General features: G+C 40.4%; 4 protein-coding genes, 2 long non-coding RNA genes, 1 other non-coding gene and 1 pseudogene across 9 annotated transcripts; 5 read left to right on the top strand and 3 right to left on the bottom strand.

Annotated features, from left to right (window-relative positions):
- Nucleotides 1–40,334: 40,334 nt before the first annotated feature.
- LOC118914683 (protein SLFN14) lies at nt 40,335–47,272 on the bottom strand. Its single transcript, XM_036889828.2, has 4 exons — nt 46,211–47,272; nt 44,869–44,997; nt 43,244–43,958; nt 40,335–41,166 (listed from the first exon to the last, which is right to left on the bottom strand). Exons 1-4 carry the CDS (start codon nt 47,268–47,270, stop codon nt 40,335–40,337), a joined length of 2,736 nt encoding a protein of 911 aa, XP_036745723.2. The 5' UTR covers nt 47,271–47,272.
- Nucleotides 47,273–53,015: 5,743 nt separating this feature from the next.
- Nucleotides 53,016–55,290, top strand: LOC130683530 (uncharacterized). Its single transcript, XR_008997290.1, has 2 exons — nt 53,016–53,445; nt 55,174–55,290. It is a non-coding gene; the product is annotated as an uncharacterized LOC130683530 (long non-coding RNA).
- On the top strand, nt 54,955–55,051 carry LOC130683727 (Z30 small nucleolar RNA). Its single transcript, XR_008997603.1, has one exon. It is a non-coding gene; the product is annotated as a Z30 small nucleolar RNA (small nucleolar RNA).
- Nucleotides 55,291–55,763: 473 nt separating the features above from the next.
- PEX12 (peroxisomal biogenesis factor 12) lies at nt 55,764–59,522 on the bottom strand. Its single transcript, XM_036889829.2, has 3 exons — nt 58,814–59,522; nt 57,936–58,489; nt 55,764–57,119 (listed from the first exon to the last, which is right to left on the bottom strand). Exons 1-3 carry the CDS (start codon nt 58,934–58,936, stop codon nt 56,720–56,722), a joined length of 1,077 nt encoding a protein of 358 aa, XP_036745724.1. The 5' UTR covers nt 58,937–59,522; the 3' UTR covers nt 55,764–56,719.
- Nucleotides 59,523–59,701: 179 nt separating this feature from the next.
- LOC130683525 (AP-2 complex subunit beta-like) lies at nt 59,702–68,787 on the top strand. 2 transcript variants are annotated; one of them, XM_057501235.1, is made up of 4 exons: nt 59,702–60,390; nt 65,821–66,011; nt 68,024–68,149; nt 68,700–68,787. In XM_057501235.1, the coding sequence occupies exons 1-4, from the start codon at nt 60,328–60,330 to the stop codon at nt 68,713–68,715; spliced, it is 396 nt and encodes a 131-aa protein (XP_057357218.1). In that variant the 5' UTR covers nt 59,702–60,327; the 3' UTR covers nt 68,716–68,787. The 2 variants fall into 2 exon arrangements, with proteins under 2 accessions (XP_057357218.1, XP_057357219.1); XM_057501236.1 differs by having other exon boundaries at nt 68,703–68,787.
- Nucleotides 68,788–82,416: 13,629 nt separating this feature from the next.
- LOC118914686 (leucine-rich repeat-containing protein 37B-like) lies at nt 82,417–119,830 on the top strand. 2 transcript variants are annotated; one of them, XM_057501228.1, is made up of 10 exons: nt 82,417–82,535; nt 84,347–84,607; nt 92,837–92,908; nt 99,831–99,902; nt 102,830–102,901; nt 103,649–103,729; nt 106,514–106,585; nt 107,153–107,227; nt 109,177–109,295; nt 118,949–119,830. In XM_057501228.1, exons 2-10 carry the CDS (start codon nt 84,573–84,575, stop codon nt 118,984–118,986), a joined length of 636 nt encoding a protein of 211 aa, XP_057357211.1. In that variant the 5' UTR covers nt 82,417–82,535; nt 84,347–84,572; the 3' UTR covers nt 118,987–119,830. The 2 variants fall into 2 exon arrangements, with proteins under 2 accessions (XP_057357211.1, XP_057357212.1); XM_057501229.1 differs by lacking the exon at nt 99,831–99,902.
- LOC130683518 (eukaryotic translation initiation factor 3 subunit J-like) lies at nt 116,417–119,830 on the top strand (annotated as a pseudogene).
- Nucleotides 119,831–120,755: 925 nt separating this feature from the next.
- LOC130683531 (uncharacterized) lies at nt 120,756–121,354 on the bottom strand. The gene is made up of 3 exons (XR_008997292.1): nt 121,302–121,354; nt 121,115–121,221; nt 120,756–121,003 (listed from the first exon to the last, which is right to left on the bottom strand). It is a non-coding gene; the product is annotated as an uncharacterized LOC130683531 (long non-coding RNA).
- Nucleotides 121,355–121,896: the final 542 nt, after the last annotated feature.

The following is a 121,896-nucleotide window of genomic DNA, read 5'->3' on the forward strand; positions in this document are numbered from 1 at the left end:
GTGACCGACTAGAGCTGGAGGGTGGGATGTGCAGGAAAAGAGGAAAATCAAATTTGACTCTAAAGTTTCTGTCCTGGGTGATGAGGAGAGTGATGGTGGTAGAACGGCGGGAAATAGAGCAGCTGGGAAGGAGAGCCCGTTTGCGGGAGACGAGTTCAGTTGTAGGTGCCTTTTCTTGGTGAGCGTAAGGCACGCAGAAGGCTTGTGGTTGAGTGCAAAATTTCCACTAGGCAGAGGAGCAGACAGGTATCTGAGCTATTTCTGACTGCCCTGAAAAATAGGGAACTTGTTGCTGAGGGAAGAGAAGCTGAAGGGAAAGATTCAAAGTCATCCAGAGAGTTAGTGGTTGAAACGGAACGTCAAGCATTTAACAGCTTCTTTTAAACACAGGTATTTTATGGATACATTCTCTGTGTTTAAAAAAAGAGAAAAGGCACAGAAGTATATAGGATAAAATGTGGAAATCCCACTCCACCCTGCCTACCACCCATAAGATAACTCCTGTTACCATTTTGGTGTGTGTCCTCCCTTCCAGTCTCTTCGCTTTGCATTTCCCCCCAGTGAGATAGTACATTATTCCTTGCTCGGTGATTTGTGCGTTTCCCTATGCACTGTCTCTGAGAGATCTTTCCATATTAGTCCCTTTAAATTCTAATTGCCCTTCTCCTTCTAACAACTGGAGAGATCTCAACAGTGGGCCCTGAGCCAAGTATTTGGTATATAAAGAAATCATAATGTTTCTTTATATTTATTGTTGATGATAACTTTTTGCCATTTTTTCTGTTTAGTTGTTTATCATTTTCTCTTTGGAAGGAGTCATTTGAGATACCTAGGTGATTTTAGGAAAAAACACTTACTTTCAAGGTAATTAACTGGCATTATCTGCCCAAGAAGTTGGACGGATAGGAAGTTCAGTTTCTGAGGAGATGCCCTATTGTTTGTGCCCCGTGTTATATCTTTATTAGCTGTGCAAACTGGGAAGCTGATAGCTGTGGACACGAGAAAGCTGGTATTTTCTGCATTTGAATATTCCCCTGGTTGCCATGATTCTTTTGCTTATTCTGTTCCTTCTTTTCCTACCTATTGAAGAATATGCACTGTGTTTCTTCACAGAAATTTCCAAGGAAACTCTATTTCTTACGTTGAAGAAAATACATGGAAGTCATACACTTGGGTTGAGAAACTGTGAGTATATTCTCTCCAAATATGAACACAAAAAACTAACTGTATTGTAACATGTTTCTTGGTCAAGAGTTTTGAGGTCAGAAGTTCTGAGAAAAGGTATTTCCCTCTCCGTATCTCAAATCGACCTCTACTGATTGCAATTCTATGTTTGTTTCAGATATTAAATTTGGTGGGTTCTCTTTAAGAGTCAGCTTAAACTTACTTTCCAGTATGCAAGGAACACATGATTATGTTCTTGATATATAAAAATGAAATTACGCAAAGAGTGAAAACCTTCCATGTGCCCTAATCCCCCACCCCTGAGGTGACCACTACTCTGAATTTAGCATACATCCTTCCAGGTCTTTTTCCATGCATTTGTCTACATAAGTATTTACAGATAGCAAAATAGGTTTGTTGTATGATTTTCTTACCTTTTCTACATGAAGGGTAACAACCCATGACTGAATGCTTTCACTTTTGATACAATTTAGATTTCTTCCCACTACATAGAAAGCTACCCCATTTATTTAAACTCTTGCATAATATTTTATGGTATAGATTTATCACAGTTAATACTTCCTGTGTTGCTGGATGCTTAGATTCTGTTGTTTTCTTGTCACATGCATCGCTCCAATGAATATCCTTGTACTCGCATCTTTGTCAACATGAGCAAGTATTTCTGTAAAAGAGATATCTAGAAGTGGAATTGTTGGGATTAACACTGTGTAGGTAGAAAATCTGAATTGTCCTCAAAACGGTTGTGCAGTTTATACTCTAATCAACAGGCCATGACAGCTTCATTTTCCTACACCCTCTGCCACTGGGTATTTTTTGGCTGGTGTGTGATGGGTGAATAAGAGGCTCCCCATCTGAAATTTGAATTTTTCTGATTACTTGGGAATTAAAATATCATTATATGCCTACCCAACATTTTTATTCTCAGGATTGTCTGTTCTTTGCCCATTTTTTTTGTTGTCTGTAATTTTTTTATTGATTTGTAGAAAAGTCAGTTTAGACACAAGCGATTTTGGAAAAAATATTTATATTCAAAGTAATTAACTGGCATTTTTCAAGACTATTGTATCATTAATCATTCATTCAACTTGGACAAGTCAAATAACCTGTGAATTAATATTAAAAGACATAACAGTCATAGTAATCTAAAAATAGGGATTATGACCACCCTAAAATAGACCCCCCTTAGTTGGATATCTTATTTGTAAGGAAAAAAATGCTAGAACCAGACAGTTGTTTTTTTAAATGTATACATTTCCCATGATAGAATATGACATGGAGATTTTATTTCCCAGACTTCTAAGAAAAATGAAAGTAACTTGACACAAGAGATAAATAACAGCAGTTCCCACTGGGGAGTAGAGTCGAGCGTGAGGGTAGGCCGAGGGGTAGGGGTAGGAAAAATGTTTTGGATTGTGTACATTATACTTTTGGAAGTTTGAGCCATATAAATATGTATTATATATTTTCAAAGAATAAACTGAAGTTTAAGCATTAATTTTTAAATCGCACGTGTTGTAGAGTTTATACAATATAACATGAGTCTGGTAAGGTTAGAAGAATTTCAAGTCAGTTTGAGATTTATACTTGGTAAGGCGGAGGTTCCTAACTTGGAGTTAATGGTCCCCAGGTCAGGATTTCTTAACCTTTTATTTTCCGTGAATCTATTTGGTGATCGACAGAAGCCTACCTAAGAAGAGATGTTTTTAAATGTATAATAGATTAAAATACATTTGAAAACAAAGAAAATCAATTACATTGAAATACTGTTATAGAATAGTTACTAGTGATATAGTAATAAATCTGCTTTTCTTACATTAAATAACAATATGTAGTGGTATTTATTATAATGGTAATTCTTATATGTAGTGTCATTTATTGTAAGGTGAAGGTAGTGATGAGAATAAAGGAATTTTGAGAAATCTGCAGCAAAGACATGATATGAACATATCTGATTTCTACTGGGGGTCAGATGAGCTATACTGCTACTCTGTTGTGGTTTGCTGCCTACATTCATGATGGAAGGAAATGCCAATTTAGAGGTTTTTGAAAATAGAGACAGACATGATTTCCCACTCAGGTTCATACCCTGCATCCAAGCCATTCTGTTCACAGACCTGTGCCCTAAAGGGATGATAAACAAATGGAAATTGCATGCACGCTTTTGCATATTTTCAAGAAAGTGAAGTTTTCTAGGAAAAGCGTTCACAGCTCTTATGAAATTCTCAGGAGGTTCTTGTCTCAAAAGATTGAGTCACAAATGCAGATGAAAAGAAAGACATTTCTTTTTCCTGTAAAGTTGTATTTATGCACATGATGATAAAGGGATGATTTGTTTTAAATAAAGGTAGTATATCTGAAAATCAATACCTGTCACTTTGAATTCATTTAACAAATATTTACAGAGCATCTACTATGTGCCAGGAACTGTTTTATGACCAGGGATACAAGCCCAAGAACAAAAAGACCAAATATCCCAGTTCTGAAGGGATTTACAAATATGTAATATAAAAATAAATATATTGACTATAATAGATAGGTATAATTTCAAGTAATGATAAGTGCTTTGGAGAGAAAGCAAGCAGGGGAAGGCGAGTAAATCAATTCCAGAATGGCTTACTGTTGGCATGTATGTATAGTTAAGCCGGAAAAAAAAACCACTCTGTGCCCTGTCAATTTCCTAGAAGTTACAGAGTTGGGGAGAAGGATAATTACCAGTAATGTAGAGTCAAGAATGAATATTGCAAAATTCAGAAGATTGCTTTAGTGAAAGGAAGTGTGATCAGAAGTTAAACATGAATGTTTCTCTAATGTTAGTTCATACCTGGTTTTGATGTTTTCATTGTGTAAGAAAATTTAGATCCCCCTTTAACTCTGACTCCCCATAGTTCTACATATTTTTGCTTTAGTCAAAAAATATTTGGAGTTCTCCAGATCAATATGTTTTATTCCAGGTTGTTACTATGTGAAGCTCCTTTTTGGGGTAATTTTTTGATGGCACTCATTCTCAGTCTAAACTTTCCTTTAAGGTTGGATTTATTAGGGTTATTTTTAAAAATTTACTATCATGTCATCCAAAAACTTCACCAAAACAAATCCCGTTAATTTAAAATACATACTCTTTAGTTACTCCCCGTCTTACCATGATATTCTCTCTTGAACCAAACAGTCTGACAAGGGCATCAGCCAATCAGAGAAGACACTGCCATCAACAGCTGAGTTTCCGCCTCCATCTCTTTTCTGTCCCTATTGAAACCTTGTCAGTATTTATAATTTTTAAAGTGAGAATTAGTATACAAGTTTCATATTTGTCCTGATTTTTTTCATATACCATCATTTCCTATGACCTTTTTGCATGTCATCAACGGTGTACACACACAGTTTTGTTATGTGATATGGGGGGAGGTAGAGTTTTTTCCAACTGTCTATTGTTATGAAAAGGGTTACGATAAACAGTGTTGGACATATTGATTTGTTTTTTCCCTCTTTGGGTCATTTCCATGGAAGTAGGAAACCATTACCTGACAGAGATGGGAGAACAGTCATAGCATCACCTGGTGACCATTCCCCCTTCACACATTCTGGCCATCGCTGCTGTTCCTCGTAATGTGGTGAATTTCCAGGCGAGGTCAGGGTCTTTGAGGCATTCTCAGGGCTCCAGGAGTTCTTTGTGGGAATTAAAGTTTTTTGTCTTAGGATCTTTTTAAATGTATGTGCCTATATTCTGTGTAACGTAAACCACCGTATAACAGACATTGCCCTTGCTTTCAGATGCAGAGTTTCCAGGTGGTAGTCATTGAATTGTTGTAAGCTATAAGAAAGGAATTAATCTATGAGGTGGAATTAATATCAATATGTGACTAACAGACCCTGTGAGGGAAAGCAGAATGTTTATATGCAGAACTTGGTGGAAATAGTTCACAAGGCCACATAGCATGTTCTCAGATCCCCAAGGTGCTTGAAGGATGTAAAACTGTTAATATTACCTCCCAGGAAGGTGATTCCCAGGGAAGGGAAATTTGCTTTTGAAATCTTAAAGACTTTCTTCTGTAGTGGATCTCTTATCACTCCCTTACTCCACTCTGGGAGGCACTGGCTGTATACTCTCCTGCTCATCAGGTGTGAAGAAATGGGTGCGAACCATCCTGCCCAGCAAGTTGTCTTTCCTGTGGGACTAGGTGAAGCAAAGGCGTGAACATTCTTGGGCAAACTGAGGTGTCAGGCTTGTCTGTGGATTATTCCCGTTCCCTTCATTCTGCATTCTGGAGAAATCATTTTCAGAATCTCTGTTTTCTAATTTATTCTTCAAAGGTGCATATATTGAGGGGTTTTATTATTATTTATAATGACAGTTTTCATTCATGTAATCCTGAGTTGATTCTTTTTCACGGATGCACTATCTGACTCAGGATATCAGTTATGCCATTCTAAAGTCCTCTCGTGCTTCCTCTCTTCGCTCTGGTTCATTGGCTATCAGCTCATCTGGTTTTGTTTTCTGCCTCTAACGGAGCTGGCTTTCTTTGTCATTTGGTCATTCCTGAGTGCAGTTCATCTTTGAGTTGAGATTCTCCTGCTTGTGTTTCCTGTCTCTCGGACAGAGGTGACTTGAGCTGCTGGGGCTTGTTATTCCTAAAGGAGTCCCTGAAAGTCAGAGGAGGTGGGAGGTGGCTTCTGGTGGCTAGACAGGGCACACACCCTTCCCCCAGGTTCTGGGCCCCTGGCCCGTTGAGCACCGATGCTCCCACCTGGAGGAAGATGCCCTTTTCTCTCTGGCCTGAGGAGGAAGGATTTGGGGCCACGGGCTGCCCCTGTTCCTGCAGCAGCATTTCAGCTCGTCACCCTGTGGGTAATTCCAGGCCATTTCTGGTAGGGAAGCATGTGTGGAGCTGCTCCCACACTTTGAGGTAAGGTTGTGGATTTTTAAATCATGTCTTTTCCATCATTCTTAGGGATTTTGCTGGTGGTTGGAGGACTAGAGACTTGGCATTTTCCCATTTGCCAACTTGAAATAGCACAACTTCTTAGAACAGTTTTGTACCCCTCCTGGACCCTAGAGAAACTCAGGCAAATGCATATCAAAATAGAAGTATAAGAAAGTTTAAAGCAGCACTGTTTGTAGTAACAAAAGCTAGAAAACTCTTGATATCCACCAACAGTAGAGTGAATAAATAAAGTCTAGCATAGTTATACAATGGAATATTATGCTTTAGAAATGTAATGCAAGGCACATAAGTAATCTTAAATTTTCTGGTAGCCACTTAAAAAATAAAAGTAAAAGGAAACAGATGTAATGTGAAGGCATTTTATTTAAACCTTATGCCCAAAATATTATTATTTCAACATGTAATCATTATATACATTGTTAAGATAGTCTGCATTTTTTCTGTCTTTAAAATATCCAAAGTATTATAATTTCTACCTGCAATTGGTATGAAACTTACACATTTATATTCTTTTTTCCATACTAACTCTGTAAAATCTCAGTTTAGTTGCAAGATTTTTATCAGAAGTTACTTGATCTCTCTTTAGATTTCATAAAATTTACAGTTGGAGAAATAGTATCATATGCCCGAGTTATTGCAGAATACTGAAATGTTTACCAATAACTGCATCAAGTATCAGTTTCTAATTTAATTTTTTTAATAGTTAAAATTAATTAAATTAAAATTCAGCTTCTCAGTCACACTAGCCACTGTCAAGTACTCAGTAGGCACGTGCAGCTGAGCATGTAACAGTAGGCATTAAAGCGAACCGGCCTCAGCTGCATGTGACAATAGAATGAATTTACAAGGTAAGGCTGAATGAAAGAAGCAATGTAGAAAAGAATACATATATAATATGATTCCATTTATATACTAAGTTCAAGAAGAGGCAAGACTGCACTATGTTGTTTATGGCTGACACCTCAAAGGTAAGACCACATTCCAAAAGCAAGGAGACGAGTTAAAAAGTCAGGACAGTGGTTACCTCTAGTGGGTCAGAGATCAGTTTTTGACGGCAACGGGGCACACTGAGGGCTTCTGGGATGCTGGCAGTGTTCTTGACATGAATGGAGTTACATGGGTATTTGTTTCATAATTATTAACATGGACATTTTAACTCTTTTTTATTAAGGTATCATTGGTATACACTCTGATGAAGGTTTCACATGAAAAACATTGTTTATTACTTGTCTTCTGTGTGCTACACTGTCTTCCCTGTGACCCCACACACACCATGTGTATAGTACCCCTCAATCCCCTTCTCCATCCCTCTGCACCCAGCCTTCCCCACCCCTCCCCTTTAGTAACCGCTAGTCCCTTCTCAGAGTCTGTGAGTCTGCTGCTGTATTAAATGGGACATTTTTCTTATGTGTATCTTAATGCACTTTTTAGTTCCCTGAAACAATATTTTTAGTGGTGGGGGGGATTGAACACCTTCACTTGCAGCCTTGACATAGTTCTGTGTGGGGCTCCCGTAATAAGGTTCAGGCAAAGAGAGTGGGAGGAAATGGCAGTTCTGCTGACGATGGTGCCACCCACAGTTGGGTTCTGAACGAGACTTGGGGATCGAGAGAGTAGGTACTAAATACACATTTTGGTGTGAGGAGTGGATAGTTGTGTGTGTGTGTGAGGGAGAGAGAGGGACACAGAGGAGGACATGACAGGAAAGATGTGAATGAAAACAGAGCAGAGATCACTATCCCTAAATTAAATAAGAATTAGGTTGTTTAGGTGGTACCATTATCATTACCCAGGTCTCCCCCACATGTAGAAATTAGTCCTGTACAGTATATCATTTTCATTATTTTGCATTTTGATTCAGAAGTAACCTTTCCATTTTTCAGAATTCTCGGTGACAATCAGTTGAGTGAATTACATAAGGACTCATTTGAAGGCCTGCTATCCCTCCAGTATTTGTAAGTTAGTTACTCACATTTATTTATGAGCTTTTATTTATATTATCTATAACATAAATAAGAGTTTAAATTGGACAAGTTCTATAATTTCTCCCAACAATAAAAATTTATAATTCTGTAAGTCTGTGCAGGGAGGGCGCTAGCCACTCTCTAGCATTAAAAACCTCCTAGGTGTTTTCAATTTTTTGATCGTGTGGACAAGATACAGATAGAAAAACCCTTGAGTTACAGAGGAAAAGTGGTAATGAGGTCTGAGCGGTTATAGACACCCATAGGAGCCTTGTTATGTAAGTGTTCCTATGCCGTCTGCTTATATTAACATTTAGTTTATGGCCTATGGATCAAATCCACCCATGGTCCGTTTTTATACAGCCCTTAAGAGTGATTTCTACATTTTTCAAGGGGTGTAAAAGGAAAAAAGAAAAGAAAGAAAGAAAAATATGCAACAGAGACTCTATGTAGCCTGAAAAGCCTACAATATTTACTTTAAGGCCTTCACAGAAAAGATTTGGAAGCGTTGGTTTAGTGAGATGAGAGGAATTAAAGTGAACCTCATATTGTCATTTCAAAGACAAGAAAATATAGAATACTTACATTAACTTGAATGCCATTAACCCAGAATATTTTTATAATTTAATCTAAATTAACGTTGAAACATTAAGTACTTAGGCAGATGAATTACGTAAACAACATTATCAAGAACATAGCTACCAAGAGAAGAGACTGGTGTTTAGGATTTCAATGCAGGGATTGTTGTAGCAATATTAAAAACAGATGTTTGAATTGGTGATTAACTGGTAGAGTTGGAAATGTTTACACTGACACTAAATAAGCATATCAGAAATGGCCCTAACTTCTCTAATTGCCAACTAATTGGCACCAGTCTCATTGTCAAGTAAGTAATGCCTGCATAGTACTTCTTTCTGTTTAGAAGTAAACAGATACTATGTTGCTATAAAAGCTCAATGTTTATTCTTTGTCTTTAGCATTCAGAACTGTATATGTCATCCTTATTACGCTAATTAGTGATGCTCTTTTGCAAACAGATTCTTCTTGCAAAATAGAAGCTTTAGGGAATCGGATGTAAAGGGCCTTACATGACAATAAAAATAGTCCCTTGAGTTTTCAAACCTTCCAAGCCATAAGGGACACTTTTGTATTGATCTTAGGTACCTCTGCCATGTGGGCTCCAAACCTTCCAAACACAAATGAAATAACTGTTCAGTGGATTAGGCCCTTCATTACTTCTGTTATAAAATGTTTTGTAAGCTAAGTATTTCATTATCATAAGTATTCTCATTACTTTAAAAAAATGCCAATCGATAAAAAAGCGAAAAAAGAATATGACAACCACTGTGCCTCCTATTACAATCACAAAGATGGGTAAGACAGGGTTCCTACCGTCTTATGACCACCATGCATAAGCACTGAATGAATGACAAAGTGCTGCAGAGGCACAGAAGAGGGAGCTATTTGAAAAGCCATTTATTTTTAAATGACCACTTTTCTTCTACTCCCCAGCTCTTCATTCATTTTATAAATATTTGAGTTTACGTCCATGCATCAGTTTTAAACATGGTAGACAGTGCAGGTAAGTAAGAAGGAAGTTTATGCTCAAAGGAAATGGGTGTAAAAGTAACTATATTAAAAAGAGGAAATGGATGTGGGCGGTGAGAAGTATGAATTGTTCAGGGAGCACAAAAGTGGGGAAAAAGACTTCAAGTTGGAAAAAAAGATGTTACAAGAGCAACACTGTTAGGGCAGCAGCTTGAGGGGCTTTTGGGTATCGTCAGACAGACATCTTGGGAAGAATAAGTTTGCAAAAGAAGAGTGGCAGAAGGGCAGCACACAGGAAAAATACCTTGTCCTATAGAGTACATCGGGTGTTAGGGCCAGACCTTCTGGGGCTTCGAAGGCCAAGCCAAGGGTAACAAGCTGTCATGTTATCTCGGCAGCACTCTAGGACAAACTTCAGCCTGCTGGAAGATCACTTGGAGGGCTTCTCACAGCCCAAGCACCCACCCCACAGTTACTGATTCAGTTGGTCCCGAGTAGGGCTGAGAATTTACATCTTTGATAAATTCCGAAGTGATGCTGGTATTTGAGAACCACTCATGGAGAGTTAATGTGGTGACTTTGTGCAGGACAGATTAGAAAGGAATGAACCAGAGACAGGCATACCCTTCAGAAGAGTTAATACGCATCTAGGTGAAAAGTGAGGGATTAAGCCTGAATCAATGGAAATAAGAGAGTCACCTGTAATAGTCAAGAGTGAGTGATTTAAAATAAAAATCCAACACCATGTTGTTGTTTTTTGTTGTCCCAAACTGAAGCAGTTAAATTCATGGAATATTAAAGCAATGGAAACCAAAAGGGAGCTTCTGTTAAAATAATAGAAAGTATAATTCTGAATTAGTTTAAAGTAATTATTAATTAGAGGAGTAACTTCCTTTCAAATTATGTGAAAGACATCTTTTATTTTTTCTGGTGTTGAAATGGCCTAGACAGAATAAAACCAGAAAGGTTTGTAATTGTGAGAATATTCCTTTCAATATTGGAAATTATATATGGAGATAAAAACTTTTGAGCTCCTACTATGGAACTTGATGGGACCACAAAACTTGATCTAATCAGTCCTTCTGCTCTCAGGAAGGATTATCTCAACAATCTCTCAAGATCTATGGTTGTATATTTTATTTATGAAGATAATGAAAGTGAGACTTAGGTGAGGGCAGGGATAGGGGCTCTGGAAGGTTCACATAATAATTTCTAAGGTGTAGAGTTTAGATAAGAGCTACTTATTCAATGTGATTATTCTAACCTCTACTAGTTATCTCTGCTAATTAGATATCTGATAGCTGAGACAATATTTTTCCTTTTCCTTTTTCCTTTTCCTAGAGATTTATCCTGCAATAAAATACAGGCTATTGAAAGACGTACATTCGAATCACTACCTTTTCTGCAGTTTATGTGAGTTACAAATACAATTTAATTGTGTTTGGAATTTTTATAAACTTAATTGTAAACCTCTTTGTTATTCATTTTGAAATATTGAAATATTTAAAATGGAGAGCTACTAAAATTATGTGGCCACATCCTTTTTGTGTCTAGGAAACCCTGGTGTAAGAATTATCATATGGATCAGAGTGACTCATTCTAGAGCAGCGGTCCTCATGTAGGGTAATTTTGTGCCCAGGCGACACTAGGCCATGTCTGGACACATTTTGGTTGTTAGAACTGTAGCTATGCTGCTGGCTTCTGGGGGGCAGAGGCCGGAGATGCTGCTTAACAGCCTACGGTGCCCAGAACAGCGCCCACAGCAAGGATTATCCAGCCCAAGATGTCAACAGTGCAGTCATGGAACCCTTTTCTAGAGAATTAAGGATCACTTAGACGAGTGTGTTCTGAGTACTTATTCCTTTGTATCTAGCAATACATGTGTAAACATGGAAGTATAAATCTTTATACACATATATTTTATGTATTTTATTCATATTTTCTGTAATAATACCACTGATACCAGGAAAAAACCTCGATGTCAATTACTAATCCATCTTTCTCTTTTTTATAAAACAAGTATACTTGATAGACAATCTTTTTTTCATACAAATGTTAAAAATAAAACAAATATCTTCCATAGTGAGATTTCTTTAGTGTACGAGGAAGTATTGAGGTTATGCTTCATCATATACAGATTAGAATCCCTGCCAGGGGATAAATGTTCTGAAATAATTTTTTTCTTCTTTTTCTTGTATCTTTTTTTTTCTGTAGAAATCTTGGTTGCAATCTCATTACAGAACTGAGCTTTGGAACATTTCAGGCCTGGCATGGAATGCAGTTCTTACACACATTGTAAGTGAACTAGAAGATGAATAGGTATAAAAAAAACGATGTGTAAAAACATGATACAGTTACTGGTTAGCAGCGGGTAAGCTCAGTATGAGCTCTGAAAAATTGTGCTAAGATCCATTTTTTTGCGATGAGGAAACGAAGGTACAGAGAGAGGGGCCAGGAGACGTGTCTGAGTCATACATGGCAGGCTCCGCTTTCCTGATCTTTCGCACAGGCAACAACCGCACTCCAGCATGTAACACCCACGCCAGCATTGTCACGGGGATCCACGAACGTGACGCTGTCCATGGTGGGTGGGCCTCACAGTTCCACTTCTGAACCTGTTTCCTGCTCTGGGAACACAGCGCTGAAAGAACTAGGTTTAGCACAAAGTTCTCCAGGAAGCAAATGGTGTCGGTGCTTCCTCAGCCATCAGCTTCTTTTAAATGAAAGGAGTTCTGAAAACTTGCCACAGGGATCTTCTCTCCCAATCACCCAGAAAAATACCTTTCAAACTGTGTTCACCTCTGATGTGAATTATCTGTGAGCAGTAGGAACCTTTGAGGAATGGAAAAAGATGTTTGTGTTAAGCTGTTGTGTGCAAAATAGTCATAAAGAAAATACATTGCTGTAGCCTCATTCCATATACTTTCTTTCCTGACTATCCAATAAGGAATGGGGCTTTTCCTCCCTTTTGCTTGAGTGCTCTGTGGCACAGCCGAGTTCTCTGTGACACAGGCAAATCACTGGGTTTCATAGTTTTCAGTGAATGAATCTTGTGTTTCTTTGGCTAAATTTTTCCCTAAGACTTATTCTTTGTGATGCTGTTAGACTTGGAATTGTTTTCTCAATTTCATTTTTGGATTGTTCACTGCTAGTGTACAGAAATACAGCTAATTTTTGCTTACTCATTTTGTCTTCCACATCCCTGCTGACCTCATTGATTAGTGCTGATGGTTTTCTTCTAGATTCTCAGGAATATGTCTCATGAGCCTCCGGTTTCCCAGGAATGTGTTGGAGCCTTTCAAAGTCTCTGTGAACATCTCCTCCCTCAGCTTGTCCTTTTAAGCTTTCTGGTTGGACTATTTTTTGTCCACTGCCTCACACACCTACCACATTAAACCATTTACCTGTAATTGTTTTAAAAAATGCCCCCCTGAGGAGAGGATTTTAGCACTAGGCAGCTCCCAGTCAGGTCAAAGGCAAGCCTTTCAGGTAAGGTCCTCCAGGGCACCACAGACAGTAACACGGAGACAAGTCTTTGGGAAGGAGGCTCTGAAGGACCTCGGGCTGTTTCTCAAAGCTACCCCCGGACAGAGAGCAAAGGTCTAGGAGAAGTTAAGGCAACACAGGTCTCACTGTTTGTAGAGAAATTAATGTTTTTCTTGAATAAATGCTCCCCACATTGCTGTAAGCCCACTGATTAAATATCCAGAGTTTGGAAAAAGCTGGTTTGGCCATTTCTGCTAGCTTTTTGTTGTTGTTGTTGCTTTTATAGGATAAATTTTCAGATGTCCTTACTCCATCATTTTCACTGATTCTCCTGCAACATGGTTTTAAATCTCTAAAGTCTCAATGACCACAGGCTAATTGGATATTTAAGCATGGGAGATGATTAGGGAAAAGGAATAAGAAGAGAAAATGTAATTCTCATAGAGGTTTCCCAGATGGGTAGATCAAGTTTGAAAAGCTATTTCTGTATTTAGTGCTCTCAAAATTGAGGTTAAAGTAAAAGCTGTCTTAAATCCCTTTCTTCCATACAAGTTAAACCCAGGCTTTGGAACCAGAACTGAGTTCAGACTTCAGTTCTGCTTCTTAGTACTAGCTTGATGATTTAGGACAAGTTATATAACCTCTCTTTACCTCAGTTTCCTCACTTGTAAAATGGGGTAATAATAATAATAATATCTATCACAAGGTTATTGTGAGGATTCAATGTGAAAAGCTGATCACAGGTGCCTGACAGCCCAATAGGTATTAGTTGTGATAATAATATTCTGCAAAATGTACTAATGATTCTTGAGTAGAAGTTATTTTTCAAGAAGATTTTTCCTTCCTGTTTTTTTTTTTCCCTTTGGTCTGTTGTTCGTTTTAAAGAATTGAGAAGAAAATCTCAGCATTTTGGAATAAAAATTTGCATCAAAAATGAATTTGTTCATTTTATTGATGTGTAAGCAAAATGTTATTTATTTATTCAAAAAACTTTTATTAAATACCTAGTAAACATCAGGCACCATGTCAGGCACAGGAGTGACACTGACAGTAAAGTGTGGTCCCTGCCCTCAAGGAGCTGACAATCCAGGAGACTGACAAGTGAACAACAGGTGATTGCGTGCAGTGTAGACAAGGCTGTGACGGGAGCAAGGGTTTTACCATCTCCTCTCAGGTTTACCCCTTTCTCTTTGGATCCAAAAGCAAGGAACTGGTCCTGCTGTCAATGCGTGGTTTAAACTGTGGAACTGTTTTAATTTCCAGAACTGAAAGAAAAGCACCTTGAATTACGGAGGACCTAGGAATACCATTTCCTACAGAGCAAGGGGATTTCCTCCCAGCATAGTCACTTTGTGGGATTCTCAATCTGAAAAGTTTTTGCTTTCCACTTTTTTCTGTGTTTTTCTCTTTCTCTTCTCCCCTTTATCATCTAGAGACCTATGTAGGTAGTTCCCAAAGTAAGAGTGCTTTACAGATTCTAAGTGTGATTTATAGGTAAAGACAGATAACGAATTTTTTCTTTTAACCTTTAAGTCCTATACCAAAAAAAAGAAAATGAATGTGCAAGTTTCGTGAAATGCAGATAATTTTAATTTCATTGCATTTTTTCAGAAACCTCAGTCATAATCCTCTGACAACGGTTGAAGATTCTTATTTTTTCAAATTGAGAGCATTAAAATATTTGTAAGTATTGCAACAATCTCATGGTTTATGAGATGATTTCTGCTCTTTTACTTTAATCGAAGATTAAGTATTTTGCATTTTGGCTAAAAAAGAATTTTAATTTTACCTGGGTTATTGAAATGAGTTTTGGGCAAAGAAAAGATTAAGAAAGAATGTACATGTGCAAGACAAGCTATCAGTCAAAGAGAGTGGTGCTGAAGAACGCACATAGATATGGAATGTGTAGATGCATGTAGAAATATAATTTATCCGAGAAAGCAAAGAGGAATAAGGTGTATTTAAAAAAATAATAATAATCTAGAGTGGTAGGTACAGGTGAGAATGAGAAGCAGGGTGATGACAAAAAAGATCGTAGTGTTCAGGGCCAAGGTCGTTAATTTGATGATGCAAATAAATTTAAATTTCTTCAGTAATTTCTCTCTGGAATTATCATGTGTGGCAGGTAAACTCGAGCTGGCTACACAGAGAAGCCAAAACTGAAGTAATAATGTGTCATTAAGTATTTTTTTAAGTATAGGGCTTTTGTCTTTGGGTTCGTATCATAAACGTTTGTGCTTTTTCCTTCAGAGACATGGGAAAAACCCAAGTGACACTTAAAACAGTTGAGAGCATCGTCATGATGAGCCCCAAGTTAGAAAAACTGTAAGTTGATTTTTCTTATATTTATTTTCACTTAGTTGATTTTTTTAAAGTTTCATTATTTTATTAAGTCAGGCTTATTGAAGTATGATTTTCATGTAACAAAATTGGCTTTCTAAGTGTACAGTTTGATGAATTTTAACAAATGTATAATTATGTAACCACCACCATTTGAAATGCAGAACTCGTGTTGTCTCCAAAAAGGCCCCTCATGGCCGTTTGCAGGCAAACCCCTCCTCCCACCACCAGCCCCTGGCCACCACCAGTCTGATTTTCGTCCCTGCAGTGTTTGCCTTTTCCAGAAGGTCTTATCAGTGAACTCATATCGCATGTAACCTTTTGTGTTTGGCTCTTTTGACTTAGCATAATCTTTTTGAGAGTCATCCGTATTGTCACAGCTGTCCCTCCTTTTTACTGCTGAGCAGAGTTCCATAACAGTCATCAATTAACGAACATTTGAGTTGTTTCTAGTTTTGGCTATAAAAAGCTATGATAAACGTTCACATGCAGGTCTTTGTGCTGGGTATGTATTTAACTTCTGAAGAAACTGCTAAGCTGTTTTCTAAAGTAGCTGCACCATTTTACATTCCAGAAGGCAGTGTATGAGAGTTGGCTGTTGCTCCACATCTTCACCTGATCCTTATATTCAGTGTTTTACAAATGTTAGCCTTTCTTGGAGGTGTGTGGTTGTGTCTCATTGTGGTTTTAATTTGCATTTCTCTAATAGATCTCTAATCTCTGATGATGTTGTCTATACATGTGCACACATCTTCTTTAATGTCATGTCTGTTCAAATCTATTTTTTAATTGGATATTTATCTTACTGTTGAGTTTTAAGAGTGCTTTATATATGCTGGAAAAAGGCCTTTCTCTCAGATATGTGTTTAGCAAATATCCTCTCTCAGGTTATAGCTTGTCTTCAGTCTATTAAAAGTATCTCTGAAGACCAGACGTCTTTAATCTTTGAATTTTGATTAGCTCTGGTTTTTCTTACAGGTTTGTGCCTTTTTTGTGTCTTATCTAAGAAATCTTTGTCTGGGAACCCATTGCCAGTCCAAAGTCGCAAAGAATTTTTTCTCTTTTTTTTTTCTTTCAATCAGTTGAATACTTGTTGGTTAATTCATTTAGGTCTATCTATGATCCATTTTTATTAGTTCCTTTTCACATATAATGTGAGGTAAGGGTCAAATTTCATTTTTTATCTTTGCAGTTTAAAAAATGTTTCTGTAGGGCTTTCTGACAATTTATTAGAAACCTTACTGCACTGTAAATTGTGCCATACCCCTCCAATATGGTAAGCTAACAGAAATTTGGTATTATGCTAACTGATGGCCTTGCACAAGATTAGTACGGGAAAGGCCGCTGCATTTAGCAGTCTGCTCTCGCCATTTTTGTCAGGTCAGCTGAGAAATGACTGTCTTCCCCTCACCGTCAGATCTACTGGCCACTGCTCTAGCCTCGTCTTCATCAATGTCCCACAGCGTCTGCCAGTCAGTCTGTCTCTTGTCAGCTACATGCCTTCCTCTCTGGGTATCCAAATAATTTCCCTATATACTTAAAATACTAATAGCACACTGAAGAAATTCCTATGCATAATGTTATCTAATGAAGAGTTGATATTCAAATTTCCTCAGTTGGCTCCGTTATGTCATTTATTTCTAACAGATCAGTGTCACCCAGTTCTAATCCCTATCACCATTATTCTAGGCCTACGATACCCACTTCCATTCTTACCCTACTGTTAGGCATCTCTGTCCTCCTGTTGCTTACAGTATTCAAGAACAGCGGTTGGCCAGCTCATCCCTACCCAACTTCACAGGCCATATGTTCCAAGAACTCCTTTTGCACAGCCCTGTGGGAGGCCTGGGCCTGCCTCTTCTACCTAGTCAAGTAACTCCTTTCCCACTGATTTAATTCTCCGTGTTTCAATTTATAGGATTTTACCTAGCCGTATGGCCTGCTGCCTCTGCCAATTTAAAAGTAATATTGAGGTTTTCTATAATACAGTCAAGCTGCATTGTGACAGTGAATGTCTGACAAACATCGCATATTGTGGTGAGTTACCATTACCCTATGATGTTTTATTAATGTTTTAACTATTAATTTTTAAACTAACGGTGTTAATTGCATTATTTTTATCAATTCATTAAGAGTTCAACTCCCTACATTTCTAAGAACTACTCCTTTGCTAAAAGTCAGATTCTCAGTTAACTTATTAAGCTAACAGTGACAGTGATCCACATACTCAAAGGAACAAGAGAAAGGAATGGAAGGGGAAAGAATGAACATTAGTGGCCACATCCTGTGTACTGTGCTCTCTGCCTGGTGCTTAAGCCCTGAATGAGAACTTACTCACACAAGTATTACAGTTCACAATCTGATTTTATATGCATTAGGTCTCACGTGCCCTTTGTCTTGTAGGACAAGTATAGATATATTTTTGTTTATTTTGTTTTTGCAATTTTTATAGAGGAGTACAAGTAGTGCTATTTTATGAAAGTTTTCTTTGGAACCTGAGAGTTTCTGGTTCTATAACCAGAAGCTGCTGCTCAGCCCACTTAATGGATGGGAAGGCTCTTCTGTTCTTAGACTGTCCAACTCTAAATTTGCTCTGAACTCAAGCCTTTCTATCCCCAAAAACACTCAGGTGCTTTTAAGTATTTTTCTATGTAGAAGGTTTTATTGGCACTAATGTGATGACTTCCAAAATATGCTTTCATGCTCAGATAGCTTGAATACAGGTCTCTGGGGCACATCATAAAGTGATCTGGGGCACATCACAAATAATATTTTGCTTCTTCTATAAATACAATGTTGCTTATTTAAAATAAAAACTTTTTTTGCCAGTTATATCATTCCCTTCTCCCACTAAAGGTGGGCAAAACAGGCATTTTCATTCTACTTCTATAGGTGAGGAAAAATGAGGTCCAAGTGTTATATATTGTAGCCTAGTGCTCAGGTCTGCTAGCCTCGGTTTGGGGCTCTCTGCAAGCCCATGCTCCTCCTTCCTCACGACCCTTACCTCCTCCTCTGACCCTCACCACCACCACCAAAAATACTTGTAATTCTGGAAAATAAACCCAGCTGGCCAGTGAACTTGTGCAGGTGCCCTTGGCCTTCACGTAGTCAGAAGCTTTGGATGGTTCCCCAAGTAAAGCTGGAAATACTAGAAATGAAATTAAATGAAAGCAAAGCAGGCATCTGAAAAAATTTTGTTTTCTCCCTTTTGCATTTTAGGACCTCAAGTATTGTTCCATTGATTAATTGAATGTTCCACATTGACATAACAACCTGACAGCTCTCTTAACCCACACCCCAGATCCCTGCTCAAATTTAAGCAAAGAGCCAGGGTAGACATGGTGTTTTTTAGTTTTTGTTTTTTCCCCCTGTATAGAGCCTTCTCTTATGGGGGCTGGGATATATGGAAGCAGGGACCAAGCAAAGGAATAGGTGCATAGGTGGAGAAGGGCATATGTAGAAGAGAACTTGTTTGCAGTGGGTGGTGGTGTGCTCATCTGTGATGGTAGCAAGAACAGGAACACACTGCAGAGGTGGAGAGAGAAAGCTGCACACTCCCCTTCCATCTGAAGCGTTACAGGATGGGGTATGTGAATGTGAGGAGTCACTGTTAGATCTGCAGAGAATCTAGCTGAGGGCGAGTATTTGTCTTCCAGCGTTGGCTTTTCTTGAGCACAGGACAATTGGCCGTTGGGGACCAATGGAATAATCCTGCACGTAGTACTGTATTTTGCACTATGGAGTGTTCCGAGCAGGAAATGGCTCTTTCAAAAGACATATTCCTCTCGTTTTGTTGTTGCCGACCATAGGTTTAAGTTTGTATTTATTTTTCTCCAAATCGAACCTCAAATGTTTGTGATTCCTGATCTGTTTGAGTGAGATATATGGCTGTGGACTGACAAAAAGCTGTCTCATCAGTCTTTCATTATCAAAAGCAGTCTCTCCTTTTTTTTAAACTGAGGTATCATTGATATACAATCTTATGAAGGTTTCACATGAGCAACATTGTGGTTCTGACATTCACCCATACTATCAAGTTCCCTCTGCCCACCCCCAACCCCATTGCAGTCACTGTCCATCAGCGTAGTAAGATGAACAGCAATCTCTTCTTTCTGACAGATGACGGAACATCTATAGGGGACCCAGAAGGGTCGTTCATGAAGGCATTACAATCCCGGAAGAAGAGTAGCAGCCCTGAGCTGACTATCGAGCCAGAGAAGGCCGCCGCAGACAAAAATGCCATCAGTTTGTCAGCCTTCAAAAGTGAGCAAGAAGACTTTAGCAAGGAAAGTGCACTTAGCTACATATCATCTTATTTCTCTGGACAGATGGAAGGTGCAGAATCAGCATTATTACAATTCATTAAAACTTACAAACTTCTTTCAAACTTACAAGGAGGAGATGAGCCTGTGGGGCATTTGCGAAACAACGCAGAGAACACTTCTCTTCCACCTGGATCCAGCATTTCAGCTGACAAAAATAAACAGAAAATAATCTCTGTTCTGGAAGATATCATAGATGCCATGCCTCTATGTTCCAAACTTCTGAGTCCCAGATTTAACCCCCAAATCTCCACCAAAACATTGGAAACTGCCCTATTACAAGAAAACAGCCCACCAGAGATTCAGAGAGTAGGGAGGAGGCCGGGGCCTTTGAAGGTGGTCATCAAGGGCCCAAAGGGCATTCGGGAGAGGCGACGCAGACAAATGAGGAAGGCAGGCATCAACGGGAAGCAGAGGGCCCAGCTCCTTGCGGAGAGCACGGCCGAGAAAAAAGGGCTCACGACGGCATCCCCAAGGGCGCCGGAGCAGCCTCACGTGGAGCAGCCCCCAGGGAGACCGCAGGAAGCTACTTCAGCACAGAGTCTTCATTCCGAGGGGAACAGGAGGCAGCCGTCCCTTCTGTCCAGTACTTGATGGGCAGGCCTCCTGCTTCCAATACTCCAAAATCTCTACCTGAGATTAAACCAAAATCGAAAGACCTAGCTGACAGTATTTTTGTTTTAGAAGCTGCAAGTGCTGGAATGAGAAATATGAAGGCTTCTGAACCAACCTCACACTTAAGAGAAAAGTACCTCTTTCCTGAATCTTTGCGGCAGGCGGGCCACAAAATCCTCAAGGCCAAAATGAGTAGACAGTTCAGCAGTAAAGGCTCACAGAATAGCCCGATGGTTGTGAACAAGCCTCCATTCACTGCAATGAGCCTTATAAACTCCCCTTCACAAGAGGCTTTTTCATCGTCAGAACTGACTTTTCAGAAAAATCATTTTCCAGATTTATTTTCTCTTTTGGATCCAACTCTCAAACTGACCGCGGAAGCACAACAGGAACACGACAATGTGGGCGCTGACTTACCCTCCACATCCACAGCCTTCCCTTTCCCAGGGAGCTCATCTCCAGGTGACCACCCCGAAGCTCAGCTAAACGAGCAGCTGCGGTCCCTCATCACCGACAGTGATGTGAGAAGGCTCATTTCTCGTGTTTGCTGGACTTTGAAAATGGGCTGCTCGGAGACCCACCTGAAACCAGCCTGTGCCAAGCTCATCTTCCAAACCGGCCTCCTGATGAAGCTTCTCAGCGAGCAGCAAGAAGCAAAGGAGCCCAGGGCAGACTGGGATACAGACCAGTGGAGAACAGAAAACTACATCAATGAGAGTCCAGAAGCCCAGAGTGAACAGGAAGAGCAGGAGATCCATGAGGTGAGGATAACTCCCAAAACATGGCCCCCAGCCTGTTGGTCAGTTTGGGACATGGCATTGAAGCACCCCGGCAGGAAGTCCGCGGCCCCTAGTCGGTGTCTTGTCTTGGCCTGGGCCTTTGGGGAAGACAGGGATCTCCCACTGTGCTCATGTAGAGAATGATGCCACAACTGCTGGGGTAGGCGAGCACGGGACCTAACACCCAAGGGAAACCAAGAAAATGCTGATTTATCATTAGCATTAGATTTGGTATGTTCTTGAAAAACATTTACGCTGCTTGAATGAAATAATGAGATGTTATAAGAGCTTTTATCCTTTCCACCTCTTTGTTTTTGAAAAGTCTTTTTCCATTATTTATTCAGGTCCCGAAAGTTCTGGTGCATGGGTATCGAATCGAAGTCATCTTGGCATTGTCAGTGACAGGAGCAGTGCTGGTGTTGATTATAGCTTTCTGTCTCACTAAGGTAAGGACAATTAATTCAGGCTTCCAGAGGATAGTCTGTCTTTAGATTCAGAGTCCACAAACTGAAAATCAAAGCCTCTCTCTCACCTCTTACTACTTGATATTCCTTTTTAGTAACCAGGACCGACATATACTTTATTCTCTTCCTGCAAAGTATATGCCAGATACTTTTAAAGGAACCCCCCTCACCGTCGATCTCTGTGGAACTGACACCAGATAATGAGCCATTAGACTGTTTTGAGAGGTTTAAGAAGGCCAGAGTTGACATGATGGTAAAATATCTTCAACTCAAAACTAAGTCGATTTGACACCAGTCATTCCCTTTCTACCACTGATTTCTTTCCTTGTTGACTGGAATAATGAGGGATGTGTAATCTCCACCCTCATGAGCGATCAGTCACCCTGGAAGAAAGGACACGGCTAAAAGATAAAAGTGTGATCTTGTTGATTCATTAGATTTACTTAGCAACTTTCTTCCCCATCACGTAAGGCATTGTGGAGATAGGTAAAGTCTGATTACTGCAGCCAAAAGCCCGTGTCTGGGTTTCTAAAGCACTTGGTATTGACGGTCCTTCTGGAGCTGGCTTGCCTGCCTGCCTTTTGTGCAATAACGGAATGGTTTGTTACTTTTCCCAACAGGCAGGGCTGACAACAACAGAGTGACTTAATTAGCCGGTAATCCTGACTGTACCTGACGAACCCAACCTCATTTCCTATATGTACCTTTTCTACTGTCGCGGCAGCCTTCTTTTCAGCCAGAGAAGCTCCCCAGGATGCCCAGTCACATGCCCGTTCCTACTTTTGTCTGTTCCTTTGCCCATTTAAAATTCCCTTGTTTCGCCTTGTAGAAGTCCCTTGAGTCTCTGAAAGCCAACTCAAGTTCATGTTTCTTCATGAACCCTTGCCTAAATACTCCAGTCCTCCTGGTCCTAGTCCTTCTGTGAGACTTGTTAACATTTCTTAGAGGCCATGGTGAGGCATTCCTCTCCCCTGCAATGTTAATATGATAAGCAATTTTTTAAACGGCAGCTCCTCAAGAGAGAAACACCAAGGTCAACACACGGTGGAGCAGAGCAGAGATAGTTATTTTTATAGGGTTATAACAATTTATTTTCTTTACTGATCAGAACACAAATGTTGAAATATTTTTTCATAAACATGGAAACATTATGTGAACTAAATATTTGAAAGTGCACTTCTGCCTTTTGTACAATAATATAATCATTCAGTCTAGGGCAATAGAAAGCAAACAAGACCACAGCCTTGAGGTCAAAACTTCAGAGTAGAGATATTTAAGGACCAAATGGCGTCCTGGCCTATCTGTCTTGAGTAAAACCTGACTGGATGGATGAACTGCTAAAGAGAAACTTGTATCTGCAGGTCGCTTGGTCAGGTTGCTTTAGTGTGCCACAGAGGCCTCTCCCTGGTTGTGTAGACACAGCTAGTCTGTGTGTGGAACAGATATATTTCTCACTGTCAAGTCATACTCTGGCATTCTGACTCTTTATCAATCCTGTGATACTAATCAGTTGAGATTGCACTGAGTGAGTTCTCTCTTGGAGAGTCTCTGAGCCTAGGAGAGTGGTAACTAGCATGGGGTCAGCTTGCCAAGGCCTCTGGGAAGGGAGTCATTTGCCGTTGCCCAGGCAGTGACCACTGTACCCCAGTTGGCAGAAGTCCTTTTGCTGTTTTGGAATTCATATAAGCTTCCATAGTGCTTTTAATGTCCATGTAGTTTAACCTTGCATTTATATATATGTCAGTATATATATGGTTTCATTGTTTCTTCTCCTCACTTAGATGATAAGCTTTTTGAGGACAGAGACCATGCAATGTTTTTCCTGTGGTAGACAGTAATGGTGTTCAAGGGGGAAAGAGCAGGCAATGTCAGTTCCACAGTAAGGAACAATGCCACCTAACAATGATCTGAAGTAGCCTACGGAGTCCAGCAATAGACTGACCCATGTGTTCCTAGGACTTTTGAAATGTCACCTTTTCATATTCTCATCGGTGGAAGAATTTAAATAAATGGTAATAGAACAGCTCCCTAACTATATGGGGAGGAGGGAGAAATAACAGCAGATCTCTATTTATCACCTTAAATAAACATATTTCAACAAAAAGAAAAGAAGAATCCATGATCCATGAAAGTATTAGAAAAAAAATAGAAGCCATAGCAATATTTTTATATCTTGTGGTGGGGAAGAGCCTTCTAAGCCTGAGATGACAAGCAGATGTCTTTGATAGATTTGATCACCTTGCCTGCGACACCATTCGTAAACAGTACTGATTTATGCCAAACTTCAGACTACGTCTGCCATACATTTTCTGATTTAATTTCCACACTCCTGGGAGGATGGTATCACCGTCTCTCTTTCACAAAGGAGATCAACTTAAGGCTCCAAACAAAGGTAGAACCCAGTGGTGCTGAACTGCAACGTCTGTGCTCCTTCGCCCACTGTTGTTTTTCCTCCTTGAAGATAAAAACCCTGAGAAATATTTGAAACATTGAAGTTCAGTGAAAGCCACTGAAACGATTAGTATATTTAATGTAAAAGTTTTCTAAATCTAGGGGAAAAGACAAATGATCCAGGGGAGAGAAGGACAATGGCAAGAGCAGGAGGCATGCCGGCCCCACCGCCAGTCCCTCCGCAGGGCCCGGTTGGCGCAGGTTTGCAGGAAGGCCTCTGCCACCTGACGGTATAAAAACAGTGTCTGATATTTTCTTCTGGTTAACATGTGTTGTTGCATTTTTTACTCCATCTAGAATTTGTTTTATTTGCTGTTCAGTGAGGTTGAGGCAGAGAATTTAACTTTTTCTCCCACATGAAGATCCAATTGTTTTAAAATCCTGTATTGAATGCTTCATTTCTTCTTCACTGATCAAAAATACTGTCTGTATCTGGACTCTGTTCTGTTGATCCAGTTACTTTTCTTGTACTAGTAACACACTATTTAATTCCAGGTGCTTAATAACTTATTTTGACATCTGATAGAGTGAGCTCCTGCCCTTTGATCTTCTTCATACATTTCATAGCTTTTCCTTCATATTTTCTAATATTTTCCAGAAAAATACTAGCTGGCTAGATTTTAATTTAAAAATTATCATGGGATTTGAATAAGATTGCTTTATATTAGTAGGTAAATTTGAGGAGAACTTATATCTTTACAACAATTTAGGAATGTGGTATCTCGGGTCATGTATTCATGTCTTCTTAAAGTCCTCCAGAAGAGTTTTAATGTTTTCATCACATAGGTCTTAGACGTTTTTTGTTAAGTTTACCCTGAGGTACTTTATGCATTTTTGCTGATGTAAATGGGGTTTTCTTCCATTTTAAAATTAGTTATCCATGGTATATAGGGATGCTTTTGAGGTTTGTATATTGATCTCTTGATTTTGTATCTTAGTGAATTCTCATATTATTTCCAGTAAAATTTTAGTTGATCCTCTTGGGCTTTTTAGGTAATTCATCGCTTCAAATGCAAATATGTTTGTCTCTTCCTTTACAATACTTCACTTTTCCTATCACATTGATTAGGACCTCCTCAACAATAATGAATAGTCGCAGTAGTAATAGGCACCCTACTCTTGTTCTTTTCTTTTTTCCACTCTTGTTCTTGAATTTAAAACAGTGATGCTGTTTAGGATCCTTGCGGATAATTTCTGTTCCTAGTTCCAAGAGTTTTTATTAGGGATTATCTGTTGAATGTTATCTAAAACAATCAGTGAAATATATTGCAAGCTACCTGCACGATCTCAAGTTAGGTACTGTGGAGGACTCCAAGGACAGTTAAATAGAACAGAATTCCTGTCCCCAAAACCGTTATCATCCCACTGGTAGATGAGATTTAAAATAAAAAGATGAATAAAGATTTGGAAATAGTGGTCATCATGATAGATAATCATATCATGTTTTCTTTCAAAACAGATGTGCTCCCGTAGAAGAGCAGCGCTGGATGAAGAAGAACGCTCAGGGTAAATATTGATCTGGCTGTGTCAAAGTAGAATTTTAGAACTAGAGGAAAGCTTAGAACTCATCTGTTTCAATCACGTCATTTCACGGTGAGGAAACCATCAAAGGCAGGAAGAGTACTTACCCTACTGCCTCTCAGAAGCAGCTCCCCAGCCAAAGCTGAGTTAGAATGCGACTGGCACAGACGCATCTGCTGTCACGAGGCCTGGAAGGAAAGCGACTGGAGGGGGAAAGGTTATGGTTGTACCTCTTCCTGCTGGGGGTGGACATGCGGCCTTGCCAGAGGACTGCTCAGAGGCTCTGGGGAAAGGGCAGAGAAGGCCACGTGGTCCTGGATGCTAGTCTCCTTCAAAGCTGATGGAAGGTCGAATATATGAGCCCTTCCTGTCAATCATCCCTTCGCATCCTACTGGCTTTCGGGTCCCCAGTGTCTGTTGCCTTTAACCAAACCTCACAGAATTTTAACTGGGAGAAACCTTGTTCAGGAGTTTATCTCTACTTCTTACAATAAACAAATGGAGAAGGAGAAAAGGAAATGATCTTGCCCCATGGTCATTCTGAGAGCGAGTTGCAGAAAGAAGACGGTTCCTTCCCACTGGGGACTTCTCCACTGGTCATTGTGCTTGGGCTGTGAGCTCCATTTTATGACATGACCCACTACACGTACCATACAGGCATAAGTAGTTTCTAAAACAAACTTATTATGCACTCTGATTTTTTTCTATTCCATTTGTACTCAAAAGAATATTTTGTGTTTCAGTGCTGGTCATGACCTTTAAGCTGATTTCACAACCCATTCACTTGGCAGTGAGAGTCTGACACGTGAAAGTTAGTGAGTTAGTTGGACTCAGCAATAAGTTGGTGTGATTCAACCTGTAGGAGAAAGCAGTAGGGAAACGGAAGCACCTTCTCCCCCACCCACCAGCAAGTGACACATGTGAGACTGAGTCCAAAGGATACTGGTGTAAAATGCCTCTGGAGAGAGTGAAACGCTTCTGCCTGGTGTGCTTGAGCCGTTCGCTTACTGCACAAGGGCACTTGGCCAGTGGCCAAGAAGGTGTGTGGGGCTGAAATCCTGCCTACACTCCATGCCAAGCCACATACAAAGGTCTCCCCAGGGACACTGTGGGGCTATAAGGGACAGATACGGAGAAGTTCTGAAGCTCAGCATGCATGGAATGATTTTCAGGATCCCAGGTCTGTAGTGATTTTGCTTGTGATGATGGACTGAGGTACCCATTTGGTCCTAATAAGTCAGAGATACACATTGTGAGAGACATGAAAAATAGCATGAATCACTAATTATTATCTGTGTGTGTGTTTTCCTCTAAGGGGCTTCTTTCCACTTCCTGATAAACCCTCAGAAGAGCGTAAGAATCAGGTAAATTTGAGGAGGATCAAGTACTGTGCTGGAGAAAGCAGGGGATGAATGGAATTAATGCCTCCTTTCTATTTTTTTTAGAAGGCCTTTTCCTGGAGAAGGCGGCTTTGGCTCAGGAATATGTACAGAACCGTCAGTCCCTCACGTGAGAAAAACCTGACGCAGAAGCTACTTGAGAGGGATGGAAGGTAAAAGATTAGGGACAATTTAAAATTCTTACCTAAAATGAGGTAATAACAAAAAGTTTTACTATTCCTTTTAAGAGTAAAAGATTTGGCATTATTCTTCTTGTCCCAGGGAGCTCAGGGAAGTCGTAATAGAGAGGAATGTGACTTCAGGGTTGGGTGACAAAGGGAAGGGAGCGAAGCGCAAGATACCGGCACAGAGGAAGCCCCAGCCTACCCCGGGCCACCTACAATAAAATGTGTAATTCTCTCTCCTTGAAATGTGTAAGCTCATAACCAATCCTGGCCGTCTGGTAAGGAATTAAAGTATAAATTCTTAAATACTTACGTGCAAATAACAGGTGCCATAGGCATGAACAGCAGGGCTGCGGCCAGAATCCCTCACTGCAGCCACTCCTTCTGCAGAGGTAATGCGGGCAAAGAAGGACAAATGACGTGTCCCTCCCTCATTTCACCAATATCATCAGTTCCTGGAAACTGGGAAACATATCATCCTCGAGGAGTGTAGATTATTAAGTCAAGGAAGTTTCTTCTGGGGCTCTCTCTCCCCTGGTTCATCAAGTACCAGTTCTTTACAACCTCCTGACCTCTGGCCCACAGAGTATCGCCCACTTCTGGCCCCTCTCACAGGGTCCTTTGGAGGCCAACATGCAGCCTGTACATCTGCCGCCACAGAGGAGGAAAGAATGGCTTCCACCTCCTTTGTACCCTTCGGATTTCACACAAGTAAATTTTATTGGTGGAACCCTGCTGTCAAGGGAATCTGTGAAATGTTCCTGGGCTTCCAGCACCTGCAGAGAAGGCAGTAGAGATTGGTGTCAAGAGCCAACCAGTGCCACTCAGCATCCTCCATATTGCAGACACGGTGAGAAGCCCCGCCTGTACTCGCAGGGATCATAGCATCCTTTTTTTTTGTAGGCTTAATGGGTGTTCCAGTCTTGGTAAAAGTCAGAAACCTGAAAGGTGTCATTCTAGCTGGAAAAGAGATGAGGTGCTGGATGCTGGTGACATGCACTTATCCCCGAGGTGACTGGAGAAACACTTTAAGTTTGTGAAAAATAAACTTTTTTCAGGAGTTATCCTGAAAGATAATAACTAAAGTAAGTAAAAGGCTAATAAAAGACACCTTCCCTTGTCAAAAACAAACAAATCAGAGACTATTTTATGCTGTAATGACAAATTTCAATCAGTGTTATACTATTGCAATGGTATGGGGGAAAGAGTCCATCATGAACTGAACTCAAGTGGGATTTGCACAGAGGTGGTATTTTAAAAGGGACTGAGAGCACAGGGCAAGGTTGAACTGAGAAGAGGGCACAGAGCAGCCAGGCTAGACTCTGTTCAAGGAGCGTGTGTCACCTTCCAAACCCACAGACCCACTACAGCCTAACACATCTTTTTCTGTACCTCAAAGGTTCCTACTGCCCACAGATAATTCACTTCAGAGGTATATACTTTTTGAAAAATGATTTTCTGGGTTCCTGGGAAGAGAAGAGCCCTGTGGTACGGTTTACAAGGTGTATGAGTGTGTATACAAGCATTTACGGGGTGTGTACCTCCTCACTCCTCCTGATGGGACTGTTTCTTATGGCCCCTCAGTGGTACCTCCTGGCCAGAGAAGGCCGGTGGTACATACACACATGGCTGAAAACATACTTCTGGCCCTTCTTGTATGTATACTGGCTAGTGGCTGCTCCTCCCTCTCCTGAGCCTTCTGAGAATCCAAGTTCTGCTTCTAAAGTGAGCCTATTTGCTCTCTCACCCCTGCTTATGAACCCAGTGAAGTACATCACAGACAAATGCAGGTTTGGGTGGCAATAAAGCTGTCTGGAGCCTGATGGCTTAGTCTTGGTCCATAAGACACATCAAACTCCTCTGAACGTGGGCCTACAGAAATGAAGATTTTAAGTTTCATGTTTTTCCCTGATTGTCTTCCGGCTGAGCTCTGCTCTTACATACACCATCACAATTGGGAACAATATTTCCAGACATGCTAGTGAAGAATTAGATTACCAATCCCTACATTTATGGGCAACTGATTTTCAACATGGGCACCAAGACATTTCAATGGAGAAAAATCAGTCTTTTCAACAAATGGTGTAGGAATAAGTGAATAGTCCCATGCAAAACAATGAAGTTGAATCCCTACCTCACACCATATAAAAAAAGTTAACTCAATATGTATCAAAGACCTACAGGAAAGAGCTAAAGCTAAAACTCTTGGGAACAGGTGCAAATGCTCATGTCTTTGGCTCAGACAATGGTTTCTTAGATATGACATCTAATGCCTAAGCAACCAATAAAAAATAGACAAGGTGGACTTCATTAAAATAAAAAACTTTTGTGCTTCAAAGGGCTACTATCAAGAAAGTGAAAAGACAGTCCATTTCCTATTCTAATAGGAAAAATATTTGCAAACCTTAGCATATACCTGATAAGGTTCTAGTATCCAGGATACATAGAGCTCTTACAACTCAGTAATTAAAAAAGACAAGTAACCCAATCTAAAAATGGGCAAAGGATTTGGAGCCATTTCTCCAAAGATATAGAAATGACCAATTAGTACATGAAAAGATGCTCGACATCATTAGATAGTAGTGAAATACAAAACCATAGGGAGATACTACTTTACACCGAGTAGGATGACTGTAATTTAAAAAAAAAAGACTAGCAAGTGTTGACAAAGATGTGGAGAAACTGGAATGCTTATACATGGCTGGTGGAAATGTAAAATGGTGCAGCCCCTGTGGAAAACAGTTTGGTAGTTCCTCAAAAAGTTAAACACAGAGTTACCATGTGACTCGTGTATGTATGTGTGTACCCAAGAGAATTGAAAACATGTCCACACAAAAGCCTGTAGCTGAATGTTCATAGCCACATTATTCATAATAGCCAAAGAATGAGAGAAAAACAAATGCCTGTTAACAGATAAATAAATTGTGGTATTATCTATACAATGGAACATTATTGGCCATGGCATATGCCATCACATGGATGAACCTTGAAAACACACTAAATGAAAGAAGTTGGTCACAAAAGGTCACATATTGCATGATTCCAATTATACTAAATGTCCGGAATAGGAAAATCCATAGCTAATGGATAAGGGACTTCCTCACAGGGTGATGAAAGTGTGCTTGAATCATGTAGTAGTGATGTTGCACAACCTTGTAAATATACTAAAAACCACTGAAATGTATACTTAAAATGGTGACTTTTATGGCATTTGAAGTATATCTCAATAAACAATTGGAGAAAAGTGTGTGTTTGTGGAATCACTATGGGGGTGGCAAGTGGGTGCTGGTTCTTACTCTCAGGCCTCACTCCCTCCACAGAAAGGTACATGGAGTCAGCCACAGTGAGCTCTGACAACAAAGGGGAAGCTTCCTAAGACAGAGAAGGGAGAGACTTGTGCCACCAATTGTATGTGTCCAAACCAGTGAGACACAATGGGGTCGCCTTCTGTAATGAACGAGGGAGGCAGGTTTTTGACAAATGTCCTCTGTGAGGTCCCATCTCCTCGTGGACTCCAGGAGGCTGTGTAGTGAGGATTTAAGAGCAGGGCTCCAGAGTCCACCTGGCCTTGGTGAGCACACTGCTGTGGCCCCACAACAGTTCCCAAAGCTCATGGACTTCCCTTATCTGTGCAATAGGCATGGTGACAACACCCACCTCTTACGACCTTGACAAAGACTACATGAGATAATATAGGTAAAATGCTTAGTTGAGTGTTTAGCACAAAGTAAGTTCCCCATAAACATTAACCTCAACTTGCTACTGCAGTTGTTTTTATTATCATTGATAAGACTGCCTAGCCTCCGCATATGCAAATGTAAGAATGTAAGCAAAGGAGCAAAATTATGGCAACAGCGTAACCAAAATGGTTATCAATTATAAATGAATCCTAATCTATAGAAAGGTTTTAATGACAGAGTAGACTAGTTGTTAGAATAAGTGGGTCACTTAATGCCTAAAGAAATGCCACCAAACAGTAAGAAGCTTGTGTGATAAATTAGAGTTTTCAGCAATTCAAAACCAAGGTCAAGGTGAAGTCATGTTAACAGAGCTTTACCAGAATCAGGAGGGGACTTCAGGACCTAATGAGAATAGGACACGTAAATCAAGTGGAAACTAGTGCTAGAGGTAAGATTTTGAAGGAAAGGTATAAAGAAGGGAGGGAGGGAAGAAAGTTTAAAAATTTGCAACATAGAAATGAAACAAACTGCTACAGTCCCACTTCTGCTGGCTCAGAGCAGTGTTTCAAAATCTTTCTGTTCAAGATTTTTAAAACTTTGTGCTTTCATTTAGAAAACAATCTGAAAAAGATATACATATTATATACACATGTATATATGTGTATATGAGTAAGTGAAATAAACAAAAAGCATGGCCTAAGAGTCTGGGTGATGACCTCATAAAGTACCCCTGCCAAGTGATTGTGCTTCTGAGCCTGCGGTTTTCCTGAACATGAGGACTATCCAACTGGCAGTACATGCCATGTACTTTTTGGCATTCGAGGGCCACACAGTAGATATATACCTAAAGCACAGAGCAGGGCTGCATAAGCATAATCATTTCCAAGGGAAGGCCTCGTGACAATGACATCTGTCAAATCTTACCAAGGTTTTGCAGCAGTGTGTACAGAGACAGGTAGTGGGAGAACTGTGGTCACAGGTTCCCAGCAGTAAAATGACAATGACACCACCCACTGAACACCCACCATGTGTCAGGGGCTGCTCTAAGCACTTTACATGCCTTAACTCATTTACTCCTCCCAGCATTCCTACCCCCATTTTGTGGAGGAGGACATCAAGGTCAGAAAGGTTGAGTAACTGCCCAATGTTGAAAAGATGATTAATGAGAGACTAGGGAGTCTGGCTCCTGAGTCCACATTCTTTTTAAAAAAAATTATTCATTTATTTATTTTATTAAAGTATTACTGATATACACTCTTATGAAGGTTTCACATGAAAAAACAATGTGGTTACTACATTCACCCATTATCGTGTTCCCCCCACCCCACTACAGTCACTGCCGATCAGTGTAGTAAGATCCCACAGAGTCACTATTTGCCTTCTCTGTGTTACACTGTCTTCCCCAATTCCCCCCACACCACGTGTGCCAATCATAATACCCCTGATTCCCCTTTGGCCCCACTCCCCCCACCTTTGGTAACCGCTAGTTCCTTCTTGGAGTCTGTGAGTCTGCTGCTGTTCTGTTCTTTCAGTTTTGCTTTGTTGTTATACTCCACAAATGAGGGAAATCATTTGGCACTTGTCTTTCTCTGCCTTATTTCACCGAGCATAATACCTTCTAGCTCCATCCATGTTATTGCAAATGGTAGGATTTCTTTCTTATGGCTGAGTAGTATTCCATTGTGTACATGTACCACCTCTTCTTTATCCATTCATCTACTGATGGACACTATAGGTTGCTTTTCCGTATCTTGGCTATTGTAAATATTGCTGCAGTAAACATAGGGGTGTATATGTCCTTTTGAATCTGAGAAGTTGTTTTCTTTGGGTAAATTCCTAGGAGTGGAGCTCCCAGGTCAAATGGTATTTCTATTTTTAGTTTTTTGAGGAATCTCCATATTGCTTTCCACAGTGGTTGAACTAGTTTACATTCCCACTAGCAGTGTAGGAGGGTTCCCCTTTCTCCACATCCTCGCTAGCATTTGTGGTTCCTAGTCTTTCCTAGTCAGTTGGCCATCCTAACTGGGGTGAGGTGATATCTCATTGTGGTTTTAGTTTGCATTTCCCTGATAATTAGCGATTTTCATGTGCCTGTTGACCGTCTGAATTTCTTCTTTGGATAAGTGTCTGTTCATATCCTCTGCCCATTTTTTAATAGGGTTATTTGCTCTTTGGGTGTTGTTGAGGTGTGGGAGTTCTTTATATATTTTGGATGTTAACCCCTTGTCGGATATGTCATTTACAAATATATTTTCCCACATTGTAGGATGGCTTTTTGTTCTGATGGTGTCCTTTGCTGTACAGAAGCTTTTTAGCTTGATGTAGTCCTATTTGCTTATTTTTTATTTGGTTTCCCTTGCCTGAGGAGATGCATTCAGGAAAAAGTTGCTCATGTTTGTATTCAATAGATGTTTGCCTATGTTTTCTTGGTTTTATGGTTTCATGACTTACATTCAGGTCTTTGATCTATTTTGAGTTTACTTTTGTGTATGGGTTAGACAATAATCCAGTTTCATTCTCTTGCATGTAGCAACACCAGTTGTTGAAGAGGCTGTCATTTCCCCATTGTATATCCATGGCTCCTTTATCATATATTAATTGACCATATATGCTCAATAGAGGGCGCTGGGCCCTCTATTCTGTTCCATTGGTCTATGGGTCTCCCTGTTAAGTATGGCGTTGGCTGTGGGTTTGTCATATATGGCCTTTATTATGTTGAGGTACTTTCCCTCATCTCAGGGTTTTTTAGCGTCTATAATCCTGACAATTGTAGTTGAAGCTGGTTTGAAACTTCTGCTGGATTTCCCGTAACTGATCTGGCTGCTAATGCTGTTTGGTATTGTTCTGATTCAGTTTTTTTCTGCTTACCACTTTGATCTACAACTTCCCTCCACAGCCCACACAAGTCAGAGTTACCTTGAGTTCCTGTTTAGTTTCTCTCTCCCTCTCTTTCATTCCCATCCTTACAGATTTCAAGAACACTGCAGCGTTGACTCAGAAATTATTTTTAACTATGAGAAGAGGAGTTGTGCACTAGAGGGAATTGAGTTTGAGCTGTCTTGAACCATAATTAGTTCCCGATCTTGGCTGCTCATCAGAAACTTCACAGCATACATTTTTAAATTTGCAGATTCTAGGGCTCCTCCCAGACATGTGGAATCAAACTGAATCTTTATTTTTCAGATCCCCAGGTGATTCTATCGTCAGCCAGATTCGGGAACTACTGGATGCTCATTTCCTATTTCCTATTGTCACAGTCTCTTGGCTCATAACTGATGGTGGATTGTCATAGAAATTACTAGTCTTACAGACTGCCACACAAATCCACTTTGTACCAAATCTGGTTCCTATATGGCCAGTGCTTTCACTTCATGACGTTGCCTACATGTGCAAACAGAATAGGTAATTATATGATTACAGGCCAGTAATATAACCACAAATTATCCCAGAGATACAGCATTTAAAAAAGAAATCATACTTGAAAAACATCCTGTAAAAAAACCCATCAGGGTCCAGGGGATATCTTAATAGCTGCCATTCACAGAGCATTTAGTGTTGCCAAACATGTGCTAGGCACTTCATAGTACCTCAGTTATCCCTAGGAAGAAACTAAATTTCAGAAAGATCAAGTACCAATGTTGATAAAGTAACTTCTCCCAATCACTGAGTGTTTGACCATATACCAGGCACCAAGAACGTAGCAGTGGTTTCATAGCCACTGTCTGTTATCATCACAGTTTGTGCCAAACACATGAAACAAAGCATTGAATCTTACCACAGCCATTTGAGGGATATAACATTGTTTCCATTTTACATCAGTTCAGCTGCCCAAATTACATTTGGGTGCTTGAGACCTTATTTGAATCTTGTCACATCTGACTCCCAATCCACACAAGTACATGGGTGCCTCAAAGCTCAGTCCAAGGGAAGCTCCCTGGCCATTCCTGGGGAGCACTCTAAGTAGTGGGTGGGCGTTCTTTCTGTAACCCAATGTGCCCCACCCCTTTCAACATTCAGTACAAGGTTTCCCAAATGATCTCCATATTACAGTCTCAGGCACTTGCCCTGCAACTGAGAGGGGCCCAGGAAATCTGGAATTTTAACAATCGCACCAGGTGATCCTTACCAGGCAAAATTGAAAACACTGGTTAGGTACTTTTGGATGAGCAGAGGTTTGTTTTACAGACCTCTGAGTTGTGTGGCTGGCAACTGCCACTCTTCGGGGGAGGGCACAGCCACCAGCACAGCTTCTCACAGTGGCCTGTGGGGATATGAGGGAAGAGGAATGCTCCCTTCCTAATAGTGCTGCTCTGTTGCAGAGTTCTCTGAGATGTCTGCACTCCACTGCCTCTTCATATTTCATGGAGTTAGTGAAGAGCTTTGCATCTTTTACTTGCCCATCACCGTCTTCCTCTCTAGGCGTTAAGTTCAGGTGGCTGGGCCAAGAAACCACCTGTAACTAACACAAGAGGCTTTGCTGCCAAGAGTGACCCCTCTCCAGGCTGCAACGTGGAAAATGTCTCGCGTACAGTGTGGGAAACTGCGGAGTGGGAAGGGGCCTCCAGAACAACCAACCCGAACAGGATACAAAATGGAATGTACACTATGATTACAGCTCTGCTAAAATATATCTGCCGATGGACTAACACTGGCAATGAGTAAGCAAAAATGAAAACAGCTCTGTGATCCTGGGGTTAGAATGGGGATGAGCTTACTTTTGTTCTGTTTTTTACTCTTTCTCTAATGTTACTATATAGACCTAAAAATGAAAGGTATGTTTTTGAAATTTCTTAGTGTAGAAAACACTTCTCCCTAACATTTTTGTTTTGTAAGTCATTTTAGTTACTATGTTGATTTTGTACAGAAAATTTAGAAGCTAAGAATAACCATGTTGCTTAATATCACAAATATCCTAGTCTCAATATCAGATCAAATATATTACTATCAACATGGAAACCCATGCTTTTAACTTTGATGCCCAGGCAGGCAGAAGAGCATAGGGCCCAGAAATAGACATTGGAGTCAGGCAGACATGGGTTCAGAACTTAACTCGGTCTGTGATCTTGGGCAAGGTATTTATTTCCCTTTAGGCCACAGCTTCCTCAACTGTAAATTAAAGCTAATTAGTGACCAAATTTATTGAAAGCATTCTACATGCCAGGTTTTACTTCAATCCTCAATTTTATCTTATAGATAGTACTTTTATCTCTATTTTAAGCTAAGAAAGCTGAGTATTAAAGGAGAGAATTAATTTGCCTGAGGTCATCCAGCCAGTTTAAGTCACCAAAGGTTTTGGGGTTTGTTGCTTTTTCTATATTATGTTAAGGTTACGTTTTATGTTCCCATCTGCAATCCTGCAAGTTAAGCTCTCCCTCTTAACTTCTGTGTCAGGGTGACGAGCCTTGGCTTTACTCTCTGTGCAGATAGCACAGCATAGCCACCTGCTTCTGAGATACCAGTGACTGTTTTCTCATCAGAACACGATGCCAGCATTTTGTTCTCTTATTTAGGGCAACAAGTCTGTATGTTGTCAGGTACAGTGACTGGGGTTTTCCTATGCACTGCCGATCAGAACCAATATGAATAATGGGAATCTTTTACCTAGACCACCTTTGAGATCCAATAATCTCATCCCTGGTGACTTATAAATATTCCAAAGAAACATAAGGTTGTAGGTCTGAGTATATGACTGGCTTAATTTTAATAGTGTAAAATTGCTAGTGACCTAAATTAATAGGAGGATAATTAAAAAATTGAAATTCTGTATAATCTGTTGGTTTATTGTGTACCATTAAAAATGGCAATTTTGAAGACTATGCTACAACACAGGAAAATGCATGCACTAGTCAGCTGCTGCTGCAAAACAACCTTGAAATCTCAGTCATGCAATAATAAGCATTAATCTCTCAAGCATTTGCAGGTCAGCTGAGTTTTTGCCAAACCAGTTGGGATCAGTTGAAGTTGGCTCCAGGCCATGAGCCACGTTCAAGCCTGCTTCCCATCTCTCATTCCTCAGTGACTGGTGAGCTGCCCGAGGCATAGTCCTCGCATGGCAGTAGTAGAAGCCCAAGAGAGCAGTCCTAATGCTGAAATGTGTAAAACCTCTGAGTGTATCACAACTACTAACATTTTATTGGCCAAATAAAGTCACATGGCCAAGCCCTCTTCAAAGGGGTAGGCAAATATACTACAGATCTAATGTTAGGAACTACAAAGGGTATAGGGATAGGGAGTGGTGAATTATTGGAAAAAGAATACATTCTACAACAATGCCTCACAAAAAGGTTAAAAAGAAAACATGTGCATGGGATATAAAGTTGACTCTGCAACTTCATCATAACACAATATTTTTGCATATCAACTAAAAATGGAAATAAACAAAAATGAATAAATATGCCTACATAACAAGATGATAAGAACCCTTTATTTTGCCTTTCTCCATTTCTCAAATTTGCACAACAGATTTATATTACTCTTCTTTTTAAAAGTGAGTTTTAGAAGACTCTCACAGCAGACAAGGTATTTCATCAAACTGTTTTATCCTTTATCCTTTTATCCTTTATATGAAGGTTGTATAGGAAAATTTAGAATTCTAAGTATATCCCGCCCATTCCAAATCTCAAACTCAAATCTAATGAACATCCAACAACATGGACTTTTAACTTTACCTGTTGCCTAAAAATAGTTTAAATTCCTTTATTCTCTTATTCTTCATTATTGCAGTGTTGATTATTCTCCACACTGACCTCTTTGAAGTCTCCAAAATTAGATACTCCTTTCCTTGAACAGAGGCATTGTCCCTAGTAGATCCTGATTTTCTGAAAGCAGCAAGTCCATTCAACAAATAATTACTGAGCACTTGCCATGTTTGAGGTACTGCACTAGTTGTTTTTGGGGAAATTAAGATGTATAAGTGACCATTCTTACTCACAAGGAGCTTATGGTCTTATGGGAAGAGCAATGTGTACATGTCTGTTTGAGGAAAGAGAGAACAGACTAGAAAGTCTCAGTGGTTCTCAACCCTCCTGGCATATAAAAAGAATCATCTAGACAATGTTTAAGTTAAGACAAACCCACGTCCAGAGATGCTGATGCTGATTTAACTGGCCTGGTATCTGGCCTGATCACTGGTATACTTTAAAGGTCCCCCCTGGACAGCCAGGGTTGAGAACTACTGGGTTAGGCCTTCTACTTTAAGTCTGACTGAGTTCTTTGACTAGACTAAGAACTGGCAAAGCTCTCAAACTCAGTACTTAAAACAATCAGTTCTTTTTAAAATCAATTATTTTACCAAAAATTATGTAATGCATGTATGTATTTTTAAAAGGTAGGTACTAAGGATTAAGACTAAAATATAACAGTTCCCTGTTCTCTCCATTCCTCCAATCACCCTCTACTTTTGACCGTTTAAATTATTTTTAGAGAATTCACACATCTCCTCTTATCCAAATGTTAACACACTGGCATCTTTTGCTTCATCAAAAACAAATTAATTGCACAGCTTCATTTCCTTCCACCCAAAAGCGCCTCCAAGATCCCCAAGGAAAGGTAAAAAGGAAGAAATGTCAAGTGATTGGAGAACCAAGAGGCAGGGGAGAGGTTCTATTCAATGCACGGCCAGGAGAGCTGGCTACTGGGTTCAGACTGGCCCTTCTGGTGGCTGAGCAATTCAGAAAGGCAGCTAAGAGTGCTTTTCCAAGCGCTGCCTGCTCTCCCACCCCTTGGAAAGCTGACAGGCTTTATCTGAAATTATAGCCAAAAGAATGTTTCCACACTTCCTCCTGGATTCATGCCTCTCCAGCTTCAATAAAGTCGTCTTAAACCTTTCTTGAAATCAAAAAGAGTCTGGAAATTGGAACATTTCCAAAATAATTAGAAAATCCTTACAGAAAAAAGAAAGCAAGATTGCATTGAACAGCACAGGACTGGCTTAGGTATTTTGGGAGCTGACTAGAGCAAGGGAACTTTGACTGGATTTCTAGTTCACATATATTGGAAAGAAGACACGATAGGAAGAAAGAACATGGATTCTGCTATTTCAACAAGTACTTCTCTAGCACAATTTAAAATGAGTTTGGTGCTATCAACAGAAAACAGCTTTTAGGCCATAGAATGTCTGCAAAAAGGAGAGACCAAGTTTAATTTAGGGGAACAGTGGAAGTTTAATTGAGGAGGTGGGTACTTGAACAAGGAGTTGACAGACAGGTAAGGATTTCAACAGGTAGAGGTGGCAGAAAAGGGTTTGAAGGTTGAGAAAATGGCACAGGGCCAACCGGGAATCAGGAATGGGTACTGGTGGCAGAGGTGGTAGAGTTGCCATCTAGGCTCCCCATGAACTCCGAGTTGGATTGTAAAATTAACTCCAAATCATAATGGAAGAAATCAAGGGTGTGCAAAGGCGCATCCACTTCCCAGGCCAGATGCAGAGTATAAGCCATTTCCAGCCTAGATTAATTTATTAAAATATAGGGAATTGTTTTAAGCAGAAAATGCATGTGGTGGGAAGAATGAGGGCAAATTTAGGTTGTCAACCCAGAAACTTTAGAAACTAGAAGAGAGAAAAAATTTCATCTGAAGCAAATAATATGGGACAACCAGTCACTCTTAGCATGCTACATTTGCTTTCTTTTGTAAACCTGACCTGTCTAGTCCTCATGATAGAAATATCTCTCCTTTAGAGATGACTGCAATAGCCTAACATAGTCTGAAGTTTCCACACATTTGAATCAGATTACTAGCTCCCCTTGCTGCAAAGCAATGCCTACATAATTTGGCTTTGTATGTTATTATTTAGTGTACAGATTAGCAAAAGCAGCTGGCCTGCTTATTACTACAGTCCTCAGTATAAATTGACAGAGTGGCATTTTCATTCATGCGCTGTTTTTTATATGGTTGGTTAGCATAAAACCATCTCTATGAGACTGATCCAGACTTGGGGCAAAGAGGAAATCAGTTCTGGGCCTGTACAGCTTGAGGCCTGTAGCCAGTAGGACATGCCAACAAGGTGCTGCCCTTGAGACACCTAGTCAAAGTAAGTAGCCTGGAGGGGCCCTACCTTCCACCCTCCAAAGTAGGGTAGCGAGGCTGGGATGCATTAGAAACATTGGGAGATGGAGATGTAATAAACGATGCATTAGGAGAGTAAGTCAGGATAGTTAAAGAAAGCCTTAAAAATTGGTTTGGTCTGAAGACTGCAGGGACTCACTGAACAGGGGACATCACAAAATCAGTTCTCTGAGGAGAACCTCTGTGGTTGACAAGGTGAAAGATGGGCTGGACTAGGAAAACTAGTGGCAGGGGAACAATGTACAGGGTGGAGGTGAAGTGGATTGGAGAAAGGACGGTGACAGTGCAAACAGTGGAGGGTCAGTCTCAAGAGACATTTGACATTTGAGACATGAAAAGGAGCAGCTGCCACCTGCCTGGGAGAAGGAACTCTGCTCTTCCTGGCTACCTGTACTGTTTGAAATCATTTTCAGAAAGCTGCTCTCTTTTCATAAAGCAGGTAAAGGTGTTTAATGGCTCTTGAGGCAAAGCAGAGCCTATGAACTTCCTCTGACAAGGCACTTTCTGGACTAAGCCAAAACACAATATTCCTCTCCAGGCCTGAAAATTGCTGAATGCTGTCTAAGATGATGTGACTGCCTGAAACACCAGAGGCCTGGCTGAACATAATCTTTGTTGCTCCATGGGTCTGAAATTCCATTGCTTTTAGCAGTGCAAGCTCATAGCGTCCTCTGTCTTCCCCTTTCCTGCACAGAATTGCGATATCTTTGGGCAGATAGCCACATTGGAACAGATTGTGACATCTTTCTGCCACGTGTTTCACTATTTGTTCTGTAGTCAGGTTAGTCTCTGTCTCATACACCCCGGGCAGAGCCTGGGCACACATTGCTTCCTCGTAGGCAGCTTCCCTGAACAATGCCAATGTGTCTGGAGACATGCTGGAGGGAGGATCCTCTTTGATCCTCTTCATTTCTTCTTTCATGACCATTGCTATTTCCAAAGCACAGTGGATCTCGCTGGTGATTATTTTTCGAGGAAACTGAGCAGATGGAGGGGGAAGGCCAGTGATATCTGCATGATGGATTTGGAAAGGATCCAGAAAAATCCAGAGGATCCCGTGGTGAAGGTTTTCATTTCTACTCCCCCTCACCTTTGGATGGGTGATGCTCTGAGCCTTCATGTACCAGTCTCCGTATGAACTGCAGAAATTCTCAGTCTCATCCATTACTATGTGTTTAATCCTTAGGAACTCCCCTTGCATGAAGGTTTTCCGGGTCACAACCAGGCAGGTGGTTTGTTGACTGCAAGGACAAAAGGGAGAGTGGGATCTCAGGCATATAAACAAAGGGAATACTGTGAATTCATTACTCTCTGGATTGAAGTCAGAGGCAGTTCTTATACAGAGGCTGATTCATTGATCAGTAATGTCCTGAATACTACACAACTGCTCTACTTACAAGATACCTGACAGACAGAACACATAGTTGTAAACCCCATTCTGTGGGGTTATCTAGTTAAATCAGCATGTGAGACTTTTTAAATGAACCCAGGTAGGAGATTTTATTATTTCTATTCATAATCTATTTCTGCTGCTTGACAGTCCCTGAAGACAAGCTCCTTACATCTAAAGGAAATCTCTAAACTAATGTACACTTGTTAATACTGTTTCTTTACTTGCTGTCCTAGTTAGAGCTAGAGAACAGTCATCTAGAGGCATATCACAGTTTTTATATGCAAAAGAGATATAGGCTAATACAAATTCCTCTAAAGCAAATCTCATTTCCCCCACTTACTTGTGGTATAAAACTGGAAGCATCTTTAGATTTTGGTAAGGAAAACATCAAGAGGTTGCTGAGTTCCATGGCTTGTCAAGTAAGGTAACAAATCTACAGGCTAGGTCTCTCAGGAGCTACTAGTCTGCTTACTTAGTTCAGTATCCCTTAATGGTATGTTTTAGCATATCAGAGGAGGAGGAATAAATGAGAGGAGGCAAGAAATAACCAAGTTTGTTTAAAAAAACATGTGCATGAGTGAGAGCATAATATGTGTGTGTGTTTGTATTTTGCTTTTTAAAATAACAACAACTTGGCTATTTCTTGCCTCCTCTAATTTGGATCCAGATAGTATCAGTCATTACTACAGATTTCCTGATTTTACATGTGAAGTTCCTATGTCTTGAATCATAACTAGTCAAGTTTTTCTCTTCCAGCTTGGACATTGTAGACTTCTTGAAGAAAAGCACTGATTCTTAGCCTTCTCTGTATCTCCCTCACATTAGGGGTTCAATAAATACTTGCTGAATTGAATTTACCTTTTGACTAGGATGTTTTAAAACTTACCTATAAAGCACAGTAAAGAACGTAGCCCTTAGCACAGTTACAAGATGCTCCATGATTGGCATCTGCCTCCTTTCCAACTTTATCACTTGCCACATACCCACATCGCTCCCTGCTCCATTCAGACCTGCTGTTCTGATTCTCTGGTGTCTCCATACCTGTCCACTTACTGTGCCCTTTGCCTAAAAATCCTTCATTTTACCTACTTCTACTGACTTAAGAGCGTGCCTAAGGATCTCCTTCACTGGGAAGTGTTTGCTGACCAACCTCCAGCCTAAGTTAAGAAAAGCGTTTCTTTATCATCATACTTATTACATGACATTGAGGTTGCTTAGTTTTTCTTTGTCTCCTTTATTCAGCTTTATGGCCAGGTTTGCAATATGCTTTCTGCCTTTAACACTAAATGTATACAGTACCTAGCACATAAATGTTGCTCAAAAAGATTTGTTAAATAATTAAGTAAACCAAACCAAAAATTAAAATAAATTTGCCCTCGTTTTCTAGATTGTGTAACAACCTAGAATTATAAAATTGCATAGTTTTGTATACAATTTCAGAAGCAAATTTGCATACTTTCCTGAAAGTATTGATTGAGAACAAGTCAAACAAATGAAATTATTTATAAACAAAATCAAATGGTATTAAATTCAAGTTTCTGTTAGGTATAATGTCTAATTAACTGAAATACCCCATGACTTTAAAGCATTAAATATCAAGTAAAAAGTATGTTTAAAGCAAGGTAGATTTACTTCTACCTTTCCTAAATTTCTATTTTTCAAACACATTGTGGGAAAAAAATGTTTCTAGTTATATAAATTTTAAAGTTAGGCATGTTTGGCAAATTTGTAATGAGAGGGTTAAGCCTGAACATTCCACAGGACCCATTTGTAGCTCAACTACCTGATCACTTGGAAATGTGTATGTAGTTGAGGCTCTTGCATTTATGCAGCAAAACCTTAAACAAAAAACACAAATTACTTTTGTGATACTATGGAAAAGACTGACTAAATACATTTATTGTGTTAATTAGTGAAACTCTTACGTCACATAATCCCTTAAGGAGTCACTTTCACAAACATAGAGGATCTCTTTTGGTTTGCAGTGAAACAAATTCTTAATTTTCTCCATGATTTTAATGGCTATGGCTGTCTTCCTGGTTCCTGGAAAGCAGTGGATGAACAATTCTCGTGTCTCGTGAAGGCTCTCTGAGAGCAATTCACACTGCTCCGCTATGAGCAAGTTGAAAAACTCACAGCCCAACCGGTCACTCAGAAGAGATCTAGAGCACAGACAGACCACGATAAGGGCCTGCAACAAGTCTTCCATTTCATCCTCATTGGCTAGCCTGTAGGATTCGGGGTAGTGCACAGGGATCTCTCTAGGTCTACACTGTGCGCTGGGCAGGTACAGCAGTCTCGGAATAACACACACTTTCCCTGTGTAACCACCAACAGTTCCCAGTTTCTGTTTTAACTGATGAGCAGTGTCTCGGGCATATTCAAGCCCTCGGATCCAACCGGAGTCTATTAAGACAGTATAGAGTACCAGGGGACTGTTAACCCCTATTAGGAGAGCATCACACAAGACATTCTGTTCTTTCCTTAAGCCAACATCACTAGCCCAGCTTCTAGAAAATATCACAATCCCCTGAGAACATTGAAGTATCTGTGTCTTCATTAATTCCTTCAGTCCTGTATGATCTGAGAATAGCTTCTTACACAGGGATTCTGGTTTAAATTGTATCTCTTCTTGTGTCACTGAAAATGTAAGAAATAGACATAAGTTACTAAAATTTACAAAAGCATATCATAAGTATTCCTGCAACATCATAGGAAGGAATGAGCCCAGCCATGGAACTATGAGTTTCCTTTTCTACAAAAAAAGCAACCACTCTTCACAGGCCAAAGTTATGCAGTTCACATTTCTGGCAGTTTTCAAACAGGGGAAGACCACAGGGAGGGCTCTTCACAGAATAGCCTGCTAGCATGCTCTGCTCAACCCCAAACGGTCCACTGCTGCTAGGAAGGTATTTCTTCCTGCTAAAGGTTTGTGTGTGTGTGTGTGTGTGTGTGTGTGTGTGTGAGCCTGATACTTTTGAGAAACTAAGAACTTTCCTATAGAACAGTGATTCTTAACCTGTGGCAATTTTGTTCCCCAGGGGACATTTGGCCAAGTCTGGAATGTTTTGATTGTCATAGCTGGAAAAGTGCAACTGACATCTAGTGGACAGAGGCCAGGAATGCTGCTAAACATCCAACAATTCACAGGGCAGCCCCCCTCAACAAAGAATGATCTGACCCAAATGTCAGTAGTGCCGAGGTTGAGAAAGCGCTTTATGAAGAGTCCAGGTGACTACGTGGCTCAACTCCTTCTGCATCAGAAAGCTAGGGGGCACTTCTCTTGTGGTATAGACCTAAGGAATATAGGAGAACTCCTAAAATGTCTCAGATTTGGAGAACAAAAGCCATATGTGACTGGAAGTCCCAAAGCACACAAAAATGTAGTGCGGATATGATGACAAGGAAACAAGAGTCAGGATCATTTTCTCTGCTAAGTCCGACATGTGACTTCCTCTATAGAGAAAGGCGTGGACTAATTGCTACCAACTCCTCCCAACTTAATTTTAGAAAACAAATAGTCTCTTCAGGTGCAATCATGAAGGAATACCTGGAAACAAACGTTGTTGTAGAGCCCTCTTAAATCCCAGGACTTTTATAGGATATGGTGAGCTTCTTAGTGCAGAGGAAGCTGATGCAATCAGGTGAAAGCTGTATTCTGCGGTCAAACTGGAAGTTGCTAAACAAATACATGGAAAGTTCTTTCAAATGAAAATAAAAAGTAAAATAACTTAATTTTTTTAACTTCCTCCTGTTGATATGTGATATGTATGGTGCCTGAGCCACTCAGACAGTTTTCAGGCCTCAAACAGTTCACATGTTAGGAAAAGAAGTGTGGGGACTCCTGCAGGTTCATGCATCTCTAAGTCACTGTGTGACTCATCTGGGGCAAGTCATTCCACCTCTCTCTCATGCAACGGTGAGGCGATGATCCCTACATTTCCTTCCAACTCTAATATTCTCATTTCAAGTCATCTCTAAGAGGAAAAGGCTTTCTGTTGGGGGATCAGAAAAAGTTAAGCACAGTATTTTTTTCATATGGTTATGATTGTCTTAAATCCCCATTCAACAATTTAGATAGGATAGAAAGTGGCAGATCTCTAGTTTGGGGTGTGTGTGTGTGTATGTATGTGTGTGTGAGAGAGAAAAATAAACTCAAACACATTTAGGACAAGGAAAGTGATGCAATAAAATCACTAAAGTCTTGATACAAGCTTCTTTTCTCCAATTTGAAACATAATGACCATGAGGGAAAACGGGTAAGATTCCTTCAGCCTCTTAGTCCTTCCTGGATTGATCAGAAATCGCCAGAGCTGATTCTGAGCAAAACTCTAAGGGAAATGAAAACACAAAGTCCCTCCTGCCTCCGCCCCAACACTTCTCCCTGCCCAGAATCTCCTTTCTCTTTAATTTTCACCCACTTGGTGGCTCCCCACACCGAGTAGTTGAAGGTATTAGCTCCTCACGTTAACTGAAACAGTTTGGATTTGTCAATAAGCTTCCCTTGAAAGAATTAGTGGACTCAATCTTAGTTTGTAGTGTTTCCCTAAAATATCATCTTCAGCGTGTAACTTTTTGATGAACGTTTTGATGAGGAACATCATCCTGCAAAATTTTTTCAACAGGTTTTCACAGTGCATAAAAGGGAACATACACAAATTCACGGCTGATGGATATTTAAACTTCCTTAAAAACGGACTAAAACCCAAGCATTTCTTGAACTCAAAGAGTTCACATTTTGAGTATTTGGAAGTAAAGCTATTAGAAAAAGAATATTTGTAAGCAAAAATGGCTTTCTGTTCTTTAACTGGATTATCTGACCAAATACCCACAGAAGGCAGAGAAGGGGGTTCCTCCCTGGTAACTGGATAATGCCTTCCCTTCGGCTTTACCTGACTGTGCATCCAGCATCATGGCCACCCAGTGCTCTGCTGTCAGCCTTGTGACACAATTGTTCCTCATGATCCAGGAATCCGGGGCTTCTGCGAATACCACGCAGCAAAAGGGCTCCACTTGAACCGCACAGACATAACCATACAGGACATCTTTTTGGTACACATTCAAGATTTTGGTAGTGAAATTCACCTTTGGCTTCTCACAGCAGAAGTGGAATGTAGGCAGTTTTTCTATGCAGTTTTCTATTTCTTTTTTAAATAAGTCAGGGTTCACTTTTTCTGTCTTACATCCAAACACTTCTTTGCTCTTATCATCCACCCCAATAATTAAGTATCCCCCTTGGGTGTTGGCAAATGCAGAAACATAGTGAGGCAGCATTTCCCTAATCCGAGGGACGATCTTTCTGGTGGTAAACCTTTTAAACTCAACATGTGTGGACTCAGTAAAGTTGAGTTTCTCCCTATACATGAGTCTGTCCTTTTTAAAAATTTCTGAGGCAGACATCCTCATATCTTCCTCTTCCTGAATGTGTCTGTCAAGAACTTTCTGAGGATGTGTCCCTTTCACCCTCGATCTCCCTCTTTGGGCTCTAAACCGCTTCTCTCTGAGAAGCTCCAGGGCACTGCTGGCACTCAGGTTGATAGTGGAAGTCACAGCTCTCTGATATAAATTGGAGCGCAAGCTACAAATCTTTAGGGGGAAGCTGAAAACGTCTGGGCTCCATGCCTTCACAAATATCAGGAGATCGTGCCCCTGCTGCATGTAGTCAAGGTATCTCTGTGAACCCGAAGGAAGGAGCTTTTGAAAAGATGTTTCCAGATCCAGTCCCAGCCCATGGCAGCAGTAACTGTAGGTTTTGTCGTGGATCTCCGCTTTGATCACACCCCCTCCAGAATTTAACAGTGCACATGTGGCTTGGATGATTTTAGAATTCTCAGTTCTTTTCAAATAACTGCTGGTCATCTTCTTCCTGTTCTCTTCTCCAAAAGTTACTCTGCCCACTTCTACAATTATCTCAGGGTAGAGCATTTCTGTATCAGTCTTGAGACTCTCCATCTCAGCAGCCCCTCTGTGCTCCAAACAATAATGGAAAGGGGTTCCAATTAATTATCAGGACAGAAATGCTTCTACATTAACAAGAATCCTAAAGATGACAATACTTTCCAGATATTACAATATCTATAAATTATTGCAGGTACATTTTTAACATCGGAAATAACTGATATCACTGCTTTTTAACAACTTTGCTGACATCTATAGCCTTCCCTGCATGAAGAGGCATAAGCAAAGGTGAATGTTTAATGCTTTGGCATAATGGAAAAATTATGTTACTGAAATTTTTGCCTTTCTTTTTTCATTTAAAATGAGGAAACTCCATCAATAAGCCCAGGTGTAAAGGGCATGGGTTGGCACAGGAGCCAAAGCAAGTTATTAGAGAATTTCCAGGAGTAGAAGTTGAAGTCAAAAGATGCTCTTATTTAAAATTCAAAGGAGAAAGAAAGGAAAGCAGTAGAAAGCTAAAGGAGTATAGTTCTGGAGTATATGTAATGTACAAGATCTTACTATAAAAACAAACATTAAACTCAGTGTTGTTTATGTGCTATTTTATACATTTTAAAAAACTTTATTTTACTCCTGAAAGAATGATCAATTGATATCAAATACAGAAATATTTTTCGTTCTTCAAACATTCTTCTAAAAATACATTTCTTTAGATAGAGTGGGATGCCAGAGTGTTCCTCCCCTCCTAAAAGTTCTGCCCTGTGCTGTGGGAACCTCTAAGAGTTGGAAAAGAACATGAGCCTTTGGGCTTATAAACTGTGATCAATCTCTTTTTGCTTCACAAACCAGAGAACAGCCACCTAAGTTGAAATTAGCAAATTAAGAAACGTTTCAGAAACTACCTCCTTAGCTTTTGGTAAATGCAAATATTTACTAACCCAAAGACAAAATTCTTCTTCTAGAAGGGAACCAATTCCTTCTGTGTGATCTTTGCAAAGCAGAGGCCATGTGGGTCTATACCCCTCAAGCATATATACCATCAAGAGGGAAGAAAGCAGGACACGTGCTCTTCTCTGCCATTCATTTCCTCTTGGCTGCCTTCTCACTTCCTCCAGACAACCAAAGATCAACCGGATAAGTTGTTTTTTCACATGTGAGAATCTTCTATAGGTAAATGTAAATGTATGTAAATTAGAGAAATTTCTGATGACATTCTATTCATATCATAGAATCACAGAAGTGTTGGAAGGGATTTTAAAGATCTTCCATTCCAACCATCTATCTGATTCTTAAATCCTTTCTATAATATTCCCAACTCCCAACAAATTGTTTTCCAGCCACTGCTTGAACAACTCCAGCAGCAAGTAACTCACTACCTCTCAAAATAGCTACTTCTGTTTTCTGACAGCTCCGTTAGCAATGGTTTCCTTATTTTCATCTGTGATTTGTCTTCCTACAGTTTCCATCTGCTGGGACCCACAGAACAAATCTAATTGCTTTTGAACTAGTAGACCTGTATTCTCATGACTCCCAAGTCTCAGGGATGTTACTTAGATGCTGATGACAGCTATAACAGATAATCCTCTCCACACTTCCCAAAATTTCTCACTCACTTTCTTTTACAAGTTTCTCCTCAGCTACTATCTTAACCAAGCCTTTCATGCCCTCAGACATAAACTGTACCTAAGATGAGATGGGTAAGATTTTAAAAGAATTTCCTTTTCTTACCTGATGGTCTTGGTTTTCCTCTTGCTATTTCAGTTCCACATCTGGCTTTGGTCTGAATATTTGTCTTCTGTCACAAACCCTGTTGCCCTTTGATAGCAGCCTGGGAGCAGCAGGAACTCTGCCAGACTCCCCTAGTCTTCAAAACATTAACTCTCTGAGGAAGGCTGATAAGGACTCAAGAAAAGCTATGACAGGGCAGACTAGCAGGCTGGTCTGACCTCTTGGAGTGAATGAAGTAGTAGTGTGAAAATTCAGGGGTTTTCAAGTGAAGGGCCAAAGCTAAACTTCCCATCCCTAAAGGGCTGAGTGTCATTGCCACACATCATATTTTCTAAGTGGTCTATAATGAACATCAATTGTTTTTATAATTAAAAAATAATTAAATGACAAAAATAAACAGATGAGAGACAGTTATTTCATTTAGGGAGGCTAGTTAAACTGGATCAAGCTTCTTGTAGTATGTTGAATAATGGCGACCAATCATCATCATCATCATCTTACTATTATTATTATTAACTTGAAAATATTAACTCAGAAGGGAAAGGCTCTTTGCAAATGTGATTAAGTAAGGACTTTGAGATGAGATTATCCTGGATGATCTGGGTGGGCCTTAAATCCAATCTCTGTTGTTTTAAAGTAACCAAGTTTGTGGCAATTTGTTCAGCCACCACAGGAGAAGAATATACTTCTCTCCCTCTGAATCAAACCACGAAACCACTCTGTGTTCCCACTTCCATTTATTTATGATGAAATTACATTCTTAAGGAGAATCCCTTGTTTTTAAAATTAACTGCAGTTACTGTTCCTATGCTTTGTTGGCATTATCCTTATATCTGTTTGGCCGAATGGAGTTCCCAGGATGGGGGGCAGAATGGATACTGTGATGTATAATCAGCATGGCAACATAATACTCCAAAGCTCTGCCCTCAGTTTCCAGCTTAACCCTTTTTCACTCCATTTCCAAATTCAGTCTCAGTTTTAGTTCTACCATCTACCTTAATTCTCAGCCTTATTCTCACACTGAAATCCTTCTTACATCCCTCATTTTTAGAAAGATAAAAATGACCATCATTTCCTGGACATAAGCTTTTGGGTCCAAGGGGCCAAGCTGGAAGCATGGCAAACTACATGAAAACTGAGATGACATGGCCAGTAAGTGGAAGAGCTGGGGTTCAAAGCCAGGTCCGTCTAGCAAAAATGTTCCTACTGCTTCCACTGTCTTTCAAGGTTGGGATTCTGGATTGCTTTAGAGTCTTCAAAATCAGAAATCAACCTAAGTACCTCCCTTTTTCTTTCCAGTCAGTAGGAAGAACATTATTTGGGCAGAAGAACTAGGAACTGGGTTGTTGTTTCCATCTTATTCTTCTTCAGTGCACTAGGAGAGGCCAAATTGGGAGGAGGGATAATATTAAAGATGAGCGAAGAGAATTTCTCTTCTTCTTTCAAAGTTCCTCAGTTAAGTCCCCTGAATATATATAGTTAGGTTATCAGGCCAGGGAGGATCTCACCTCTTGGCTCTGATACCACAGAGCAAATGTCCATGAAACAAAGCATCCTGAAGTCAGTAGCTTGGACAGTGCTTTTTCCTAGGTCTTGGGAAAGTAATCTGGCCATGCTGTGACAACAGGCTAAGAACTAGAGCCTCCAGATTATTTAAGATGTGTTTGTGCACTAAGCATTTCACTTTATGAGCAAAGGTAGTCACAGCACAGCTTTCATACCCACTAGACACAAAATGCCAAATACCAGCCTTCATTTATCTTAATTCATTCATAGAGATGATTCAGACACTATAGAGAGCAGAATGACTGAGAGCGACAGTGCTGGTTCTCCCATCCCACTACCTGACTGTGGTGGGTAAATCTCCTAACTTTCTCTCATTTAATCAGCTATTTTCTTGAAATAGGGTGCTGAAATCTTAACCCTGGCACTTTCTAGCTTGAGACCTTGGTTAAATTAATCTGAGCTCCAGATTCCTTCTGTGTAAATTGGAGATAATAAAAGTGGCTTCTCCATACAGTTCTTGTGACAATGAAGTGAGATGTACCTAACGAGCTTAGCATGGTGCCTGGCATAAAATGTCAGCTTTTTATTTGATAATCATTTACTAAGCATTAATTGTGTTCTGAACATGATGCTAGGCTCTGGGGCTACTCGTCCAAATAAAAACTGCCATTTAGTGACTTTTGGACGAGGTATGTCAAATTCTTCTCATAGTAACTTGAAGACATACATTATTTTCAGCATTTTATAAATGAAGAAATTGAGTTCAGGGAAGCAAAGCTCGAGGTTACACATTTAGTAAGTAGCATAGCTGTGATTTCAACACCTGATTCCAAAACCCACTTAGAATCATTCCTCCATGCCAGAATAAAACACATGTCCTGTTCACAATCTAGAGGGAAAACATGTATTAAACAACTTGTTGCAGTCTGACACGTATAGTAATAACATCAGTTGAACACTGTATGTACTATGCACTGTTTTCATTCTATTTGTTTAACAGCTCTGGGAGGTAGGTGCTATTATTCCTATTTTACAGATGGGTAAACAGGAACAGACAGGTTACAGTGCTTGCAAATATAGTCCACTACATACATATGCATGACCACTACACTCTAGTGCCCTTCTGAAGAGCTGGCAACATGTGAACACTGTACTCTGGGTGTTCTCAGGAGTGACAATAACTCTGCTTGTGAAAATACATGAGATTTCATAACTGAGATGGTATATCAGCTGGAACCTGCAAGTAAGAATCCACCAGGCTGAGAAAGGGAGAAGGAAGGGGAAAAGAGGCAGAGGAAATAGTGCACGCAAGGGCCCATTCTCCACACGGTCAAACTCTCCTATCCTTGAAGTACAACAGCAGTCTGCTTTCACTCTACCTTCCTTCCTCTGTTTAAAACAGAGTTGCATACTGAATTTTCTGAAGTAGAGATCTGATCACTTATCTCCCTGGACTCCAACCTTCAAATTTCTCCCTTTCTCCAGAGTAGTCTAACTTACATAGCCAGCAAGCCACCATCCTTAAAGTCTCGACCTGTATTTCAAATTTCCTACCACCCCCTTTCTTTAACACTAACGCTGGTCCTCAAACTTTGGTATGAATCAGAACCATCCTTGGGGCACTTATTAAAAATATACAAGCCTGAACTTGCTGCACTGATGGACAGGGACTGCATTGGGATATGGGTGGGGACTTGATAATATGGGTAAATGTGGTAACCACATTGTTTTTTTGTGTGAAACCTTCATAAGAGTGTATATCAATCCTACCTTAATAAAAAATTTAAAAAAATAAGAATATACAAGCCTAGGATCCAACCCCAGAACAGCTAATTCAGTAAGGATGGATGGGTTGTGCCCCGGGCATTTTAGGGTTTTTGCTGTTCTTGCTGTTGGAGGACATCTATGTTGTTAATTTTCCTCCTGGTGTTTATCTCACTGAATTCTAAGAAACACTACACTGTTTCCAAATTTCCTAAAATTGGTAACCTCCCCGAGTGCTTTCTCATTTAATTCGGGAGTTAAATTATTCCTTCTCTCAGAATCTTCTAATTCTCAAATCCCACCCATTTTTGAAGACCCACATCAAATGCCACCTCTCCCAGGAAGTCCTTCCTACTTTCTTTGACACGTCTTTGATATTTCGCTGCACTTGTCTTGTGGCTCCTCTTGCTTATTTCGGAAGAGCCCAAGCGCCCGGCCTGCCAATGGGCCCTTTCTGGACGGAGAAAGACACATTCATCAGAGTGCCCTGCAACTCCAGCCCTCAGGCAGGCACGGGCACAAGCGCAAAAATCCCGGGGCACAACTGCCTCAGATACCCTTCCCCAGTTGAGAAACAAGGCACAGGCAAAACCACTACGGATAACAGTCGTCCCGAGGTCCAAGTGCGTGGAATAAAGGGGCGAAGGAGCACTTCTCAAAGCCTGGAAAGCCACTGTCCTAACTGAGGATGGAGCCCACCACGCGAAAGAGGGATGAAACAGACGTTTCCGGCACCCTGCCGGCTCCATCGCTGACGTACGCCGTGCTCTCCGATTGGCTGTTCCTGCATCAGCCCCGCCCCGGGAATTGGTGTCGCGACCACAACTCCGGCGGAGATTCGCCGCTGGGCTGCTCGGGAGAGGGGCCGTGGCCTGGGAAAGCAGGACGCCAGTGTGTTCGGGGACCGGGAGCCCGAGAGTGGGCTGCCTCTCGCCTGCTCGGGGCCAAGCTTCCGCGGAGTCTAGGGGGTTGGAGTTTCAGGAGTTCGTGAAGCGGTCTGCGGACTGCGGCGTCGATCTTTGGTTTGAGCGCTGGTTCTGGCCTTATTTGTATTTGCCCGCAAGAACGGCTACTCTCAGTCTTCCCTGAGGTTGGTGGGTTTTGGACTTCATCACTAGTTTTTCAAGACTTCCCTGTGTGTGAGCACTGGTCGTCCTGCTCAGGGCGCGGTACAGAGCGCCGTGTGGTAGAAGCTGAGGGTAGAAGGCCTTACTTAAGTGAAATGTTGGAGGTAAGTTGACTTTATAAATTGTGCTGATGCTCTTATAACCTAGGGGCTTAGGATTTAGTAGAAAGGGTCCCGCATTGACTCAATTAAGAGCTCATTTATTCAGCCTCATCCTGTTCTGAGTGTAATGGATACAAAGGCCAGTAAGACTCAATCCTTGTTCTTTAGTAACTCAGGGTCCGGTAGGGAATACGAGGAGGTGGAGGCGAATAGTTGGCGTCTGATGGTGGGGAAAAGTGCTGTGGGAGTCAGAGGAGAGGATGACCGGGAGAGTTAGGGACCACTTAACAGAGAAGGTTAACCATTTAGTAAGGTTTTAATTAGGTGTTCTCCAGATTGAAAGGGGTGGGGAAGACACTCCAGATAGAGCAGGTGTACTGAGGAGAGAACTAGAAAATGTATGACTAGAACACACTTAAAACTCTGCTCACAAGTTTCATATTTTTGACAAAGTTATTTAAGTTCCCTCAGCCTCTCTTTTCTCATTTTTAACGTGTGCTTCACCTGTAGAGATGATGAGTTACAAGGCTCAAGCATAGCCCCTGTAAAGCAGGCACTTTGTTGCCTGTGTTTATGGAGCTTGGTTGCTGAATGGTGAACACAGACCAACATAGGTCGGTTTTCAACTATGAGGTATCAATCTGTTGATGTTTACAGATGGCTGAAGGAAGCATGTGCTGTCTCCAGAATTACTGATACTGACAATACCCTGCTGAAAGGCGGGAGAGGGTGACATTGTGACCCCAGTACTTTTCACTATCAGCAGTAATATACTACCCGAAGGTATCATTTAGAATAAATGAAATGCAGTCAGTCAGCTTTGTCATTCAGAAATGGATTATCCAGGCTTTGCATTGCCTCCTTTATGTGGCCCAACGACCTGGAGAGAGATGAAATTAAACTGTATAATTAGCTGATAGTGGAAAAATGTAAATCCGGTAATCAGAACTCAGTTCGCTTTTCAGCTTTGCTGTTAATTTTGCTATGGGGCCTTGGCAAATCATAGCCTCCCTGGTCTTGAACTCTTTAAGATTGATGATTCCCAGTATAAGATTTTTGTGACTATACTTTTTATCTTTGTTGGAAGAACTGTAAATCAAATTGTATATTAAATGAACTGGAGTTTGCTTTATAAAGAAATTTAGTAGAAAATCTTTTCTAAAGCTTTTGCTTGAGAACTAGACTGTAAATTACTTTACAGACATCCCCTAGATTTTATCGTGCATGGTGTTTGGGCTCATTAAAAAACATGTTTTTGAACTATAAATGTTTCTTCACTCTTCTGTTTCAAAACAAGTCCCCCCAAAACAAAACTTATTCGTTTGCATTTTTGTACAGCAGACTTGCTTAAAGCAAAGCATAATCGAAGATAAAATATTTATTGAAAGCCCATGTTGAAATTTATCTAAAAAGCAGCTTTTATTTTTTTTCATAGGCAAACCTAAGTTTTCTTGGTTCTGAAAATAGGATGTTGGGTGGTTCTTAGATAATATAGGGAGGTGCAATGCAGTGATGGGACGATGAGTGAAGTATAGTCTGACCTGGTATTGCCATTGCTTAAGTGTTGGCTTTGACCAGGGTGTGATTCCTTAATCTTCTCTCTGAGCTGATTCTGGTTGTGGTTTTTCTACAATGGTATGCTTTAGCCTATTTGGATACTGGTTTTATTAGATATAAGTGTTTCTTTGATATTATCTTAAATTTCTGATACTTTCATGTTTTCCTTCTTAGGTTGAGGTGACGAATCTGGCTTTGACATCTTCCTGGAGGACTACGTTATTTTTATCCTAAATCTGGTTCAGTTCCCTTACTGATTTATTATTACATTAAAAATGTTTATTTAATCAATATGGTATTGGTTTTGGTAAAACCTTGCAAGAAGTTTTGCAGATATCTTCTTATGGTACATAAAAGTGTTATTATTTAAAAACCCCTAAGGTTATTCCACTTCAAAATTTAGTTTTATCACCTTTTTTGCTATCAGAATGTGCTCTGAAATGCTAAAATGAGTTAGGATATTGGAAATCTATCTCAGCAGAGGCACTTAAAAATTATTTTCATCCTTCCTCTTCTATAGTAATCATTTTTTTCTTTTTACCTGTTGACCCAGTGGCATGACTTTTCTATACAGGCAACTTAAGTGTTTGTAGTGTTCTTGATACTTCCTGCTGAAGTAGAGAGTTTTCCGCCCAAACTGTGGATTAGCAAAAAAGCCCAAATGTTAATACAAAAATGCCTCAGAAAGTCAAAGGTGATCTGAACAAAATATTTAAACACCTCAAGTAATCTCTAAATTTCTAGTCATTAAAATGGAACAGCTCTTTGCAAAAAACATTTATTCTTAAAATTTACTTAAGCATTTCATAGAAACTTTAGTAGCAGCCAGAATAATTCATGCTGGCCTAGAAAATTTAATATTAAGCAGAAAGAGCTTATTAAAAGAACTTTTTATACAGTCCAAGTTAGATCCGTATTTTATTTAATCTATTCATTGCTTATTAGCTTTGCTTGCACACTGAAATCTTCACAGTACTCTTTATATACACTCATCCCCTCTTCCTTTAACGAGTTTTCCAAGAAAGATAGGTATGGCTCAGAAAGAAATCTTCAAACATTGATAAACTACAGCAGATGTTACTTAACAGATGAGTCACAGGATATAGAAGGTGCTGTTTTTCTAAAGTGTTTTCAAGAATTTCTGTAAAGAGCCCATGTTTCACATTGTTTGCAAATGGTTAAAACCTCTTCTACATGTACATAAACCTCTTATTCATAGACTTTCTTTCCTAAAGAAAAGGCTTCCTTTCCCTTCACCACCCACTTTTTGAGGACTAACTTGGGTTTTTCCTGAAAGCTTCTGTACCTCTTGTTCTTTAAGGAAAAGCTTCTATACTGTCTTTTTTAAATTGCTCACCCCAACTAGTGTAGTTATTGTGTAGAAAGATGTTGCAGAACTATGGAAGATTCTGTTTTCTCCGCTGCATTTCTGTAACTCCTCTTTTATCCACTCCCTCTACACTGACCCTCACATCCCCTTCCAATTCTGATTCCCTTACTCTAACCAGCTTGGTCAGTTCTAAGTAGGGGTCTAGAGAGCAGGCTAAACGGTTAAGATCAATGGATTTATCCTTTTAAAGAAGTCCCTATAGTCATCTAAAGTTCATAAAATTATGAATTGAGGCTGAAAAGTATCAAACAATGCCAAGTATGGTGCTGCAAACCAGCCCTGTGGCCTTAAATGCACTAATTTTGTTGTGAGGTGAAAAGCTAATCATTTTCAGTTCTCAGGGGAGTATAGTTTAATTAGATGTTGTACTTCTGTTGGATAACCTGTGATGGGACAAGCTTGGTGACTCCTCACGTAATTAAACACACAACTGTAACAGAATACATAGCCAGAGGTGGCAAGAACAGTATCATTCACCCGGGTTTTGCGACACAGTGGGCACACAGTCTTCATTTTGGGTAACAGGGGAGAATCAGAATTGTAATCTAGGTGTACAGGTGGTGGTGGAGTAGGCAGGGCAGTCAGTGATTTGATGGTTTCTTGATTTTCAAATGAGTACCACCACTCAAGGAACTGTAGGAAGAACACCCCGACAGAAAGGCCAGTAGACAGGGATAAGGCAATACCTCCCACAGCTTTCTTCAGAGCTGACTTTATCTTCTCTTTAACACTGTTAGGGGAATAGAACAAGGGGGCAAAAGGAGAAACTGTTTACTCAGTTATGATCACCAAGTGACTAATATAAATGTAGTTCTTCATTTTATACTTTTCATCTGTCACTGATTGAATTTGAGGACTGAATAGTTGCTAGATTGGCATTGTCTCGTCTCCTTAAGGATCTATTCTAAAGGATATTCTCTTTCTGACAAGTATTTTAGGAGTATAGGAGCTAAGCGTTGTTTTAATGTTTTAGGGTTTTGTTTTGTGTTTCAAGAAAGAGAATGGTGAAACACTGATTATATAAACTTTTTTTGGGGTGAAAGATAGTATATCCAGAAAAAGAAATTCATTTAACAAAAAATGACTTAGAGTATTGAGGACTATATATCTGAACTTGTAGGTAGAACACAAACACTAACCAGACTGCATTGTGGTTAAGGGCAGTCTTGAGAATTATGTTGATCTGGCTTGAATCTCAGCTCTGCCACCTAGCTTTGTGGCCTTAGCAAGGTGCTTAACTGTTACGGATTAGTTTCCTCAACTATTAAATGGGATTAATGAATTTATTTCATTGGATTGTGATGAGGATTGAGATAATGTATGTAAAGCACATACCTACCACAGGGCTGGCACAAAGCAAGTGTTGAAAAACTGTAGCTAGTATGATGAGGAAGGTTGCCAGGATGGCAATCCTTGTGTAATGGACACAATAATTTTTCTATGAAATTACTCATATGATATATGAACTACTTAAAGAGGACTGGGGGAGGTGAATTTCATAAAATTAGTGTAAGATCTAGAGTTTGGGGAAATGCTAAGGCCTTACCTCCTGGCTGGTTGCTGCATCATGCTGGCTTTAGCTGGTTTGTGCTCCAGAGCTTGTACATCCTGAACTGTAAGTCGACCTAGCCGAACTTCAGCCAGACTCAGCAGTGGTGAGTGATGTTGTGCCTTTCCTAGGATGTATCGAAGTTGTTGTACAAGAAACCAGCCTTCCCAGGCCATGTTAACAAATGGGTAGGCTGCCAGAAAGGCTCTGTAAAATTGCTTCCAACGGGAGGAAGGGGGATGGATAGAATATTCATCTTCTTCTCTCAGGCTAGAAACCAGCTTCTCCAGCTTCACTTTCAGATAAGGAAGAAGAACCAGGAACATAATTGACTTCCAAAGCTGCTGCTTCGGGAGACCAGCACTGGCCAGTCTCTGAAGCTTGCGTGTATCCCCCATCACAATCCGTTTTAAGCCATAAAAATTTTCAGAAAATGAGGCACTGGTTTTAGTCAGATAATGCTGCTGGAGCAGAAGATCTAGTAGGGTAAAGATTTCATCAAACCACCTCCAAAAGAAGCCATAGTGGGCAGGATTTGATTCTGCGAGAACCTAAGGTAAGGTAAGTTAATAAATGAAATTCATTCCATTTCACAGTTACTATGTCTTGTATTAACGATTCTTTTTTTCCCTCTCTAAATCCTACCCTCTGGGTTTTAAACAAGTCAATTCTTTTGGGGTCTCCCCTAGCGTCCCTGAAGTGCTGGGTTTTCAGTACAGGCTTTACAGTTAACAGGGACTCAATACTCGTTAAATCATAGAACATGAATTACATACTAATTGGTAATCTCAACACCTAGGCTATCAAACTCAAAACTCAAATTATTAGCTTTTACCCAGCCATCCCTAAAACCTTCCAGAGCATTGCTACCTTACCTTGACCACATGCTGAAGAGCAGGTCTCACTGCCGTCATTAAACTGTCCTGTGCTACCACCTCAAAGATGGACGGCTGGTCATCAACCACAGACGCAGTGATGTGAGCCCCATACTCAGCCATAATTTCCTCTGGGTCTTACTTTTCCCCCAAACTCTCCAGTAAGTATGAACTTGCTTTGGGTATCAAATGGGTGCTCAGTCTTAAAAGTAATTTTTCTGCCGGATACCCTCAAGCACGGAACTCCTGTATTTAAGGGAACTGGGGGGAAATACTTCTGGAGGCGGAGGGGAGAAGTCTCAGGAGGGTAAGAACCATTAACGCAGAAGTGAGTGGAAGTGGTGCGTGGGGAAGGGGTGACTTGTCAATGCCGCACCTCACGGCACAGGGCGTGACTCGGGGGGCCAGGTGCGGGTGAGGGAGCCCCGTCCTCCGGAACTGCAGACCTGGAGCTGCGAATCAGGTCCTCCCGAGTGAGGGCTCAAAAGCCAGCCCCCTCTGACGATCAGAGGTGCCAGTAAGGGCCCGGTACGCGAGGGCCGGCTCCAGCTGTTGGCTGTAAAGTATCCCTGCCGCGCCTGTCCTCGCACGCTGACCCCAGGCGAAGGGCGAAGGGCTCACGGCGCCGCGTTTGGAGGGACGTCTCCGCTTTAGGACAGAAGCCGCACTGGGAAACTGGAGCGGCCCTGCGGCGACAGAGGAAGAGAGGCGCTCTAGCCCTGTACGCGGTCCCGAAACCGGAACTAGGGAACTCTATGGCACCATGCGGGCTTCCGTTTCAGCCCCCGCTGGCCGTTAAGGCACGTTTGCGGGGTGCGGGCTCGCCTGGCGAGGCGTTATTTCCTCGCTTGGGCTGGTTTTGCCTCGCAACCGCTGCGGAAAGCCCCGCCTCTGAATCTCTCCCGGCAGAGGTCTTTTTGACGGGGTGTTTGGGCGCGCGGCGCCCGAGTGTGGCTCCTGGAGCCCCCGCTCGGGCCTGCTGCTGCGGCCTGTGTTCCTGCGCGCGATGGACTTAGGAGCGGAGGAATGCAAGGGAACACGGAGAGGGAAGCCTTCCTCTGTGCGCCGCGCAGTTGTGGTTACTTTATATTCGGCCGCCTTCCCAGAAGGATTTGAAGCAACTTAGTGGGATAGAAGCCTTGGCTTAATTGCCGCCAATTATAAAGATGATTAGAATGGAAAAGGTTCTTGCTGTTCCTCAGACGGTTAATCTTCATTCAAGCTGGGGGCTTAACTGCTTACAACAGTTCAGTAAATGACAATACCTTTATAAGCAGAATTGAAACATTTATCTTTCTACCTGACCCCTCCGGAATTTAAAAACTTTCAGTGAGTATTTTTGTTTTATGGCAGTATGTTCATTTGCAGAAGCTCAGTAAGAATCTGCTTTCCTTGTAACAGGACCAATCATAAAAACACTGATTATATTACCAAGGCTTTGACTGAGAGACTCAACGTGCATAAACTCAGATATAAACAGCTTTAAGAAACTTGAGATTGACTTTATAGAGCCAATGAAGCCCCTTGGAAGAATTGGCCTGGTACGTTGCTTACAGGGTTCCCAGCAGCCTTACCAGGTGAGTAAAGGAGGTCACTTCCTGGCAGGTGTGGAAACCTCAAAATGTCTTGGGGACCTCGAGAAGAGGGGAATTCACCCAAATCTATAGGTACTGCTGGCAAAACCTGATGGCAAGTTTGTCTTGGCTTTCTGGCCTCGAGAGGCCTATAAAAGTCCAATAAGTTCCAGCAAAGCACATTTAAAAGAGCCTATGTAATCAATTGCTCTTCTTGCTGCACATATGTAAATAACCAAGCCAAGTGTTAATTATTTTCTTTATCTGGTTACTTCTAATAAAAATGAAGGTGATTTTAGAGAAAAGTATTGTTTCAATAATGCTGCCTTATCTATACTAAATCCTAATACTAGTCATTGGGACATAGACGAGATCCAGAATTCTAGTTTCCCCAAAATATCTAGCTATGATCCTCCAAATGTTTATTTTTTCCTATCATTTCAATTGGAATCTTACTATATTTAGCCATGCATTCTTTAATCTCATTGTCAAGTTTGTTCTTCCAGAATGGAAAATCCAACTCCAGATATTGCAACTTAACGTCATAACACGATTTGTTCTATTTTGCCTAGAAGCCATAAAACTGCAAATAGTAATAGAAATGGAACCAGAATAAAAGTGCCCATCTTCCGAGGCCCTCTCAACTGACCAGTGATGGGAGCCCTAACTGTACCCCTTACTGCGCCCCCTCTCAGTATGAAGCAGCCAGAGCAGTTGTCACCCCCTTTCCCTAGCAGCAGCTAGGGTCTCCATCTGTAGAGGGGGTAATGAGACAGGAACCGTGGGTGTACTCAGAGTAGGGTGAGGGGCTCCCGGAAAAAGCAAGGCAGGGAGGAGTCCACCTTAAAGATAAGATTGCACTTTAATACCCAGGGAGTTAAGAAGTTGGAAATTCTTAACTTACTCTTTAGCAAACAATACCTCAGCCCACCTTGGGGGCTGGGCAGGCAGCCTTGTCTGATATGCTCCTACACCAAGACACTGGTATCTCAGAAACCAGAGCAGGAAGTTGCTTGTGTTAACTTAATTCTTAATATTCAGGGACCATTTAACAAGTCCACACCCCTAAGCCTTTTTTTTCACATTCACCCAAATCCTTAACTGCCTATAAAACCCCTAGACCACGCACCGCTACCTATGCTCTCTTGTCCCCACCTGAGCCAGGAGCTCTGTCCTCTCACTGTATCTCAATAAAAGCCTCTCCCTGGCTCTCCTGCCCTTGGGTGTTTGCTAAGTTCATTCTTCAACTCCACAAACAAGAACCTCCGGCATCATCTTTGGGGGCTCGTTTGGGATAGATTTGGAGGTGAGTATCGGCATCCAACCTGCCTTTTCTTTCACTGTCCTTCTAGAAGGAAGCCGTCAATGGCACACAACATCTGGCGCTCGTCAGCAACTTAAATGGGACTAGCCCGGCTGCTGATCTCAAAGTCTGGAGCGACAGGTTCCCCTGCGTCTCCCTTGGGAGCTGGGAAAGAACTGAGTGGAGGCCAGGATTCCTTTTCAGAGGCATCTCCTTGGATGCAAGGGACTGAGGAAGGCTGTGGATAACTGCGAGGGTCTAGGCTGAGGCTACACGTCAGCGGCTTCTCATAGGTCCACGTGTCTGGAATCAGATCCCAACCACCCAACTGGTATAGGAGGAAGGCGCTGTATTGGAAAGTGCTATCTTTCTTGGGTACTGAAGCTGTGAAAATAAGTGGAAGGAGTGCAGGATGAAAACCATTCAAAGGAACACGCAAGTGTGTGAGATTTCTCATAAAGGAGCTTCTGTCTCTGATACTCCTCTCCCATTACATATCTGGACTTTTTCTGGAGTTCTTTTTTACAGGATCATTTTTATTCTAACCATACCCACTGCTTCAGCTTGCTCCTTTAAGAAAAAAAGGGGGGTCGAATTTATGTTCTGCATGTAAGGTAGTGGTGGCTTATAAATCAGATTTTATAACTGGATAATTAATCTTGCTTCTTTTAAGTACTGCCAGGATATGATTATCTCTGAAATATTTAAACTAGAAGAATACATTTTCCTCCTCATATAAATCTGCGTGTCACCTTTGCCTGGAATAGTGTTTTCCTAATATTATCCTCCCCCAGCTCTGATTTTTCTTTCCCTTTCCCTCAGTTGAAGGTCACAGCTCTTGGAACTTCTATAAATGCTGGACGTGGCCTCTAGAGTACTAGTTAGACAGTGAAATCAGACATAGGCCCAGAGATCATATTCAAGCATTGTCCGTTTCTGGCTATATTGACTAAGCAAGTCACTGAATTTCTCTAACCCTATTTATTAATTTTTAAAGCCTGTTTTCCTTATCTGTAATAAGTGGATTTTGATAGCAGCTACCTCAGAGTTGCCGTGAGCATTAATGGGTGCATAGTAAGTGTTCAATGAACTTTGGCTATTGTCTGTCTTTTTCTACAACTCATTCTATGAAGTATACTATAAAGTAGTAGGTCAGAATGCAAATGCTTACCTTAAAGGACATTCAGCAGGCTCCAAGGAATCATAGTACCAAATTGAAGAGAGGTCTAGTTAAGGCAGAGAAAGACTTTATCTAGTATGAGTGTGATTTTATATATATCTATATACATAGTTTTTGTATGTATATGTGTTTAATATCTGTACCTCTAAAATATACATATTACATTAGGTCCACTGTGGTGGGGAGGAGTAAGGTTTAGTTGCAGTCTCACAAAGAACAGAACGTAATTTTGTTAATTGCCAGAAAATAATTCTGGCAAGATGAAATAGAAAATAGAAAAATTTTTTTCTACTCTATGAATGTGTTCCTTTGTAGCTTAGATGCCATCTTTTTATAAATCACCCAGTGTACTGAGGAAACTCCTTAAGAAACCCTATTTGAAAATCCACTTTTAAAGCAAAACTTGCTTTAGAAACCCTTTTTTCTTGGGAAGTCTAGTTTTTCATTGTTATCTTCATGTTCTTTTAGTATTTCCTAAAAAATGGCAATCTTCTAGGGGGAAAAATACTGATGTGTGTTAGTTTTAGTTCAAATTCAGAGTGATGGTTCAAGTAAAAGAGAATGTTTAACATGTGGTATCAAGGCAGTTACTGCAAGGGTTGGATTTGTTCTTTGTGATACTGATTTATTTTCTGAGAAGAGGCAGTAAATCTTAAGTTTCAATCTTACTTTTAAAGTTTATTTTAAATTTTAAAAAATCTGCAGTATAGGTACTATGTATATAGTACAAAATTCCAAAGAAACGGTATAAACATTGACAGTTGGAGTCATCCCATATACCCTAGCTAGCCACCCAGTTGCTGTCTTGAAGTCAGTCTTTTTCTTTGTCTTCTTGAGATTCAGTGTAACTGGCTTATATTGAGTTTCAAGTAAAGAGTGAGAGAAACATGGCTCACTGACCAGAACTCTAAGCGGTCTCTAATGAGCCTGCTTCAGTACATTTCTGAAAATATAACAGCCTGAATGTGAAGATGTGGAGGTGAAAGGGAAAAGGTAGAGTTTTGTAATTGGGGGATACATCTCTTCTGGTTGATTGTTGTTGGCTCAGTGACCATTTGGCAGTGATTTCTTTTTCTCAGTGCAGGCTTTTCTAAACATAATCTTGTAATCTAATTTCTCTGGGTCTTTTAATTAGACTTACATTTCTCTATTCCCTTTCTTGTTTTAATATGATAATAAGCAGAAATTGCCTGTTTTACCACCAGAACATATACTTCATTAGCTGCATGAGATACTTGGTTTAATTTCCAATTGCTTGTGATAATAGCAGAGGGATTCTAATGCTTCATTCTGTTCAGCATCCTTCTGTTCTTTTTCCTCACCACTGCCTTTTTTAATTCCCCCAATTCTCACTTTTTCTTCTGTGTTTCTATTAAAAGGCTTTATATTTAACTAAAAAAAAAAACATTAAAGGATTTGGCTGACTGCAGTGGTAAATGTGGTAGGATGCTTTATTTTGGACAGCTGGTTACCAACACTGGGCATATGGTGGCAGCAAAAGATGAAAACAGTATTTGGTCTTCCTCTATGACATTTTGATCCTTTATACTGTAATTGGATCTATCAAGTGTGTCATGCATGGGAAATAACCTTTTCCCTGCGTGTAAAGCACTGAGATGATGGAGGGGATTATTCTTTCACTCTTTATGCCTTTTAGTTTTCACTAAATGCCATCTTGATGGGGGAGTCAGCAAATAAAAGTTAAGTCAAAAAACAACTTCCTATATGCTGCCATGTGGTAGGTGGACTAGTTATTTCTTCCCAATTTGTCTTAAGAACAAAAATATTATATCCATAGCCATATTTGCCACATGAGCCTTTGACTTTTCGCCTTGAAATTTTTGTTCTGATCATCAAATTATAGCTAAAGATGATACCATTTGTGGCATTATCCTTTATATAATAATGGATATTGTCATAAATGTATTTGATTTAAAAATTATATTCTCTACACATTTATCTTCTAGGTAAAATCTTATGCTGGAGTAATCTGTAGACTACCGAGATTATATGGGTGTTAAAATCAGTAGCTAAATTGTGGCCAATATGTTTCTTCTCTCTCCAGCAAAAGGATAATCACACCACTATTAGTTTCTCAAGCCTTTACAAGGGACTTTAGCAAGAACTAACAATGAGCTGACATTTTGTAGAATGTTTTTAATACACGTATTTACTAAAGCTGCTGTCTCCCATCATGTCTCACTTATATTTAAGAATATTTATATTCAGCCTTATCTAGTATTTTCAGTAACAGTAACAACTGGGAGCCTCACTGCAAATGTGGTTTTAAATGGACTTGTTTAGGACCATAGTGTAGTTTTTCTGTTGTTTTATGTTTAGGTGTTTTTGCATTTTTAAGTTAAACATTCATTGGTTGTAGATTTGTTATATTGAAAATAATCTATAATTTTGATAACAAGTGCTTATTTCATTTTGTTTGTTTATTTTGCAGCTAATGTGGATTTGTGGATCTGTAAGTCAGGACACAAGTGCACTTTCTTAAATTTGGTAGCAATTTTTCATTTATCATACTTCCTGAAAGAAGGATGCAGTTGAGCTATAATTCATTGATTCTAAGATGCCAATGATTATAAGGTGCATTGTTATTTTCTGCGGTAGCTGGAAAGAAAAATACTTCCTGTTAAACTGACATGCTTTTGATTACAAAATGCATCCCATTTTCAGAGGTGTTAATGTAAAAAGCTGCAACTTAACCCTTGATGAATTATGCTGTTATTATCACCTTAAATTTGCATGAGGCTTTGTAGATGCACTTATACATATGTCATCTCATTATGTTTTGAAAACAGTTTATCTGTTTTCTGATGCCTATGTAAAATGTTCAGGAATGGTGATGAGTTTATGTATGAAGTGATGCATTGAAGGTTAAGTATTTATCTGTAGTTGTACTGTTTTTGGTAAATCAAAGTCTTATCTACTTCTTTCCCAGGTGGTGGCTAATACTGTAGCAGCATTACCTGACATCAGCGAATCTCACCCAAATAGCACCTTACTTGATCTGAACCCACAGAACATTAATAAGCTGCTGACAGCCCTGAATGAGTGCACCGAATGGGGCCAGGTTTTCATCCTGGACTGCCTGTCTAATTACAACCCTAAAGATGACCGGGAGGCTCAGAGGTCAGTCTCTTTGCCTCCATGGTATCTGGGAGTCCTGTCTGATTGAACAAGTTCCAGTGTCTGTTTGAGAATAAGGGTCTGTTATGTTGAGGAAGATTAGTGGCTTATGGGATAGATACTGCTGTCTCATGGTATTTTCTCACTCAATTTAGGATCATTTTAGGTAGTAGAGTAAACCATGAAAATATAGCTGTTCTTCTGAGTTGGTGTTTTCCATTTCTTATGTGAGCGGTGCAGTTACCTTCCACCAAAACCTGCCTCATTGTGGTCTCACATCTCCACACAGCGGTTCCTGGCTATTTGGCAAACAGCAGTTTCTGAGTGTCTCATTGTAGTGACAAACTTTCATTCTGTTAGGTACATAGTAAGTGGCTTGATACAATTTATTGATCTGAGCTATACCTGTCATTCAGTACTAGGGAAAGGGTGTTTGCACCACACACAAAAAAGTTCTATGTTTACTTTATTCCATTAGATAGATAAATCATACCACTCTGAATTTAGAGACTATTTTGGAAGGCATACCTGGATTGTTCTCAGCCCTTTGCCACCTTAGTGTTTAAAATTTTGTCTCAGTGTCAGAAATAAACTCCTAAATTTCATATACACGTCCATACAGTTTAGTTTACAGTTGGAATCTTCACTAATTTTTATTAGCATATTGTATATGTAGGCATTGTACAATGCAAAGTACTTCTGAAGAAATATTGGCTCTGTACTAAAGCTGACATATTTTAATTGTGGTAGGTAAGAACCTTCCTTGCCTGGCTGAAGCTCAAGCTACTATAACATAAGTGTTCTTCACTTGTCTGGGAAATTGTTCCCTCTGGACTTCACTAAAGTTTACCCTCATAGATCCTTTCCATCATTGAAAACACAAGTATCTTCTGGAAAGAACTTTACAATGAATTTTATTTCTGTTGTTCATTGGCATCTCACACTTATCAGGAAATATCTGTTGAGCCCATGCTCTTCTAGGCCCTGAGGATAGAGTAGTGGATAGTAAAAAATCATAACCCTCCTGGAACACGTATTCTGAGGGATGGGGCAGAAGTGTATATAGTATGTATATATAAAATAATATATAATGTGTCAGATGATGATAAGTGCTAACAAGGAAGATAAAGTAGGAAAAGATCTAGTAAGCAATTCTGGCCATTTGGGGGTGAGGAATTGTATTTTATATAGAAGGGAAGTCAGGGAAGGCCTCCCTGAGAAGGTGGCATTTGTATAAAGACCTGAAGGAGGTTCAAGGAGTTAGCCAAGGAGATCTAGGAGGAAGGGAAAGAAACACAGCTTATTCATCTTGTATCCTTAACTGAATATAGTCAGCTAGCTGCTCATGTTACCCAAGAGCTATCAAAGTTAGGTCAGTTTCTGAAGAACCCTCAAAGATAATTAAATATTCAAGATTTCATGAGACATTCAAGTGTAGGTGGCAGGAACTAGAGCAGGAGAAAAGGTTGAGAGAACATTGCAGTACTTCTGTTAAAAAAACAAAAACTCTCTCAAAGATTCTATTATCTTGAAGGCAAGCGGTTGGGTAGTTTTCTCTGTCAACCTACTTCTTCCTGCATCTTACAATGAAACCTTCAGCCACACTTGGTTGGTATCTCTCACTATAAAATAATACTCAGAATGCTTAATTTGACTTCCTGTAGGTTGAGGAGAAATGGGCTGTAAGGCGGGGAGCCCTTACATAATAAGGGGACACAGAACTCTGAAAAGGAAGGTAAATGGTGTGAGCTTCAAGAGTTCAGTTACTAGCCAGTTTCCTTCCAATTTGACTATTCTAAATTTGATTTCCTAAAGTCTTCTGATGCCCCTGCTCTGCCTGTAGTTGGCTGGCTTTGCAGTATTAGATCCCAGTTTTACCTGTGCATGGAGCTTTGACTTATGTAATTGATTCTCTAATTTCTTAATACTTGGGCCATGTACCTCTGACACAGTATAGACTGGATTAAGCAAAGAAATTATAATTCAAGATGTTAATTTTCCTTTTCTGCCCTCAGCATCTGTGAGCGGCTAACTCCCCGACTATCTCATGGCAACTCAGTGGTGGTGCTTTCAGCAGTAAAAGTCCTAATGAAATTTCTAGAGTTGTTACCTAAGGACTCTGACTACTACAATATGCTGCGGTATGTCGCCCTGAGGAATATCAACCTAATTGTCCAGAAAACATTGGGAAAAGATGAATTGGTAATAATAATAGTGTGTGTAATTTTGAATTAAACCTAATAACATCAGTATATAAAGAGGCAAGTGTTAAGCTCTGTTTAATGTATAGAAATGAAAATGTGTGGCAGAGCAACTTGCCCAGAGTCAGCAGGGCATTGATTTCAGAGTGTTCCTGTAATAAATGCTTGGTGTGGCTCTCAATTGGGTTTGTTTTCTGAGGGCCTCTTAATGGTATTCTAGCTACTGCCTGCTTAATATGCTGCAGGCCATAGTCTGGAGGCAGAGTGTCATTCTTCCAGCAATTCTTTTCGGCAGTATATGTCCCGACCATTAAAAGGAGTAAAAAAGTCTTCCAAATAGACAGAGGGGTGTAGAGGAAGTTTGTGGGTTTTTTTTTCCCTGGAGGGAATGGATAGGGAGCAGAGAGGCACAGCTTAGATATATATAGATTCAGAAGGATATAGCAATATATGTGTCACCTGTCTTGTCTTGTTGGGTTTCTTCATACAGCAGGCCTGAATCTTGAAGCAGGAAATCAAAGTCTTCTTTGTGAAGTACAATGACCCTATCTATGTTAAACTAGAGAAGTTGGACATAATGATTCATATGGCATCCCAAGGCAACATTGCTCAGGTGGGACCTAAAGCAAACTCAAATTTATAGTGACTTAGATCTTAAGATCTGGCTTTTAGAAAAAATTAGGCTATGAAATTGCTGTTTGAAAGTCCTTCGTAATCATCCACTTCCTGGATTTTTACCAGGTTCTAGCAGAACTGAAGGAGTATGCCACCCACGTAGATGCTGACTTTGTTCATCAAGCTGTGCGGGCCATTGGAAGGTGCGCCATCAAGGTGGAGGCAAGTGTCTGGTGGTAGCTCTGATCACATTAGGGGATTCTGAGTATTCACTCCTTTCTTTAAAATACATTTTTAAAGTTTATTAAAGGAATATAGCACACGGTTAAAATATTAAAGAATTTTTAGTAAACAGCAGCTGTCCCTGGTCCCTCTCTTGCCAGAGGGAATCATTTTGACTGTTTCTCATTTTTGTTATTTTGATTACTTCTATATCTCTAATATGCTCATGCATTATTTATTGATTTACCAATTATAGACATCGTCTATTAACTTTCTGCTATGAGATAAGCAACTTAGTTCATATATCCTGCCATTCCTACTTGTACCCTCCTATTCTCCAGTATAGTTATATCATAAAGTTTATGTTCCTATTTTGATTATCCTTATAAATTGAGATAATACACGTTTATTTCTTGTTCTGTCAACTATAGGCCAACAAAACAGTATGCATACTGTGACCGTAAATATGTAGAGCCAGTACAATACACATGATGGTTATTTTCTTACACAGACTTCTTTTTCTCGAGTTTTACAATGGCCTTTTTTTCTTGAATTGTGCGTCTTCATTGTACCTCTGTCTTCATCCAGCTTTTCAAGTGTTTTATCAAGTCTGTATAAACATTTTGTCCTAGATCCTTTGTGCTTCCTTCCTCTGTCCTCTCTCTTCTTCCAGTCTGGCCAATTGCTTTCTTGGCTTCTGCACAGCCATCATTCCATAAAACCACTCTTTACTGCTGTTTCCTGTTATTGTTACATTTTTTATAGTGTTCTTTTTTTGTGGTTATAATAGCTTCTGAGTCTGGGATATGAATGACAGTTATTTGTTTCTGCAGTTCGAATTTAATCATCTGGAATATTATATGGGTAACATTTTCTTGTCTGTATATATCTTTTTAATTGAGGTGTTTACCATGTATATAGTAAATTGCAGCCCATTTATATTAAGAATGAGATAACAGAAAGTTCACTAGGATTTCTGTGCACATGTAGGTAGCACTTTGTATTCGCAGGTTTTCTGCTTTAGGGCAGGGAGTTGATCTTGGTAGTCCTGGAGGCTCTCTGTGGTCTTACAGGGCCGATTGGTTTCTAGCTCGGTTGCAGCCTTCCAGTAGGTATATGAGCTACAATTTGCATTGCCCTGCTTCATCAGTCACCAGTTCTCCACTTGTTTTTCCTCATTCAGAAATTTGTTGAAATTAATGATGGCCTCTATTCACTGTAATTGGTAGATTCAGAGCTCTGTGTTTGTTCTTACTCCTTGACTGTATGCAGTTCTGCTTAAATTCAGAGTTGGACCATATGATTTCTCAAAGATCCTAAAATAATTTGTGCTTATGTCCGGTACTTCCTGGGAAAAGAAGGAAACACATGCTGTGTCAAGCTTCTATGAAAGCCAAGTTCTTAGTTGTCCTTCCTTGTTTTTATTCAACTCAGTGCTGTTTTGTTAGTTACCAGTGATGTATCATTTAGTAAGAGTTGTTACAGCAAGGAGTTAATCCTGGTTTCCACTCTTGGTTCTGCTCAGTCGCTTCAGATAGTTAATACAGTTCAGTCACTCTGTTTCAGAAATGTGAAAGTCTGTTTATTGGATCCTGATATAGATCTGTTTATTGGATCTTGATATACTTAATGTAGACAGTTTTCAGAGAGACTCTGGTAGCGTAAGAGTCATTTTGTGGTTTTTACTCCCACACTGTCATTGTCTTATTGACCTCTGATAAACCTGTAAATAGTTGTATAAGATTATATCCAAAGTCAAAAAGATTTTTCTCTCCCTGGAGTTACTGAAAATTGTTATCAAAGCATTTATATTCCTGGAGGCCACTGGTGCCATATATTGTGACTAAATGGAAATGTTGTCATAATGTGGAAGAGATAAGCTTTTCTCAATTTTTTTATTAAAGTATCCTTGATGAACAATCTTATGTTGGTTTCAAATCCACAATGCCGTGGTTCAACATTTACCCATATTATCAAGCCATCACCCCCTCCCCTCCAGTGCAGTCACTATTATATGTAGTAAGATGTTACAGAATCATTAACTGTATTCTCCATGCTATACTGTCGTCCCTGTGACCAGCCTATATTGTGATTGCAAATTATTGTGCCCCTTAATCCCCTCCCTTCCACCCATCCACCCCATCCACTTCCCCTTGGTAACTACTAGTCCCTTTTTGGTGTCTGTGTCCACTGCTATTTTGTTCCTTCTGTTTTGCTTTGTTTTTATACTCCACAAGTAAGTGGAGTATAAAAGTTGATATTGTGTTTTTACACCTGGCTTATTTCACTGAGCATAATACCCTCTATTTCTATCCATATTGTTGCAAATGATAGTGTTTCTTCTTCTTTTTTTATGAATGAATATTTCATTGTGTATATCTACCACTTCCCTTTTTTTAATTAAAGTATCATTGATATACAATTTTACCTTGGTTTCAGATATACAACACACTAGTTCAACAGTTGCCCATATTATTAAATCCTCACCCCCTTTTGTGTGGTTATTGTCTATCAACACAGTAAGATGTCAGAGAATCATTGAGTGTATTCTCCATTCTGTACTACTGTCCCCGTGACTAACTTATATTGTGATTGTGAATTATTGTGCTGCTTTATCCCCTTCACCCTCCCCCTTGGTAACCACTAGTCCCTTCTCAGTGTCTATGAATTTACTCTACTATTTTGTTCCTTCTGTTTTACTTCGTTTTTATACTCCACAGATAAGTGAAATCATATGGTATTTGTCTTTCTCCGGCTGGCTTATTTCACTGATCATAGAGCCATGTTCGTTGCAAATGGTAGTGCTGCTTCTTTTCTATGACTGAATAATATTCCATTGTATATATGTACCACCCTGTCTTTATCCACTCATCTACTGATGGACACTTTGGTTGCTTTCATTATCTTAGCTATTGTAAGTAATGTAGTGATAAACGTAGGAGTGCTTATATCTTTTTGAATCAGGGATTTTGTTTTCTTTGGATAAATTCTTAGAAGTGGAATCACTGGGTCAAATGATATTTCTATTTTTAGTTTTTTGAGAAACCTCCATACCACTTTCCATAGTGGCCGTACCAATTTACATTCCCAGCAACAGTATAATAGGGTTCTCATTTATCTACATCCTTGCCAATATGCCAACACTTGGTATTTCTTGTCTTTTGGATCATGGCCATTGGTTAGTGGTGGGATGTGATATCGCAGTGTGGTTTTGATTTGTATTTCCCTGATGGATGTTGATGTGGAGCAAATTTTCATGTGCCAGTTGGCCATCCTTATTTCTTCTTTGGAGAAATGTCTGTTCAGGTCCTCCGCCCATTGTTTAATCAGGTTATTTGGGTTTTTTTGGTATTGATTCATATGAGTTGATATATTGTGGCTGTTAACCCCTTATTGGATAGATAGTTTATGAATATATTCTCCCATATTGTAGGTTGCTTTTTTGTTCTGCTGATGGTGACCTTTGCCTACAGAAGCTTTTTAGTTTGATGTAATCCCACTTGTTCATTTTTTGTTTCCCTTGCCTGAGGAGATGTGACCAGGAAAAAATCCACAGGGTGATGACTTGATAATATGGGTAAATGTTGAACCATGGCATTGTGTATTTGAAACCAGCATAAGATTGTTCATCAATGATACTTTAATAAAAAAAATTAAGAAAAGCTTATCTCTTCCACATTATGACAACATTTCCATTTAGTCACAATACATGGCACCAACGGCCTCCAGGAATATAAATGCTCAAGAGATTTTTGGCTGTTTTCTTCTAAGAGTTTTATTATGGTTTCATGTTATATATTTAGGTTTTTAATCCAATTTTGAGTTTACTTTTATTTATGGAGTTAATGATCCAATTTCATTCTGTTACATGTAGCTTTCCAGTTCTCCCAACACCAGTTATTGAAGAGGCTGTATCTTCTCCATTGTATATTCATGGCTCCTTTACGGTATATTAATTGACCATATATGTGTGGGTTTATATCTGGGCTTTCTAATCTGTTCCATTGATATATGGGTGTGTATGTTTCCTTTATATGAAATGTCCAGAACAGGCAAATCCATACAGACAGAAAGTAAATTAATAGTTGCCAGGTCCTAGCAGGAGGGGAAAAAGGGGAGTAACAGCTAATGGACATGGGATTTCTTTTTAGGGGTGATGAAAATGTCCTGGAATTGGATAGTGGTGGTTACTGTACAACCTTGTGGATATACTAAAAAAACACTGGAATTGTATGCTTTATAATGATGCATTTTATGTTATGTGGGTTGTATCTCAATTTTTAAAAAAAGAACCATGCTATACTATTTAGTGCACTGGTCGCCAGAAGACCAAAAATGTCAGTAGATGGAAGAAAGGAGAGTGAAGACCCAGACTCTTCCAGGACAAAGTTGAGAGGGAGTCAGTGGTGAGGCTGGGAGCCCTGCTGTTTGTTCTGCTCTGGGAAGTCCACTATTCCTTTTCTTTTTTTTTTTTTTTTTTTTTTTTTTAAGATAATTATTTTTTATTGAAGGGTAGTTGACACACAGTATTACATTACATTAGTTTCAGGTGTACAACACAGTGATTCAACATTTATATACATGATAATTCTAAGTACCAGCTATCACCATACCAAGTTGTTACAATATTTTGACTATATTCCTTATGCTATACATTACATCCCGGTTGCTTATTTATTTTACAATTGGAAGTGTGTACTTTTTCTTGGTTGTTGTTGTTAGGGCATCTCTCATATTTATTGATCAAATGGTTGTTAACAACAATAAAATTCTGTATAGGGGAGTCAATGCTCAATGCACAATCATTAATCCACCCCAAGCCTAATTTTCGTCAGTCTCCAATCTTCTGAAGCATAACGAACAAGTTCTTACATGTAGAACAAATTCTTACATAGTGAATAAGTTACATGGTGAACAGTACAAGGGCAGTCATCACAGAAACTTTTGGTTTTGCTCATGCATTATGAACTATAAACAGTCAGTTCAAATATGAATACACATTTGATTTTTATACTTGATTTATATGTGGATACCACATTTCTCTCTTTATTATTTTTAATAAGATGCTGAAGTGGTAGGTAGATACAACATAAAGGTAGAAAACATAGTTTAGTGTTGTAAGAGAGCAAATGTAGATGATCAGGTGTGTGCCTGTAGACTATGTGTTAATCCAAGCTAGACAAGGGCAATAAAACATCCACATATGCAGAAGATTTCTCTCAGAACAGGGGGGGTGAGGTTCTAAGCCTCACTTCTGTTGATCCCCAATTTCTCACCTGATGACCCCCCTGCCACTGTGCCTGTCTTAGGTTGTTCCTCCCTTGAGGAATCTTACCCGTCTCTGGCTAACCAGTCATCTTCCGGGGCCATACAGGGAAATGTAAAGTTGGTAAGTGAGAGAGAAGCCTTATTGTTTGAAATGGTTAGCTTTTTATTTCTTTGCATATTTATGCCCTGTAGCTTCTATGCCCAGCATTTGTCTTGAGGTATCTTTACCACTTGGACGAATTATGATACTTGGTAAATTTGATATGAGGCATGAATTCTATTTAAGGGTTGTAATTAGGAAGGAAGAAGAAAAGCTATAGAAGTAGCAGGCGGCAGAAAACCTGGGAAGATTGATTATTTCTTTGACATATCTTCTTGTAGAGTAACTTCAGCATGTATAGATTTTAAGCTACTACTTAAATTGCGCACACACATTGACATAATAGGAGTATAGTTACATAACCAAAGCATACCTGTAATTACCAGCCATCTCCAGTGAAACCAAGAAAACCAGTTAGGCACCCTAGGCATTTGTGAAAACTTATCAATGATATGATGGTTATTATCTAACTGAATTTGAGTAGTCTGAGAGAAATCAGACAAATTAAAACAACCCATTCCTGGGGAATGTTCACATCCCATATGTTCTTTTAACAGTAAATAGTCTGTAGTTGTAAGATTTTGGAGCGCTACAATTTGCACTTCTCCTAATTCTTGGTTGAGTTCCAACAGTATAGATCCAGTCACATTTGTTGTTTTACTGTATGCACAGGCCAGCTTAGATATCTCCTTCATTCCCATGGCAAGTCCAGGAGCTGGTGGGATGAGTGCATCTACAGCTGTAGCAGTGCGTGGATCTTTGTTGGGGTTTTTTGATGATCATCTTCTGGCATGAGTCTTCCCGAGAGTGCTGATGTTGGAAGTTCTCTTTCATATCGTTTCTTAGTTCATTTTCGGGGTAGCCAAATTAGGCTTTGATCCTCTGTATAAACACAAACAGACCCTTTGCCTACACTTTTATATGTCCTTTATATCATTGTGTAGAACTCATTAGAGGTCACCACATAGGAACTGCATTTTTTTTTTTTTAATCATTAATCTACACTTACATGACGAATACTTTGTTTACTAGGCTCTCCCCTATACCAGGTCCCCCCTATATACTCCTTTACAGTCACTGTCCATCAGCGTAGCAACCTGTTGTAGAATCACTACTTGTCTTCTCTGTGTTGTACAGCCCTCCCCTTTCTCCCACCCCGCTATGGATGCTAATCTTAATACCCCCCTACTTCTCCCCCCCTTATCCCTCCCTACCCACCCATCCTCCCCAGTCCCTTTCCCTTTGGTACCTGTTAGTCCATTCTTGAGTTCTGTGATTCTGCTGCTGTTTTGTTCCTTCAGTTTTTCCTTTGTTCTTATATTCCACAGATGAGTGAAATCATTTGGTATTTCTCTTTCTCTGCTTGGCTTGTTTCACTGAGCAAAATACCCTCCAGCTCCATCCATGTTGCTGCAAATGGTTGGATTTGCCCTTTTCTTATGGCTGAGTAGTATTCCATTGTGTATATGTACCACATCTTCTTTATCCATTCATCTATCGATGGACATTTAGGTTGCTTCCAATTCTTGGCTATTGTAAATAGTGCTGCGATAAACATAGGGGTGCACTGATCTTTCTCATACTTGATTGCTGCATTCTTAGGGTAAATTCCTAGGAGTGCAATTCCTGGGTCAAATGGTAAGTCTGTTTTGAGCATTTTGATGTACCTCCATACTGCTTTCCACAATGGTTGAACAAGTTTACATTCCCACCAGCAGTGTAGGAGGGTTCCCCTTTCTCCACAGCCTCGCCAACATTTGTTGTTGTTTGTCTTTTGGATGGCAGCCATCCTTACTGGTGTGAGGTGATACCTCATTGTAGTTTTAATTTGCATTTCTCTGATAATTAGCGATGTGGAGCATCTTTTCATGTGTCTGTTGGCCATCTGTATTTCTTTTTTGGAGAACCGTCTGTTCAGTTCCTTTGCCCATTTTTTAATTGGGTTATTTGTTTTTTGTTTGTTGAGGCGTGTGAGCTCTTTATATATTCTGGACGTCAAGCCTTTATCGGATGTGTCATTTTCAAAGATATTCTCCCATACTGTAGGGTTTCTTTTTGTTCTATTGATGGTGTCTTTTGCTGTACAGAAGCTTTTCAGCTTAATATAGTCCCACTTGTTCATTTTTGCTGTTGTTTTCCTTGCCCGGGGAGATATGTTCAAGAAGAGGTCACTCATGTTTATGTCTAAGAGGTTTGTGCCTATGTTTTCTTCCAAGAGTTTAATGGTTTCATGACTTACATTCAGGTCTTTGATCCATTTTGAGTTTACTTTTGTATATGGGGTTAGACGATGGTCCAGTTTCATTCTCCTACATGTAGCTGTCCAGTTTTGCCAGCACCATCTGTTGAAGAGACTGTCATTTCGCCATTGTATGTCCATGGCTCCTTTATCAAATATTAATTGACCATATATGTCTGAGTTAATGTCTGGATTCTCTAGTCTGTTCCATTGGTCTGTGGCTCTGTTCTTGTGCCAGTACCAAATTGTCTTGATTACTATGGCTTTATAATAGAGCTTGAAGTTGGGGAGTGAGATCCCCCCTACTTTATTCTTCTTTCTCAGGATTGCTTTGGCTATTCGGGGTCTTTGGTGGTTCCATATGAATTTTTGAATTATTTGATCCAGTTCATTGAAGAATGTTGCTGGTAGTTTCATAGGGATTGCATCAAATCTGTATATTGCTTTGGGCAGGATGGCCATTTTGACGATATTAATTCTTCCTAGCCATGAGCATGGGATGCGTTTCCATCTGTTAGTGTCCCCTTTAATTTCTTTTAAGAGTGACTTGTAGTTTTCAGAATATAAGTCTTTCACTTCTTTGGTTAGGTTTATTCCTAGGTAGTTTATTTTTTTTGATGCAATTGTGAATGGAGTTGTTTTCCTGATTTCTCTTTCTGTTGGTTCATTGTTGGTATATAGGAAAGCCACAGATTTCTGTGTGTTGAGTTTGTATCCTCCAACTTTGCTGTATTCCGATATCAGTTCTAGTAGTTCTGGGGTGGAGTCTTTAGGGTTTTTTATGTACAGTATCATGTCATCTGCAAATAGTGACAGTTTGACTTCTTCTTTGCCAATCTGGATTCCTTGTATTTTTTTGTTTTGTCTGATTGCCGTGGCTAGAACCTCTAGTACAATGTTAAATAACAGTGGGGAGAGTGGGCATCCCTGTCTAGTTCCCGATCTCAGCGGAAATGCTTTCAGCTTCTCGCTATTCAATATAATGTTGGCTGTGGGTTTTTCATAGATGGCCTTTATTATGTTGAGGTACTTGCCCTCTATTCCCATTTTGCTGAGAGTTTTTATCATGAATGGATGTTGAACTTTGTCAAATGCTTTTTCAGCATCTATGGAGATGATCATGTGGTTTTTGTCTTTCTTTTTGTTGATGTGGTGGATGATATTGATGGACTTTCGAATGTTGTGCCATCCTTGCATCCCTGGGATGAATCCCACTTGGTCATGATGTACGATGGTTTTGATGTATTTTTGAATTCGGTTTGCTAAAATTTTGTTGAGTATTTTTGCATCTACGTTCATCAGGGATATTGGTCTATAGTTTTCTTTTTTGGTGGTGTCTTTGCCTGGTTTTGGTATTAGGGTGATGTTAGCTTCATAGAATGAGTTTGGGAGTATCCCCTCCTCTTCTATTTCTTGGAAAACTTTAAGGAGAATGGGTATTATGTCTTCCCTGTATGTCTGATAAAATTCCGAGGTAAATCCATCTGGCCCGGGGGTTTTGTTCTTTGGTAGTTTTTTGATTACCGCTTCAATTTCGTTGCTGGTAATTGGTCTGTTTAGATTTTCTGTTTCTTTTTGGGTCAGTCTTGGAAGGTTGTATTTTTCTAGGAAGTTGTCCATTTCTCCTAGGTTTCCCAGCTTGTTAGCATATAGGTTTTCATAGTAGTCTCTAATAATTCTTTGTATTTCTGCGGGATCTGTTGTGATTTTTCCTTTCTCATTTCTGATACTGTTCATTTGTGTTGACTCTCTTTTCCTCTTAATAAGTCTGGCTAGAGGCTTATCTATTTTGTTTATTTTCTCGAAGAACCAGCTCTTGGTTTCATTGATTTTTGCTATTGTTTTATTCTTCTCAATTTTATTTATTTCTTCTCTGATCTTTATTATGTCCCTCCTTCTGCTGACCTTAGGCCTCATTTGTTCTTCTTTTTCCAATTTTGATAGTTGTGACATTAGACCGTTCATTTGGGATTGCTCTTCCTTTTTTAAATATGCTTGGAGTGCTATATACTTTCCTCTTAAGACTGCTTTTGCTGCGTCCCACAGAAGTTGGGGCTTAGTGTTGTTGTTGTCATTTGTTTCCATATATTGCTGGATCTCCATTTTGATTTGGTCATTGATCCATTGATTATTTAGGAGCATGTTGTTTAGCCTCCATGTGTTTGTGAGCCTTTTTGCTTTCTTTGAACAGTTTATTTCTAGTTTAATGCCTTTGTGGTCTGAAAAGTTGGTTGGTAGGATTTCAATCTTTTGGAATTTACTGAGGCTCTTTTTGTGTCCTAGTATGTGGTCTATTCTGGAGAATGTTCCATGTGCACTTGAGAAGAACGTGTATCCTGTTGCTTTTGGATGTAGAGTTCTGTAGATGTCTATTAGGTCCATCTGTTCTAGTGTGTTGTTCAGTGCCTCTGTGTCCTTACTTATTTTCTGTCTGGTGGATCTGTCCTTTGGAGTGAATGGTGTGTTGAAGTCTCCTAGAATGAATGCATTGCATTCTATTTCCTCCTTTAGTTCTGTTAATATTTGTTTCAGGTATGTTGGTGCTCCTGTATTGGGTGCATATATATTTATAATGGTTATATCCTCTTGATGGACTGAGCCCTTTATCATTATGTAATGTCCTTCTTTGTCTTTTGTTACTTTCTTTATTTTGAAGTCTGTTTTGTCTGATACCAGAATTGCAACACCTGCTTTCTTCTCTCTGTTGTTTGCTTGAAATATCTTTTTCCATCCCTTGACTTTAAGTCTGTGCGCGTCTTTGGGTTTGAGGTGAGTCTCTTGTAAGCAGCATATGGATGGATCTTGCTTTTTTATCCATTCTATTACTCTGTGTCTTTTGATTGGTGCATTCAGTCCATTTACATTTAGGGTGATTATTGAAAGGTATGAATTTATTGCCATTGCAGGCTTTAAGTTTGTGGTTACCAAAGGTTTAGGGTTAGCTTCTTTACTGTCTTACTGTCTAACTTAACTCGCTTGTTGAGCTATTATAAACACAATCTGATGATTCTTTATTTCTCTCCCTTCTTATTCCTCCTCCTCCCTTCTTCATATGTTGGGTGTTTTGTTGTGTGCTCTTTTTAGGAGTGCTCCCATCTAGAGCAGTCCCTGTAGGATGCCCTGTAGAGGTGGTTTGTGGGAGGCAAATTCCCTCAACTTTTGCTTGTCTGGGAATTGTTTAATCCCTCCTTCATATTTAAATGATATTCGTGCTGGATACAGTAGTCTTGGTTCGAGGCCCTTCTGTTTCATTGCATTAAGTGTATCATGCCATTCTCTTCTGGCCTGTAGGGTTTCTGTTGAGAAGTCTGATGATAGCCTGATGGGTTTTCCTTTGTAGGTAACCTTTTTTTTCTCTCTGGCTGCTTGTAATACTTTGTCCTTGTCTTTGATCTTTGCCATTTTAATTATTATGTGTCTTGGTGTTGCCCTCCTTGGATCCCTTGTCATGGGAGTTCTGTGTACCTCTGTGGTCTGAGAGGCCATTTCTTCCCCTAGTTTGGGGAAATTTTCAGCAATTATTTCTTCAAAGACATTTTCTATCCCCTTTTCTCTCTCTACTTCTTCTGGAATGCCTATGATTCTTATATTATTTCTTTTATATTGATCACTCAGCTCTCTTAAAATTCTTTCATTCCTGGAGATCCTTTTATCTCTCTCTGCATCAGCTTCTCTGCGTTCCTGTTCTCTGTTTTCTAGTCCATTAATGGTCTCTTGCATCTCGTCCATTCTGTTTTGAAGTCCTTCCAGAGCTTGTTTTATTTCTGAATTCTCCTTCCTTAGTTCTTGCATATTTCTCTGCAAGTCCATCAGCATGGTTATGACTTTTGTTTTGAATTCTTTTTCAGGTAGACTGGCTAAATCTATCTCCCCAGATTCCTTCTCAGGGGAAGATGTAGCAGATGCCGAAGCTGTCTGGGTTAGTCTTGTCTGGATCATATTTTTTTGCCTTTTCATGTTGACAGGTGCTATTGACTGTCAGCTGGGAGGGCCAAAATTTTCACTTACTACTGGCCTTTCTTTACTGGGGCAACTGCGACCCCTAGTGGCTTGTGTTGGGTAATTGCGTGTAGAGTGGGTCTTTGTGTCTTGCCTGGCCGGGAGGGAGAAATTTCCCTTTCTGTGGGCGGAATTTGTCTCAGGCTGCTTCTCTGCTTTCGCAGCGCCCGGTGGGGTGATGGATGGGGGGGCTGCTTGACTGTTTGCCTCCGTGAGGGGTCTCAGAGCTGTTGCCCAGGGGGTTAGTGCACCCGGTTTTCCCTGTAATTTCCAGCTGCTGTACTGTGACCTGGGTTTTTTCCGTCAAGCTGTTAAGTCCCTGTCCCTTTAAGACTTTCAAAAAGCCCCCGCTTTTCTTTGTCACAGGGGCATCAGCTTCAGCACCCGCTCAGAGGTCTTACTCCCTGTTCTCCCAGTATCCAGGGCCCCCTGGGCATGTACTGTGTCTGCGCTCTGGCCCGGATGGCTGGGGCTGGGTGTTCGGCAGTCCTGGGCTCCGTCTCCCTCCCGCTCTGCCTGCTCTTCTCCCGCCGGGAGCTGGGGGGAGGGGCGCTCGGGTCCCGCCGGGCCGGGGCTTGTATCTTACCCCTTTCACCGGTCGCTGGGTTCTCGCTGGTGTAGCTGCAGTCTGGCCACTGTCCTGCGTCTTCTGGTCTCTCTTTTAGGGCTAGTTGTGTTTGTTGTATTTTCAAAAGTATATATGTTTTTGGGAGGAGATTCCCACTGTCCTACTCACGCCGCCATGTTGGCTCCGCCTACCCACTATTCCTTTTCTAGTCTGTTCTCTAGGTATGTTTAGTACCATTAACTTGTTTCATTTGCAACACTAGTTAATATTCAGTAAGATAATGTTATGAAGACAGTGAATGTGACTGTCACATGTCTGGTTAAGTACAGTACCTCAAACTTTGAGGATTTGAATATCTGCTTTGAAAATAAATTGGTGGTATTAAAACCTCTGAGATCACTGGTGGGCTCTGTGCAAGCAAGGTCCTTCACTTCCCCATATTCCCCTGCCCACTTTCACGTGGGCCTGAATGTTATGGAGAATGAAGAATGACTCTCAGGCAATATGCAGCCAAAACACTTCAGCCACGTTGGTTATACTTCCTCTGAAATTATCTTAGTTCTCTAACCACTCCTTCCTCGTAGCTCATCCATGGCCTTGTACCCATCACCTCAGTGTTTACTCTCAACTATGAAGCCCTTGTATCAGTGTGTTTATTGCTAGTGAAATAAAAATATGGGGCCACTCTGTGTTCTCCTTCTTCCTCCTCCTGTCTTTAGTGCAGTATTTGCTTCATCAAGATTGTGTCGGGAAAATGTGTGAGAACTGACTCAACATCTCAGACCTGGGGGACTCTACAGCAACTGGCTTTTCCACAGACCGCAATAAAAATGGTTTTTGATTCACAGTGAATGTTTTGCACTAGAGATTATTTACATTTTGGCTCAGTTCCCTCATTTTACTGATGAAAGGTGTGCTGACTCCTAGTCCATTGCCCTTTTGATGCTCAGAGGCTTATCTTTATGGAAGTGAAATGTAGCGACTGTTTTGATTAGCTTCAGAATCTACCTTGAGTCAAAGTTTAAGAAATATTTATCTAAATCATTGAAAAAACATATTATTTGAGGAGGAAAACTCAAGTTTATTTTTGCAGAAGCCTTTTGCCGCTGAGCTGTGGGACAGATTAAAGGTAGATTATTTCACAAAATAATGGAACATTTCTTTCCTGTTTTATTTTTCTCCAAATTTTTCTATACAGGTCCAGACAGATGGACCATTTTTCCTTTCAATTTACTGAGACAGAGAAGAATTGAGGACTGAAGCATGTCATCACTGTATCATTTCCTCCTGAATGTATGAAATCCTAACAGCTTAGGTAAGAAAATGTCCAAAGCAGGCAGTGAAAATAAATTTAAAATAGGACAAACTCTGAAACTATCCATGTTAGAATACCAAGGCAGAAGGGAAAACTGGTTTTTTGGAGGAATTTAGTCAAAGAAGTAAGCAGTGACCTAGACCCTATTCTATCCACTATGTTCAGAGTGCTAGGGGATGGAGTAACCCCTTTCCCTTATTCATCTACATAGGTCCTTGCGCCATGAGAACATGACTCCCCATGGGGAGCTCCTATAAAATGAGAGATTTGACTATTCACATTCCCAGACTTTTGGATTTCACAGACCAGTAAAATGTCAAAAATATTAAGACCATGATAAGAATCTCAACTTTGTAGTTTAATGTCCAAGTATTAAAACAGCTATTCTCTATCAGCATCTCTTCATAAAACAATTTTTAGTATCAAAATTGAAGGAAGGGCATAGTTGTATGATAAGATGGAATAGATTTTATGAAATTGTTTTTCTTTTGTTAACATTCTAGGATTAAAATAAAGATCTTGAGAATTTATTTTCCCTTTTGTGTGTCCTCTGCAGAGTAGCTATTAGGACACCCAGAACCCCAGTGTTGGAGCCCTACTTGTACCTACTCTTGATTTTTTCAAATCTCTCTCCTTCTCACCCTGCCTCCCAGCTTCCCACATTATCCCACCCCCACATGTAAAACACACACACACACTTCAACAGAGTCACATAGGAAAATCAGGGAATTTTTTTTAAGGATTTCATGCTAGACTGTTAATGGCTTAATGAGTCATACTTTGATTTGCTGCATATTAAAACTCAAGAAAACAGTCTTAAGTAAAAAGATTGCATCTCTGGTGGACTTTTCTCACACAGTGTCAGGAAATTTAAATGTCTAAAGTTCAAAAGGAAAAGACTAATTGCTAGTGTTGGGGGAGCATTGTGTATTTTCCTCGGTCCTTGTCCCCACCGCAATAAGGAATTGAAGGACAGAGACACAGTTGTGAAGCAGAGTAGAAGTTCTATTTCAAGTTACTTAAAGAGAGAAAAAATGCAGCAGGTGACCTCGGAGAGGAGAGGAGTGCACTGAAAGGCTGGGGAAAAAGTTACGCACTCAGAAAGTGCAGGCGACCTCAAAGAGAGGACCCCCCTGAAGGGTTGGGGGTTCCCCTTCTAAGTATTTTTCAGGAATGTGACCACGGGCAGGGGTGCAGAGTTGTTAAGTGGTCCCTGAATATTTAAAATTAACTAAAGAAATCTACTGCTCTGATTTCTCCCTGTGATAACCAGGGTCTTGGTCTGGGAGCATATCAGACAAGACCGCCTGCCCTGCCCGCAAGGTGGGCTGAGTTTTTGTGTTCCTAAAGAGTAAGTTAAGAATCTTACTTCTTAACTTCCTGCCTTTTACTGTTGTTTACAGATGGGCTGCATGCTAAATAAGTTTCCCAGTTTGCAAATTACTTGATTAGGGCCGAAGGAGAAAAAACAGCATGTATGTGAAGTTAAAAATTAAGCTGGGCCTGTGTCATTAACACAATAAGACATGGGCTATACTGAGGTACCCTCCTTTATCTGGGGAATATTCAAACATTCCAGGCCAAGTTACTCCTGGCTGTTTGAGCTTTAACTGGTTAACTCTGGTTCTTTTTAGTGGGCTCTCCTGGCCTTATTCTCTTCCCACCCTGCTCATATCTGTTTTCCTGCCTAACACAGGGACAGTGAATTCTCAAGGTGTGTGGAAGCTTTGATTTGTTTGTGCATCTTCTTATATCGCTAGTTTATAAGATCTTTAAGTGTTTGAAGGAACTGTGTCTTTTCTCATTTCCAGAATCAAGCACAGTTCTTGGCATACAACAGGAGGAGATTGATAGTCTGTTGACTGAGTGAATGAATGAATAAATAAGGAAATGAAATTACTTTCTTCCACTGAAGAAGCTGCCCGCTGGGAAGGAGACATGAACACTAATTTTAAAATGTTGAGTGCTGCTGGGAGGCTAGCCTGCACAGTGAGTCACAGTGGAGCTGTTCTGGACAACTAGGAAGCGTTGGCCATCATGAACAACAGGCTGGCAGAAACCAGTGGGGACAGGTAAGAGCAAGGAGTGTCCTGGGGGTCTGGAAGCCAAGGAGACACATCCGGCTCAGCTCTGCTGGGGCTGGGCTCATTCAGGAGCTGTTTTCAGCCTCTTCAAGCCCAGCTTTAGAAATCTCAGCTCAGCTCCAGCAAACAGCCATCTTCCAGGGATGTGGAACTGAAGCCTCAGGCCTTTCTCCTTATCTTTACAGTCTTAAAAGTGACTCACAAAAGTGGCCTATACATTGCATTGTTTCTTTACTAGTCTTGCTCTAGCGGTTTAACTGCCTAAAGGAGGAAAGGTTTAGGTAAGGCTTGATTTCCTGCTCATCTGTTCCTCATTTGGAAATAAAAATCTTAGAGATCCTAATTTTTCCCTGGAACTCTGAATGGCTGAACTCACAGCCTCTCCCAGTCCCTTCAAGAAAGGGGGACAAGGGGATTCTGAGTATGTGTCTGGCTCGGGGCTTCCTTCAGAGCAGAGTTGTCCATAGTGCCATGCATAGGGAAACCCACCCTTGAGCGTCTGTTGATATGTAGCTGTACTAAAGCCAGATGAGATATTCTAGAAATATTACAATTTTACCCACAGGCCCTAATCAGGTATTGCTTGCAACCTGGGCAACTAATTTAGCATGCAGGCCCAGCCATAAACAACATAGTAGAGGGCAGGAAGGTTTACATCTTAAAAGATAAGGTTGCATTTTAAAACCCAGGAAGTTAAGAAGTAATATTTTTAACTCTTTAGCGAACAGATAGTGGCTCAGCCCACCTTAGGGGCTGGGCAGGAGCCTTGTTTGATATGCTCCCAGACCAAGACTCCGGCAACTCAGGGAGAAATCAAGAGTAGTAAATTCCTTAAGTTAATTTTAAATATTCAGGAACCACTTAACAAGACCCCCAGCCTGTGGTCACATTCCTGAAAAATCCTTAAAAGGGGGAACCCCCAACCTTTCAGGGTGCTTGTGGGTAAAATTGTAATATTTCCAGAATCTTTCTCCTGGCTTTAGTACATCTGCGTATCAATAGGCGATGAGCGGTGGAAATATGGCTTTAGGGCATTTGCATGTCCTCAGGAGTGGAGGATATCAATTGATAATTACCTGGGTAACCGAGGGTGTGTCTGAACCTGAGAGGTTAAGGAGAGGGGGCTGGCTGGCTTGTTGGCTTCTTTCGGAGCAGAGAAAGATGGTCCTGGACTGCAGTTTGTAAGCAATAAACGGGTTTTAAACTTTATCTCTCCCTTTGACTGATTTTGGTTTTTAGAGGTATTTTGCCCTGGGATTTCCTTTCCCTGGACTTTCAACAGCGCTCCTCTCTCTGGGGTCGCCCGCACTTTCTAAGTGCATAACTGTAACTTTTTCAGCAGACCTCCCTCTGCGGTCGCCTGTAGTTTCTATGTCTGTAACCTTAAACTTTCACCAGCCTTTCAGGGTGCGTCTCCTCCCTAAGGTCTCCTGCACATTTTCTCTCTTTAAGTAACTTCAAATAAAACTTTTACCCCGCTTCACTACTGTGACTCTGCCCTTCAATTCTTTGTTGTGGTGGGGACAAGAACCGAGGAAAATACACAATGCTGCCCCAACACCTGGACAGCGTGCTGGCCTGGTGGGGGCAACTGTTGACTGTTTCAGACAGCTGCGTCTGGAGGATGGCTACTGACACCTTGTTGCTGCCAAAAAGCCCTTCACGGAGATCCTCCCCTCAAGGGACGCTGCCAGCCCGTGTCACTCTCCGTCACTCCATCTGTTTCTGTGGAGATGTTGCGCTGGTTCTGATGTTGTCCAGCATCACCATGTTCGTCCGTGACCACCAGGGTCGTCTTTGGCATTGCTGGTGGAACGCACAATCCATTTTCCTCAGGAATCAGTTCACAGAGTGTTTGATGAGGACAGAGAGGACACTGAAGAAGGAGTCGGTGCAGCAGACGCCAATGAGGATGAAGACAAATTTGGCGAGGCAGTAGAGGTCTTGGCTTTCATACTGGGCATTCTGGCTGCTGACAGAGATCCCCAAAGTCAATGATGCTGAATGCCACAAAGCAGTAAAGCGAGGCAAAGTAGCTCTACCCCGATAGAGGCATACCTGGCTGAGGCGCAGCAGACGCGGAGGAAAGTCACGCGCAGGATCAGCAAGACGTAAAACACGTAGTGCTTCCTGCCAGCCAAGCAATCCAACCTCGCACTTCCCTGGCGGGCGCTCCTGCACACTGGCGGGGGAAGCCGCGCAGCTCGTAGCGACTCCGTTTGCAGCATGGCTGAGGTTGGCCAGGCGCTCCTCCCAGCGCTGCTCTGCCTGGCGCGCATGCCATACCCCTTAAGGTGGCCATGGCTGCAGCTACAGCCGCAACTCCCGCTGGCCGTGGCCAGGCCGCTGGGGACAACCCCAGGCCGCTGGGGACAACCCCGCGCCGGACAGCGGTGGCCGCGAGCTGACTGGCACAGTCCACCCCCACCCCCACCTCCCCGGGACGCCCGATGGCTGTCTTACCCAGGGGCGCTGGGCGCGCCCCTGGGCCCTGCGGCTCACGGGGCTGCCTTGTAGACCGGCCCTGCCGCGCCAGCTCCTCCTCGATCCACTTTTTACGAAGCACAGGCGCACGTTACACTGGCGCAGTACTGCCTAAGCCTTGGCCGCGCATGCGCAATGACTGAAGTATGGTGTCGGTACCTTTTGCGGTTGTCACTGGAAATAACAAAACCTTACGTGTGTGTGAGCTGAGCTCTGGAACCGCGACTCAGGTCTTGCCTGTGAGCTGGGCCAGGATAGACGGGGGAGATGGGGAAAGCCGCCCCTCTGGTGACCAGGACACCAGGAGTCCCGCCTTAGCCCTCACCCGCCTTGTAGTGTCCGCTGAGAGGAATCTTTTTCTTGAGCGAACCTCAGCAATTCACTGGCCCTGGCAGATTTTTGAGAGGAAGCTCTCAACAGCACGTGTTGCCTTCTAGTGCTTCTCAAGTCCTAGGATTTCAGAGGAAAACACAATTGTTCATGAAATAAGTGTTTTGAGTTGCACGCTCTCCACAATTACCTGGGGAATATGAGGAGATGGGAATTCTGTTTCCAGGACGGGGAATTTCATGTGCTGTACTTGGCATGGGACCACCGCATAGCATTCTCTGTTCATAGTATTCTCCCAGTTTGGCCTTCCGTATTCAGTCCAAGCCTTCCCAAATGCTGCCGTGGCCTCTCCTGGTTTCTATGCCATCATAAAGTTTCACTCAGCAAGGGCTGCCCACGAGCCCAAAAGGCATGTGATCAGAAGCAGCTTTTTGAGAAAGCTCGAGTGTTGGTGGGTCCAATTCCTAGCTCCACTGGGATGAAGTGCTGAGTTCAATAATTCATAGGCCAGCATTTGCACAGCACTCTGGTTTACAGAATGCTTTCAGCTCCATTGCTACACTGATCCTTCGCTTCTCCTTCCACCCTTTTTTTTGTAGGTGAAGAAACTTGAACTCGGGATGGTTAAGTAACTTAGTTAAGGTTCATAACAATAACTGGAAACTAGAAGTCAAACCCAAATATACTGATGATACACCCCATGCCATTTCATGCTACCCCTTAAGAAATCTTCACAAGAGATGTCTTATGTTTACTATCATGTGGATTTAGAATGTGTGAGCTTGACAAACTCTTTCATCAGTTGTAACATACAGGAAGCTTCATAGTCATAGTCATCACTCTCAAAGTGTGTATTCAGAACTGCCTTCAGTTTGCAGAAAACAGTTAAAAAGTTCTCCAATACATTGTAGAAATCTTACTCCATATTGTGCCGTCCAATTTCACTTTCCCAGAGCTCCAGAATTACATTTCATTATGCACCTAAATTCGACCACCAATTTCTTTATCAAGGACCATTTCAATTCCTTTAAATAAATGAGTGAGGCTTAGATTTTGCAAACCTTTCACTTTATAATTGTATGATTCCATAAACCTTCTCTGATTGTTCTTGATTTGGCTATTTGCTACTGACCTTACTGCCTATTCTTACCCATATTCCTTTCCTCCTTGATTTAACCTTGATTAAATTCGATGACTCTCCTCAGATGTGACTCCACTTCTGTACCCTGTTGAACACCCCTTCAATACTGGCTCTATTCCCTGTGACTTCAATGATTACCTGTTGGACATTCTTTAATTTGAAGACTATGATCTGCTTGCTTCTATCCTGTGACAGTTTCACAGAGCCACTCAGATATTACAGATGGTATTGGAAAGATTACAAAACAATTACTTGGTATCAGTTATGATGCCAGACCCAGTGGCTTCCTTGGGAAACTGCACCACCTCCACCCTTACCCTTCTCTTAACCAACAGCCACTATCCCTGGGCTGCCAGTAGCCAGGGCCACCCAGATGTGCAGCCCAAATCCTGTCTCTGTCAGTGGGAAGGGGGACCTGGAGGGAGGTGTCTGTAGCCTTTGCTTGGGGAGGGGACGCTTGGACTCCATGATTCTGAGAAAGGACTCGCTCAGGTGGCGTGGAGCTGATCTCAGCCTGAGCCTAACGTGTCATAAATGAAAGGTGGGACTAGGCAGGGGAGGGGCACGCAGTTGCCAAGGATATGTGAGCATCAGAGAGCTGTCATAATGGTTCTGCTCTGGCTTAAGGCAGCTGCTCTGGTCCTCTGGCTCACTGTGCCCTGGAGTCTTTGCTGCCATGTCCTGGCTGCGTTTCTGGGCCCCGTGGCTTCTTGTGTTGCTACCATTGTGGCTGCCTGTCCAGGCAGCCCAGCCTCCGGGTTGGGCCCTGGATCCTGTGCAACTGACCCCCATACACCCAGGGCCAACCAAGTCCTGGTCTTCAGATCCCTCCAATCTCCCTCTTGAATTTCCCCATCCACGTCAACAAGTGATGCATCCTGTAGTTCCTTTCTGGTACACAGGTCCAGCTGGAGAGCTGCCCCCAGGACCAAATCTTTGGGACAAGCCTGACCAGCATGAAAGTCAGCCAGAGGTGGTTCCGCTGGTAAGTTGAGACCAGAATCAGGTCCTAGATCTGCCTCCTTGACTCAAAACTGAGACTAAAACTATAAATGTAGATCAGGCTGAACACCAGTCATTTGAAATACTTGTTCCACCTCTAGGTAGTGATAGTTCACAACCAACAAAGTTTATTGTTTCACTTCCAAACTCAAAGAAAGATCTAGCTCAGTATCGACGGCTTACCAAAGTTCTTATTGGAACTCCAGGCTGATTTGCAGAGAAACATCTAAAACAACAATTGCAAGATGATTATTTAGCTCCCAATAGGGATGTTGTCTGTGCTAAGGAGAAGCTACCTGTAGAGTTTCTAGGTCGCCCACATCAACCTCCAGAGGCCACTGTGGAAGTTGAAGCTTTCTCCCAGAAAAGTGTCCCCATTCATCATGGACAGAAAGTTGAGGAGGCTGAATCTTTTCTCCCCAGGTGGATTCCCAGGATCAGCATCCAGAGTCCCCTGAAGAGCTAGAACCACTTCCATTGAAGCAGGAGGTTTCGACTCAGCCTCCAGAGCCCCCGGAGATGGATGAGAACTACACAAACCGGCAGGTGGCCCTGGCTGAGCCTTCCTACACTCCTGAAGAGGCTGAGCCTCCAGTCCAGGAGGAAGCCCTAGCTCCATCTTCAGCGCGCCCTCAGGGGACACTTCCACATCCCGGGCAGGTTCCCAGTCAGCGTCCAAACCTGACTCAGGTCACAGCTGCACCTGTGGACCTGGACGTTTCCGGACCTCAGGAGCCAGAGCCATCTGAGACAGGTTTTCCATAACTGACTCAGAATTCAGTGGTGAACACCACCACAAACAACATATGTGAGCTCTGTAGCTGCACAGATGAGACGCTGGCATGCGTAGGTCTCAGCCCAGAGCAGAAGCTCCAGAGTGTGCCCGTGCCAGAGCCCAACGCTCACAATGGCACCTTCTCGATCTTGTAAGAACCACCTCTCTTCATTTGTTCTCTGCATCCTGCCTGACCTGGTCCCTCAAGGTCTTCCTGGTCCCTCATTTCCATACTCTGTGTTGCCTGATTTTGTTTTTATCTTTTGTTAATTATTCCTTGTCTTCCTTTTCCTTCTTAATTTCTCCGTTCTCCATTCTTTTACTTGTAATTGCCCTTATTCTTTTTCCTTACCTGCTTTTTTTAGTTCTGCAATTTAAGTCTTTAACCTCTATTCTACCATTTTCCTATCAGTTTTAGTCCATCTTCTTTATAGTAACATGTCCCTATCCTCCTTTCACTGGTTAAGAGTAAAGATTCTGGAGCTAGACTGCCTGAGTTTGAACCCAGGTCTGTCATTTAATAGCTTTGTGACTCAATTTCCTAATCTGTAAAGTGGGGATTATGGTAGTTACCATTCCATAAGATTGTTGTGAGATTTAGATGGGTTAATACACGTAAAGCTCTTCTATATGTGCCTAATGTATATATGAGTGTTAACTGTTATTATTTGGTCCCTCAGTTGTGCCCAAAACCTTTTCCTTGGCTTTTTATTTATAGCACCCATTTTTTGCACAACCCAGGGCTAAGTACTGTGGGAGCCACCGATGTATAAACATTGTCTCCAGAACATGACAGTGATAGGTAGAAAGAAACAATATGCATCAAAAGAGAGATGGTAATTAAGTACTAAAAGAGATACAGACTCTAGGTACTGTAATTCACCAGACCCTGTAATCACTGGTATATGGAGGTCAGGGAAAGCCGCTTTGGATAAGTGACAATTTTAGCTGGGACTTAAAGAGTAGGTATAATTTGTTAAATAGGGGGGAAAATGTTTAGTGTAGGCAATGGCATGACTGCAGGAGTGATCAGGATTTCATAGACCAGTCTGGCTGTAAAGAACTGGTTAGGACGCAATGAAAGATTTTGAAAAACCTTCACTCTCAGCTATCGGGGTTTGAAAGTTGCAGTATGAGGATGGAGAGCCATTGAAAGTTTTCAAGCAAGACAGACAAATGATTAAAGCAGGGGGATTGTTTTAGATTCCATATGTAGCGTGATCTAGAGAGGAGAGCTTGATTCAGGGAGACCAAATGTACTAGCAAACCCTAGGAGTGAAGTGAAAAGGGGCTGAATCAGAATGGTAGCGCTGGGAGTAGAAAGAAAATCCTGAGAGCGTGACAAAAGAAGAGTCAGTAGGACTTCCTAAGTGACCGACTAGAGCTGGAGGGTGGGATGTGCAGGAAAAGAGGAAAATCAAATTTGACTCTAAAGTTTCTGTCCTGAGTGATGAGGAGAGTGATGGTGGTAGAACAGGGGGAAATACAGCAGCTGGGAAGGAGAGCCCGTTTGTGGGAGACGAGTTCAGTTGTAGGTGCCTTTTATCGGTGAGCGTAAGGCACACAGAAGGCTTCTGGTTGGGTGGAAATTTCCACTAGGCAGAGGAGCAGACAGGTATGAGCTATTTCTGACTGCCCTGAAAAATAGGGAACTTTTTGCTTAGGGAAGAGAAGCTAAAGGGAAAGATTCAAAGTCATCCAGAGAGTTAGTGGTTGAACGTCAAGCATTAAACAGCTTCTTTTAAGCACAGGTAATTTATGGACACATTCTCCGTGTTAAAAAAAGAAAAAAGTCACAGAAGTATGTAGGATAAAATGTGGAAATCCCAGTCCACCCTGCCTACCGCCCATAAGATAACTCCTGTTACCATTTTGGTGTGTGTCCTCCCTTCCAGTCTCTTCCCTTTGCATTTCCCCCCAGTGAGGTAATAGATTATTCCTTGCTCGGTGATTTGTGCGTTTCCCTATGCACTGTCTCTGAGAGATCTTTCCATGTTAGTCCCTCTAAATTGTAATTGCCCTTCTCCTTCTTACTACTGGAGAGATCTCAACAGCGGGCACTGAACCAAGTGTTTCGTTTATAAAGAAGTCAGTGTTCCTTTATATTTGTTGTTGATGATAAATTTTTGCCATTTTTGCTGTTTAGTTGTTTATCATTTTCTCTTTGGAAGTAGTCATTTGAGATACCTAGGTGATTTTAGGAAAAAATACTTACTTTCAAGGTAATTAACTGGCATTATCTGCCCGAGAAGTTGGACAGATAGGAAGTTCAGTTTCTGAGGAGATGCCCTATTGTTTGTGCCCCGTGTTACATGTTTATTAGCTGTGCAAACTGGGAAGCAGATAGCTGTGGACACTAGAAAGCTGGTATTTTCTGCATTTGAATATTCCCCTGGTTGCCATGATAAGGTTGCTATGATTCTTTTGCTTATTCTGTTCATTGTTTTCCTACCTATTGAAGGATATGTACTGTGTTTCTTCACAGAAATTTCCAAGGAAACTCTATTTCTTACGTTGAAGAAAATACATGGAAGTCATACACTTGGGCTGAGAAACTGTGAGTATATTCTCTCCAAATATGAACATGAAAAACTAGCTGCATTGTAACATGTTTCTTGGTCAAGAGTTTTGAGGTCTGAGAAAAGTTCTGAGAAAAGGTATTTCCCTTTCCGTATCTCAAATCTACCTCTATTGATTGCAATTCTATATTTATTTTAAAAATTAAATTTGGTGGGTTCTCTTTAAGAGTCAACTTAAACTTACTTTCCAGTATGTAAAGAACGCATGATCATGTTCTCGATATATAAAAATGAAATAACAGGAAGAGTGAAAACCTTCCGTGTGCCCTAACCCCCCACCCCTGAGGTTACCACTATTCTGAATTTAGTATATATCCTTCCAGATCTTTTTCCATGCATTTGTCTACGTAAGTATTTACAGATAGCAAAATAGGTTTGTTGTGTGATTTTCTTACCTTTTCTACATAAAGGGTAACATCCTATGACTGAATGCTTTCACTTTTTGACACGATTTAGATTTCTTCCCACTACATAGAAGGCTACCCCATTTATTTAAACTCCTGCATAATATTTTATGGTATAGATTTATCACAGTTAATACTTCCTGAGTTGCTGGATGCTTAGATTCTGTTGTTTTCTTGTCACATGCATCGCTCCAATGAATATCCTTGTACTTGCATCTTTGTCAACATGAGCAAGTATCTCTGTAAAAGAGATATCTAGAAGTGGAATTGTTGGGATTAAGACTGTGTAGGTAGAAAATCTGAATTGCCCTCAAAACGGTTGTGCAATTTATACTCTAATCAACAGGCCATGACAGCTTCGTTTTCCTACACCCTCTGCCACTGGGTATTTTTTTGGCTGGTGTGTGATGGGTGAATAAGAGGGGCCCCATCTGAATTTGAATTTTTCTGATTACTTGGGAATTTAAATATCTTTATATGTCTACCAAACATTTGTATTCTCAGAATTGTCTGTTCTTTGCCTATATTTTTGTTGTGTGTAATTGTTTTTATTGATTTGTAGAAAAGTCAGTTTAGACACAAGTGATTTTGGAAAAAATATTTATATTTAAAGTAATTGACTGGCATTTTTGAAGACTATTGTATCATTAATCATTCGTTCAACTTGGACAAGTCAAATGAACTGTGAATTAGTATTAAAAGACATGACAGTCATAGTAATCTAAAAACAGGGATTATGACCACCCTCATATAGACCCCCCTTAGCTGTATATCTTTTTTGTAAGGACAAAAATGCTAGAACCGGACAGTTGTTTTTTTTAATTTATGAATTTCTTAAATACTATATATAGTTTATATTTCCCATGATAGAATATGACCTGGAGATTTTATTTCCCAGACTTCTAGGAAAAATGAAAGTAACTTGACACAGGAGATAAATAACTGTAGTTCGCCCTGCGGAGTAGAGAGTCGAGCGTGAGGGTAGGCTGAGCGGCAGGGGTAGGGAAAACATTTTGGATTGTGTACATTATACCTTTGGAAGTTTGAGCCATATAAATATGTATTATATGTTTTCAAAAAATAAGGTGAAATTTAAACATTGATTTTTAAATCGCATGTGTTGTAGAGTTTATACAGTATAACATGAGTCCAGTAAGGTTAGAAGATTTCCAAGTCAGTTTGAGATTTATACTTGGTAAGGTGGAGGTTCCTAACTTGGAGTCAGTGGTCCCCAGGTCAGGATTTCTTAACTTTTTATGTTCCGTGAATCTATTTGGTGATCGACAGAAGCCTACCTAAGAAGAGATGTTTTTGAATGTATAATAGGTTAAAATACATATGAAAACAAAGAAAACCAATCACATTGAAATACTCTTAAAGAATAATTAGTAGTAATATAGTAATAAATCTGCTTTTCTTACATTAAATAACAATATGTAGTGGTATTTATTATAATGGTAATTATCATATGTAGTGGCATTTATTATAAGGTGAAGGTAGTGATGAGAGTAAAGGAATTTTGAGATGTCTGCAACAAAGAAATGATATGAACATAGCTGATTTCTACTGGGGGTCAGATGAGCTATACTGCTACTCTGTTGTGGTTTGCTGCCTACATTCATGATGGAAGGAAATGCCAAATTAGAGGTTTTTGAAAATAGAGACAGACATGATTTCCCATTCAGGTTCGTACGCTGCATCCAAGCCATTCTGTTCACAGACCTGTGCCCTAAAGGGATGATAAACAAATGGAAATTGCATGTGCGCTTTTGCATATATTCAAGAAAGTGAAGTTTTCTAGGAAAAGGGTTCATAGCTTTTATGAAATTCTCAGAAGGTTCTTGTCTCAAAAGATTGAGTCACAAATGCAGATGAAAAGAAAGACATTTCTTTTTCCTGTAAAATTGTATTTATGCACATGATGTTAAAGGGATGATTTGTTTTAAGTAAAGGTAGTATATCTGAAAATCAATACCTATCACTTTGAATTCATTTCACAAATATTTACAGAGCATCTACTATGTGCCAGGAACTCTTTTATGTACCAGGGATACAAGCCCAAGAACAAAAAGACCAAAATATCCCAGTTCTGAAGGGATTTACAAATATGTAATATAAAAGTAAATATATTAACTATAATAGATAGGTGTAATTTCAAGTAATGATAAGTGCTTTGGAGAGAAAGCAAGCAGTGGAAGGTGAGTAAATCAATTCCAGAATGGCCTACTGTTGGCATGTATGTATAGGTAAGCCGAAAAAAAAACCACTCTGTGCCCTGTCAATTTCCTAGAAGTTACAGAGGTGGGGAGAAGGATAATTGCCAGTAATGTAGAGTCAAGAATGAATATTGCAAAATTCAGAAGATTGCTTTAGTGAAAGGAAGTGTGATCAGAAGATAAATATGAATGTTTCTCTAATGTTAGCTCATACCTGGTTTTGATGTTTTCATTGTGTAAGAAAATTTTAGATCCCCCTTTACCTCTGATTCCCTATGGCTCTACGTATTTTTGCTTTAGTCAAAAAATATTTGGAGTTCTCCAGATCAATATGTTTTATTCCAGATTGTTGCTATGTGAAGCTCCTTTTTGGCGTAATTTTTTGATGACACTCATTCTCAGTCTAAGCTTTTCTTTTAGGTCGAATTTATTAGGGTTATTTTTAAAATATTACTACCATGTCATCCAAAAACTTCACCGAAACAAATCCCATTAATTGAAAGTACAGGCTCTGTAGTTACTCCCTGTCTTACCATGATATTCTCTCCTGAACCAAACAGTCTGACAAGGGCATCAGCCAATCAGAGAAGACACTGCCATAACCAGCTGAGTTTCCACCTCCATCTCTTTTCTGTTCCTATTGAAACCTTGTCAGTATTTATAACTTTTAAAGTTAGAATTAGTATACAAGTTTCATATTTGTCCTGATTTTTTTCATATACCATCATTTCCTATGACCTTTTTGCATGTCATCAACGGTGTACACACACAGTTTTGTTATGTGATATGGGGGGAGGTAGAGTTTTTTCCAACTGTCTATTGTTATGAAAAGGGTTACGATAAACAGTGTTGGACATGTTGATTTGTTTTTTTCTCTTTGGATCATTTCCATGGAAACAGGAAACCATTACTTGACAGAGATTGGAGAACAGTCATAGCATCACCTGGTGACCATTCCCCCCTTCACACATTCTGGCCATCGCTGCTGTTCCTCGTAATGTGGTGAATTTCCAGGCGAGGTCAGGGTCTTTGAGGCATTCTCAGGGCTCCAGGAGTTCTTTGTGGGAATGAAAATTTTTTGTCTTGGGATCCTTTTAAATGTATGTGACTATATTCTGTGTATTATGAATCACTGTATAACAGAGATTGCCCTTGCTTTCAGATGCAGAGTTTCCAGGTGGTAGTCATTGAATTGTTGTAAGCTATGCGAAAGGAATTAATCTATGAGGTGGAATTAATATCAATATGTGAGTAAGAGACCCTGTGAAGGAAAGCAGAATGTTTATATGCAGAACTTGGTGGAAATAGTTCACAAGGCCACATAGCATATTCTCAGATCCCCAAGGTGCTTGAAGGATGTAAACTGTTAATATTACCTCCCAGGAAGGTGATTCCCAGGGAAGGGAAATTTGCTTTTGAAATCTTAAAGACTTTCTTCTGTAGTGGATCTCTTATCACTCCCTTGCTCCACTCTGGGAGACACTGGCTGTATACTCTCCTGCTCATCAGGTGTTAAGAAATGGGTGCGAACCATCCTGCCCAGCATGTTGTCTTTCCTGTGGGACTAGGTGAAGCACAGGCGTGAACATTCGTGGGCAACTCAGGTGTCAGGCTTGTCTGTGGATTATTCCCGTTCCCTTCATTCTGCATTCTGGAGATATCATTGGCAGGATCTCTGTTTTCTAATTTATTCTTCAAAGGTGCATATATTGAGGGGTTTTTTAAATTAATAATAGCACTTTTCATTCATATAATCCTGAGTTGATTCTTTTTCATGGATGCATTATCTTACTCAGGACATCAGTTATGCCATTCTAAAGTCCCCTCGTCCTTCCTCTCTTCGCTCTGGTTCTTTGGCTATCAGCTCACTTGCATTTGTTTTCTGTCCGTAATGGAGCTGGCTTTCTTTGTCATTTGGTCATTCCTGAGTACAGTTCATCTTTGAGTTGAGATTCTCCTGCTTGTGTTTCCTGGCTCTTGGACAGAGGTGACATGAGCTACTGGGGCTGTTGTTCCTAAAGGACTCCCTTTAAGTCAGAGTAGGTGGGAGGTGGCTTCTGGTGGCTAGACAGAGCGCTCAACCTTCCCCCAGGTTCTGGGCCCCAGGCCCGTTGAGCACCGATGCTCCCACCTGGAGGAAAACGCCCTTTGCTCTCTGGCCTGAGGAGGAAGGATTTGGGGCCACGTGCTGCCCCTGCTCCTGCAGCAGCATTTCAGCTCGTCACCCTGTGGGTAATTACAGGCCATTTCTGGTAGGGAAGCATGTGTGGAGCTGCTCCCACACTTTGAGGTAAGGTTGTGGATTTTTAAATCATGTCTTTTCCATCGTTCTTAGGGATTTAGCTGGTGGTTGGAGGACTAGAGACTTGGCATTTTCCCATTTGCCAACTTGAAATAGCACAACTTCTTAGGAGAACAGTTTTGTACCCCTGCTGGATCCTAGGGAAACTCAGGCAAATGCATATCAAAATAGAAGTATAAGAAAGTTTAAAGCAGCATTGTTTGTAGTAACAAAAGCTAGAAAAATCTTGATATCCCCCAACAGTACAGTGAATAAATTAAGTCTAGCATAGTTAACAGTGAAATATTATTCTTTAGAAACATAATGCAAGGCACATAAGTAATCTTTAATTTTCTGGTAGCCACTTAAAAAATAAAAGTAAAAAGAAACAGATGTAATGTGAACGCATTTTATTTAACCTTCATGTCCAAAATAATAATATTTCAACATGTAATGATTATGTACATTGTTAAGATAGTCTACATTTTTTTCATACTGTCTTTAAAATATCCAAAGTATTATAATTTCTACATGCAACTGGTATGAAACTTATGCATTCATATTCTTTTTTCCATATTAAGTCTATAAAATCTCAGTTTAGTTGCAAGATTTTTATCGGAAGTTACTTGATCTCTCTTTAGATATCATAAAATCTACAGTTGGAAAAATAGCATCATATGGCCAGGTCATTGCAAAATACTGAAATGTTTTCCAATAACTGCATTCAAATATCAATTTTGAATTTAACTTTTAAAATAGTTAAAATTAATTAAATTCAACTTCAGCTTCTCAGTCACACTAGCCACTTTCAAGTACTCAGTAGGCACATGTAGCCAGCATGTAACAGTAGGCCTTAAAGTGAACCAACCTCAGCTGCACCTGAGGATAGAATGAATTTGCAAGGTAAGGTTGAATGAAAAAAGCAATGTAGAAAATAATACATATATAATATGATTCCATTTGTATACTAAGTTCAGGAAGAGGCAATACTGCACTATGTTGTTTATGGCTGACACATCAAAGGTAAGACCACATTCCAAAAGCAGAGAGGTGAGTTAAAAAGTAGTCAGGACAGTGGTTACCTCTAGTGGGTCAGAGATCAGTTTGTGATGGGAAAGGGGCACACTGAGGGCTTCTGGGATGCTGGCAGTGTTCTTGACATGAATGGTGTTATACGGGTATTTGCTTTATAATTATTAATGTGGACATTTTAACTTTTTTTTATTAAGGTATCATTGATATACACTCTTATGAAAATTTCACAGGAAAAACATTATTTACTATATTCACCCATATTATCAAGTCCCCTCGTACCCCATTGAAATCACTGTCCATCAGCGTAGGAAGATGCCAGAGAGTCACTACTTGTCTTCTGTGTGCTACACTGTCTTCCCTGTGACCCCCACACACCATGTATACCATAGTACCCCTCAATCCCCTTCTCCATCCCTCCCCACCCAGCCTTCCCCACCCCTCCCCTTTAGTAACCGCTAGTCCCTTCTCAGAGTCTGGGAGTCTGCTGCTGTATTAAACTGGATGCACATCTTAATGCACTTTTTAGTTCCCTGAAACAATATTTTCAATGGGAGGAAAATTGAACAGCTTCACTTGCAGTCTTGACGTAGTTCTGTATGGGGCTCCCGTACTAAGGTTCAGGAGATGGCAGTTCTGCTGACGATGGTGCCACCCACAGTTGGGTTCTGAAAGAGACTTGGGGATCAAGAGAGTAGGTATTAAATACACATTTTGGTGTGAAGAGTGGATGGATAGTTGTGTGTGTGTGTGTGTGTGTGTGTGAGGGAGAGAGGGACACAGAGGAGGACATGACAAGAAAGATCTGCATGGAAACAGAGCAGAGATCACCATCCCTAAATTAATAGGTGTTTAGGTGATACCATTATCGTTATTCAGGTCTCCCCCACATGTAGAAATTGGTCCTATACGTAAATAGTTGTAATTATTTTGCATTTGATTCAGAAGTAACCTTTCCATTTTTCAGAATTCTCAGTGACAATCAGTTGAGTGAATTACATAAGGACTCATTTGAAGGCCTGCTATCCCTCCAGTATTTGTAAGTTAGTTACTCACACTTATTTATGAGCTTTCAGTTATATTATCTTTAAAATAAATAAGGGGTTTAAATTAGACAATTTCTATAATTTCTCCCAACAATAAAAATTTATAATTCTGTAAGTCTGTGTAGGGAGGGCACTAGCCACTCTCTAGCATTAAATACCTCCTATGTGTTTTCAATTTTTTAATTATATGGACAAGCTATAGATAGAAAAACCCTTCAGTTACAGAGGAAAAGTTGTAATGAGGTCTGAGCAATTACAGACACCCATAGGAGCCTTGGTATGTAAGTGTTCCTATGCCCTCTGTTTATATTAACATTTAGTTTTTGGCCTATGGATCAAATCCAGCTCATGGTCCGTTTTTATACAGCCCTTTTGTTAAAGGCCTGTAAAAGGAAAAAAGAAAAGAAAGAAAGAAAAACATGCAACAGAGACTCTATGTGGCCTGAAAAGCCTAAAATACTTACTTTTGAACCTTTACAGAAAAGATTTGTAAAAGTTGGTTTAGTGAGATGAGAGGAATGAAAGGTGACTATATTGTCACCCAAAAGACAAGAAAATATAGAATACTTATATTAACGTGAATGCCATTAACCCAGAATATTTTTATAATTTAATCTAAATTAACATTGAAATATTAAGTACTTAAGTAGATGATTTATGTAAACAACATTATCAAGAATATAGTTACCCAGAGAAGAGACTAGTGTTTAGGATTTCAATGCAGGAATTGTTATACCAATATTAAAAAACAGATATTTGAAGTGATGATTAACTGATATAGTTGGAAATGTCTACATTTACACTAAATAAGCATATCAGAAATGGCCCTAACTTCTCTAATTACCAACTAAAAATCTCTCCAGTCTCATTGTCAAGGAAGTAATGCCTACATAGTACTTCTTTTTGTTTAGAAGTAAGGAGATACTATGTTGCTATAAAAGGTCAATGTTTGTTCTTTGTCTTTTGCATGCAGAACTATACATGTCATCCTTATTACGCTCATTAATGATGCTCTTTTGCAAAAAGATTCTTCTTGCAAATATAGAAACCTAAGGGAGTCAGATATAAAGGGTCTTACATGACAATAAAAATAGTCCTTTGAGTTTTCAAACCTTTCAAGCCGCAAGGGACACTTTTGTATTGATTTTCTTAGGTACCTCTGCCATCTGGGCTCCAAACCTTCCGAACACAAGTGAGATAACTGCTCAGTGGATTAGGCCCTTCACTGCTTCTATTGTAAAATGTTTTGTAAGCTAAGTATTTCATTATCATAAGTATTGTCATTACTTAAAAAAATGCCAATCGATAAAAAGGCAAAAAAGTATATGACAACCACTGTGCCTAGTATTATAGGCACAAAAGTGGGTAAGACAGGGTTCCTACCCTTCTAGAAACTCATGATCTCACAGGGGAAATGCACTTGCCGGCTCAGACCACCGTGTATAAGCACTGAATGAATGACAAAGTGCTGCAGAGGCACAGAAGAGGGAGCTATTTGAAAAGCCATTTATTTTTAAATGATCCCTTTTCTTCTACTCCCCAGCTCTTCATTCATTTTATAAATATTTGAGTTTATGTCCATGTGTCAGTTTTAAACATGGTAGACAGTGCAGGTAAGTAAGACCTTGTCCATACTGTAAGGGAGTTTATACTCGGAGGAAATGGGGTGTAAAAATAAGTATTAAAAAGAGGAAATGGATGTGGGCAGTGAGAGGTATGAATTGTTTGGGGAGCGCAAAAGCGGGGAAAAAGGCTTCAAGTTAGGAAAAAAGATGCTACAAGAGCAATGCTGTTAGAGCAGCATCTTGAGGGGCTTTTGGGTATCATCAGACAGACATCTTGGGAAGAATAAGTTTGCAAAGAAGAGTGGCAGAAAGGCAGCACAAGGGAAAAAAACCTTGTCCTATAGAGTACATCGGGGGCTTGGGCCAAACCTTCTGGGGCTTCGAAGGCCAAGCTGTCATGTTATCTCAGCAGCACTCTAGGACAAACTTCAGCCTGCTGGAAGATCACTTGGAGGGCTTCTCACAGCCCAAGCACCCACCCCACAGTTACTGATTCAGTTGGTCCCGAGTAGGGCTGAGAATTTACATCTTTGATAAATTCCCAAGTGATGCTGGTGTTTGAGAACCTCTCATGGAGAGTTAATGTAGTGACTTTGTGCAGGACCGATTAGAAAGGAATGAACCAGAGGCAGACATACCCTTCAGAAGAGTTAATACGCATCTAGGTGAAAAGTGAGGGATTAAGCCTGAATCAATGGAAATAAGAGTCACCTGTAATAGACAAGAGTGAGTGATTTAAAATAAAAATCCGATCGCATGTTGTTGTTTTTTGTTGTCCCACCACTGTACAACTGAAGCAGTTAAATTCATGGAAAATTAAAGCAATGGAAACCAAAAGTGAGCTTCCGTTAAAATAATAGAAATTATAATTCTGAATTAGTTCAAAGTAATTATAATTAGAGGTGTAACTTCTTTTCAAATTTTGTGAAAGAGCATCTTTTATTTTTTCTGGTGCTGAAATGGCCTAGAAAGAATAAAACCAGGAAGGTTTGTAAATGTGAGAATATTCCTTTCAATATTGGAAATTATATATGGAGATAAAAGCTTTTGAGCTCCTACTGTGGAATTTGATGAGACCACAAAAGTTGATCTAATCAGTCCTTCTGCTGTCAGGAAGGATTATCTCAACAATCTCTCAAGATCTATGGTTGTATATTTTATTTATGAAGATAATGAAAGTGAGGCTTAGGTGAGGGCAGGGATAGGGGCTCTGGAAGTTTCACATAATAATTTCTAAGGTGTAGAGTTTAGATAAGAGCTACTTATTCAGTGTGATTATTCTAACCTCTACTAGTTATCTCTGCTAATTAGATATCTGATGGCTGAGACAATATTTTTCCTTTCCCTTTTCCTAGAGATTTATCCTGCAATAAAATACAGGCTATTGAAAGACTTACATTCGAATCACTACCTTTTCTGCAGTTTATGTAAGTTACAAATACAATTTAATAATGTTTGGAATTTTTATAAACTTAATTGTAAAACTCTTATGTTGAAATACTTTAAATGGAGAGCTACTAAAATTATGTGGCCACATCCTTTTTGTCTCTAGGAAACACTAGTGTAAGAATTATCATATGGATCAGAGTGACTCATTCTAGAGCCGGAGTTCTCAAGTAGGGTGATTTCCGTGTCTGGAAACATTTTGGTTGTCAGAACTGTAGTTATGCTGCTGGCATCTGGGGGGCAGAGGCCGGAGATGCTGCTCAATAGCCTACCGTGCCCAGAACAGCGCCCACAACAAGGATTATCCAGCCCAAGATGTCAGCAGTGCAGTCATGGAACCCTTTTCTAGAGAATTAAAGATCACTTAGACAAGTGTCTGGGCACTTATTCCTTTGTGTCTAGCAATACATGTATAAACATGAAAGTATAAATCTTTCATACAAATATATTTTATTTATCTTATTTGTATTTTCTGTAATAATACCACTGATACCAGGAAAAAAACAAGAAGATGTCAATCACTAGTCCATCTTTCTCTTTTTTATAAAACAAGCATACTTGAATACAATCTGTTTTTTCATACAAATATTAAAAACAAAACAAATATCTTCCATAGTGAGATTTCCTCAGTATATGAAGAAGTATTGAGGTTATGTTTCATCATATACAGGTTAGAATCCCTGCCAAAGGATAAATGTTCTGAAATACTTTTTTTCTTTTTCTTGTAGAAATCTTGGCTGCAATCTAATTGGAGAACTGAGCTTTGGAACATTTCAGGCCTGGCATGGAATGCAGTTCTTACACACATTGTAAGTGAAATTTACAATGAATATGTGTAAAAACATGATACAGTTACTAGTTAGCTGGGGGTAAGCTCAGTATGAGCTCTGAAAAATTTGTAAGATCCATTTTTTTTCCAATGAGGAAACTAAGGTACAGAGGGGCCGGGAGACATGTCTGAGTCATACATGACAGGCTCCGCTTTCCTGATCTTTTGCACAGGCAACAACCACACTCCATCATGTAACACCCACGCCAGCATTGTCACGGGGATCCACTACTGTGACGCTCGCCATGGTGTGTGGGCCTCAAAGTTCCACTTGTGAACCTGTTTCCTGCTCTTGGAACACAGCGCTGAAAGAACTAGGTTTAGCACAAAGTTCTCCAGGGAGCAAATGGTGTCGGTGCTTCCTCAGCCATCAGTTTCTTTTAAATGAAAGGAGTTCTGAAAACTTGCCACAGGGATCTTCTCTCCCCAGTCACCCAGAAAAATACCTTTCAAACTGTGTTCACCTCTGACGTGCATTATCTGTGAGCAGTAGGAACCTTTGAGGAATGGAAAAAGATGTTAGTGTTAAGCTGTCGTGTGCAAAATAGTCATAAAGAAAATACATTGCTGTAGCCTCATTCCATATACTTTCTTTCCTGACTATCCAATAAGGAATGGGGTTTTCCTCCCTTTTGCTTGAGTGCTCTGTGGCACAGCCGAGTTCTCTGTGACACAGGCAAATCACTGGGTTTCATAGTTTTCAGTGAATCAATCTTGCGTTTCTTTAGCTAAATTTTTTCCTAAGACTTATTCTTTGTGATGCTGTTAGACTTGGAATTGTTTTCTCAATTTCATTTTTGGATTGTTCACTGCTAGTGTACAGAAATACAGCTAATTTTTGCTTACTCATTTTGTCTTCCACAACCCTGCTGACCTCATTGATTAGTGCTAACGGTTTTCTTTTAGATTCTTAGGAATATGTCTCATGGGCTTCCAGTTTCCCAGGAATGTGTTGGAGCCTTTCAAAGTCTCTGTGAACATCTCCTCCCTCAGCTTGTCCTTTTACGCTTTTTGGTTTGGCTATTTTTTGTCCACTGCCTCACACACCTACCACATTAAACCATTTACCTGTAATTGTTTTAAAAAATGCCCCCTGAGGACAGGCTTTTAGCACTAGGCAGCTCCCAGTCAGGTCAAAGTCAAGCCTTTCCGGTAAGGTCCTCCAGGGAACCACCAGACAGTAACATGGAGACAAGTCTTTGGGAAGGAGGCTCTGAAGGAACTCAGGCTGTATTTCAAAGGAACCACTGGATGGAGAGCAAAGGTCTAGGAGAAGTTAAAGCAGCACAGGTCTCACTGTTTGTAGAGAAAATAATGTTTTTCTTGAATAAATGCTCCCCACATTGCTGTAAGCCCACTGATTAAATATGCAGAGTTTGGAAAAAGCTGGTTTGGCCATTTCTGCTAGTTTTTTGTTGTTGTTGTTGTTGTTGTTGTTGTTGTTGCTTTTATAGGATAAATTTTCAGATGTCCTTACTCCATCATTTTCACTAATTCTCCTGCAACATGGTTTTAAATCTCTAAAGTCTCAATAACCACAGGCTAATTAGATATTTAAGCATAGGAGATGATTAGGGAAAAGGAATAAAAAGAGAAAATGTAATTCTCATAGAGGTTCCCAGATGGGTAGATCAAGTTCGAAAAGGTATTTCTCTATTTAGTGCTGTCAAAATTGAGGTTAAAGTAAAAGGTGTCTTAAATCCCTTTCTCCCATACAAGTTAAACCCAGGCTTTGGAACCAGAACTGAGTTCAGATTTCAGCTCTGCTTCTTAGTACTATCTTGATGATTTAGGACAAGTTATATAACCTCTCTTTACCTCAGTTTCCTCACTTGTAAAATGGGGTAATAATAATAATAATATGAATCACACAAGGTTATTGTGAGGATTAAATGTGAAAAGCTAATCACAGATGCCTAGCAGCCCAATAGATATTAGTTGTGATAATAATATTCTGCAAAATGCACTAATGATTCTTGAGTAAAGTTAATTTACAGGAAGATTTTCCCTTCCTGTTTTTGTTTTTGTTTTGGTCTTGTTTGTTTTAAAGAATGGAGAAGAAAATCTCAGCATTTTGGAATAAAAATTTGCATCAAAAATGAATTTGTTCATTTTGTTGATGTGTAAGCAAAGTGTTATTTATTTATTCAAAAACTTTTATTAAATACCTAGTAAACACCAGGCACCATGTCAGGCACAGGAGTGACACTGACAGTAAAGTGTGGTCCCTGCCTTCAAGGAGCTGACAATCCAGGAGACTGACTAAGTGAACAGGTGATTGTGTGCAATGTAGCCAAGGCTGTGACGGGAGCAGGGGTTTTACTGCCTCCTCTCAGGTTTATCCCTGTCTCTTTGGGTCCAAAAGCAAGGAACTGGTCCTGCTGTCCCTGCGTGGTTTAAGCTGTGGAACTATTTTAATTTCCAGAACTGAAAGAAAAGCACCTTGGATTATGGAGGACCTAGGAATACCATTTCCTACAGAGCAAGGGGATTTCCTCCCAGCATAGTCACTTTGTGGGATTCTCAATCTGAAAAGTCTTTGCTTTCCACTTTTTTCTGTGTTTTCCTTTTTCTCTTCTCCCCTTTATCATCTAGAGACCTAGGTATGTAGTTCCCAAAGTAAGAGTGCTTTACAGACTCTAAGTGTGATTTATAAATAAAGACAGATAACGATTTTTTCTTTTAATGTTTAAGTCCTATACCAAAAAAAAATGTTTACTTTTCATGAAATGCAGATAATTTTAATTCCATTGCATTTTTTCAGAAACCTCAGTCATAATCCTCTGACAACTGTTGAAGATTCTTATTTTTTCAAATTGAGAGCATTAAAATATTTGTAAGTATTGCAACAATCTCATGGTTTATCAGATAATTTCTGCTCTTTCACTTTCATCAAAAATTAAGTATTTTGCTTTTTTGACTAAAAAAGAATAATTTTAATTTTACCTGGGTTATTGAAATAAGAGTTTTGGGCAAAGAAAGGTTTAAGAAAGAATGTATATGTGCAAGACAAGCTATCAGAGAAAGAGTGTGGTGCTGAAGAATGCACATAGATATGGAATGTGCAGATGCATGTAGAAATATAACTTACCACAGAAAGCAAAGAGGAATTAGGTGTATTTAAAAAAAAATAATAATCTAGAGTCGTAGGTGCAGGTGAGAACAAGGAGCAGGGCAATGACAAAAGATCGTAGTGTTCAGGGCCAAGGTCATTAATTTGATGATGCAAATAAATTTAAATTTCTTCAGTAATTTCTCTCTGGAATTATCATCTGTGGCAGGTAAACTCGAGCTGCCTAGATAGAGAAGCCAAAACTGAAGTAATAATGTGTCAAGTATCTTTTTAAGTATAGAGCTTTTGTGTTTAGGTTCGTATCATAAACGTTTGTGCTTTTTACTTCAGAGACATGGGAAAAACCCAAGTGACACTTAAAACAGTTGAGAGCATCGTCATGATGAGCCCCAAGTTAGAAAAACTGTAAGTTGATTTTTCTTATATTTATTTTCACTTAGTTGATTTTTTAAAGTTTCATTATTTTACTAAGTCAGGCTTATTGATGTGTGATTTTCATGTAATCAAATTTGCTTTCTAAGAATACAGTTTGATGGATTTTAACAAATGTATAGTTATGTAACCACCACCATTTGAAATGCAGAACTCGTGTGACTCCAGAAAGGCCCCTCATGGCGGTTTGCAGGCAAACCCCTTCTCCCATCACCAGCCCCCGGGCCACCACCAGTCTGATTTTCATCTCAGCCGTTTTTGCCTTTTCCAGAAGGTCTTCTCAATGAACTCATATCGCATTAACATGTTGTGTTGGCTCTTTTTACTTAGCATAATCTTTTTGCGGGTCATCCATGTTGTCACAGCTTTCCCTCCTTTTTACTGCTGAGTAGAGTTCCATACCAGTCATCAATTAACGAACATTTGAGTTGTTTCTAGTTTTGGCTATAAAAAGCTATGATAAACATTCACATGCAGGTCTTTGTACTAGGTATGTATTTAACTTTTGAAGAAACTGCTAAGCTGTTTTCTAAAGTAGCTGCACCATTTTGCATTCCAGAAAGCAGTGCATGACAGTTGGCTGTTGCTCCACATCTTCACCTGATCCTTATATTCAGTGTTTTACAAATGTTAGCCTTTCGTGGAGGTCTGTGGTTGTGTCTCATTGTGGTTTTGATTTGCATTTCTCTAATAGATCTCGAATCTCTGATGATGTTGTCTATACATGTGCAGACATCTTCTTTAATGACATGTCTGTTCAAACCTATTTTGAATTGGGGATTCATCTTACTGTTGATTTTTAAGAGTGCTTTATATATTCTAGAAAAAGTCCTTTCTCTCAGATACGTGTTTAGCAAATATCCTCTCTCAGGTTATAGCTTGTCTTCATTCTATTTAAAGTATCTCTGAAGACCAGAAGTCTTTAATTTTTGAATTTTGATTAGCTCTAGTTTAGTAATTTTTCTTATATTATTTGTGCCTCTTTTGTGTGTTATCTAAGAAATTTTTGTCTGGGAACCCACTGCCAGTCCAAAGTCACAAAGATTTTTCTCTTATGTTTTCTTTTAATAAGTTGAATTCTTGTTGGTTAATTAATTTAGGTCTATCTGTGGTCCATTTTTATTAGTTCATTTTCACATATAATTTGAGATAAGGGTCAAATTTCGTTTTTTTATCTTTGCAGTTTAAAAAAAATGTTTCTGTAGGGCTTTTGACAATTTATTACACAACTTACTGCACCTGAAATTGTGCCATCCCCCTCCAGTATGGCAAGGTAACAGAAATTTGGTATTATGCTAAGGCGAACTGATGGCCTTACACACGATTAGTACGGGAAAGGCCCCTGCATTTAGCAGTCTGCTCTCGCCATTTTTGTCAGGGCAGCTGAGAAATGACTGTCTTCCCCTCACCGTCAGATCTACTGGCCACTGCTCTAGCCTCATCTTCCTCAACGTCCCACAGCGTCTGCCAGTCAGTCCCTCTCTTGTCAGCTATATGCCTTCCTCTCTGGGTATCCAAATAATTCCCCTATATACTTAAAATACTAATAACACACTGAAGAAATGAAATTCCTGTGCATAATGTTATCTAATGAAGAGTTGATATTCAAATTTCCTCAGTTGTCTCCGTTATGTCATTTATTTCTAACAGATCAGTGTCACCCAGTTCTAATCCCTATCACCTTTATTCTAGGCCTACGATACCCACTTCCATTCTTACCCTACTGTTAGGCATCTCTGTCCTCCTGTTTGTTTACAGTATTCAAGAACAGCGGTTGGCCAGCTCATCCCTACCCAACTTCACAGGCCATATGTTCCAAGAACTCCTTTTGCACAGCCCTGTGGGAGGCCTGGGCCTGCCTCTTCTACCTAGTCAAGTAACTCCTTTCCCACTGATTTAATTCTCCGTGTTTCAATGTATAGGATTTTACCTAGCCGTATGGCCTGCTGCCTCTGCCAATTTAAAAATAATATTGAGATTTTCTGCAACACAGTCAAGCTGCATTATGACTGTGAATGTCTGACAAACATCGCATATTGTGGTGAGTTACCGTTACCCGATGATGTTTTATTTATGTTTTAACTGTTAATTTTTAAACTAATGGTGTTAATTTAGGTCTATGTTCCATTTTTATTAGTTCATTTTCACATATAATGTGAGATAAATTATTATTATTATTATTATTTTTTGGTATCATTAATCTACAATTACATGAAGAACATTGTGTTTACTAGGATCCCCCCTTCACCAAGTCCCCACCACATACCCCTTCACAGTCACTCTCCATCAGCGTAGTAAGATGCTGTAAAATCATTACTTGTCTTCTCTGTGTTGTAGAGCATGCCCAGTACCCACCTGCCGCCACATTATACATGCTAATTGTAATGCCCCTTTTTTTTTCCCTGTACTTATCCCTCCTGTCCCACCCATCCTCCGCAGTCCCTTGCCCTTTGGTAACTGTTTGTCCATTCGTGGGTTCTGTGATACTGCTGCTGTTTTGTTCCTTCAGTTTTTCTTTGGTCTTATACTCCACATATAAGTGAAATCATTTGGTACTTGTGTTTCTCTGCCTGGCTTATTTCACTGAGCATAATACCCTCTAGCTCCATCCATGTTGTTGCAAATGGTAGGATTTGTTTTCTTCTTTTGGCTGAATAATATTCCATTGTGTATATGTACCACATCTTCTTTATCCATTCATCTACTGATGGACACTTAGATTGCTTCCATTTCTTGGCTATTGTAAATAGTGCTGTGATAAACATAGGGGTGCATATATATCTTTTTCAAACTGGGCTGCTGCATTCTTAGGGTAAATTCCTAGGAGTGGAATTCCTGGGTCAAATGGCATTTCTATTTTGAGGTTTTTGAGGAACCTCCATACTGCTTTCCACAGTGGTTGAACTAATTTACATTCCCACCAGCAGTGTAGGAGGGTTCCCTTTCTCCACAACCTGGCCAACATTTGGTGTTGTCTTTTGGATGGTAGCCATCCTAACTGGTGTGAGGTGATATCTCATTGTGGTTTTAATCTGAATTTCCGTGAAGATTAGTGGTGTGAAACCTCTTTGCATGTGTTTTTTGGCCATCTTAATTTCTTTATTGGAGAAGTATCTGTTCAGATCCTCTGCCCATTTTTTAATTGGATTATTTGCTTTTTGTTTGTTGAGGTGCATGAGATCTTTATATATTTTAGATGTCAATCCTTTATCGGATCTCTCACTTATGAATATATTCTCCCAAACTATAGGATGCCTTTCTGTTCTATTGATGGTGTCCTTTGCTGTAGAGAGCCTTTTCAGCTTGATATAGTCCCACTTGTTCATTTTTGCTTTTGTTTCCCTTGCCCGGAGAGATATGTTCATGAAGAAGTTACTCATGTTTATGTCCAAGAGACTTTTGCCTATGTTTTTCTCTAAGTTTTATGGTTTCATATCTTACATTCAGGTCTTTGATCCATTTCTAATTTACTTTTGTGTGTGGGGTTAGACAATGGTCCAGTTTCATTCTCTTACATGTAGCTGTCCAGTTTTGCCAACACCAGCTGTTGAAGAGGCTGTCATTTCCCCTTTGTACATCCATGGCTCATTTATCATATATTAATTGAACATATATGTTTGGGTTAATGTCTGGGCTCTCTATTCTGTTCCACATGTCTGTGGGTCTCTTCTTGTGCCAGTACCAAATTGTCTTGATTTCCATGGCTCTGTAGTAGAGCTTGAACTTCGGAAGCGAGATTCCCCCCACACTTTATTCTTCCTTCTCAGGATTGCTTTGGCTATTTGGGGTCTTTTGTGCTTCCATACGAATTTTAAACTCTTTGTTCCAGTTCCTTGAAGAATGCTGTTGGTATTTCGATAGGGATTACATTGAATCTGTAGATTGCTTTAGGCAGGAAGGCCATTTTGACATTATTAATTCTACCTAGCCAAGAGCATGGGATGAGTTCCCATTTGTTAGTGTCCTCTTTAATTTCTCTTAAGGGTGTCTTGTAGTTTTCAGGGTATAGGTATTTCACTTCCTTGGTTAGGATTATTCCTGGGTAGTTTATTCTTTTTGATACAATTGTGAGTGGAATTGTTTTCCTGATTTCTCTTTCTGGTAGTTCATCATTAGTGTACAGGAAAGCAACAGATTTCTGTGTAGTAATTTTGTATCCTGCAAGTTTGCTGAATTCAGATGTTAGTTCTAGTAGTTTGGGAGTGGAGTCTTTAGGGTTTTTCACGTACAATATCAAGTCATTTGCAAATAGTGACAGTTTGACTTCTTCTTTACCAATCTGGATGCCTTGTATTTGTCTGTTTTGTCTGATTGCCATGGCTAGGACCTCCAGTACTATGTCAAATGACAGTGGGGAGAGTGGGCATCCCTGTCTTGTTCCCAATCTCAGAGGAAAAGCTTTCAGCTTCTTGCTGTTAAGTATGATATTGACTGTGGGTTTATCATATATGGCCTTTATGATGTTGAGGTACTTGCCCTGTATACCCATTTTGCTGAGACTTTTTATCATGAATGGATGTTGAATTTTGTCAAATGCTTTTTCAGCATCTATGGAGATGATCATGTGGTTTTTGTCCTTCTTTTTGTTTATGTGGTGGATGAAGTTCACGGATTTTCAATGTTGTACCATCCTTGCATCCCTGAGATGAATCCCACTTGATCATGGTGTGTGATCCTCTTGATGTATTTTTGAATTTGGTTTGCTAATATTTTGTTGAGTATTTTTGCATCTATGTTCATCAGGGATATTGGTCTGTAATTTGCTTTTTTGGTGGGGTCTTTGCCTGGTTTTGGTAGTAGAGTGATGCTGGCTTCATAGAATGAGTTTGGAAGTTCTCCCTCCTCTTCTATGTTTTGAAAAACTTTAAGGAGAATGGGTATTATGTCTTCGCTGTATGTCTGATAAATTTCAGTGGTTAATCCATCTGGCCCGGGGTTTTGTTCTTGGGTAGTGTTTTGAAAACCTTTTCAATTTCGTTCCTGGTAATTGGTGTGTTTAGATTTTCTGTTTCTTCCTTAGTCAGTCTTGGAAGGTTGTGTTTTTCTAGGAAGTTGTCCATTTCTTCTAGGTTTTCCAGCTTGTTAGCATGTAGATTTTCATAGTATTCTCTAATAATTATTTGGATTTCTGTGGGGTCTGTCATGGTTTTTCCTTTCTCATTTCTGATTCTGTGGATTTGTGTTGACTATCTTTTTCTCTTAGTAAGTCTGGTTAGGAGGTTATCTATTTTCTTTATTTTCTCAAGGAACCAGCTCTTGGTTTCATTGATTTTTTTCTATTGTTTTATTCTTCTCCATTTTATTTATTTCTTCTATGATCTTTTTATGTCCCTCCTTCTGCTGACTTTAGGCCTCATTTTTTCTTCTTTCTCCAGTTTCAATAATTGTGACTTAGGTATTCATTTGGGACTGTTCTCCCTTCTTTGAATAGGCCTGGATTGCTATATACTTTCCTCTTAAAATTGCCTTTGCTGCATCCCACAGAAATAGGGGCTTTATGCTGTCATTGTCATTTGTCTCGGTATATTACTTGATCTCTATTTTAATTTGGTCATTGATCCTTTGATTATTTAGGAGCATGTTGTTAAGCCTCCATGTATTTGTGAGTCTTTTTCTTTTCTTTGTACAATTTATTTCTAGTTTTATGCCTTTGTGGTCTGAGAAGTTGGTTGGTATTATTTCAATCTTTTTGTATTTACTGAGGCTCTTTTTGTGGCCTAGTATGTGGTCTATTCTGGAAAATGCTCCATGTGCACTTGAGAAGAATGTATATCCTGCTGCTTTTGGGTGTAGAGTTCTGTAGATGTCTTTAAATCTATCTGTCCTAGTGTGTTGTTCAGTGCCTCTGTGCCCTTACTTATTTTCTGTCTGGTGGATCTGTCCTTTGGAGTGAATGGTGTGTTGAAGTCTCCCAGAATGAATGCATTGCATTCTATTTCCTTCTTTAATTCTGTTAGTATTTGTTTCACATATGTTGGTGCTCCTGTATTGGGTGCATATATATTTCTAATGGTTATATCGTCTTGTTGGACTGACCCCTTCATCATCATGTAATGTTCTTCTTTATCTCTTGTGACTTTCTTTGTTTTGAAGTCTATTTCATCTGATACAAGTACTGCAACACCTGCTTGTTTCTCCCTATTCTTTGCATGAAATATCTTTTTCCATCCCTTGACTTTAAGTTTGTGTATGTCTTTGGGTTTGAGGTGAGTCTCTTGTAAGCAGCATATAGATGGGTCTTGCTTTTTTATCCATTCTATTACTCTGTGTCTTTTGATTGGTGCATTCAGTCCATTTACATTTAGGGTGATTATTGAGAGATATGTACTTATTGCCATTGCAGGCTTTAGATTCATGGTTACCAAATGTTTTAAGGGTAGCTTCTTTACTATTTAACCATCTAACTTAACTCTCTTATTAAGCTATTATAAACACAGTCTGATGATTCTTATTTTCTCTCTCTTCTTACTCTTCCTCCTCCATTCTTTATATGTTAGGTGTTTTATTCTGTACTGTTTTGTGTTTCCTGTGACTGCTTTTGTGGGTAGTTGATTTTATTTTTTGCCTTTAGTTAGTGTTTGGTTGATCTGCTTTCTTTGGTGTGATTTTACTTTCTCTGATGACATCTATTTAGCCTTAGGTGTGCTTCCATCTAGAGCAGTCCCTTTAAAATATCCTGTACAGGTGGTTTGGGAGGCAAATTCCCTCAACTTTTGTTTGTCTGGGAATTGTTTGATCCCTCCTTCATATTTAAATGATAATTGTACTGGATACAGTACTCTTGGTTCAAGGCCCTTCTGTTTCTTTGCATTAAATATATCATGCCATTCTCTTCTGGCCTGTAAGGTTTCTGTTGAGAAGTGTGATGATAGCCTGTTGGCTTTTCCTTTGTAGGTGATCTTTTTTCTCTCTCTGGCTGCCTTTAATAGTCTGTCCTTGTCTTTGATCTTTGCCATTTTAATTATTATATGTCTTGGTTTTGTCCTCGTTGGGCCCCTTCTGTTGGCAGTTCTGTGCCCCTCCATGGTCTGAGAGACTATTTCCTTCCCCGGTTTGGGGATGTTTTCAGCAATTATTTCTTCAAATACACTTTCTATCCCTTTTACTCTCTCTTCTTTTTCTGGTTTTCCTATAATGCAAATATTCTTCCATTTGGATTGTTCACACGGTTCTCTTAATATTCTTTCATTCCTGGAGATCCTTTTATCTCTGTATTCCTCAGCTTCTCTGTGGTCCTGTTCTCTGATTTCTATTCCATTAATGGCCTCTTGAACCTCTTGAAGTCTGCTCTTAAGTCCTTCCAGAGATTGTTTTATTTCTGTATTCTCCCTCCCTACTTGCTCCTTTAGCTCTTGCGAATTTCTCTGCAAGTCGATCAGCATGTTTTTTTTTTTTTTTTTTTATTTTATTGAAGGGTAGTTGACAACAGCATTGCATTACATTAGTTTCAGGTGTACAACACAGTGATTCAACATTTATATACATGATAATTCTAGGTACCAGGTATCACCATACCAAGTTGTTACAATATTTTGACTATATTCCTTATGCTATACATTACATCCCGGTTACTTATTTATTTTACCATTGGAAGTGTGTTTATATATATATATATATATTTTTTTTTTGTGAGGGCATCTCTCATATTTACTGATCAAATAGTTGTTAACCACAATAAATTTCTGTATAGGGGGGTCAATACTCAATGCACAATCATTAATCCACCCCAAGCCTAATTTTCGTCAGTCTCCAATCTTCCGATCAGCATGTTTATGACCTTTATTTTGAATTCTTTTTCAGGAAGATTGGTTAAATCTATCTCCCCAGACCCTCTCTCAGGGGTTGTCTGGGTCATTCTGGACTGGACCAAATTCTTCTGCCTCTTAATGGTGATAGAGGTAGCTATACGCAGGCAGCGTGCGTGTCAGCTTGGAGAACAAAGTCCTTTCCTGTTTTCCGTTCACCTTGCCCTTCTCTGCTGCCTGTATCAGTTACTGGCACTCCTGGAGCAGACTCCGGACAAATCCCCTAAGCTGCCGTGGGCATGGTTGCCATCAGGTTAGCACAGAGCCCACCAGGAAGTCACAGGCATGCCGGGGGTTCTTGCCTGTGAGAGTGGCGCCCCTCTGCCTGCACTGGGCAGCTGCACGCGGACTGCAGTCTTTGGGTCTGGTGCAGGCGGCTGTAAGCTGGGAGGAGATTCTGGGGAACTGCTGGGGCGTGGCTGCTCTGCCGCCACTGCGGGCACGTGCAGTCACTCCTGGGCTACTGGGAAGCCCTTGTCGGGGGCCACACCGGCTGTTGGAACTACTGGCAGGCTGGTTATTGTCATGAGGGGCTTCAGAGCTGCTCTGCTGCCCAGCGGGTTACGGCACCTGGAGTTCCGCAGGACTCCCAGCTGCCGCGCTGAGTGTGCTGGGATGACTCCATTCAGCTGTGAGGTCCCTGTCCCTTTAAGACTTTCAGAAAGTACTCGCATTTCTTTTGTCCCAGAGGAGCTGGTTGTGGGGACCCCTCGCAGATTTTGCTTTACCATTTCTCTAATATCCAGCACACCGTGCACTGTGTCTGCGGTCTCAGTGCAGATTACCAGAGTTGGTTGTTTAGCAGTCCTGGGCTTCCACTCCCTCCCCGCTCAGACTCATTTCCTCCCGCTGGGGAGCTGGGGTGGGGAGAGCATTCGGTCCCGCCCGGCCACGGCTTGAATCTTACCCCCTTCGTGAGATGCTGAGTTCTCACAGATGTACATGTACCAGGCTCTTGTACTGTATCCACTGGTCTCTCTTTTAGGAATAGTTATATTTGCTGTGTTTTCAAAAATATATATGGTTTTGGGAGGAGATTTCTGCTGCCTTACTCTCACCACCATCTTGGCTCCTCCCCCCACATCCTGAAAAAATTTTATTTTTCTCAAGTTCCAAGTGTTTCTCCAGTCACCTCTGGGGATGAGTGCATGTCACCAGCATCCAGCACCCAGTCTGCTTTCCAGCTAGGACACCTTTCCAGGTTTCTGACTCAGCTAGCTCTTTTACAAAGACTTGAACACCTACAAAAATGTAGGATGCGGCCCCGTGCCGGCCATCCACAGCAAAGCCAGTGACTCACCTCCGCCACGCCAGCTCCGCGCTCGTTCCGCGCACCCACGCGCACACCTGGCCCGAGATGGCGGCGGCGGCAGCGGGGGACTCCAACTCCTAGGATGCTGACACGTTCTCCGTGGAAGACCCGGTGCGGAAGGTGGGGGGCGGCAGCGGTCCCGCCGCTGGGGACCGCTGGGAAGGCGAGGACGAGGACGAGGGCGTCAAGGATAACTGGGATGATGATGATGACGAAAAAAAGAGGAAGTAGAAGTAAAATCAGAAGTAAAAGTTTCAGAAAAGAAAAAAATAGCAGAGAAGATAAAAGAGAAAGAACGGCAGCAGAAGAAAAGGCAAGAAGATAATAAAAAGAGGTTAGAAGAACATGAAGAACCTAAAGTGCTAACACCAGAAGAACAATTAGCAGATAAACTGCGGCTAAAGAAATTACAGGAAGAGTCAGACCTTGAATTAGCCATAGAAACTTTTGGTGTTAATAACACAGTTTGTGGAATAGATGCTATGAACCCATCTTCAAGAGATGACTTCACAGAATTTGGAAAGTTACTAAAAGACAAAATTACACAATATGAAAAGTCATTATATTATGCCAGTTTTTTGGAAGCCTTAGTTCGAGATGTATGTATTTCATTGGAAAGTGATGACTTGAAAAAGATTACCAATTCATTGACTGTACTTTGCAGTGAAAAACAGAAGCAAGAAAAGCAAAGCAAAGCCAAAATGAAGAAGAAAGGTGCGGTTCCTGGAGGGGGATTAAAGGCCACCATGAAGGACGATCTGGCAGATTATGGTGGTTATGATGGAGGGTATGTACAAGACTATGAAGACTTCATGTGACATTTTATCTTCTCCTGGTGTCTTCTTTCTGTTGCCCACAATCCCTTCAACATGTAGCACAACTTCCTTTCCTTTCAGTTCTGCCAAATGCTACAATCAGAAGTGCAGTATCTTTTATGCTGGTTATTTAACCCCTTGACACTTAGGTGCTAATGTGTGAACAAGGGAACTTGGATCTTGCTGCCAAGGGGTTAAAATTGGGAACCTCAGTTGCTACTAAATCATAGTTAAAAAAAGAAACCTAATAATGTTGTCATTGTTGTTGATTCCACAAGAACAGTCACTAAATTGGAAACTAAAGTTGCAAAACGACGAAAAATCTGTGTAGTATTTACCAGCACCATTCAGTAATACAGCCTTAACCATACCTCCTTGAACTACTTCATAACTTGTCAAGAAAAGCAGTTTGCAACAAGGGAATGTGGTGTGCACCTAGTATTAAAATTGCTTTGTCTTAAAATTGAGCATGAGGATATTAGAAATACATTGTGAAGAAGACTGCTCAGAGTGAAGATACCGTGGCTGAAAAGCACTAGTTTGATACTTAAAATCAAATGACCAAACCCTCCAACTTTGAATCTGAAGAAGGTAAACCTCTCCATTATTGCATTACAAGTTGTGGAATCTCTTGAATGCAGCATAGACTGTCTAGTTATATTTATCAGACTGTTCTACTGATGGAGTACTTCAGGTTGGGGAGGGGATACTACCTGTTTTATTTGCCTCTTTTAAGTGTCTGAGAAACAAATCTCCTTTGTTCTCCTAGGCTACAATGGAATAACTTTAACAGGGTTTTGGCATTTACTTCCCTTTATAAAACATGCTCAGCAAACTGCACCAGTTACAGTTTGGCAAATTGTTATGTTAACAATTATGACATTGTCAATGTTTTATAAAGCAACTAATTTAATAAAATCACTATTGTGAGGACTTAATTGTGTTATCTCCCAAGAGATATTTTTGGAGAGTAGAGAACACCACTCTTGGGACTAGAGTTCTCAATATGCTTACAAAGTTTAATAAGTGCTTGATAAGTAGTTAATAGCTTTAAAAGAAAAATGAGTCGCCAGGCCCTTAAGTGCTACCCTAGAGCAACAAAGGTATAGGGCTGCCTTCTTATTTATTTGGGGAAATTGTTTAGATACTAAAGCCTAACTAGGTACCTAGAAGAACTATTTATTTGGAGTAATTGCGCTTATAACTCAGGTTATGCCTCTAAGCATAGATTGGGTGATTTTTATTATATATTGTCTTTTAAGCAATTTAACCAAATTGGTGGTTGGAGTCTTTTTTTGAAACCATCACAAAATCAAAAGTAGGGACAAAACAGAAGATGTTCTTAATTTCTCTTACATAGGAAATTGTGGTCTATGGAACTTTGATTGAGACTCCTAAGTGGAAGACAGGACCATCTAAATGATTTGAGGAATTAACAAAGCAGTGACTACAGAGCAATAATGACAGCAAATAAAGAATGTTTTAAGACAGACAAGGGCTATGATTTCCTTAGCAGTAATAATGACATACACTGAATTTAAAATTATTTTATTACAGAGATCAGTTTCTAAGAAATGGAAATGTATCATCTGTTACTGAACTGTGTAAATAATATTAAATTCCTTTGAAACTGGAAAAAAAAATGTAGGATGCTAGGATCCCTGCCAGTACAGGCGGGGTCTTCTCACTGTGTCTGTAATATGGAGGATGCTGAGTGGCACTGGTTGGCTCTTGACACCAATCTCTACCCCCTTCTCTGCAGGTGTTGGAAGCCCAGGAACATTTCACAGATGCCCTTGACAGCAGAGTTCCACCAATAAAATGTACTTGTGTGAAATCCGGAGGGTAGAAAGGAGGTGGAAGCCGTTCTTTCCTCCTCTGGGGCGGCAGATGTACAGGCTGCATGTTGGCCTCCATGCACCCCACCAGTCACCAGGCAGCAATGACCTCAGCAGTAGTTTCCAGAAGTTTCCTGGGTTCTGAGTGGCAACAGCAACTGTGAGTCTGTGGAAAGCAGCTACAGCAAAGTAAACTGAAAGCTAGTGGGGTGCAGTGCCCCCACCCTCAGCTTTCACCACTAGCCCCTCCAATGAAAAGAACCAATTGTTTGTATACAAGCTTTCTGTTTGTTTGTTTGAAATATCTACAGTGATTTCTGTTTTCCTGTCTATGGTAACTGTAAAATGTCTGCAAATTCTTTGAGTCTTTTTTCTTCAAAAGGTTTCAATGTGAGCTGGATTTAGTGACTGACTTTTAACCATTCATGTTATGTGACAGAAGTGATGCTATATGCTTTCTGAGGCTAGGTCATAAAAAGTGTAATTTCCATCTGTCTCCCTCTCTGGATTGCTCACTCTGGAGGAGGCCAGCCATCACGCTGTGGGGACATTCAATCATGGAGCATGGGGACAGGCCCATATGAGGAGGACTGAGGCGCCCTCCAGCATCCGGCACCACCGTGGGAGCCATGTAAGTGAGCAGCACACCTTGAAAGTGGACCTCCAGCCTGTGAAGCCTTCAGATCTGCAGCCCTGGCAGAGATCTTGAGACCCTCATGAAAGACCCAGAGCCAGAACTGCCCAAACTACTCCTGAATTCTTGGCTCACAGAAATTGTGAGGAATAAATGTTTATTGCTATTTTAAGCCACTATTTTGCTGTGATCTGTTGCACAGCACCAGATAATCAATACACTGTCTGATGCAGGGGTTGAGCCGGATAGACGTGAGACTCTCTGAGCGGGTGTAGTAATGAATGATGCCCACGGGTGGTTGGGGACTTTGGCTCTAGACTCTAGCTCTTCTCTACCATAATATTTGCCATGCCAACAACCCATAGACATTCCTGGGCACAACGTTCCTTGACCTCCTATTATGTAAAGAGGACAGAAGTACCAAATGTGCAAATATAAAGTATGGTTTTATTGTTTCTTGGGGAAACTTACAAAGAGAATGGTAACAGGGGATTGGGCCAGACTTAGCTGGCCCAGGTGCCCATTGGCTAGGGGCCCTGTAGGGAGGGAGCCTGCCTGGAATGTATCACGTTTATACGATGGCAAGGCAGGAACATCTACACGACTAACAGTGGAAACTCCAATGATGAAAGAAGCGATCTCATTAGAAAGGTGGAGGCTGTTTTTCCATTGAGCTGGTTGGTTCCTGCTGAACTAGCTCTGCTGAGCTACTGAAAGGGGAAAGGGACTATGTCTCCAAGACTATCCAACTGGCTTCACCTCCTAGATTCCTGACACTTCACTGATCCCCATTCCTAGGTGATGCATGAACCTTATCATCATCTAGAATGTTCAGTCTTTCACTCTCTGAACATAAGCTCTTGTCCTTCCAGTTCTCACTCAAGTAGATCCACTGTCCCAAGTTCTTCACCTGCATCAAAACCTCCTACCTGGTGGCCCATTTTCTCCTAGGTCCTACTTATCTAAACCCCCAAGTGGCCTCTTTACTAGGCCACCATCGAATTACTCCTCCTACAACTCAAGCTGGATCATGTCTCTTCTCTGCCTAAAACATCAGTAGTTCTTGCTTTGTAGTTCTTATTTGCTAATTTGCTTGTTATTTGCATGTAAGTATTTAACAATTTGTACTTTAATTCCTTACCAGATGGCTAGGATTGGTTATGAGTTCATACACTTCAATGAGAGAAAATTATGTATTTTATTGAGAAGCCAATATTAGAAGCGTTGTAGGTGGCCCGGGGCAGGCTGGGGCTCCCTCTGTGGTGGTATCTTGGGCTTCACTCTCCTCCCTCCGGCACCCAACCCTGAAGTCACATCCTTCTCTATTACGACTTCACTGAGCTCCCTGGGACAAGAAGAATAATGCCAAATCTTTTTAACTTTTAAAAGGAATAATAAAACTTATTGTTATTACCTCATTTTAGATAAGAATTTTAAATTGTCCCTAATGTTTTACCCTCCATCCGTCTCAAGTAGCTTCTGCGCCAGGTTTTTCTCACGTGAGGGACTGACGGTTCTGTACATATTCCTGAGCCAAAGCCGCCTTCTCCAGGAAAAGCCCTTCTAAAAAAATAGAAAGGAGGTATAAATTCCAGACATCCCCTGCTTTCTCCAGCACAGTACTTGATCCTCCTCAAATTTACCTGATTCTTACCCTCTTCTGAGAGTTTATCCAGATGAGCAAGGAAGCCCCTTGGAGGAAAACACACACACAGATAATAATTAGTGATTCATGCTATTTTTCATGTCTCTCACAATGTGTATCTCTGACTTATTAGGACCAAATGGGTACCTCAGTCCATCATCACAAGCAAAATCACTACAGACCTGGGATCCTGAAAATCATTCCATGCATGCTGAGCTTCAGAACTTCTCCGTATCTGTCCCTTATAGCCCCACAGTGTCCCTGGGGAGACCTTTGTATGTGGCTTGGCATGGAGTGTAGGCAGGATTTCAGCCCCACTCACCTTCTTGGCCACTGGCCAAGTGCCCTTGTGCAGTAAGCGAACTGCTCAAGCACACCGGGCAGAAGCGTTTCACTCTCTCCAGAGGCATTTTACACCAGTATCCTTTGGACTCAGTCTCACATGTGTCACTTGCTGGTGGGTGGGGGAGAAGGTGCTTCCGTTTCCCTACTGCTTTCTCCTACAGGTTGAATCACACCAACTTATTGCTGAGTCCAACTAACTCACTAACTTTCACGTGTCAGACTCTCACTGCCAAGTGAATGGGTTGTGA

The sequence above is a fragment of the Manis pentadactyla genome, chromosome 4 (genome assembly GCF_030020395.1).
Source record: "Manis pentadactyla isolate mManPen7 chromosome 4, mManPen7.hap1, whole genome shotgun sequence".
Taxonomy (NCBI): Eukaryota; Metazoa; Chordata; class Mammalia; order Pholidota; family Manidae; genus Manis; species Manis pentadactyla.

Coding starts and splice junctions, on each gene's coding strand:
- LOC118914683 (XM_036889828.2), bottom strand. CDS start 47,270: ATGGAGAGTCTCAAGACTGATACAGAAATGCTCTACCCTGAGATAATT. Junction 43,959..44,868: donor ACAACAACGTTTGTTTCCAG/GTATTCCTTCAT, acceptor TTACATTTTCAG/TGACACAAGAAGAGATACAA. Junction 41,167..43,243: donor TCCTTAAGGGATTATGTGAC/GTAAGAGTTTCA, acceptor TTGTCCTTGCAG/TCAACAAACCACCTGCCTGG.
- PEX12 (XM_036889829.2), bottom strand. CDS start 58,936: ATGGCTGAGTATGGGGCTCACATCACTGCGTCTGTGGTTGATGACCAG. Junction 58,490..58,813: donor CTCTTCAGCATGTGGTCAAG/GTAAGGTAGCAA, acceptor ACCTTACCTTAG/GTTCTCGCAGAATCAAATCC. Junction 57,120..57,935: donor ATGCAGCAACCAGCCAGGAG/GTAAGGCCTTAG, acceptor TTCCCCTAACAG/TGTTAAAGAGAAGATAAAGT.
- LOC130683525 (XM_057501235.1), top strand. CDS start 60,328: ATGAAGCCCCTTGGAAGAATTGGCCTGGTACGTTGCTTACAGGGTTCC. Junction 60,391..65,820: donor GTTCCCAGCAGCCTTACCAG/GTGAGTAAAGGA, acceptor CTTCTTTCCCAG/GTGGTGGCTAATACTGTAGC. Junction 66,012..68,023: donor GATGACCGGGAGGCTCAGAG/GTCAGTCTCTTT, acceptor TTCTGCCCTCAG/CATCTGTGAGCGGCTAACTC.
- LOC118914686 (XM_057501228.1), top strand. CDS start 84,573: ATGAACAACAGGCTGGCAGAAACCAGTGGGGACAG. Junction 84,608..92,836: donor GCAGAAACCAGTGGGGACAG/GTAAGAGCAAGG, acceptor GTTTCTTCACAG/AAATTTCCAAGGAAACTCTA. Junction 103,730..106,513: donor ATGCAGTTCTTACACACATT/GTAAGTGAAATT, acceptor GCATTTTTTCAG/AAACCTCAGTCATAATCCTC.